Source organism: Pteropus medius, unplaced genomic scaffold (assembly GCF_902729225.1).
Source record: "Pteropus medius unplaced genomic scaffold, Ma_sr-lr_union100, whole genome shotgun sequence".
NCBI lineage: Eukaryota > Metazoa > Chordata > Mammalia > Chiroptera > Pteropodidae > Pteropus > Pteropus medius.
The window spans coordinates 1818342-1957264 of record NW_024344433.1 but is presented as its reverse complement, the minus strand read 5'-3'; the positions used below and the strand labels follow the sequence as shown (position 1 = coordinate 1957264).

The following is a 138923-nucleotide window of genomic DNA, read 5'->3' as shown; positions in this document are numbered from 1 at the left end:
GAAGAGTATTAGACCCATTTGGCAGATGGGGAAAGTGAGAATTTGAGAAGTCACAGGATTTGTTGAGAATCTTGGATTTTTTTCCGCCTGCAAGACCAACCCATCGCTTTCCTGAGGAAGCCAGTATTGTATTTGAAAAGCCAATGTTCAAAAAGAATTTAGTCTCCGTGCATCCAGTGAGCTTGGAATAGAACAGAAACGAGTCATTAAGCGAGTCTCAGGTTGACACAGACACTTTGAGTACTATTTTGACTGTCACTCAGCAGATGGCAGATAGACATGTGTTTAACTTATGTGTCCAGATCCTCATAGCAGAGTTCCGCTGGCATTTAAGGGCGGAGGAGCCCGAGACAGCCTTGGTCACGGTTGTCTGGGACATTATGGGGTTGTCCCATGGTTCCCTGGGTTGGCTCTTAGGTGACAAGTGGCTGCGTATGGCAGTTTCTGCGAGTTTGCTGAGAGGCACGAGAAATCATCATGGCTCCTGTCTCTTGTAGGGTCACTTTCTGAGGATTCTGACCTTCCCCGTGCTGGAAACCCAAAAAATGGTGTGACCACTGTGCTGCTGACCCCTGCATCCCAGGTGGGTCTAGATTACTCCTCTTTTTCTTTTTTTCTTATGTTCTTAGAGCATGGGTATGGTTTCTTCCATTGTTATGGAATTACTCAGCCCTGATTCCTAGCCCACTGGTTGCACTCCAATGAACTGATGTGTGGTGGATCTCACAGTAAATGCTCCTCATCTGTGCAGAACTTTCCCTCCCGGCATTGCTTCACTAGCCACTTAGAGCTTCATGCACACTTAGAGCTCTCTAGCTCTGTGACTGGCCTGGTGGTGGAGGAACAAAGATATAAAAGCCAGTTGCCCCTGTCTATGAAGTTTACTGAGGAAGTCAGATATAGATAAATAAAATAATTCAACAATGAGAAGAAATATATGTTTTTTTAAAATGCAGAAATGACTGGTACAGACAAGGTATAATAGGTCATAGAAGAGGTTTTCATCCTCTAGAGTATCTGGGAAAAAAATACTGGGATAAAAGTTGCACTTTGAAAAACAAGGGACAGTAGGTAGTTGGAAAATAGAATACAGGAGTATTCTGAGAGAGGGAACAGCTTGGCCAAAAAAAGTCTCCCAAGTTATGAGAGAGTTGGAGGTCTTCAAGAGGTGTGTGTGTCACTGTGGAGTGAGCTGGACTGTGGTGAGGGAAGTTGGCATATGTCGTAGGCAGTCCGCAGGTAAATCTCCACTGGGTGTTATTCCAAAGGCAAAGAAGGCCCATGGAAGTCTGGAGAGGCCCCACAAGGTGAACATGCTGCATTTGCTTGTGTTGATCTTCGCTGAGGCATTTGGCCTTCAGGGACCATAAAGAGTAGTGAGTTCATACTTCAAGTATTAGAATAAAGAGTTAAGTTATTTGGAGTAGAGGATTTTCAAAGTAGGTAGTTCTTTTAACTTTATTTCATTAGATGAATTATTTTACCAGTTGTTTTTGAAGGGTTATATCATAAACGTTAGAATGCTGGATATAAACAAAATTAACCATTATGTTCATACATATGTTCAGGGGCTGTCGTGACAGTGATGCTTCCAAGAGGAGTAAGACTGATTCATTTGCTAGTATCTCAGGGACTGGTCTATTTTAATGGGCCTCATTTAAATTGAAGTTGTATAGACATTTGGTAATAGAAAAATTATTAGATATTTGTCTTATCTACAATAAACAAATTCAAAGGAGCATTACCCACCCTGTTCTTTCACCCACATTTGAATAGGCAGTCTAAACCTTGTGCCTGTCATTGGTCAAGGTTAGGCTGGAGTGAATGTTCCTGCAATGTTTTCAGTGTTTGCTACACTTCTGTTCCCCTCCCCATCTCCATTTCCATGCACACTTTATAGAACACCTCATTTAAACTTTTCCTGCTCATTCTTGTTCAAGTGTTCCTTCCTTCCTTCAGCTGTGCTTTTGCTCTGTGCCAGCTGCTCATGCCACTACAGCGAGCAATTACAGGCCTGGTTTCTGCTCTTGGGGAACTTTCCCCGAGTGGGATAGACATGCTGATCAGAGAGTCCCTTCAGAGTGTGTGTGAGCCAAGAGAAAGGAAGGGGCCTGGTGCTACCACCCAGAGGATCAAAGAAGGCTTTCTTGAGGGAGGTGACATCTGAGCTGAGATGTGAAGCATGAGCAGGATTAAAATAGCTTAAAAGACTAGGTATGGAGAGCTTTCAGGAACAGGAAGCAGCACGTGGAAAGGGGCCAAAGGGAGCGTGGCACACACTGCAGACAGCTGAAAGGCAGCCAGCAGCTGGAGCACAGAGAATGCCAGGGCAGTTGTGTATGGTGGGATTGAGGCAGGGCGAGGCTCTACCCATCTGACCACTACGAGAAATGGTAAGAGCGTTTGGGACCTTGCATAATAATTTGGGTTTGAGATACTGTTTTACAAGTAAATCTTTGTGACATGTAGCAAACATCTGAATGTTTAATATATATTGGACTGATTTTATTCTCTAAGGAAAACTAGAGAGAAAAATATTTAATATTTCTTGAACTTCTTTATATTTCAAAAGCATACCATAAGGAAATTATAATTATATTTTCATTAGTAATTATATTTTCTCCACTTTCCCATGTCTAAATAGTAAGGATTTCTATAGTTCTCTAATCTACTTTATTGGTACATAAACTAATAACTTGTTACCTTTAGGTTTTATGTCAAAGGTGCTTTCTTTCCTACTTGCAGGTGACATGCATTCCTGATGCATGGAGGCAAGGAGCAAGTCTGTGGCTGCAAATACAGTCATCCCCCTTTAACCACAGTTTCACATTCTGCAGTTTCAGTTACGTGGGGTCAACCATGGTCCAGAAATATTAAGTGGAAAATTCCAGAAATAAACAATTCATAAATTTTAAATTGTGTGCTCTTCTGAGTAGCATGATGAAATCTCATGCTGTCCATCCCACTCCATCCCACCCAGAATGTGCATCAGCCCTTTGTCAGGCATCTCTACACTATATATGGTCCCCACCTATTAGAGTAGCCATCTTGGTTTTCAGACCAACTGTCACAGTATCGCAGTGCCTATGTTCAAATCACCTATATTTTATTTAATAATGGCCCCAAAGCAAAGGAATAGTGATGCTGGAGATTCAGATATGCCAACGAGAAGCCATAAAGTATTTCTTTTAAGTGAAAGGTATGTATGTATAGGAAAAAAACTATATATACGGTTTGGTACTGTCTGTGGTTTCAGGCATCCACTGGGGGTCTTGGAATGTGTCTCCCCCAGATATGGGGGCATGACTATACACCAGAGAATCTCAGTGTTGGAAGAGACCTTGCTGCCCTGCTTGTCTTCCTTCTATGCTGTTAGTCTGAGTCCTTCTCAGAGGCTTCTGGAAGGAAGTCCCTTGGTGAGCATGAATGTGTTTGTTTTTTCAGAAGTCGGTGCTCATCGGGGATATGGCTGAAGCTCTCACCCAGTGGGGGCAGCGGCACCCTCCTCGGGGACACATGCAGGAAAAGCATAGGAATCTGGTCTTGCTGGGTAAGGACGCCCCAGCTCCGCCCTTGTGAGTTTGCCAGGTGTGGTGCCTCTACCTCCGCAGTTCCTAGAGCACTCAGATTCTCAGATTCTAAGAGTCTTAATCCCTGGAAGGCCCAAGACAGGATCGGCAGTTTCTGCTTTCTGTTTCTGGGTATAGTTTTAACACTCAGAGAGATAGAAACGGACTCCTTTTTATCGCATCCACCAGGAGGTAGCATCTGTCTTTACTCTCTGACCACTGGTGTTGCCACGAAGTTCTGGTGAAAACACCTCTTAAGAAATGGGTGCTTATTCTTTGACCAGGGAGAGGTAAAAACAGGCGACCCAATTCTTCTGAATTCAGATAGACCCTGCCTCAACCTTCCTGCTGCATTCTGCATACTAGCAAGGGAGAACCCAGAACCCATTTCTCTCTCTTTTACTGTCTTTCCTGATGGCCAGGGAGCTAACTCTGAACTTTTTACTGGACCCCTTTTTTTTCCCCATGAACAGGGCTGCCGATTTCCAAGCCTGGTGTAATCTCTCAGGTGGAGCATGGGGAGGAGCTGGAGAGAAAAGTCCCGAAAGCAACTAGTCCAGGTGAGCCAGTGGTGGAAATGGGACATAACCCAGGTGAGCACTGGGAAAAGTGCCTTTGAAATGCTTGGGGAGCCTTTCCAGATTTTGCTAGGCCCAGGGAAAAGTCAAAGTCCCTTCCGTGCCACACTCCCCCTCTGTGGGTAATGATCTGCTATAAATTCATAATTTTATGTCTTAGAAAGTAAACACTTTCCACCCCCAATAATGTGAAATGAAGTCAATATTTTAATGTTTGTTAATTATTTGCTTGGGTGCAAGGCTTGAAACCAGGCCATTTCGTGTATGTTCCTTGATCTGTGCAGAATATGCCTTTCTGTCTCGGAGTGATGACTATAAATGGATATCTGCATTTTCCCGGTTTTCTTCTCTGTCTAAACAGAGGCAGTGTAGCATGTGGTTACGAGCGCAGACTTGGGCTCCAGTCTTCCTGGGTTCAAAGCCAGTCTCAGCCACTCACTAGCTCTTAGCCCCTTTAACAAGTGAATAATCCTCTGTGTGACCCAGATTCCCCAACTGTAAATGGCGATAATGAGAGCACTTAACTCATAGGGTTGTTACAAGGATCAAATGAAAAAAATCTAAGAGAAATGTTGAGAACAGTAGCTGGCTCTGTGCTAACCAGATGGTGTCTGTTGATTATGTCCTGGTCATAACATTTTGAAAGATGTTGTGGATTTGTCATTGTCACTTCTGTCAGACTGAATTACCACAATAGGCTCCCAGATGATTAGATTGTCTTTAGTTTAATCTTGTCCAACTGAGGCAGCTGGATTCCCTACAGCGAGTTGCCTACTCTGCCAGTTGTGTATTTCTCTACCTTCTTCCAAGGCCTTAAATAGTCTACTGCCTAACTGTTAGACCTTCTCTGTTCTCCAGTTTGAACCCTTAACACCAGACAGGCAAGTGTCTTTGAGGCTTTTGTTTCTTCCACTCCCTTTAGCTGAAGGTCCATTTGTCTTTAACCTATTTCTACCTATGTATCCTTTAAAATCTCAGGCACTTTCCTGATTATGATGTGTAGTTGAGAACATTGGATAGTATTCATTTATTTCATGTAGCATCATGCTCGGAATGAATATTAAAGACCATTTAAGTCTGGAAATATTTAAAAATTTTTAGCAGTGAACCTTTTCTCCCCAAAACTGTTACTAGGAAGCTTAGGATTTGGGAGGCAGGTATCCCGGCAGGTTGGGGACCAATCTGAGCACATGGGGATTTGACCTTCCCCTCCCTACACGCTACTCATTTAAAAGAAACAAACTTGGTTCTGTTCTACTCTTTCCAGTTTGTCGGGCGTAGGGCAGTCAGGGATGATCAGCTGCTATGTAATTACTAAGCTTCATGATGATTTGAATGCTAGCTTCTGGAATTGGTGTCTCATCTCAAGGCAGTGGAACCAACAGAGATTTTTGTGTAAGAGGGGTCGTTTTGGAAGGTTAGTCTGTTAGCAGTGATTGGGACATTTCGGAACAGGAAAATATTGTGGGCAGGAATGCGGTAACACTGATCATTGTCAAGGTGTGAAGTGACAAGGCTCTGGTGGGTGGTGGCAGTAGGCGGTCCCTGGAAAACCATCTTTCTCTGATCCCAGCTCTGCCTCCCAAACTCTTTTACCTGCCATTTCCCCACATCTCTTCTGCTTAGTCTTGGTCCGTTATTCTTTCCCATTTCCCACCTGGCTGGACAGAGGAATCGTGAGTGCCTGCTCACCCTCTCCCTGTATCAGCTGTACTTCTTTGCCTAGTCATCTTTCTGTTGTCATGTTCTCTCAAATTCCAAGGCTGTTTTGACAGCTTTCAAGTTAATGTGTTCCCGGTAAGCTTTTTTTGTTTCTTTGTTTCATTATTTTCCTACCACATCAATTACTTTACTCTCAGTGTAGGAAGTAATACATGTGCGTTTTTGTTGTTTCTATCAGACTGGGAGACAAGACCAGAGAGCAAGGAGCTAACCCCAGAGCAGGATGTTTCTGAAGAAGAGTCAACCCCTGGAATGTTAATAGAAAGATTTCCAAAGGAAGGGGCCAGTGGATGTGAGGATTCTTTAGAGAGTCAGCAGGAAAACCATGAGAAACATTTAGTACAAGAAGTTGTCACTCTGAAAAAATCTTCTGGGGAGAGAAGTTACCAGTGTGATGAATTTGGAAAAAATTTTAGACGGAGGTCATTACTTGTTCAACAACAAGGAGAGAGACTCCGTAATTGTGATTCATTTAAAAAGAACCTAAAGCAGAATTCAGATCTAGTGAGGCATGAGCGAATTTGTGCCGGAGAGAAACCTTGGAAGTGTATTGAGTGTGAAAAGGCCTTCAGTTACTACTCAGCTTTTGTCCTGCATCAGAGGATTCATACAGGAGAGAAGCCCTATGAGTGTCACGAGTGTGGCAAAGCCTTCAGCCAGAGCATACACTTGACTCTGCACCAGAGGATTCACACCGGAGAGAAACCCTACAAGTGTCACGAGTGTGAGAGAGCCTTCAGCCACCGCTCGGCCCTTATTCGGCATCACATAATTCACACTGGAGAGAAACCCTATGAATGCAGTGAGTGCGGGAAGGCCTTCAACCAGAGCTCATACCTCACTCAACACCAGCGAATTCATACTGGAGAGAAACCTTACGAGTGTCCCGAATGTGGGAAGGCCTTCAGCCAGAGCACTTTCCTTACCCAGCACCAGGTCATTCATACTGGAGAGAAACCCTACAAGTGTAACGAATGTGGGAAAGCTTTTAGTGATCGATCAGGCCTCATCCAGCACCAGAGAACTCACACTGGGGAGAGGCCCTATGAGTGCACCGAGTGTGGGAAAGCCTTTGGCTACTGCTCGGCCCTGACTCAGCACCAAAGAACTCACACGGGGGAGAAGCCCTATCAATGCAGTGACTGTGCCAAAGCCTTCAGTGACCGTTCAGCCCTTATCCGCCATCAAAGGACACACACTGGAGAGAAGCCTTACAAGTGTGGGGAGTGTGGGAAAGCCTTCAGCCAGAGCTCATCCCTCACAAAGCACCAAAAAACTCACACTGGAGGGAAGCTACATGTGTGAGGAATGTGGGAAAGCCTTCAGCCAGAACTCGTCCCTTTCTCACCACCAGAAAACTCACACTGGAGGGAAGCCTTACATGTGTGAGGAGTGTGGGAAAGCCTTCAGCCAGAGCTCATCCCTCACAAAGCACCAGAAAACTCACGCTAGAGGGAAAGCCAAAGAATATGGAAAAGCTTTTAGTGAGCGTTCAGCCTTTGGCCAGCAAAAGAGAATCCATACTGGATAAAGACTGTAAATATGGTACATTCAGAACATATTTATGGAACATTTACTACTTATGCTGTGAGGGCTACAAAGAAATTTAAGTGTTACAAAAAAGGTGTTCATGAGAAGTCTTTGTTGATATGGGACAGAGCTTACTTAGAATGTGAAAGAAGAGTTTTACATTCTTTGAATTGTCCTGATGGATGGAGGACATTATGAATTTCCCAGGAGATAAAGGAAAATGATTTCCAACACCCTAATGTGTATGTAAGCTACCAAATCCTTGAGAGACAAATACGGTATACCATAGCAGAAAGAGGGCATCTCGATTGGGCTAGGCAGCCTCATCATTCCAAGAGGATGGGATTTAAAAGAGATCAGTGGTTTTTTAGGGGAATTTCAGGGATGCAAATAAGAGATTGAGAATTCATGATGACCTTGCCAGGGTCAGGAGTGGCGGAGAAAGGGAAGTTGCCTTTAGTCTTGAGCACAAGGCCATGAAGGAGGTAGATGGAAAGGATGGAAAGAGAGCTAGGGGAACGAACTCAAGAGATGGCGATTGAGGCAACTGCTCCAAGGAGTCTTCAGACCCAAGAAAAGTAGAGACTTAACGAGTTGGTCAGTTGCAAAGTTTCCACGAGGGCAGATTTCCTCGAAGCCAGGGAATGTTGGCCTGGCAGTTCGCATCTGCACTTCGTGCCTTTGAGACCTTGCTTACTGAGATATCTCCTACTGGGAATCATGTGGCCTCCCAGGGTCAGACTTGCAGCCTGTAAAGGGGGAGTTCAGAGGGACTTTTGACGTTTTTCATCTGTTTTAGTTACCCAACAGTGCACGTATTTATGAAGACTTTCTTCTGTTATATGTAGTTTGTACCTTAGACTTTTTTATACCGTAGTAACATTTAGTGGTAGACCTGAACTGACACTGCATAGTAGGTTGTAGAAAATGAAAAGACCTTAAATACATGCTTTTCACCATTTTACTCTTGGGTAGGACCAGATGACATCTTTGTATATGTATATTCTTTTCAGTGAAACTTTTAAGGTTATTTTGGGAACAGTTTGAGTGCTCTGTGTTGAGAGTCCACGTTTGACTAAGATGTGTCTTTGTGTGGATTTCTTTAAATTTATTCTGTTTGCTTAGCTTTTTGAAACCATCAATTTATGCCTTTTGCCAAATTTGGAGAATTTTCGGCCATCATTTCTTGGAATACATTTCTAGACCCCACTCCCACCTTTCTCTCCTTCCAGGATACCGATGACACAAAAGTTTGGTCTTTGGTTGTGATTCCACAGGTTCCTGGTGCTCTGTTCTCCCAGTATATTTTGTGTAGTCAGCTCAAGCTGCCATATGAAACATCATAGACTGGGTGGTCCAAACAACAAATCCATTTCTCACAGTTCTAGAGGCTGGAAGTCTAAGAGCAAGGTGTCGGCTTTGGTCTCTGCTGAGGCCTCTGTTCCTGGCTTGCAGAGGCTGCCTTCTTGCTGTGTCCTCCATGGCCTTTACCTGGTGCATATGTGGAGAGCGGGTGGAGGGTAGTGAGAGAGAGAGAGGAGAGAAGAGATTTTTTTCCTCTATTCAAAAGTCTTAAAAGATTAGGACCCCATTCTTATGACTTTGTTTAACCTTAATTACATCCAAATGGCCATCTCTCCAAATATAGTCACGTTTGGAGGTAGCACTTCAACATATGAATTTTGGGTACAATTCAGTCCACAGTATTTTGCCCCTGGCTTCCCGAAATTCATGTTCCTCTTACATGCAAAATACATCTGTTCCATCCAACAACCCCCAAAAGTCTTAACTTATTTCAAAGTCAAACCTAAAGCCTAAAGTCTCTTCCAATATCATGTCAATCAGAAATGGGTGAGATTTGAGGTAAAATACCTTCTGAGGCAGATTCCTCTCCAGCTGTGAACTTATGAAACGAGATAAGTTATGTCCTTCCAACACATGATAGCAGAGCGGGCACCAGACAGACATTCCCATTCTGGGGGAGCAGTAGGAAGGAAGGGAGGAAGGGGTGACAGGTCCTAAGCAAGTCCAAAACTCTATGAGGCACATTCCATCAGATCTTATGGCTGGAGAGCAGTCCTCTTCAGCCTGACACCCTACTGTCATGACCCACTGATGCAGCAGCCCTGCCCCACAAAGCTTCATTCTGAGGCCATCTGGTCTGTTGACACTGAGGGGACATTCCCACCCTTTGAAACTGAGGATACAGGCTGCTGAGCTCTGAATGGACTCAGTCACTCTTCCTTTTTCTTGAAGCAGTGTGTATTTGCACCCAAACAGCTCTAATGTCTGGTCCTGTGTGACCAAGTCTGGCAGCCTGCCTTCATTCTGTCCAGTATTTACTATTCCTTTCAGCCCCAGTTTGTGGTGTTTGTATAAGCCCATCTATTCCTGGCTTCTGCTGAGATGGCTGAGTCCCTGAGTCACACCCGTGGTGTCTTCATCACATGCTTATTCAGCCAGGGCCTCAGTGTGCAGAACAAAGCTGTCTTGTTGGCCTGTGTAATATGGATGGATGGGATTTTCCAAGTCTCCAAGTTCTGTTTCCTTTTTGCTTAACAAGTCCTTCTTCGGTTCATCTCTCACACTTTACCCCAAGTGGTGAGGACACAAGCTGCACCATCAAGTACTTTGCCTAGAAGTCTCAGCTGGATGTCTAGTTTCATATCTCACAAATTCTCCCTCCCCAAATATTGGGACACAGTTCAGCCAAATCCACTGCCATTCTACAAGGCTCGCCTTGCTTCCTGTTTCCAGTAGCATGTCCTCATTGCCTCCTGAGACCTCACCAGAATGGTTTTTAATGTGTATGTTTCTAGCACACACCTCACAGCCAGCCAGCCTCTACACTTGGCCCCATTGCAGCGCCTGTCTCACATATTCAGTTGTTTGTTACAGCTGCACCCCACGTCTCAGCATTAAAATTTTTCTCAGTCTACTCGAGACGCCATTGCCAAATACCACAGATGGGGCTCAAACAACGGAAATTTGTTTCTCTCAGTTCTGGAGGCTGGAAGACAGGTTGAGGTACCAGGCAATTTGATTGATTGTAAGGACCCTCTTCCTGTCCACCTTCTTGCTGTGTCCTCTTAGCCTTTCTTCAGTGCATGAGTGCAGACACACACACACACACCCCTCCATCATCTTATGAGGTTCCAACCCTATCTGATTATGACCCTATAGACATGACCTTTTTTAACCTTATTTATCTTCCAAAAGCCCTGTCTCTAAATATAGTCACTGGGAGTTAGGGCTTCAGCATATGAATTGGGGGTGGGGGGCACAATTCAGTCCATAGCAATTTTCTCTCTCATTCTGGTTGGCTATTTTCCATTTTTTGGTCTTCAAGTTCACTGATTCTGTCTTGTATCCCTTCCACTCTGCTGTAGAGCCTGTCATCAGGTTTTATTCCAGTTTTGTGTTTTCAGTTCCATTTGATTCTCTCTGCAGTCTGTTTCTTTGCTGAGACTGTTTTTAAATTTGTGACAAGTGTGTTTATTATTGCTCACAGGCATTTTTATGATGGCTGCTTTACTCTAACAGGTCATTCTGAGTCACCTCAGGGTTGGCATCTATGGATTTTCTTCTCATTCAAGCTGAGATTTTCTTGGTTCTTTGTGTGATGAGTAATTTTCACTTGAAATCTGGGCATTTGAGGTTTTATATTATGAGACTCTATCATGTCTAATCTTCTGTTCAGGCAGGCCTCCTCACCCGACCTTCTCTGAGTCCACAGGGAGTGGGTGTTACAGCGCAGTGAGTGTGGAAGTGTAGGCCACCACTCGGTCTTTGTTGGTGTTAATGCTTTCTCCTGTGGTCTTTGGCTAGAGTAGGGTGGTTACATGTAAAAGTTTTCTGTCTTGCATAGCCGCTCATTTCCTAGTCTGTTGGCTGGAAAGAGCAGGCTTTCCTTGAGCCTTTATTTTCGTCTAGGCTTGTACATTTCTGGGTTACCAGCTTCCTCAGAACCCAGCCTAGGATAGAGGATGTGAAAGGAAAATCCATGGGACTCACAGAGCTGTGTTTTGCTTCTGGTTCCGAGCCCCTCTTTTAGAATCTCCTTATGTTGTTTTATATCTGATGTCCAGGGTTGTCAATGGCCTTGGAGGGATGGAGGACAGTACTCTTCCACCTTTCCCACAACATCCTTCCATTTGGCACTGAAATAGTGCGTCAAGTTATGTCAGAAGTTGTGGCATACCTGGGTTACTTGTAACCAGTCAGGACCAAGTACCAAGAGGAAAGCTCGCTTGTTACTCAGAGATAGGCTGTCAGGTTGGTCGGTAGAAACCACCAGGCTGCAAGCTTCATCTAGCTGTGAAGAAGCGTGGAATACCAAGTGTTTAATTATAGGTTAAAATTTTGAGAAGGAAAGATAAATATGACTAAGAATATAAACTGTAGGGTTGAACATTTTTGTTTCTGTCTTTGTCCCAGGAGCATGTGGAAACCACTGGAGAATTGAGTTTAGAATCTTGATTTCTTTAATTGTGTTATCTATATTTAGATATCTGATATTTTTAGCTTGATATGTAATGGGATATCAGAGAAACAACAAAATAAAGAAAGTAATTGGAATTTGGGAAAAATCAGTTCACCCTTTTAAATCCCTTTCCTGATATATAAATTTTAAAAAGTGCAATACCCACTTGCAGGTGGCAGGATTAGGCAGATGATGGACGAAAGTGATTTGTGAGCTGTCAGGTGCTGTGTAACCAGCAGGACTGTTGATAGAGTCATTTATGTGACCTGTCCCCCATGTATGCTTTCTGATGTTATAGCCCAATAAAAATGACTATGAATATAATAGAATGTGTCTTGTGCTTTTTTAAAATATATTTTCTTGAACAGCAGTTAAATGACATCTTTTGATATGATCATATGGCTTTCTTTAACCTATTAATGTGGTAAATTACATTGATGGATTTTCTAATGTTAAAAAATAGCTGCATCCCTTGAATGTTTAGTTGCATCCACCTGGTAAACTGGGATTATTGTATGTGTGGTGTGAGTTTCAACTGGTTTTAGGGGCCTTTCAGATTTTTTATATCTTCTTGAAATTTTTGAAGTTAGGTTTTTCTAAAAATGTATCTTTTTGCCATTATATTCAAAATATTTTTTATTTTCTTTAAAAGCCTTGTTTTATCTGTAGTTATGTCCTCTTTATTATTCCTGGAATTGCTTATGTGTATTCTTTTTCTCCTCTTGATTGCATTTCCAGAAGTGTACCAATTTTACTAGTCATTTAAAAGAACTGACTTTTAAGTCTTTTATAAAACCAACTTTATTGAAATATGCTTTACATAAATAAAATTCATCCTTTTAAAGTGTCCAAAGAGTTTGACAAATGTAGTACCTGTTTGACCACCACCATCATTGTGTGTGTGTAGTTTCTTCCTTCTCTTTGCCCCCTCAATTTTTATGACTTTTTAAAATACCCAATTCTTAGTTTCATTGTTTTCTTCTATTGTTTATTTTCTATTTCATCTATTTCTGTTCTAACCTTTATTATTTCCTTCCTTCTGCTAACTTTGGATTTAATTCATTCTTTTCTCCTTCCTTGAAGTGTAAAGTTAGGTTATTGCTTTGAGATCTTTCTTCTTTTTTAATGTGGGCATCTACTACCATTGACTTTCTGACACTGCTTTTGTGTTTTATGGTTTTGTTTTCATTTGTCTCAAGATTTTTTTCTACTTTTTCTTGTCATTTGTTCTTTGATATATTGGTTGTTCAAGAGCGTGGTATTTAATTGCCACTTATGTGTGAATTATCCAGTTTTCCTTTTGCTTTTGATTTCTAGTTTCATTTCCTCATAGTTGGGAAAGATACTTAGTGTGATTTCAGACTTCTTAAATGTGTTAAGACTCGTTTTGTGACCTAATGTGTGATCCATCCTGGAGAAATGTTCCATGTGCACTTGGAAAGGGAATTTGAATCTCTGAATTTATCCTTTTCTTTTTTTTCCTTTTACCACTTTGCTCTGCAGCTAGGAACAACAAGCCAACCTTATTATATTCATTGGTGTTTTGAGCTAATCTTGCCCCATCGACCCCGGTGCGTTGGTAGGAATGTCCAAGGCACATACCCAGGCCAGGACTACCTGTGGGTAGTCCTAGGAGCCCCACAGACGTTGCCCAGCAGAGTCAGTGTTGGGACAGAAACGGAAGTGTTGTGTTGTGTTCTTATGACTGCGAGACATGCCTCAGCAACAACCATCAGAGAGCTTTGGAAAAAACTATTTATTACTCATAAATCCTGGAGGGTACACGGCACATGCAAGGGCCACACAGCAAGGTCCTAGGTAGAGAGAGGGAGAGAGTGTGGGCCTGGGGCTCTGCCTTCACTGATGTCCAAGGCAGGGGTGCCCAGGGTTTCACGGATTCACTCTTTGTTGGCAAATTTAAAATGTAAGAGCTGTAATTAGAGAGTGAGAAGGGAGCAGCGGGATTACTAAAACAGTTTTTCAGGTGACCCAGAGTTTTCTAAAAGGGGACTTCATAGCTACCTCAGCCTGGCTCTTTGTCTGTGTAGCTGGCAATGTTTATTGGAGATGGGTGCCCTGGCATTCAAAAGCCTAATGCCAGGCACTTATATTTAATCGTTGGTTTTCCAAAAATGTACCTTTCAGCTCTCTGCTTCTTATAAATAGTTGGCCAGGAGAATTCGATGTAGATATTTTGTGTCTGTCTACTGCCGGACACACATGGACTGTTAGTGCTCTCTCTTTACTGTTGGAGAGAGTCATCATCATCTTCAGATCTAATCAGATCAGACAGCCAATCCCAGAACCCCCAGAACCAATTCAGAAAACCCACCCTTAAAATTCTGTATTTCTAGAACCACCCATACTATCAAACTCTGTATTAGTTAAGGTTCTCCAGAGAAGCAGAACCAACAGGATTTAGGTTTTTGTTGAATGGTGTCATTATTTTCACCTTGGTTCTTGATGTGGGTTTTCCCTGGATCGAAAGTTCTGGGTTGCCCATTATTTTCCCTCAGCACTTTAATCCGGCTGAGTTTCTCATGTTCCACAGTCATGAGTGGTGAGCCCAGACTTTTTTGATCTTTATATGTGGGAATTCTGAAAGACCTGTGCTGTAGGTGATTCCCCAGGAAAGAACTGAATAAATTCAGGTTTTGGACTGAGGTATCCTGGACCACACAGGAAATATTACTTCAGAGCCAAACCCCAGGGGACATGATTTACTGGGGGGGAATCACCCCACCCCGCAACTTCCATCACCAAATGTGGGAGTACCGGACTGTTTAAGTGTCCCTGTGGGCTCCCTTTTTGCTGGTTATATTTCGCCTCCTGTTTCTCTGAGGGTCTCCATCGTGCGTAGTGTCCTAGATTCCCTTTCCCTCTGCTTCAGTCATGTCCTGGCCTCCTGGCCTGCAAGGCCCTTAAATCCCAAAGTCCTATGTCATTGAGGTTGGCAGGAAACTTCTGGTTCCATTTGTCATTAGAGATGCAGCATTTTATTAACCCAGTTGTTTTCACAATGAAACAATTGCTGCCACAATGGTTGCTATGGTTGCCCTCCCTCCCTCTTCCTTCTTTTTCCCCCTTCCACCACATTCGCCTTTATCTTTGCCTATGTATGTTTCTCCTTTGAAACTCAATTGCCAATATCATGACATTTTACCCATAATGTCACAAAGCTTATAAGAATATATGTCAGCATGTATCTTCCATGAGCAAGTACATTCTCCAACTATTCAACTCAAGAAATCTAGCATTTGTACAATAATATTATCTAACATGTGGTCAGTTTTAATTTACCCACCGTGATCCCCAATCGGTGGTATCCGGCGTCCAGTCAGCAGTAACACATGGCAATTATGCATCCTGCCTCCTAAGTCTCCTTCAGCCTGTGATGGTCCTTCCACCTATTTTTGTCTGCATATTAACTTTTGAGGAGTGTAGGCCAGTTTTGTGGACTCTCCCATGATCTGGTATTTTCTGATTATTTTCTCGTGGTTAGATGCAGATTAAGTGTTTTTGGCAGTAAATCTACATAGATGTTGTGTCATTCTCATTAAGTCACATTAAGAGACTCAAGATGCCAATTTGTTCTCTCTTCCTAATGCTGAGTTTGATTATTTTGTTCATATGTGTTCAAATGCCCTCCTTATGGTAAACAGTCTTGCCCTTTGGACATAATAAGTAATCTATGAATATCTTGTTTCACAAAAGCCTTTCATCTAGTGTTTTGGGACTTCACTGATGACACTTTTCTGAATAACTATTAAGTTAGTTCTTACAAAATGGTGTTTTTAAATTCTCTTATTCCTCCTACATTTGGTAGCAGGCATTCTTATCCAAAGATGAGCTTTCCATCTCCACCTCCCACCAGATTTTTTTGGTATCTCTGTGAGTTCATGAATTTCTTTTTAAATTTTATTTTAATTGCGGTCGAACATCCCTGACAAGTATAAATCTTTAGTATACAATGTAGTGCATTTTTCCATGCGCATAAAACCCTGTAACCACTGACCAGCTGGCTGTATCCGGACACAGAACATCAGCACTGTTCCTGAAGTCTCCCCAGGCCCTTCCCAGTCAACGTCCCCACCTCATCTTCCTCGCTTCTACCTCCCTGCCCCGCCAGGAACCACTGCTTTGTCTTCCGTCATCCTCAACTAGTTTTACCTGTCCTTGGTCATCATTTAAATAAAATCATTTGATATGTAGTATTCTTTCCTATCTGGCTTCCTCACTCCACATTTTGTGTGATTGAACCATCTTGCATGTATCAGTAATTTCTTCTTTTTCACAAATGATATAGTATTCTACTGTATGAATATAGTGTAACTTGTTTCTCCATTCTGTCGATGGATATTTGAGTTGTTTCCAATTTGGGGCTATTCTGAATATAACTGTTCTAAACACTTCTGGTAGGCATGTGCTTTTCCCTTGAGGGTATATGACTAGGAGCTGAATCCCTGGGTCACAGAGCAGCCATATGTCCAGCCTTATAAGATAATGTCAGATGGTTTTCAATACCGCCATCAGCAAAGCATCAGAGTTCCAGTTTGTCAACACTTTGTAATTTAAGTCTTTTCAATTTTAACCATCTGGTTCATGTATAGTGGTCTCTCCTGTGGTTTTAATGTTCATTTCCTGATAGCTAACAGTACAGATCACTTTTTCAAGTACTTATTGGACATTTGGAAATCTGCTCTTGAAAAGTGATGTTTCAAGTTTTTTGTCCATTTTTTAAAAATTTGATCTTTTTATATATCCTTGATCCAAGCCTTTTGTTAGATATCTGTGCTGGGAATGTCACCGCCATCATCTTATTGTAATGAAATGTAGAAAGTGAGAACCCAGCAGCTGGCTCCTTCCACCCTCGTTTGCACCTGTCTTTGTTTGCCAACCAGCAGGATGTTCTTTCCTTGCCCCAGATCTGGAGTCGGCTGTTCTCCAGGGATCCTTGGCTCCTTTGGATGAGAAATGAGTCTTTGTTTGCTTGTTCGTTTTGACCTCTAGAGACAGCACTTATATTTTTTTAACTGAAATATAATTGACCTATAACATTGTATTCGTTTTAGTGTGCATGACTTGATAATGTATATATAATGAGATTAGCACCACAATAAGTTTAGTTAACATCTATCTCCATACATAGTGAGAAATTTTTTTCCTGCATTGAGAAATTTTGAGATCTACTTTCTTAGTAACTTTCAGATATACAATATTATTAACTGTAGTCACTGGGCTCTATGTTCCATATCCAGGGCTTATTTATCTAATAACCAGAAGTTTGTTTTTGACCCACCCTCACCTTCTGCCTCTGGCAACCACTAATCTATTCTCTATATCTATGGGTTCAGTTTTTTTGTTTTTAGATTCCACATATAGGCAAGGTCATACTGTATTTGTCCTTCTCTGTCTGACTTACTTCACTTAGCATGGTCAAGGTCCATTTATGCCATCACAAATGTAAGATTTTTCTTCTTTTTCATGGCTGAGTAATGTTCCATTGTACACATACTACAGTTTCTTTATCTGATCGTCTGTTGATAGACAGGTCACTTTCTTATTTGGCTATTGTGAATAGTGCTGCAGTGAACATGTGGCCGCATGTATCTTATTGAGTTAGTGTTTTTGTTTTTTTCAGATAAATACCCAGAAGTGGAACTGCTGGGTCATAAGGCAGTTCTATTTTTAATTTTTCAGGACCCTCCAGACTGTTTTCCATTGTGGCTGCACCATTTTACAGTCCTACCAACTGTGCATGAGGGCTCCCTTTGATGCACATCCTTGCTATAACACACGTTACCTCTTGTCTTTTTTATAACAGCCATTCTAACAGGTATGAGGTGATAGCACTTTGTCTCTATAAGCAGAGATGATGTTTTCATCTAACATTTCCATTTTAAAGTATGCGGCGTTCTGTAGAATCAGCCTCACCAAATGCTGTCATAGTTTATATGAACGCTTTTGCTTATTTTGCTGCTCAAGCGGATTGGACTCCTCCCAGCTTTAGAAATGAAACTCATACTTCGGGTAGGAAGGTAAAAATGCTGCCACCACTTTGGAAAATGATTTAGCAATTTCTTATAAAGGTAAACACGGACCTACCCATTGACCTAGAGATTTGACACCTGAATATTTACACAAGAGAAATGAAAACATGTTCAAAAAATGCTTACACAAAAACATTCCTAACAGTGCAATTCTTAGTGGCCACAACTGGAAACAGCCCAAATGTCTATCACCAGCACTGTAGACAAACAAGTGATGGTGTGTGCACACCCTGGACTGCTTACTACTCAGCACAAAGAAGGGCTATTGGTAGCTGGGGGATTCCAATACCGGCAGCATGGAGGAAGTCAGAACACTGAGGTATATGCTGTATGAGTCCGCCTGTATGAAACCCTAGAAGAGACAAAACTGATCCATAGTGACAGACAACAGAAGCGTGGTGCCTCTTAGTGGAGGACTGACTGCCTAGGGCGATGAAAACGCCCTCACTCTGAATGGGCTGTGGGTTATGCAAGTGCTTATCTGTTTGTCAAACTATACAGTTAAGATTTGCGCCACAATGTACATGAAATGTATATAAAATATATATCAAATGAGACAGTGTGTGCATGATTTATGTCTCCCAGTTTAAAAAGAAATAAAAAGAGAAGGTAGGAAATATCAGCTTCCTGGCAGACTAAGAGTTAGCCGAGTAGATCGTACTGATTTAACTTCCAGGAGCACTTCGACAAAAGCCAGGAGCGAGAGATCTCCGTGCTGGCCCAGGCCCTCCGGTTTTGTGGTTTGTAGGGTTCCCTTAGGCCTCACCAGGTGGCGGTGTTGCACCAGTCACTCTGGGTCTGGGCAGTCAGCTCCCAGGCCACTCCAGGACTGCCCGGCGGCCAACACACCTGGTTTGTTAGTTTTCGCCGTCGCTCATTTTGAGCACACATTACTCATCTCGATTACTTACTTAATTCACCAGGCTTAGCAGAAAATGACTTATCTCTTTCCAAAAATTACATCCGGGGCACAAATGTGCCACCGTGGCAGGTAATCAAGACACTGTGCTCTCAGGCTCCATTTAAAGGAGGGAGTCCCCAAAATAAGTACATGTGAAGTCCCGCCTATGTGGCTGACATGTAGCGTGGCCCCGCAGGAGGAAATGAGAAACATCTAAATGACTCACCTTCAGCGGTTTCCCGCTCACAGAGCAATGCCCCACCCCACCCCCGATTTTCCATTATTACAGAGCAATGCCCCACCCCACTCCCGATTTTCCATTTATTACAGAGCCAGGCCTCCCTGATAATTGCTAACATTTGTTGCGCGTTCTCCATGTGGCAGGAATGGTTTCCTGTGCTGAATACATATTGTGTCATTTCTGCTGCAGCAGGTGGGGGACCACTAACCCAGTTTTCAGGTGAAGGAGCAAATAAAGGGGGCTCTGTGATGTCCCAGTGCCTGAAGCAGGGCATCTGGGCATGGCCCTGGCGGTGAGACCCCAGGGCCACAGTCAGGCCAGGTGGATCTGGCCTCTCCTGGTCTAGCATCCCAGCACAACTAGGGGATGTGGTTGGGCTGACATTTCCCTTACAGAATTTTGCTTTTCATCTGTCAGAAGTCTGAGGTGGCCTCCCAGTCCAATATGTGTCATTCTAGGACATCTCATGGACCCAGCCTATCTCTGTCAGAGAATCAGGTGGTTGGTCGGTGTCTCTTCGTCTATGGAAAAGCAACAAGAAAATGATTTCTATTTTCTTGTCACTACATAGCACACCTTTGCATCCCGATCCCTCCAATGACTCCTAATTTAGGCGGCTGCTTTCTGAATTTTAAGGGGAAAAGAGTTGCAGAAATAGTCTTCCTTTCACTCATGCTCCCAGCATGGTGCTGGGCACATAAGGATGCTCGATGGGCGTTTGTGGGCTGAATAGTCTTTTGAATTCTTGACAAAATGCACCTGAAATTATTTTTAGCTCTTTAATTCTGGTTTGTCTCATTGTGTGGGATGTCCTGTTCTCTGTTAGACTAATTGGTTTTGAAAGATGCACTTTCCCCAGGGACAGGGACCCAGGGACAACTTCAAGTCACATTCCGAACCTATGGTTTTAGTTTTGGGAAGCACACCTTTGTCCAGGGTTTCTTATAAGGACCCTAAATTGCAGTCCTTTGCTTTAGCTTTCAACACACATGTGCATGTACACACATATTTTAAATATTTCTTGTCCTTTTTTCATAGGGCCTTAATTTTTTTTTGCTTCACTTTTTAAAAATTGAGATATAATTGGCATATAATATTATATTACTTTCAAGTATAGGACATAATGATTCCGTGTTTATATATACTGCAAAATGATCACAATAAGACTAGTTAACATCTGTCACCACACATGGTTACTAAATTTCTTTTTCTTCCGATGAGAACTTTTAAGATTTATTCTCTCATCATCATTCAAATATGCAAAAGAGCATCATTAACTACAGTCACCATGCTGTCCCTCACATCCCCAGGACTTACATATTTTATTGCTGGAAGTTTGTACTTTGTAACCCCTTCCAATCATTTCATCTACTGCTCTCCCTGCACCTCCACTTCTGGAAACCACCAATTTGTTCTCTGTAAGCTTGGGTTTTTTATTTTGTTTTGTTTTTGTTTATTTGTTTTTAGATTTTACATGTAAGTGACATAAGATATTTGTCTTTCCCTGTCTGACTTGCTTCACTTAGCATGGTGTTTTCAAGGGCCATCCATATTGTCACAAATGGCAAGATTTTCCTTTTTATGGCTGTATAGTATTCCATTATGTATATTCCATCAACAGACACTTAGGTTGTTTCCATGTCTTGGCTTTGTAAATAATGCTGTTATAAACATGATGGTGCAGATATCTTTTTGCGTTAGTGATTTCATTTCCTTTGGATATATTCCCAGAAGTAGAATTGCTGCATCATATGGCAGCTGTACTTTTAATTTTGGGCGGGCCCTCCATACCGTTTCCCACAGTGGACGCGCCAATCTGCAGTCCCGCCAGCAGTGTGCGAGGGCTCCCTTTTCTGCACATCCCCGCCAACACTGGTTACCTCTTGTCTTTTTGATGGTGACCATATTAACAGGTGTGGGAGTTGATACTTCATTGTGGTTTTAGTTTGCTATTCCCTGATGATGAGTGATGTTGAGCAACTTTTTTCTCTTCTTTTTAATACACACAGCTGCTCAGGTCAGAACAGGCTGCTCCAAGTGACGCCTGCTGCTGCTTTGTGTTCCTGCAGCCCTTAGTCTGAGCCCTGACGGGACCAGTGACCGTCTCCCATTAAGTCACGGCTGTGAGGCTGTTGCCATAGAAATGAGAGACCTCAGGCTGGGGAGGCAGGTCATGACCTGTGGTGGGAAAAGGGCTCCAATTTGGGAAGAAGGAACGCCTGGTAAAAGGTGCCCTGGGGAAGGGGCTGAGGGAGTCTCTTGGGGCCCCCAAAAGGAGATGCCTTTAGCTGAGTCACCCTCTGGCTGTGCATGGAGATGAGACTGAGGCCTCTGCCCATAGTATGCCTTCCAGGTGGTTCTGTCCCAAGTGAGGTCTTCATATGTGAAGAAGGAGTGAAGAAATAAAATAAATAAAATAGATCACTGCTAAATTACTAAAATCCAGTAGGCTGAGGCACAAGGAAAATAATTTACTCTTATTTTAGCGTGAGAACTTGAACTTTTGAACTTTCCAGCTACACCTGGAGATTTACATATATAAATGTATATGTATATACATTTAGGAGATATACATATATACATATGCATATGTAGGAGGTATACATATATAAATCCTACAGATAACCCTCTGATCACCCCTGAAAGGACTTAGGAAAGTCAGACCACCTGGCACCCATCATCCAGTCCATCCGACATTGGGCTAATGACCACACTGGACCAATCTGGGGGCTAAGAGGACAGGACCAATTCTTCTCAACAGCCCAATGCCTCCTGGCTCTTGAGCTCTGTCAACAAACAGAAAATGTGTTCTGAGCCCCATGCTGACGAGCCTACTCCAAGTCTTTCCAGTGATGGAGATGCATTTCTCAAGCTCACAGTCAAGGAGAGGTCTGGCCATGGAGCCCTGGGCCCAGCGTGGAGGCACTGGGGGAAGCTGTACTGGATGGTGCAGTTGGTGGCTTTGCCTGGGCAGCTACACAAGAGTCTTGGGTCAAGACACAGTATGTTCAATGGCAGAGAGATAGAGGAATGCAAGACCAGCACGTGGGAGCAGAGACAACGTCAGTGTCTGTGGCTGGGGACAGAGGACTGTGGCAGATGTTGCTGGAGATAACCATTGACGGTAAGAGGTTTGACTGGCGTGTGAAGGGGCCCGGGGCGCCTGGCCTGCACGTGGCTGTGTTTAGTTAGAATGGTCCAGGTGATGTTTCAGTGACAGGTTGACTCTAGACCTCAGCACCTAGTCCAACAGGGTTGATTCTCACTATGGCTAATGTCTGATGCTGGCCGGGGCTGGTGTGTGTGGCCAGGTGAGCAGTGTTGGGCTTGGCAGCTCTGCCAAGGCTGAAGAAGGGGAGCCAGGCTGTGGAAGGTGATGCCATCCTGTGACATTGTCATCTCAAGGTGTGGCTTCAGGGGCCCCCAGTAGGGGGAAGGGAGGACCTCATGCCTGTTTTGCTGTGCTTTAGCAGACAAGTAACTCAGTTTGCTTCTGCTTGGCGCCTTATCACCAGAATGAGTCACATGGCCCCATACCTCCATGATGGAGAAGGCCTGAGATGGGACTGGGGGAATGCAGTGCGCCACCTTTGCCATAGTGACCGACAGATGTTGGGGACAGGCTTCATCAGGGGCATGAATATCCCAAAGTATTTTAAGCCAAGGAGTGTTATAATCAAACAGGTCTCCTGTGGGCCACCCTTGGTGACACCGTGGCTCTGGGACAGGCAGGCCTGCCTTTGGCCGGCATGGAGATCTGAGGCCTAGGGCTGCCCCAAAGTGTGGCAAGTACAGTCAAATTGCAGGATTTTCTGCCCAAAACATTCCTGCTGTGCCCCCATTGTGACCTGAGCAAAGGCCACTTCTCTCTGAAAGCTTCCGGGTGCCCTGGGTCTCTGACGTCCACCCAAGAGCAGCTGAAGAGTGAGGACTCTGCTCACAGCCCCTTTCTCATGCACACCCCCAGTTCCATATTGATCTGGTCCCCAAAGCCACCTGGCACAGTATGTAGGTGGGGAAGGTGGCGGTGGAGGTGGCTGCAGGCAGGAATGAAATCCTGACACTCCCTTCCCAGGCCCCCAACTGCAGGAGTATGTGAGGTGGGGGCAACTTGTCACCCAAGATAAGAGCTGCCCTCCTATAGGGGTGCCAACCTGTTCATGGTCGTGACTCCCAGTCCACCAGGCCCACTCGAATCCTAGGGAGTGGCATCTGCCTGGACCATACCCAGAGATTTGCATTTAGTGGGATGCAACTGAGCGTCTGTAGGTAATTCTGATGGCAGCCAGTACCCCTCAGCTCTTTGGGGCCTTTGCTTCATGATCTCCCTGTCCCTGTTGGTTGAGCAGCAGACTTCCTGCTCAGGTGATAGCTCCCTATGGCCAGGATACCAGTTCCCCTAACTGACAAGCTGAGGATGTACATCTGGTCAGGAAGAGAAGGTATCCAGGAAACGAACGGCTTTATCATTGTCCCTGTTTATCTCTTTGGCCAAAGTATGGGGTCCGGAAGCCCCTCTCATGGTTTATGCTGCTCCCTTGTTTGGGAGACACAGACTGCTGTGGAATTCACATCCCACATAATCACTCCTCAGGGAGCACATTTTACATTTTGTGACACCTGAGTTTCAACTGGCAGTAAATGTGCACGGGGTACACCTGTCCCCACAGGAGCAGCACTCTGGAGCCAGCCACAATCCAGTTCCTGCCTGCACACAGCATCCTGCCTCCTGGAGGGCGTATTCCTGCAGGGTCTGCTGTGGTGCTATGGCAGTGCCTGTGACCTCTTGGTGTCAGGGTGGTCCCTGTGCCCTCTCCCCAGCCTTGGGGGACCCCACACTTTCAGCCTGCCCTCCACTGGGGAGTGCCCATGAGAACAAAAAATGCAGTGGGGAGTGGGGTGCCCCAAGCTGGTCTGTGCTATCCTCACACCGCAGAGGCTGTGCCTAGGCTTGGGCGGCAGGTACGTACAGGTACAGTGAGTGCAGGTGAGAGCTGGTGGCAGCAGACAAGGCAGGGCAGGCCTCTTGGCTGTTTCCAGCACAAGGAGCAGAAGGGAATGAAGTCTTTCCCTGAGCTTCTTGCCCCTCTGCCTGACCCCTGGGTGGCTCCTGGTCTGGGCACAGGTGCTCTAGCCCTGCCCCAGTGGGTCATGGCTGTCTCTTGAGGGAGTGGAGCTCCAGAGAAGCACCGAGTAGCACAGGTCAACAACCGACCTCTGCAGGGGCACTGTGACCGCTTGGCTGACTGGCTTTCCAAAGCCATCTCAAATATCTGGCCCCATCACTGACTCATGCTAACCTGCACTCAGCTAGCCCTTCACGGTCTTTGTTTCCACAAACAGCCATGCATCTAGGAATTTGTGAGTTGCCCATTGCACCTCTCCCCACGGCCTGCTGTAGGTGCTCCCCCCACGGGCCTTGTTCAGTCCTCAGGACTGTGCCCTGCCCCATCTTGTGCAGAAGGGCTGAGCAGGGACAAGCAGCTGGCCACCTGGAATTCCCCTGAAGACTACAGGTACCATTCCTCCCCCCAGGCATTACCCACCTCGGTCTCCCAGTCAGGCTGCATGGGCTCCTCTGTCCAGCCTATCCCACCCCCAGCCTTCACTGCAAGGGGCTTCCATGCCTGTACCCGGTGTTCTCCCTGCACTGACTCAAGGGGACAAGGGTGGGGGCCACTTTGTCCAGCTGCGATGTAAGACCCAGCTAAGACTCTGGCATGGATGTGCCCAGGAGGGGATTTGGGGTCAGCCCATGTCCTGAGTCTTGTCAGCCATCCTGCCAGGAGCCCTCAGGAGAAAGGAAGGATGCCTGGCACTTCCATGGGGGACCGCCAACACCTCCCCTTGCACCTCCTTTCTGCCTGTCCGGGCCCTGTCTGCCCCACTCTGACCACTTCTGACAAAGGGGCCTGCTGAGGCCCAGCCCGCCCTATGAGAGCCACACCTGCTTGCTGTGGTTGTCACAGGAGCTCTCCAGCACATCCCGTGGCTTGCTTTGGGCTGCACCAGTCCTTATTGCTTGTCAAGGCTCATGAAGCTGGATGCCTCCTCCTGTCCCATCCCACACCTCCCCTGCAGGTTCTGTCACCACTGCCACTCACCACACCCTCAGATTTCAATTTAGAGATGCTCCCATCCATATTTGAGTCACATTCACTTTCAGACTCTCTGGTCCTGCAAAACTGTTTATCTTTCCATGTTTTGAAATCTGATTTCCTCAATTCAGGAAGACATTTATGGAGAATACTCTGTGCCAGAGTCTCTGCTGGGGCTGCGATGCTGGACGGGGCGGATCCCCCTTGTGGCCTACACCAGGGGAGTCCTTGGCTGAGCACAAGAGAAGGTTCAGCGCATGCCAGAGGCAGAGTCAAAAAGAGAGTCTATTAGAGAAGGGGTGACGCTCCACAGACAGAGCGTGGTCTCCTCTCAGAGGCAGAGAGTGAGAGAGCCTGAGAGAGACTCAGGGACAGAGAGACAGAGACAGGGACAGAGAAAAAGACACTGAAAGGGACTGAGAAAGGACTGTGAGAGGGACCCTGAGTGTTCAGTTTATGTATCGATCTTTAGCTCCTGTGAATTACACTTTAAAGACTTTGCTCACTCACTTCCTTGATGGCATGGGCCTACAGTGTGAAAGGTAGACTCTCTGGTGTGGAAGGCCTGCAGGCAGTTCCCAGCCTTTGGTCTATGGGTTCCCCACAGAAGGATTGTGTTTATTTTGTGTAGGGCGACTTAAAGACTCTGTTTTCCTGCTTTTCCTTCAGGGTATGGGAAATGGGTTGTTAGCAATCCCAGCAGGAATCTTCCTTTGTTCCACAGGTGTCCTCAGTGGCCAACTGCAGTGCTGACCAGTACGTTGCAGTCTCTGGGTGTAGCTGATTTGCCTTTTAGTTCTCTTGCCCCTTCCCTACATCAGCTGGAGGGCGAATGTGGTGCAAATCTGTACATGGGGTGCTCAGAGGCGGGCACAGGTAATATGGAGGCAGCCTGAAGAGAACCCTTACTCTGCCAGGGAAACAGGAGCCTCTCAGGAAAAGGAGGCCATGGAGCCAAGTCTTAAAGGATGAGTAGGAATGGGGGATGAGTAGAAATGGGGCGAAAGAGGAGGAGAGGTGGAGAAGGGGGATCGTGTGGGCAGGAAAGGACAAGGGGAGTGTGACAGTGAGCAAGCACTGCAGGACATAGCCAGGGGACTGAAAGGACCCAGTGGCAAAGGCCCTGTTGGGACAGGTGACGGCTTTCACTCTTATCCTGAGGAGAGTATAGGGCTGCTGGAGGCTTTGACACCCGAGAGTCCCACTGTCCACCCTGCACTTTCCATGGTCCATGCTGGTGACATGCTCAAGAGGTGGCACAGAAGGACATAGCAGAGCAGCTGGGTGCGGGAGTGAGCGACAATAAGTCAGGGGTGGTTCTGGGCGCAAAATATCCCACCGAGGTGACCTATAACCCCTTCCTGGACTTCTCACCCAGAGCTTGTCAGTATGACACATGTTGGGCAGCCTGTGCATTTGGTGGCTTTTTGGAACAAGAGTTCTGCTCCCATGACTGTGACCAACCTTTTGGGTGTTACCTCCTGCTCAGACGACTGTCCCTCCATACCCACTTCTCGCCATGGTCCTAGCAGCCGTGACTACACCCTATAAGGCTGTCGCAGAGGGCTGGACTGTGGCGGCCCAAGGGGCACTGCCTCTGATTGTGGCTGTCAGTTTTTCCAGCCAGAATTTAGAACGTGGCGTGCGGTGCTACGAGCTGTGGAGACAGTCGACCCAGGAGAATAGGTCAACTCAGACTGGCAGAATTCCCGCCCTGCCCTGCTGGACAGTGCGTGGTGTGGGGGCGGCGGGGAGCAGGGAGTGTGGCCTACAGAGACAACTGAGACGCAGCAGTGGGCACACGCTCAATCGCTCAGTCGGGCTCTGAGCGCCTGGGGTTCCACCTTCCATGCCTGGATCCTCAAATGCCTCCCAACCCTCCAGTAAATTCTCAATTTTCAGATCCTTCAGTGGCCTCAGTGCTGTTTGCTTCTTGCCACCAAGAGTACTGACTGTAGCAACACCGTGCTGTGGCCTCAGTATTCTGACAAACGGGGCTTGTCCCTTGCGTTAGGTTGCGACCTGTTCCCATGGTGCAGTGTGGACACCTGAGGCCAGCAATAAGGGCCAGCCCCCTAGTCTGCTATTTCTCTGAGAACAGCTGGATATCTTCTCTCTGTTCCCACCTGGTGGCCTCAGCTGGTGCCCTCTGGCCCAACTGCTCTCTGAAGGGCAGAGGCCCTCCCCTTGGCCAGGTCTCTACCTCCACACTCCCCTCCCCCACCTCAGGGCTGTGGGGTTTGGGGACCCTCAAACTTCTGAGAATGAGTGAATCAGGAGTTGGGAAAGTAGGCCTAGGAAGTGTTCCCAAGGTAACAAGGGCTAGCTGAGCCCAGGTCAATCAAAGATTTCCAGGGCAGAGGACCCCAGGGGGTAGCAGGAGGAAGGGACACACAGGTATGCCCAAAAAGGGAATGAATAGAGAAGGAGGCAGGACAGGATCACTCTTGGAGCCCCTCCTCCACTCCTGGAAGCCCTCCATCCTGCTGTGAACCAGCCCAGCCCCCACAGCCCACTTGCTCAGCCCTCTTAGGACTTCAATTATTCTAGAGGTTTCCTCTCTGCCTCTGCCCAGCACCCAAGGCTGTCCTGAGCCTCACCTGCTCTCCGAGGTGAGGGTGGGGGAGGGGAGGAGTCAGCTGACTGGTCACAGTCTTAGATAGATTGTTCCATCAAAATCCTGTCCCCGGAGGAAGGTCTTGGCTTGGCCACTGACTAGTAAAGTCTCTTCCTCCTGCCTCACAGTGCTTACCTGTCAAGTAGGCAGATTCAGTGTCTTCATCAACCCTACTGCCCCTTGGTACATTTGTTTATTTCTTGGGGAAATCCTATCTTCCAAGTACAGTGCTTTTATTATAAATATTTACGAAAACAATAGCAGTGGCCACTGATTGGCTTAATCACTCTAGTTGGAAAGAGAGAGAGGAAGTGGGAGACAGGGCTTGGGGGCCTGGGCTGCTCATGGCGCAAACTCTCAAGGGCTTCTAGTGTTCCTCAGGGAGCTGGGACCTAAACTCCCTACCCACTGTGCACCCAGGTCAGAACGTAGAGAAAGCTGAAGTGGCAGCTACTAATTGCACCACAGGTGGATTCGACCCAGCTGGGAAAGGGCTGTTTCCAGGCTGCTGGTGGCATAGCTTAAGTCAGGAAGAGGGGCAACAAGAAGGCTCTAGGGAGACCAGTCCTTCCTGGGGGCAGCCTCTAGGGGCAGGGGCCCTAGTACAGATGCTGGGCTCAGGAGTCGGCTGGGAAAGGTGAGCATTGGCACAGCCTGCATTTAGCTTTTTGGGACAGTCACAGGGCAGAGTGGTCGGGGCGTCCTGCCACAGACTGGCGTTGGGCTTCCAGGGGCAGCATGGCCCCAGACCCTCCCTGGACTGGAGAAGCCAGGACAGCCCCAGCCCATTCTTCAGAGTGGTCCTGGCCCTAATCTCTGAATCACTCTTTGATGAGGTTGTTTCCTGTCTGAGCCCTGTCTGTGCCTCTGGTTCCCCAGCTCTGAGAAGCGGATGGGGGCAGTGATGGGGAGGACAAGCATTCCACCACAGGCCCTGCCCTGACTCAGACCTGAGTAACCCCCACCCCCATTAGCTGACAAAAATCCCTGTGCAACTCACCCACCCTGCAGACCAGGGCAGTAGACCCAGCCCCTCCTTCCAAGGCTCCCTAGGGGAGGGGATGGCCGCCATGGAAACTCACAAACTCCTATTACTTCTTTGAACAGAAGTAACACCTGTTTACTGCAAAGAAATTAGGTAGTAGAGATAAGCAGAAGAGAATTAAAAACTACCCTCGATTTCACCTGGATTTACCCCAAGGTAAATGCTGTTCTACATCTTCACTCCCTGTGCTGTGTTGCAATCAGGGATCAGGATCAGCCATTTGCACTCATTAATGCACCAAGTATCTTTCAGGTCAAAAGAGCCATTTCCACAGCATTTTCTTTAATGACTGCCCTGCGCCATGTGAGATGCTCCTTTCACCAACACCTTCGTCGGCGAGGCCGTGGGGACTGGTCTTGGTATCATGCATGAAGTCGCCAGGATCACCCCATCACCTGCCATATTTCTCCAGGACCTGCTCAGCCGCAGGCGACCTCTCAGTCTTGGGCTCATAGCCATTTAGAAAACAGACCCGTGTAGACACATGTCCCTGCAGAGCCTCCATCAACCCTTTCAGCTGTGACTGGGTTCACCCTCCTCACGGACTGCTCCTGCCTGAGTGGCCCTGGAGAGCCATTCTGTACAAAGCTGGGTGGTCTCTCTGCCCAGACTGGACTGGCAGAGGGTAAAGGCTTGTTGGAGGGGACACAGCAGGCCCCAGAGAGCTGGGGGAGGGGCCTGGTTCCTGGGCGTGTGAAACTGCTCTAGCCACCTTGGGCCAGTGCATGGGGGTGGGGGTCTGCTTTCCTAGCTGACAAAGTGGGCTGCTGGGGCTGGGCACTGAATACAGCACTTGAAGTTGGGCCACCCTAGGTGATGCAGAGCTACTGAGTGCCTCCCCGACACAATTCACAGTTCAGAGGGAGGCAGCCCTCCCAGGAAGACCTGCGGGGGAGGGGAGAGGGTTCCCAGGCCCCCACCCCTAGCTGATGAGGACCAGTCTGAGCAGGCCCTGCCCTCTACCCCGGGCCTCCGCCCTGCCCTTCCAGCACTCTGGGCTGGCTCCCAGGTAGCTCGGGAGCCCAAACCCGTTGGGCCAGTTTTGAGAGAAGGGAGGAGGCTGGTGAAGGATGCACAGCTGGCTCCACGCTGCCCCCGCACTCTCTGCCGCCTAAGCTCTGCGTTTCCCCTGTCCTGCAGCCACTGGCGACCCCATGGTGCGTGCGCCAGGTCTCCTGGTGCCCCTCCTGGGCCTGGTGCTGGCCCTGGGCCTGCCAAAGGTGCCGGCCACGGACTGTGGGTCCCTCGGCCCGGCCGCACGCCTGACCTTCACGCCGGTGGCCCGAGCTCGGTGGCTGGCCCCTCGGGTGCGCCCGCCGGGGCTCCTGGACCATCTGTATGGCACCGTGCGCCACTTCCTCTCCTCAGTGCAGCTCAACCCCTTCCCTGCCGGTGAGTGCACGCTGCCCCAGGAGGGCCTTGGGAGGGACCGGTCCTGGCCAGCACCCTTGTCTCCCTCCGTCTGGGGCGCTTGGAGGACAGGGTTCTCAGCGTTCCCTACCCCCATCTTCCTGCCCCCTACCCATCTTCCTGCCCGGGAGCATCACCAGGAGGCCCCTTCAAGACCTTCTTGTGCAGTCTTGGCTGGCCCCCTCTCTGAGCCTCAGTTTTTCTGTCCTAAAATGGAAATTACATGAGAAGCTCTGAAAGACCTGGCTGACATTTTCTCTGGGTCTAGTGGTGCTGGGGTTGGAAGGACCAGGAAGGCTGCAGGGCCCCTCAGCCTGTCCCTTACCTGTTGAGGGGAAGGGCTGCTGGGCCAGGCTCTTCTGTGCCTTTAACCAGGCTGGTGGCTTCTGCCGCATGGCCCATCTGTAGGGCTGGGAGGAGGGGGAGGCCCGCCACAACTTCCTGTAGCAGGTCTGAGCATGATGGCATGGGGCTCTGGAGACACTGCCTTCTCTGAGGGGGCTGTGGTGGTGGGAGGAGCCCCTCCAGAGAACCTACCATCACCTGGCCACAGGGAGGACACTACCCCCAGCCCTCAGCCTGACTCTTTTTATAGAGCTGGTGAGGACCCTGCTGAATGAGCCGGCCAAGGTGAAGGTGGACGAGGTAAGGCCAGGCAGGGCGAGGAGGGAGTGCAAGGCTGAGCCTGAGGGGCAGAAGTGGGAAGGCCCCCTCAGCTCAGCTTGCCAGGCTGGCTGTGTGCCAGGCTGGCTGTACCCCAGGGTGGGGTCTTGGGCATCCCTTTCCCTCTTCTCTGAGCACCACAGGTCACGGGTGGGGGGGTGGAGGGGGCGAGTTGCAGTGAGCCGTGACCTCCCTGGAGGGCACTTTCCCCATTTTCAAGGTGGTAAACAACAGTGACACGTACCTCCCATGGGTTCAAGGACATACGTGACAGTGCCCGCCATGTGCATCCCTTGCTTCTGGTTGCGCTCTGGTGCCCAGTCAGCCCGTGGGGTCAGCACCGCCCCCCTGCCTTGCCACCCTGTGCAGGTGGTGAGGTACGAGGCAGGCTACGTGGTGTGTGCTGTCATCGCGGGCCTCTACCTCCTGCTGGTGCCCACTGCCGGACTCTGTTTCTATTGTTGCCGTGGCCACCGGCGCTGTGGGGCCCGAGCGAAGATGGAGCACAAGGAGGTGGCCTGTGAGCGTGGCTTGTTCATGACTTTTCTGCTGCTGACCACCCTCGTGCTGCTGTGAGGGGCGCCCAGGTCAGGAGGGAGTGGGGGTGAGGTCAAGGTGCCCATGGGTATACAATAAGTCCCTTCCTCCGCCCCATCCCGCAGGGTTGGCATTGTCTGTGCCTTTGTCACCAACCAGCACGTGCATGAGCAGACGGGCCCTAGTGTTGAGGCTGTGCCTGAGACACTGCTCAGCCTCCAGGGCCTGGTCTCTGATGTCCCCCAGGTGAGCATGCACCCCTATGAGCACCAGGCCCAGGCAGGACAGAGCACCTGAGGGGCCCGGGAAGGCTGGGGAAGGAGTGGGAGTGGGGCTGTCAGGTGACGGGGAAGAGCGGGCCCTCTCTGTCCATGCCCAGGAGCTGCAGGCGGTGGCACAGCAGTTCTCTGTCCCCCAGAAGCGTGTCCTGGAGGACCTGGATGGTGAGGATGGCAGCTGACTGGCTGGTGGGCCACCCCAGGGGCCTCTGCCGAGGCCTGCCTTGAGGAGTCCACCCATCCCTCATTCTGGACTCCCAGGGGTGGGGATTGGGCCCAGCTGGGCAGCCCAGGGGTGGCTCTGCTGTGGGACCCAGGAGCCAGCGCCTACCCTGCAGAGCCCTGTGCTTGACCTGGGGAGGCAGGCTGGACAGGTGGGGAGAGTTCTTGACTGCAGACTGCCCTGTGCCCTCCAGGTGTTGCCACCAGCATTGCGAGCACGATCCACACCCAGCTCAAGAGCACTGTGTACGAGACATTGGCTTCACTGGGCAGCCTGGGCCAGGGTGAGTGGGACCATCTGGGTGGTATCTCTCGGGGGCAGGTTCCACCCTCACTCAGCCCTGGACCTTTTGTGCTACCTCAGCAAGTCCCAGCCCTACCTTGATTCTAGGGGTGCCCTGGGGCCATTTCCATCATAACTACAGACGTTCATGGGGGCAAGTCCCTGTGGATGCGGGAGGGGAGAGGTTCTGCCTCCCAAAGCCTCTGAGGGTGCCGGAGGCAGTGGAGACTGCTCAGAGGTGGCGGATGTCTCAGCCCTGCAGGCCTCCGTGGACCACCTCCGAGCCCTGAACACCACCCTGGTGGAGCTGCGGGAGGGGCAGCGGGACCTGGAGCAGGCTGTCCAGGTGCACCGCGAGCGACTCCGTGACCTGCTGCAGGAGCCGGGCTGCCAGGGCTGCACAGAGACCCTGAGCCAGGCACATGGCCTGGAGCTGGGAGCTGACTTCAGCCAGGTGCAGGCCGGACCCAGGCCCTTGGAGCGAGGGGGCTGCCCTGCCTGTTGCTTCAGGGGTCCCAGGCAGCTGGTGTTTCCCAGGGCAGACCCCACCCCTCTTCACACACCCAGGGCTAATGAGGGTCTTTCTGACAGAGAGATACCCACTTTCCCAGGGCATGCACTGTGCCATGAGCAATAACCTGCCAGGACGGGAAGGCTGTACTGGTTCCCATTTTGCACACTGAGTGTTCAGCGGTTTCTGACCCCATCTTCCCTCGGGAATCCCTCTCAGGCCTTTGTCATTACCCTGCCCCCAACTTCCAGGTGCCCCATGTGGATGATGTCCTGCACCGGCTGGAGGGTGTCCCGGAGGCCAGCTTCTCCAACATGGTCCAGGAGGTGAGCGCCTGCCTTGGTCCACCTGTCTTCTCTCCCAAGTTAAACCCAATGCGGGTCAAATCAGGGCCTCACCTCTCACACTGCATCTGGGTTGGAATATCAAGGTGCCAGTTCTCAAGTACACACAGTCTGGTGGGGGAGGCAGAAGCAAGAGCTAGGACCCTCATGGGTCGGGGAGCTAGGATGGGGAGGGAGCAGCCTGTGTCCATCAGCACTAGTAACCCAGGGCCTGGAAAATGTCCCAGTTGAGGAAACGGTGAGTCAGCCGTGCTAGGTCGCTGGAGCAGAAGGTTCCAGGAGGAAGGAAGTGAACTGAGGCTGCAAGAGGAGGTTGGAACTGGACTTTAGGGAAACAGACTTGGCAGTCCTTTGCAGGATGACTGGGAGAGGTGGGAGGATAGCTGGGAGTCTACTGCAATGGTCTTGGCCAGGTTTTCGAGGAGTTTCATCAAGCTGGGCCCAGAGAGGGGAAAAGAAGCCGGCAACTAAGAGAACAAAGGGGAGCCGGCTGTTTGCTGACTTCCTGAGCTGGGAGCACTAAGCGGGGTGCCCTCCCTGTCGGCCTGGTGACGTTGGGGTCCCCAAGCTGGGACACCCAGGTGGAGAGCAGGAGGCACAGCTGCCTTTGTTCTGGCAGGAGAACAACACTTTCAATGCTCTCCCGCTCCTGGCTCCCTTGCAGATGGCGGACGTGGTCAAAGGTAAGGGCCCACTCAGCCCAGCACCCCCTCCCCACCCCACCAGGAGGCTTGTTGAGCACAGAGAGGGGCTATGGGGGTGGTGAAGGCTGTCCTCTTGCCTGGGCCTAGATGGAGAGCGGGTGCTCTCTGTGGGTCCTAGCTGGTCCTCCTGTCCATCCTTCTCCCTGGGCCCCTGGGGCCTTCTCCAGCCCATAAACCCCTGCTGCTTTGGGCAGAGCTGAAGAAGGCAGTGGCCCAGCAGCCTAGAGGGCTGAAGACACTGGCCAAAGCGTTCCCAGACTGGGAGGCAGACTCTCGCTGGAGCCAGGCACTGAAAAAAGTGGAAAACAGTAGCCGCCCCTACCTGAAGGCGGTGCAGAGATACGAGAAATACAGGTGCTTGGCCCATGGGGGTGGGGGTCAGGTAGGCAACCCAGGCTTTCAGCCGCCCTGGCCAATTCCAGCCCCCATCAGCCTCTGGTTGTACTAAGCCTCAGCCTCCTTTAAGCCAAGATCCCTTACTTCTTGGGCCCCTGTGTCCCCACCTTGGCTATGCATCCTTGAGATCTGAGCCTGGGGCCCATAGGAGCAGGGGGCGCTCAGGAAGCATCTGTACCTACACTTCTAAAGCCCCATCCAGTCTTGGGGTTAGTGCCCCACCCAGCCACTAGGTCCTATGCCAGCCAACCCCTTCCCGGTGACATCCGCAACTTCTCTGTGGCAGGTGGATTGTGGGCTGCATGCTCTGCTCCGTGGTCCTGCTTGTGGTGGTCTGTAACCTGGTAGGCCTCAGCCTGGGCATCTGGGGGCTGTCTGCCCGGGAGGATCCCAGCCCCTCGGAAGCTAAAGGCAGAGCCGGAGCCCGCATCCTCATGATGTAAGAAGGGCTGCGGAGAAGGGCAGGCTCTTCTACCGGGCTGGCAGGTTCTCTCAGCCCACGGACAGCTCCTTGAGCCGCCACAGGGGCAAGTCCTGGGCATCAAGGGAGATGGAGCTCAACTCCTGGCCCTGGCACTGACCTGGTGGGTGTCCCTGGGCAGATTGCTGAGCCATCTGGGCCTCAGTGTCCTCATCTGTGTAAAAGGGTAGGAACGAGAAGAGAAGCTGGCCGCAGTGATCATCCAGCATGCCCCACTGAGCCCGGATGGAGCCTCAGAACCCTCCCTGACCCAGCGTCCATGCAATACCTCCAATAGGAGGTGGCTCCAGAGGTGGAATCCACTTGCCACCCTGGGACCAGAGGTCTCTGAGGCCGGGGCTGCCACATCCCTGTGCAGGCCAGTTACTGTGTCTGGCCCCTGGCGAAAGGGGCGAGTAGGGACTGAAACCCAGCCCAAGTCTTACTCTCAAGTCTCAACCCTGGCACGGGGCCATGTTGCCTCCCGGAGAAGCCACAGACTAGCCACATGGTCCTACTCAGACCCTCTGAGTTGCCGCTCCTGCTGGCAGGTCATAGCTGGCCATGCCATGTGGCCCTGAGCAAAGCAGCTGCCCACCTTCTTCTCTTAGGCCAGGCTCCAAGTAACAGGGTGGGGGTGGGGGTGGATGAGGTGGGGACAGTTAGCGGTTTTGACTCCTGGCCCAGTGCTGGAGTCCTCCAAGTTTCTCATCCCAAGGGGTTCTGCCCCCTGACCATACTGGCCGGAGTGTGGATGGGGACAGAGGTCTCTCCCACCTCACCCTGCTCCTCTGCCTCCCCAGCGGTGTGTGTCTCAGCTTCCTGGTCGCCGCGCCTCTCATCCTACTGGTCTTCTCCACCTTCGTGGTGGGAGGCAATGTGCAGACACTGCTGTGCCAGAGCTGGGAGAGCGGGGAGCTCTATGAGGTGAGCCTGCCCCGCCGGGACCCCAAGGGCTGGAGGGGTTGTGAGCAGAGCAAGGGACTTAGAAGGAAGTGGGGGCTGGAGGGTCACGAGGGAGAGAGGGGCAGGGGAATGATGGAGGCAGCCCAGGGAAGCCAGAAGACCATCAGTGGGTGAGGTGCAAGAAAGAGAGCCCATGAGCCCCTAGGGCAATGCCCAGTCCCAGGGCAGGGAACCCCAGAGGCTGCACCCAGACCTGAGCCCTTGTTCTCCTAACCCCGAGTCTGAAAACTGGGGATCTTGGTTTCCAAAATGTGAGCCCAGACTCTCTGCTGAGACCAGGCTGCCTCCTCCCCGAGATTCACAGGAATGTCCCTGTAGAGAGTGAAGACCCAGGCAGGTTTGAGCTGGAGTCACAGGGGCATGGTCTCTGCTCAGCTAGGGTGACATGGGGCACAGCCCTGGGGCTGGGATGGCTCCAGCCCTCCCCACTCCAGGCCTGTCTCCCTGACCCTCCCCAGTTTGCTGACACCCCGGGAAACTTGCCGCCATCCATGAACTTGTCCCACCTGCTCGGCCTGAAGAACGCCAGCATCTTCCTGGCTTATCAGTGAGTGGGAAGCCTGGGCTCGGGACGGTGCGAGGAGGAGCTGAGGTGTGTGGCCTGTCAGGGTGATGTCAGCACCCACCAGCTGTTCCTTCTCTGTCTCTATGTCCATGTTCCTTCCCAGGCAGTGCAGGAAAGGGGCTGCGCTTTGGAGGGTCCTGCAGCTCAATAACTCCTACGACCTGGAGGCGTACCTGGATATGAGCCAGGTAAGTGGCCTTCCAGAAGGCCGTGGGGCCCCTACTGCAGAACCCCTCCTCTGGTCTTGGCTCTGTGACAGAACCATTTCCTTGAACCTGAGAAGTCTGCCAGAGCAATTGAGGTATCTCAGGGCCTGGCCCAGGGCCAGGAGGTTTCTGGGATATGCGGGTAGACGGATGCATGCCTGGAAGCTATGACCAGCTCTGAGCACTGTGCCCTGAGAAAACCGAACATAGTTAAGGCTGGAACAGGAAAGGCTGGTGACAGTAAGTGAGAGACCAAGTGTGTGTGTGTGTCCCAGACAGGCATTGGTTGGGATGCCGCAGACAGGATGGGGTGACAGTGAAAACGATGGTGACGAAGTTGGGTGCCACTGGGAGAGGGCTCCCACAGGCTTCTTGCTGAGCTCACACAGCCAGTAGGTGGTGGCAGGATTTTGTCCTTTAGCCGCTGAACTTTGGCAGAATGTGGTATATAGAACTGGAGAAATGAGTCCATGCTGGTGAGACAGTTCCAGGACAGAGCTAGTGCATGAGGGGACACACTTGTCGTGCATTCCCTCCACCCCCCAGGTGTGCATTCCCTCCGCTCCCCTCTCCATGCCTAAGGCAGGTGGGGGATGGGTGCCTTGACTCCCAAGGCCCCAGGGAGCCCTTCCCAAGCATATTCTGGGACAGCCCCCTATACACACGCCCCCAAGCACACTGGCTCCTGATTCCGCATCCTTCCCAGAAGCCCTTCCACTCCTCTCAAACCCACCACCCATTCTCATCCCATGGGGCAGCATGGCCAAGCAGTCTAGATGTCAGCCCCAACTCCATGCCTTAAATTGTATGACTGAGAACAGTTTGCACAATGCCTTAGCTGCCTCCTCTTCCAGCGTCTAGCCATGTGAGAAGGCCCACGGAGCAGGTGACATGCACATGCTAGGCCACAGACCCTGCCGTGGGTGAAGGCTGTCCGGGGAGGGCTGCACCAGGGGCCTGAGAGTCATGGCTCTCATGGAGCGGGGTCCCAGCCCTGGTCCTGGGAGGGAAGAGGTCCAGCTCACAGAAGAGTCTGGATAGATAGGGCTTTGGATTCAGGGAGACTAAGCTGTCCTCTGGAGATGATAAAGAACTGATAAGGCAGAGGTAAGTGTGACAAGTGTGCTTCCCAAGGCACCAGGAGAGCTCTGCCCGCCTTCACACATCTCCGTCCCTGTCCATTACTGATGCCTCTCGGAGAACACAAGGCCCCTGTCCCCCTGGGAAAGGCAAGTGCTGGGTGGGGAGGAGCGGGGCTGTGAAACCTTGGGCAGGCGACTACTCCTCTATGGCTGCTTCTTGTTCGTTAAACTCTGGAGCCAAATGCCACGCCCTTTAAATTTCCTCCAGTGATAGTCGCAAAATGCTGAGCATCACTTTTTAAACTGTGGTCTGTCTTGGAAATGTGATTGTGTCCATTCATGCATTCGTTCATTCATTTTTGCATACAACGCACTTGTCCTGTGCCCACCCTATGTGAGCCTCTGCTCGGGACACCAAGGGTTTGGTTAAGAATGGCAGGCACAGGGCTGCTCTCACGGAGCTAATGACAAAGACAAGCGCACACATAAATTGTGCCACAGTGACAGGCGCTCTGAAGGCCTTGGCACAGGTGATGCGATAAAGATGGGCCAGGGACCTGCTTTATACTGGGTGGACGGGCAAGAGTCTGCGTTGCTCTCTAGTAGCCAGACAGGTGCTGGAGTCTCGGTGGGGTGGGGTGGAGAGGGGGACGAGGGGGAAGCAGAGGCCTGCTGGGGGTCTGTCTGGGGCTGGGAGTGTTCAGTGGTGGCCCTGGATACCCAGAAGGCCTGGTGACCGCTTACCAAGTGCAGCAGCTCCAGAGTCCTGGTTCAGTGGCTGGGCATGCCCCCACCCTGTCCTCTCCCTCCCAGTACACAGCCAAGCTAGAGCGGGAGCTGCAGAAGCTGAGAGTGGGAGTGGAGGATCTGGACCTGCTGAGCCCTGCTGGCCGCCGAGACTTGGAGGCCCTGCAGAGCAGTGGACTCGGGAGCATCCACTACCCTGGCTACCTCGCCCAGGTCAGCGGGGCCCTCAGGCCAGACTATGGTGAACGGAGGGGACCACAGAGGAGCTGGGGCAGCCCCTGGCCTTGTTCTGTCTTCCCTCGACTCCCCCACACATCCCTGTGTGGTGTTCCCCAACCATGTGCCCCAGGCCTTTCCTGGTACGCCCCCCAACATCAAAGGACGGTAGTGAATGAGCCCCCACCCATAGCGTATGTCACTATTCATGGTCCTGAACCATGAATAGTTGTGGCCAAATACTGGCAGGAAGTTACCTCTTCCTTGGGCTTCACCAGAGGATACCCCATTTTTTCCTTCTATCCGAATGCAGTGTCTGATGTATGTCACGCTTCAGGTCAAACCCATTGTGGCCGATATGTCCCAACAGACTTATCTGGTATACGGCATTCTTGAAAGTGCTGGGAGTTTGGGGGAGGGGAGCTGGGGTTCACCCCTCATCTCTCCATCTGCCTCCAGATCCAGGAGCCCGTGGTAAAAGCCAACATGGAGAAGCTGGCCCGTGAACTGGAAGGACTGGCTCAGGCCCAAGTAAGAAGGAAGCAGAGACCCCACTGGGCACACAGAAGTCAGGGAGAGGGCTGGCAGTGGGAGAGGTACACTGGGAGGGGGCGGGGGTAAAGGCAAGGGATTGAGGGCCCCTGCCAGTGAGGGCCGGGACCCCCAGCAGGGCTAACTCGGGCTCAGCCACCGATTGCCTGTGTGGCTTTGGGCAAGTCATCAAGCACCTCTGGGCCTCAGTTTCTTCATCTGTAAGGATGGGACAAAGTGACTGGTCTGACGTCACATAGCAGGACAAGCGTTTCCAAGTGTTGATTGCTCATGGGGCCCGCAGGGACAGGTGCCATGAGGACAGCGTGATGGATCAGGTACCGTGACCACTGAGCTCCAGAACCTTAAACTCCACTGGAAAAAATAGCATTTTGGATTTATGGATATTTAGAGTTTAAAAGTTTTTTTCCAGACGTTTTATGGAGCCCGCCACTTCAGCAGATGCCACTGCTGCTCAGACAGGTTCTGTGGCTGACTTGGGGGTGCCTAGCAAACCAGTGGTGGTCCTAGCACTTGGGCGTGGGCCCCCCCAAACTCAGATCAGCCAGAGCTCTGGGAGGCCTCAGTTTTCTGCCTCTGAGCCGGCACTTGTCCATCCCTCAGCATGTCTGGTTGAACAGTTCGGTAAAGGATATGCCAGCAAAGGCTGTCCTATCCCAGGCACAAGCCATTCCATCTCCATGTCCCCTTAGGCCAGTTCTGTGCTGAAGAAGCAGCTGCAGGAGGAGGCCCACGGGCTCAGACACCTCTACCAGGAGAAGGTCCTCCCCCAGCAGAACCTAGTGGTGAGTCTGGAGGCCAGGGGCCCTGCGGCCTGGGGGTAGGGGAGGCAGGAGTGGGAGATAAGAAGAGGCAGGCCCAGAACACTCCCTTCCACTCACCAACCCCATTTCTCCCCCCAGGCCAAGCTCAACATCAGTGTCAGGGCGCTGGCATCCTCAGCACCAAACCTCCAGGTGGCTCCTGGGGATGGGAGGCTCGGGGGAGCAGGTGGCCAATAGAAGGGGGAAGAAGAGGTCCAGCTGGCTTGGGACCTTGCCTACTCTGCCTAGTCCCACTGCAGGGTGGGGTTGGGTGGGAAGAATTGTCGGGGGACGGTGGACAGCAACTTGAGCACCTCTGTCTTTGGCCTCTGCATCCTTAGGGCCAAGCTGAGTCTGTCCTGTGTTATGGTTAGACTGATGACTGAGTGGCTGCTCCCTGACTGAGCAGAACACTGAGTTGAGCCTCTCCCTTTTCCCCCAGCTGGAGACCTCAGGTGTCCTGGACAGGGTCACCCACCTAAAAGGACAGCTGCCTGCATGGGCCAACCATATCCTAAGGAATGTGAGTGGGAGGTGGGGGGATTACCAAGAGCCGGAGGTGGGTCGTGGGGCTAAGGCACGCAGTGCTGGCACCCCAGGCCTTTCCTCCAGCCCTGTCCCCTCACCGGGGCCCCCAGGAAAGGCAGCTCAGCCTGTCCTGGTGGGGCGGGTTGCTGGTTCCTGGGACTCTCACCAGCCCAGGGCTTCCCTCTTTCCTGCAGGAAAGTGAGTGCTTCCTGACCCGGGAGCTGGGCTACTTCTCCCAGTACGTGGCCTGGGTGAAAGAGGAGGTGAGTGGGCACAGACTCTCCTGGCCTCAGAGCCCCTGGCCATCACCCACCCCAGTGCACTAGCGCTGCTCTGCCTCTTCACCCCAGGCCCCCTCAGGGTGCCCCAGGCCTTCAGAATGAAACGCATACCCGGCATCGATGCCTGCTCGCTGGCTGGGCTCTGCCCACTCACCCTCCAGGCAGCTCTTTCTGAGGCCTGAGTGCATGGGGCTGGCTGTGGCTCCAGATCTTGCTGTCTGCACCCGGCCCCCATGCATTTCCTCGCTCTAGCCCCTTGCCCAGCCTGTTCAAGGCCAACCCAGAGCTTGAGCCTACTGCCTCCTGCAGGCCCCAGCCTCTGCAAGCTGGCCGGACGCCACACTAGGCCAGCTTAACCCTGAGTATGTGTGTGCATGTGTGTGTAAGTATGTACATGCACACACATGTGTGGCTGAAAGCACAGCCAGCACACAGTAGGGGCTTAATACCGCCTGGTGCTTGGAATGGAAAGGGTAGGAGCTGAGCCTGTGTCAGGTGTCCCCATGTCTCTATGTTCCTACATCCATGTGTCTGTGTACAGCTGTGTCCCTGAGCTTGTCTGTGTCCCTGTCAACCTTTGTCTCTGACTATGGGGTATGCCCCTGTGCACCTGGGTGGACCTACCTCATGTTGACGCCACAGGTGACTCAGCGCATCGCCACCTGCCAGCCCCTCTCAGGAGCCCTGGACAATGGCCGTGTGATCCTGTGTGATGTAATGGCTGATCCCTGGGTGAGTGCCCCAGCCCATCCCAGCTCATCAGGGCCCATATGAAAGGGGTGCGTGAGTCGGGCATGGGATGAGGGGTGGTGGGGCAGGGCCCCTGCCCCCAGGCCCACTCCCCAGCCCTTCCTCTAAGCTCTAAGAACACTTGCCCACACCCCTTACTGAGTCAGCGAGGGGATGGGGGTGCAGAACAGGTAGGAAGAAAGTGCTGCTCAGACCCAGCGAGCTAACCCCCCGTCCCCTGCTCCAGAACGCCTTCTGGTTCTGCCTGGCATGGTGTACCTTCTTCCTGCTCCCCAGTGTCATCTTTGCTGTCAAGACCTCCAAATACTTCCACTCCATCTGGAAACGCCTCAGGTGAGGGGAATGCCAGGACCATGAGGCGGCAGGCGTAGGAAGCAGGTCTTCAGGCCCCAGGCTGGCCCTAGGTTCTCCTGAGAGCCTCTGGCCAGGGGTTGTGCCAGTGTGGGGAGGAGCACGCAGGCTGAGGAGCCTCAGGGCATCCTTGCTGCAGTATGTCCACCTCTGGAAAGTTTCTCAGGACCCCACCCCGCAAGCTTCTGAGGTGGGAAAATAGTAGCTCCAGGCCAGGGTCTGTGCCATGGTTGCTCACTCCCCATGACACCACAGCTCCAGCAGCTCTGAAGAGACTCAACTCTTCCACATTCCCCGGGTCACCTCCCTGAAGCTGTAGGACCCTCAAGGGTGAGTTCTCCCCTTTAATTTCTGGGTGTCAGGAGGCGGGAGTCTGGGGGGAGGAGGGAGGGGCTGGGATCTGGAGTTTCTGGGGCCCAGGAGGGCAGAAAGCTTCTGAGACTTATGGGGTCTGGGTGTCAGGTCTGGGCCATCAGCAGCAGACCAACAGCTCTGCTCTGCCTCTCCGCCCTCTCCTGTCTCTTTCTGAATCTGAAACAGGGTTTCTGGCAAGAGGTGCTGCCCGGGCTGGCCGCCTTCCCCTTTGACCTGGCCTGGACCAGAGGACTTCTGTCCCTCCTGCCCCCCAGGCTGCTTTCCAGGCCTTGACTGTCCCCCAGTTTCCACTTCCTGCCCCATCTTGCCTGTTCCCTTCCTACCCTGTCTGCTCACAACTCCTTCATTTATTCTCAAAAACACCCTGCAGTGCCGCTGAGCTGAGCCAGCAGGTGCTTCAGGCGTCCATCCCTTTTCCTCCTCGCTCTAACATGTCAGCACCAGGAAGACCCTGCTCTCCACCTGTTGGAACCCCCCTCAGCCCCTTGGGTGGGACAGAGGCCCTGTCCCCACTCTGTCACCACCTGCCCCTACCCCTGCTGTGCCCCACTCTCCTTGCCCTTATTACTCATGCCCTCCCCGCTTGCCCCAGCTTTCATTGTGTCCTTGCCCCAGGCCTTACATTGTCCCCCCAGGAAATCTCTTTCCTCTTTGTCCTTCTTTTACCTTATCCCACTACCTTGCTGGCCCCTAGGGACCTCTCCTGCCTGACCAAACTAATCAGGTAAAGCCACAAAGCAGTCAAGGGGCCACCAGGGCCGGGGCCTTGGCTGACTGCCTCATGGCCTCTGAGCCTATTACTGCCTGGCCTAGATTTCCCGGCGTCCAAGCCTGTCTGAAGGCTGAGCCCCCTGCCTGCACCCTAGGTTGGAAATAGCGCTGCTGCCCCTCATCCTCTCTGAGTGCTGGCTTTCCGGGAAGGAACCTGGGACTTAGGCCTCCCCTCAATTCCCCAGAACGTAGCCCCACCTAGATTCCCCAGGAGGGACCTGGTGGCTACAACAGGATTTTGCACTGTGGCCCTGACTCTTCTCCTGTGCATGGGGCCTGGGTTGTCCCTGCTCCACCCCTGTGCCCTCTCTGCACGTTGGACCCTGCATTCCAGAAAGGGAAAAGGAGGAGGAGCAAGAAGGGATGGACAGACCCCTCAAGCTATGAAAGCACTCACTTCCTAGGCTTTGTCCCTGGGTCCTGTGTGCAGGTGAGTGACAGGTATTTGTTGTGGGGGAGAGGCTGAGGCCGCCTCTGGCCACAGGCATCAGGGGTTTCCCCAGCAACCAGCAGATAAGAGGGGCCGCTCCTGGAGCAGACAGACCTGGGTCTGTGTGTCCCCTCTACTGCTGGTTAGTGTGGGCACCTGGAACTTGTCATGTGGGGCCCCTAGGCCTCAGTTTCTCCATTTATAAAATGGGGAGAAGAGTCATAGCCTCCTCACAAGACTGTGAAAAATGTAACAATGCGTAGAAAGCTCATGGCAGGGGCCTGGCATAAAACACATGCTCAAATGCTGCTGCTTTTTGCTGTGACTGCATTGGGCCAGAGGCAGAGCTGGATCTGGGCAGAAACAGGGAAAAGGGAGAGGGGCCCCGTGCCAGGGAGCCTTAAGATTGCGGTCTGCTGAGTTCAGGAGTGTCTGTTTAATTACGTCTTACAAACCAGCCACAAATTTGTTACCAGGAATTAGGATGGTACGTACATGATGTAGTGTCCCTGTTGCAAGCACTCTCTCACACAAGCATCCCTGAATGTACTACAATCCCCTCTTTTTGGCTTTTCTCCGAGATTTCTTCTCGTTTCTCATCTGTTTGCCCTGTGCAGATAAGCTATAGTGCCCTGCATTTTAAGAATGAAATTGATGGGATGAAAAAACAAAAAAGAAATGATTAAAAAATCATTTCCAGTTCTCTATCAAAATTGTCTGTCTTTGATACAGCTCAGCACACTCGGCACAGTTATTTTAAAGTTCAGTAACTCCCTGATACAGAGCTCCCAAGAGTTTTTCTGTCTGTTGTTCCTCTTGGTTTTCGTCCATTTCATCCTGTCTCCTCGCATACTTAGTGGTGTTTGATCGAGCACTACACGTTATATCTAACACCTATAGAAATAATTTGAGGTGTAGATTGAAGTTATTTTTCCCGATGAGCATTATGTTTACATCTGGCAGGTGGGGGCTTGGGGTCTAGCTTCTGTCTCCCTTCTGGGCCTGAGATGGTTTGCAGTCCCTTGGAGGGCTGATCTGCTTCCAGTCCTTTCGTGTTCTGGGGGCAAAGCTCTCTGGGATTCCTCCCCCAAACATGAAAATCTTGCCAGCACCCCTCCTCTTCTTGATGGGCCTAGTTTTTACCTCCTTAGTCCCAGAGGCTGGGAACAACTCTGCTCAGCAGCTTGCAGTGTCTTCTGGGACCAGCAGGGACCATGGAGAGAAAGTGGCCCCGGGTGCCAGGCACACATCTCTGGGTTCTTTCCTTTCCCCAGTCTTGGCCCTGCGAGTCCTCACTGCCTTGTTTGCTCCCCAACACCCCCAATCAGACTTTAAACTAAATAAATAAATAATAAATAAATATTTTTTGAGCAGCTTTTAAGTTGCCCTCGGCTGGGAATCGAGTCCAGGTGACCTAGTCCACCATGCTCGGAAGGTGTAGTCCTGAAAATTAACCCGACTTCCCCTGTGAAGTAGGAGAAGGCTGCCTCTCTTTGAGCTCTTTGAAACCCTGGTCCACCCAGTAGGACACTGACTTTTCCAGAGAGCTTAGTTTGGAGAGTGTGGCTGTAAGCTCTGGTTACCTGGCAATGGATGGGGGTAGCACTTGGCAGGTGACAGAGAGATAGAAATAACCACAGAGAAAAATACACTACATATTTCCCTGATTTTAAAATACTGGAATCCTAAAATGCGAATCCTGCTTTAAGTGTGAAACAAAGCCCCTTGGCCACCGTGTCATGTTACCCAAATTCCCTGAAAGGGATGGGGACCATCCTTGTCTCGCATTATAAAAACAAAGCTCTGAGAAGCCACGTGGCTGGTTCAAGGTCAAAGCCCAGCCCAGGTTCGGATTCAGAGCCCCTGGTCCTGGTGGCCCTAGAGGTTCCTTCCTAGGCATGCTGACAGTCCCCCTTCCCTGTGAGTGTGTGGGCGGGAGGCCCTGTCTCCAAGGAGATTTGCTATATGTCCTTGTTGTCCCTGTGGCAGGAGGGATGACAGATTGGAGGCTCTGGGAGTTCTGCCAGATGCTCCAGCCTGGCCACCCCAGATCAAAGTCCCCATGAGCTATGAGTGGCAGACTGCCAAAGAAATGCCATGTGGGCCAGAGGTCTCAGGTGGCTGGCCAGGGTAGTTCTGGCTGGCTCAGGTGTGCAAAGGAAGGGTCACGTGACTAGGGGCCTGCTCAGGCTACCTGGGGACAGACTAACACTCACAGAGCTGTGAGTATAAACCAGAAAGTGTTAAGCATTTCATGTGAATTAACTAAGAGGCTGGCATCATAATTTACCTGTTTATGGTTGAGAAAAATAAGGCATCGAGGCCGATTGTGGGCTGAGTACATGTCCCCATAAGAACTAGCTGATAATAGGGGCATTTCAAGCAATACCTGAATTCCCTGGGATCAGCCTGAGGCTGCCCCAGGTGGTCATGGACAGTGCCCTCCGCCATCCCAGTGTCCTTCCCCACTGTGCTTAGCTCCCAGTGCCCTGTCCCAAGTGCCAGGGGCTGAGCCCCGAGGCCGGTGGCCAGCATGGTCCATGTGCCACATGCTGCTGGGATGAAGCCCTTGCCTGTGGCCCCCAGTCCCTCCTCGCACTGCCTGGGCATGCCCCTGCCGGAGAGGTTAGCATTCACCCATCTTACAGACACAGCCTGAGCACCATAGCACCAGGTGGGAAGAAGGTGGGAGTCGGGGAGGAGGCGACCTCACCTAGCCCTGACCTCTGCCACAAGGAACGCAGAATTTAGACGCCTGAACCTCCACCACACTGAGGGGACCCAGGAGTCAGGTGTGGAGGCTGGAGGAGGAGATTTTCAGGAGGCGAGCTAAGCCCAAGGGGAGGGACGGGTGTCCTCTTTGACTTCAGGCTTCCAGGACAGGCTCCTACAGCAGCCTGAGCTGGCTGGGTACCTGGCTGCACAGCAAGAGGCCTGGACCTGGGCCAAGACTGCCATATGATGTGAGATAATAAAGAACTTTGGGGTCCCCGTCCCAAGCAGAAGGCCCGCTGGGTTTCCGTCCAGCTGTGGGAGGGCAGGCAAGCCGGCAGCAGGAAAGATTTTGAGGGCCAATGGGAGGCACAGATAAGGCTGCATCAGGTGGCTTTCCAGTTCCATAGCTGTCACTGGCTCATGGTGACACCCAAGGGCTGAGGCGTCCAAGAGAGGGCTGATTTGGGGCAACAGGAATTTCTTGAGGTCCATATGCCAGGTGAGACCCACCTCCACCCAGAGGGGCCTTGTTCACGGCTAATGGCCCTTGGTGGGCAAGGGCCAAAACCCCAAAGCTACTGAGCACCTCTCTCCCTCTCTCCCTATCTCTGTCTGTCTCTGTCTTTCTCCCGCCCCCATTACCTTGGCCAGAGACAGGTAGAGCCAGGGCCCAGGAGAAGGATACAGACTTGGGGTTCCATGGATCGGTTTTTGGGGCACCCAAGGAGGAGGGTTTGACCTTGGGCCTGGATTGAGAAGACTGTGAGCAGCAGTGGAGGAAGGCCCAGAGACCTCAAGACCTGCGGGTGGGGTGCTGTGAGCGCTGTCACCAGGATGGAAGGAGAGTAAGGGCCCCAGCCAGCTGAGATGGTTCACTGCTACTTCCTCACGAAGGAAATGAAGCGGAAGGAAACTCAACCTTCTTCCAGGCTTGAACAACCCTTCCTTCCCCCTCTAAACTCCCTCATCGATGTGAGAAAACCACAGCTAAGACCGATAGGCTGAAGTGTTCATGCCGACCAGGCGGGTCATCTGCGGTCTTCCATCCGTAACCGTTTTTGGCTCTGATATTGCCAGATAGTCTGTGGAAACTGCCAATGTGGGGAGAGAGCCCACTGGTTCCACATGCCCACCACCCCACATCCCCGCCTGCCCAGGGCACCCTTTGGTGGCAGCTGCAATGGCAGATTCCAAGGCCAAAGGGATGGGGACCTGGTGGGGTAGGCAGATGTCCTGGGCCTGTCCTGTCATGGCTTGAGGCTCCTTAACTCAAAGAAGAAAGTATTTCTGAGTCTCAGAAGTTCAGTGGATGTGCCAAGTAGCAGGCAGGTGACTGCAAAGGGCAGTGTTGGTCTGAAGGTGAGCTTTTTGGTCCTACCCCGTTGACCCAGGCCAGAGGTGAGACCAGGCCATCCTGGTCCTGGTGGCCTAATAGTAAGTTTCCAAGCTGGCGTGTAGCACCTAGGAGGTGGGGCGAGATTTTGGCCCCTTGCTCACTTTGGAATGAAAGAAACCGGCTTTGTCACTTTCTAGCTTCTGACTCTGGGCAAGTCCTTTAACTTTCTTGGATCTCACTTTCATCATCGTTGGGTGAGATGAGACGTTTTCCTCCCAGGTCCACCATGAGGACTCAGTGGGAGCTTGCTCAGAGCCACATGCCTCTGGGTGGAAGGCCCCTGGGCTTCCCAGACACTCAGCCTCCAATGATAGCTGCAGGAGGGGCTTCCTACACCTCTTCCGAGGGCCCCGCCTGTCCTGGAAGTCTGGCTGGCGGACACCTAGGCCACCTCCTCTCTGGACGCACCCCTCACACCCAAGGGGGCAACAGCTCCAGGCCACTCTCTTCCCTGCCCATCCAAGAGTTGGAGCAAACTGGCTGAAAAAAAAAGGGGCGTGCCAGCGCCTTGTGCCTGCTGTTGGGGAAGGTGTCACAGGGCTCTGTTTCCATGGGGACCACAAGTGCAGGCTGGCACTCGATACAGCAAAAGAGAACTTGGCGGAGGTTTGGGGTATGTGGATCCAGGATAGTTTCTTTGGGGGCTAAGCTAATACCCAGGAGTCTGCCCACCTCCTAAGGATGCCCTGGGGCCCTGACCCCTTTCCTCCAACCTCAGAGTTCTAGGGAGGTCCCTCCGCCCCCCAAATGGGGTCCCAACCTGGTACCCAGGGAGGGACAGCTGACAGGCCCTGGAAAGACAGGCTAGCAGGGAGGACTCCCACACCACAAGGCTCCACACGGGGTAAAAAGGAGGTAGTTAAGGGGGATAGATGAAAGAAGTGGAAGGACCCCTATGTGTGACCCACATGACATGGCCCTGGTGGCTGTCACCATCTCTACATAGTGAGACCTCATCTGTGAGGCCATTGTAAAACAGGCACCACAGAATAATGTTGCCACAGGGAGAATGCTGTGGATGCCAGGGGCCGCTGAGGGGCACTGGGTCTTGACGGGGATGCGTAGCCCTAGGTCTGCAGTATAGTATAGCTCTGCAGGGCTGGAGTGGGGAGCAGGGAGAAGAAGGCTGCCCCCTCCTGCCCTCTTGCCTCCTGGGGCAAGAACTCACAGCAGAGCTCTCCTCAAGCCTGGGCTCTCTGGGCCGCCCCCACCGCACTCTACCCCTCCCCATAAGCAAGGGGGCAGCAGACAGTATATGTATTAGAGAAAGAGATGGAGGGGGGTGGCACAGGGAGACACCCCGTGACAGGGCAGAGGGGAGACCCAGAGAGCCAAATGGGGGCGGGACTTCAACAGGCTGAGAGGGCAGGATTGGGGGTGATTGACACAGAGAGCTAACCGCCTGGGAGGGAAGTGGTGAGAGGGAGGAGGGAGAGGGAGGAGGCAAGCAGAAGGGGTGGAGCGGGTACACAGGCAGGCGGGGAGGGGTGGGCAGGGGGCGGGCGAAGAGCCGCCAGTCCAAGCAAACATGAGGTGGTGGCCAGCCCTGCCTGGCAGTCCGAACCTCCTGGGCTGCAAGGAGGTGAGGCCGGTCACAGTTTCCTTCTGTGCCCAGGATGCAGCGGGCCAAGGTAGGCGCAGGGCTGGGGGCACACGGGGTGGGGGCAGGGGCTTCTGCCGATTGCCCTGGACCAGGGAGCCTCATTATGCCGTTGTCTTTGAGTCTGTCCCTTGCTGCCCCCTGTAGAGTTGCTTTGGGGAAAGTAAGTGTTGGGGTGTCCTGGCTAGACTCCTGGGGCCCCCTTGGGTGAGAGAGGCTTTAGGTGTTTGTGGATCGAAGATGGACAGAGGAGTGTGGGTCAGCCAGCGTCTGGTCCTGCTGGTTGGGTGCCCCTGAGCCTGGGCCCCAGAGCCCTTGCGGGGGAAGCTGATAGCTGAGAGGGAGTCATGCTCGAGGGCCGGTCAACGGATGCACTTTTTAATTCTTCAAGAAACGGATGAATGCCACTTCCTAAAGGGCCCTGAGACCCCTAACAAGGACCAGCGCTAATAGTTCCCAGTCTTGGGAGCTGTTAGGAGGTTGGAGAGAGAGAATCAAAGAAAATGCCTGGGAGAGAGTTCCGGAAATGGTGGGGGGGCGGGGGTTCCAAGAAGGATTAAGAACAATTAAATGAAGGAGGACAAGTGAGAGGAAAATAAGCTGACCCCGGAATCCAGTCGCCACTCAGACTGTGTGTCCTGAGGCTCACTGACCCCTCCCACGTCTGGGATAGTCTCGCTTTGGAAGGAAGAAGCGCGGAGGTTATTCTGGCAGCCAACCGCCCCTGGTAACAGTGATGTGAAGGAGGCTGGTTGCTCTTCTCTCTCAAAAAATCCAGAGGGAGGCAGTGGCGGGCCGGCGCAAAGCGGGGGATGGGAGGAGGCAGTAGGGACTTGCTCCATCTGTCCCCCTGGCTCCCATTCTCGAAGTTACCTTAGGGTCCATCGTGGCTACAGGAGCTCCAGCTAGCACATGTGGGCAGCAGGAAAGAGAAAGAAGGAAGGGCAAAGAGACCCAAATACAATCAGGGCCTTGTGAGTAAGAAAGGATGGAGGCCGGGCTGGCATCTCTCAGTCCTCCCACTCCCCGTCCCTGAGAGATGGAGTCCTGTGTTTCTTTCACCCATGGGGACAGGACACACTGTCCAGAGCCCAGGCACCTCTGCCCTGTCTGGCCCATCTCCCATGGGGGCCCGGAGAAGTAACAATGATGATGTGAAACTCTTCGAGCATAGCAATGAGGCACATTGAAAAAGTGATTTCTCTCCTGTCACTTCAAGTTTTCCCAGCCAGGGGATAGTCCCCCTACTTTTGCCTTTCCTCTGCTGGCCCAAACTGCCTGGAGCTCACGGTGAGCCTGGCAGCTCCACCCAGATCGGGGAGGGGCAGTGAGTGGGTAGAGTCCTCCAGGTACAGCTGCCCGTCCCTTGGCCCATGTGACCCCCTCACTGCCATCCGCCCTCCCCTACAGCCAGCTCCCAGCCCAAGTGGACCTTGCTGGGCCCACCTGCCTGTGGTCTTCCCGTGGCTGGTCCGGCCAGAGACTGAGCAGGCTCCTCACCTTCTGGTGCTGGGCCAGGCAGGGACGGTGGTCCTCGGGAAGGCCGTCACCAGGGGGACTGGTTGTGGAAAACCCACCTTCCTCACTAGTGGCAGCAGGGTCTGCAAGACAGGGCTTAGGCTAGGAGTTGGCCAACTGATCTGCCCTCAGCTGCCCGTCACTGTCACAGTCAGCAGTTGCCTCTAATAATGTACCCTGGGTGTCTAGTTTTCGGCCTCCTGCATGCACCCCCAGTCATTTGTTGGTCCCAACTGCAGCCCAAGAGGGCAGGTATGGCCACCGCCCTCTGCAGACACTGAGGCTCCGAGGAGAGAGCGGCCCGCCCAGCACAGCACCCAGGTAGAACTCCATGAGTGGAGCAAACAGAACCGCAGGATCTGTTGAGAGGGCATCCCTGCCATCCTGGGCTCTAGGAGGTGTCATCTTCATGGTCCAGCACATGTGCCGGGAACCTCTACCTGCCCAGCTGGCTGCCTCCCTGTGGAGAACTTGAAGGAGGTGGGCCCTGTTTGCTCCACCATTTTCAAAGACAGCAATCTGCCCGGCTTGAGACAGGGGTGAAGTAAGACCTAACTTTTCCAGGTGGCATCTGGGAGAAGGTCAGGGCTGGCCCTCTACCTGCATCATCTCCCTGGACCCTCATATGGCCTCATAGCAGCTCTTGGCATTGTAACCAATTCACAGACAAGGAACCCATGGCCTACCCTGGATTGCAAGCTACACAGTGTCGTCTCTGGGGTTTGTACCCTGCTCTGTCTTACAGGGGAGAGGGCAGGCCTGGGACTGGGAGGCCGAGAAGGGACCCCATCCCAGCTGGGGGCTGACTCCATGTGCTTGTGGCCCTCACGCTCTGAACCCTTTAGCAAGTGAACACAGGCAGACCCCACCCCTGCCACGTCTCCTGGACCAGCTGTGCCACCTAGAGCTCCACTGCCCCTTTCTGGGCTGTGGGTCCAGAGCTGCAAAGGAATGGACCTCGGGGTTTTGGATTCAGGATCCTTTCCCTTATGGAGCCCTCTCCAAGAGTAGACTCGGTATGGTATGGCTTGGGGCCACGTACTCTTCCCACCCCACCCCGAGATGTCCCCAGAGGCCCAGACGCAGCTGCAGAGCCCTGGACACGGCCTCTGCGAGGGCAGCCTTGGTTTCCAAGGCAAAGACAGAAGAGGCGTGAGAACTTGGCAGGTCTTCCTTCGCTGGTTCAGACCCAGGGCAGGAAGGAGACTGAGAGCAGGAAGGAGGGGCCTTGAGAAGTAAGTCACTGGCTGGATACCCCCAGTCCTCCCCAGTCCCTCCCCCTGCCAGCTCCCTATCCGCAGCTGGCTGATGTTCCCCTCAACAGGTGCATCTGTCAGCTATTGATCAGCCCATGTCCTAGAACCACAGAGCAGCCATGTGGCAGGGAGAGGACCCAGGGGCCCTGCAGGTGCCAGAGCGGGGGTCGGGCTGAGTGGAACGAAGGTAGGACTGTTGTCAGGGGGCCTGCTCACCTCCCAGCCTCCCTGGATCTGCTGCCTTGGGTCTCTGCCCAGTTCTCCCTCCCACTCCTCATCAGGCTAGAGGTTGGTCCATGACTGTGACAGCAGCTGCTGGTCCTTGCTGGCCTCCTCTCCAGCCCTGCTCACTGCCCCCGCCGCCCCCACCTCCTGCTCATAGGCCCCTCCAGGGCAGGCAAGAGGCAAACCCAAGTCCCCTTACTGCTTCGCATGCCAGGCCCATGCCCAGCCCATCCTGGCCACATTTTAAGATCCTTCTCAGGATGGGCACTCTGGGCAGTGACCCCGCAGAGCCAGTTCTGGCCCTTACTCTGTGCCGTTGACTCTGTGATCTTGGGCAGGGCCCTCCCCTCCCTGGGCCTCAGGTGCACTCATAGCCTCTGCTCAGCCCCACCTGAGGTCGGGGCCTGTGCTGACCAGTGGGGCCACCACCAAGCGCCAGGACTCCGCTGCCCCCCCACACACGATGGGCCTGTCACAGCACCCCGCCCCCACCATTTGGGGCTCTGGCCCAGAAAGGAAGACTGCCTGGGAGGTAATGCAGCTACACGTTGGGGGCTGTTAATCTGACTCTGCACAGGTGACCCAGCATCAGTCCCAGCCCCTTCACGTGCTGGCCATGTGCCTTCGGGCAGGTTTTGCAGCAACTCTGTGCCAGGTCTCCCCATTTTCCCGGGAAAACCATCGACCACTTAGACAAACGTGGCCCTACCTCGCCCACACGGCACGGCCTATACAAGGTGGGAGCTGAGTGATGAGGGAACTGTCAGGGCTGCTGCTCTCTCATGGCTGGGGGGAAGCTGGAGGGGCCACGACATGGGCCCCTGGGTCAGTGAGACGCCCTTGCAACCTGGACAAAAAGGGGTGGTGGCAGGGGGCCTGGCCAAGGTGGCAGCCATCAGAGGCAGGGACAACCTATTTCTCCCTGCGCCTGCTCCAGTGCCCTGAGAGGGGTGGGGCCCAGTGGTGTGTGTGTGTGTGTGTGTGTGTGTGTGCTCACACACATGCACACGTGAGTGTCTACAGGGACTTGTGACAAACCCCGCCCCCTCACTAGGCAAGCTGCCAGGCCCACATCTGTCACAGCCCAGGGGTAGACGGAGAATTAAGAAGCCCAGAAGCTTCCCCATCCCAAATCCTGGGGCCTCACGATACAACGCCCACCGCCGCTTCCTGCCATCTGTCTCAAGTGATGGAAATAGAGTAGGTGACAAGTGGGCGCCTACTGAGCCAGCCTGCAGTACAGCAACTGTGGACAGGGCCAGGCAGCCCCACTCTGAGCCGGCTGTGTGTATCCCCGGCTGGCCCCGGGCCCTGGCCCCCTGGCAACCCTCCTGCGGGGAACGAGAAGGTTGAGCCACGATCTCTAAACCCAAACTGCTCTTTTCAATGGACTGAGAGGCTTTCATACAGGACACCAAGTCACACGATGGCCCTGCCTCTCACACAGCAACTGGGCCCTTACCAGGCAGCAGAAGGCTGAAGGGGTGATCCTTGCTCCACCTGGGGCCTCTGTGTATGTCACCTTGGTTAGCCCTCCCCACAGTGCTATGCAGGCACATCATCATCCCCACTTGACAGATGAGGACACTGAGGCTCAGAGTGGCCGAGTGCTTTGTCCAGGACTGAGGCAAGGGCCTGGAAACAAGTCTCTGTCGGGCTGACTTGAACCTTTCTCCATGGCACTCGACCACCTGAAGTCATGTTAACCTGCCTGAAACCCACCCCTGCCTGGCCAAGTGCATCTTCTGAACCGATGTCTGGTCATGCAGTGGTGGGTCCTGGTGGACGCCATTCATGCTGCTTTGCGTCAACAGTGTCTGTAAACATCTGATAGACGCTAGCATACCTTCTACGTGTGCATTTACTCATGTGACATTATCTCCGGGGAAGGAGCCTGGGCATCGTACTCGGGCGCACTGGGACCCACATGGCGTCCTGTGTGCACTGACCCTGGCAGGCCGCTGTGCTCCCAGGCGGCCTCTGCCAAGCCTGCTCAAGCTACTCGGGGGCACTTGAGAACCACAGAGTGAACTAGCTGCCCAGAGGCCTCACTTCGCATACCCCTAATGGCCTGGCCAGCTGGGCCTCCACTAATCGAAGCTGTGCCTGCCAAGCAGGGACCAATGGGGGACGGGGAGCTGTGCAGTGGCTGTCTGGGTCTGCGCCTTGTCTAAAACCACCTGGCCTCTCTCTGCCATGGGGTAAAGACTCGGACGTGGTACTCTTAGTGGACAGTCTGTGCCACATTCCACGGGACTGGAAGGCATGATGGGTTTTGCTTTCTAACTCTCTGAGGTGACAGGTTTCACAGTCACTGAAGAGTCCTTTGGACCCCTCCATCACCACCCACAGCTACCGCAGATCCAAAATACCTACCTAGCACCCCACTGCCTGGGCCCAGCTCAGCCCCGCTTTCTCTCTGGACTCAGACAGCCTACCAAGTTGGCTTTCTGCCTCACTGCCCCCCAGCCCTCCTTTACTCTCCACCAGGCTCTCTTTCTGAAATTACTCTGCCTGGCTCTGGCTGGGACCTGGTGACAGAGAGGGGCTGGGGGCAGGGTGCGCCCTGACAGAAGGAACCTGCCCCAAACCACCAGCCTGTGGCACTGAGAACCTCCAGCACAACACTGGCCAATAGAAACGTAATGGGAGCCCCAGGTGCATTTTAAAAGTTCAGGTAGGCACATTAAAGAAAGTTGTTTTTCAAAGTGAAATTGTTTTGAATAATATATTTTATTTAACCCAATGTAAATACTATCATTTTAATCCACATAAAAAATATTCATGTACTATTCCGCATTCTAGTAAGTAAGGATTTGAAATCTAGAGTGTGTTCGCATTGGCGGCACATCTCAAAGTAACCATATTTCAAGGGCTCAGTAGCCACGTGGGACGAGTGGACGCTGTATGGGTCAGCTCAGACCCAAGTACTAAGCCGGCTGTGTTGAGTGGGCCCCTCGGCCTCCAAGTTTCCCCGCTGTTTGGACTTCACTTTTACCGATTTTCGCCTCATCTGCCTTATCTGTGCTATTGTTCCTTGTTTTTTATTTAAATTAACTTTAATAGATTTACTTGAAAAGGACTATAAAACATTATCATAAATGGGTAGCTGGTAGCAGTCACTGAAGTGGTGTCACCCGAGCCGATATGAACCAGGAAGCTCCACCTAGAAATAAGTGGTGAAGATTTATTCAAGGGTCTTAGAGTCACAAACCGGAAATGCGACTAGGCAATGCCGAGTATCTCTGAAGGAGAAAGAGAAGCTGGGGGATCTTACAGAAAAAGGTGCCTTCCTGAGAAGAATCAGTGCTGCATTCTCAGCCTCTGGTTGGGTCCAGACAATAATCTCCCAGATGCCTGGTGGTCTGGATGATGGATGCCGGGTGGTCTAGAACATTCTCTCCTAAGTGCTTCGTGGGGTGATGAGAGGGTTGGCTATACGATTTATAGGTATGTCTCCAGGCGAAGCTGGAGAATCAAAAGTTTAAGTTCCCAGGCTACTTAAAGCCAGAGCTGTGCCCTCATCTACTTGGTAATTTAGCAGTTGACTGTTTTATCGGTTCACTCCTTCCTCCAAGGTAACCATAACAATGCCTCAAATACAAAGCGAGGACAGAGTAGTCAGGGGCTAGAGGGGAGCTAGGTCAGCTCCTATACCAGGCAGGGGCAGTTCCCTGGTGCCCAGGGACACGGCCCCACGCACTAAGGCCAGTGATCACCAGTCAAGCCCACCTGAAGTTGAATGAATTAGGCTGACTCCTCCCTGACCTTGAGGGAGTGAGATCACCCAGTGCAATAAGGGGCTTGGTGAGAGGGTATAAGAACTGAGTACGGGATGTCTGCTTCAGTTGGGTGATTTGGAGGGGGAGGTCTATGGGACCCCAAAAGGTTGGCGTGAGCATGAAATGAAGCAGCCGCTCCAAACTTCTAACTTGGTGCCTGACACATAATAGGTCCACCTCCATGTGGCACCCTTTCTGTCCCTTCCCTGATGCCCACAGGAACGGGGGACTTAGAAGGACACTGAGACCTGCCCCTGGCCCACCAGCACCTGGCCAGGCAGGAGCTGCAAGTCTCAGAGCTCTGGGGTAAGAGTCAGGGCATGGCCTTGCCCCCCGGCAGCGTCTGCCCTTGAGGGAAACTTGTGGACTTCAGAGGAAACTGCAGTCCCCGGGGCCAGCCTAGGGCCATGGCTGGGACTTGGCCCAGAATGCCCCCACTGCCAGATGTGCCGCTGGGGACTTGGCGTGACCTCAGGGCCCAGGTCTTCTGGCTCCATTGATCTCTGTCACCCAATCCTGGCTATCCCCTGAGGCCCATGGTGGAAGGACAGCTCTGTCCCCTGTTACAGTGATGCTGGCATCCAGCAGGAGCGGGAGGAGAGAAATTCTCAGGTGAATTATGGGGAGTGTAAGGGGACTTGAACCTGGCCTCTCGTGAATATTTCTGAGGGCTTTGTATGTGTTTGTATTTTTTATACTCTTGTGCTTACGAGAGTGTTTCTTAATTGAAACTCTGCTGAGATAATTGTGGATACACATGCAGTTTTAAAAAGTACACGGAGAGGTTTCGTGTACCCTCCCTGGCCCTGGCACAGGTAGCATCCTACAAAACCGTAGTACAAGATGGCAGTGGGATACTGACAGCGATGCAGTCCACCAATCTCATCCGGACCTCCTTGCTTTTCCATGTGCTCGTGTGTGTGCGTGTGTGTGTTTCATCACACACGTAGCTTTGTGTTCTCATCACCACAGTCCTGGTAAAGCACAGTTCCACCACCGAGGACCTGGATGCTGCCCTTGCATAGCTGCACCTCCTTCCCTCCCACCTACCTCTCCCCTCTGCAAATAACCGCTGGCTCAGTAATCTGTTCCATCTCTAAAAAAATTTTGTCATTTCGAAATGTTGTACAAATAGAATCATATGGCATGTGGCCTTTCAAGATTGGTTTCTTTCATTCAGGATCATTTTCTGGAGGTTCATCCAGTTCGATGTGCATAGCAATGATCTGTTCTTTTTGATGGCTGCATAGTATTCCATGGCGTGGATGGGCCAGCTTGCTTAAGCAGTCATCCAGTGAAGGATGTCAGGGACAGTTCCAGCTTGGGGCATTACCAGTGAAGCTACTGTGGACATCCATCTGTGCACAGGCTTTGTTTGCTGGAATGAATGCTCAAGGGAGCAGTTGCTGAGCTGGATGACAGTTGCATGTTTGTTTTTTTTAAGAAGCTGCCAACTGTTTTCCAGAATGGCTAAAGCATTTTACGTCCCCATCATCAATGTCAGAGTGAGGCAGTCTCTCTGTGTCATCACCAGCATTTGGTACTGTCACTATTCCTCATTTTAGCTGTTCCGACAGGTACAAGCCACCATCTCATGATCATTTTTGTTTGCATTTCCCTGATGGCTCATGATGTTGCATGTCTTTTCATATGCTTTTTGGCCACCTGTGTGTGCATCCTCCTCGGGGAGCTGTCTGTGCACGGCTTTACCATCTCCTAACTCAGTGGTCCCCAACCTTTCTGGCACCAGAGACTGGCGCTCCTATGAGAATCTAATGCCTGATGATCTGAGGTGGAGCTGAGGCGATGATGCTAGTGCTGGGGAGCAGATGCAAATACAGATGAAGCTTTGCTCACTGGCCTGCTGCTCCCCTCCTGCCGTGCGGCCCAGCTCCTAACAGGCCACAGACTGGTACTGGTCCATGGCCCGGGTGTTGAGGACACCTGTCCTAACTGACACTCTGTTCTTTTACTGTCGGACTGTGTAAGAGAGGGCTTGCTGGGTGCTAGGCACTTACTTGATGGGAGGAGCCACTCACAAGTAGGCTGGGCCCAGCTCTCAGAGCTGGCATGGTGGGCACAGACGGAAAGTGCACCAGAAAACAAATGCTTTCTGGGTAGGATAAGTTCAAGCAGGTGCTGAGGTGGAGCATGGGGCAGGAGGATGAGAGGAGGCTGCCCAGATCTGCCTGCAGGGGGTCTTTGCAGGGGACCAGGGCACTGGGGTTTTATTGGAAATGCACAGGGAAACCCCTGGGGTTCTGAGCAGGAGCTGGATGGGATTTAATTTGTTTTGAGGTCTTCTCCCTGACCCAGCCCTCCTCCATACAGAGGTGAGGCCTCATAGGCTGAAGGGTGAAATGTCACCTCTCAGGGCCCCTCCCAATCAGGGGAGGGAGCCAGTGTGGCAACCTACAGTCCCTACAGCCAGTCAGACCCTCTTCCAGACAGGACAACTGTCAAATATTCATGAGGATGATCCAAGGGTCCCTCTTCCTTTCTCCTCCCCGAGGTCTGATGGGCTCAGGCCTCAGGACTCGGCTCCTCCTGGTGGTATGGCCCTGCCAGCTCTGCCACCCTGGGCTCCTTCTCCAGTCACTGTAAGAACCCTGCACCTGCCTCGCAGGTAGATCCTGGCCCTGAGCCCAGTGGGGGACCTGGCCCAGGGCTCCAGCCACTCCCACCCGACCCTCCCCACCAGGAAGGACACACACTGGGCCTCCTTAGCCCAGAAGCACAGCAGGGCCTTCGAAAACAGTGCCTGACGTGGGTGAGGAGCTGGAGAGCCCTCCTCAACGTCCAAGGTGTCTCCAGGAGATGGTGAGCAGTGTGGCCTGTCCTAAAAGCCTTCTCCGGGACCTATTTCCTCATCTTTGAAATGTGGGTGGTGTTGCCACCTCTGGGGTTGTCATGAGATGACCCTGAGACCCAGACTAGAAGGCAGAAAGGATGCTCTCGGTCGTGCCCTGGGGGCCTCCCAGCCTTCCCAGGCGGACTGTACCCAGGGCTACTGGCTAGGTTTCTCACATCTGCTCAGGTCCAGGCTGCAGGAGAAAATCCCCATGACAGGCCATGGGCTCTCCCAGGGCACCCCTGCCAGGTAGCACCAGCACTGTCCTGAGAGGGATGAGTCCTGCCCGAGGCTCTGAGGCCCACCTCAGTTTCTCCTTCTGACATCTTCCACGGACACAGGTGCAGAGCCCATAGCAAAGAATTCATGCAGTAATGAAGCACCAGCTGCCTGTCTCCCCTCTGCCCCTGGCCCCCGGGATGAAATAAAGACTTTATTCGTTGAGGCCATGTCTCTCTTGAATAAGATCGTTAATAATGGAGAAGGTACCTGACAGCCGGACAGGACCTGTGTGTGCAGTGCACATATGTGTGTGCATGTGTGTGTGTAGGGGTCTCCCTCAGCATACCTGGCCCCCAGGACCCTGTCCATCTCTGCTCGCCCCCTCTTTCCACCCAATTGGGGTGATGAGTGCTCAGCTTTGCTGCAGCTCTGGGCACCCCTGACCCCCACCCCCATCTCATTGCTGGAGTAAGCCTTGGAGGAGAGGAGGAATGTGGGGGGTGTTACCGAGGAGGTGTGTGTTAGGAGGTGGCCTGGGGGGAATGACTATGAGGGGGACCTGGAAGGGGGCACCAGGCTGGGGGACTACCCCCAAAAGTCAGGATTAGGGTTTGGCCATCATCCTATCCAGGTGGCCACTTCACCCAAAACGGACCAGGAGGCCGAATACCCTGCCCCGAGTGCATACAGGCCTCCTGGGGGGTCTCCTGCAGGATAATCAGACCAGCTTCCCCTTGGGCATTTGCACAATTTGGGCATTTGCACAATTGGGCATTTGCACAATTTAAGGACTTCTGTAGGGTGTTTCTTACTCCCTGTGTTCGGGAAAGCACCTACTGAGGGCACAATAAGAGAGCCTCGCTGGCCAGACACTGCTTTCCTGTTCCCTGTGCAGCCAGGGACGGGGCATATGGCCTGAGCTGGGACAACAGTCTCCTCCACTCTGAGCTTGAACCTGGAGCTCATGACTGAGACAGCCCCAGCCCCAGACTCTAGGATCAGGGACAGCAGAGCCAGGAGGCCAGTGGAATCCCAGGCCCAGGGCCCCTGGGATGGCAGCTCCAGGAGCAGGGCCAGTGCTCCCCAGCAGCCCAGGTGCCCTCAGCCTCTTCTGCGGGGGGCCGTGGCTGAGGGTCTGGCTGTCCAGCACCTGCTCCTTGCTCTGATCTATCTACTAGCTGTCTGTTCTCCCTGGGCAGGGGATGGGGGGCAGGTGCTGGGACTGGCCCAGGCTGCCCGGTGCTCATTCCTTTCTGGCTAAGATTGGCCTGGATCAGTGTCTGCTCCCTGCTACCTGGGAACCTGACTGAGGTTGGCTCACGTTCGCAGCTCTGCCTCCACAGAAGCCACCCGGTTGTACAGTTGTCTGTTTTTTGCTTTTGACAACCCAACGTTCATCAGGATTGTGCAAATGTAGCAAGCCTAGAAGGATATCACTAGCCCACCACCCCAGTGGCCATCATCCTGGCCCACCAACCCACCTACCTGGGGACTCTGCTGCCTCCCATAACTGGCACTCAGATCATGTCATGGATAGAATGAGCCTGGGGGCTGCCTGTAGCAGTGACCCTGTTGGCCAGGCCACACCTATGGCACGGCTGTCCTCAGAAGGAGAGCAGGGCACAAGGCCAAAAACTAGACTCTACAGATGTCCCAAGGGGCCACTGCGGCCACTGCAGATGGCCACACACAACTGTCCCTGGGCCTCATCCTGGAAGGGCTACCCTGCCACCAGTGTGGGCACTGAGGACAATGGGTACTTTAGAAGACAGGATGGGGAACTCAAAATAGTGTAGAAAAACAAATCTCGCTGCTCGGGGCCTCTGCCATGACTCCAGGCCATCCACATCCAGCATCCCTGAATGCCCTCCACGTTGCCCCTCCGAGGTCCCTCCAGTAAGTATGTGAGCTCTTCATTCGGGTCACTGCACAGCTCGGGACACTGGGCACCCTTGGTGGCCTCTCTGGGGAGGCTGGGGGTCTTCCATGCTGCCCCACCTGGCCTCAGGTGGGAAAAAATGGAGGGCTTGGGAATGACACAAAGAAGCCCAGCTATGCTGCGTGACCCTGTGCAGATCCACTGCCTTCTCTGGGCTTTAGTCAGGACAGGTGATGGCCCTCCCAGAGACCGTCCAACTCTGACAACCAGGCCCATGCCAGGACCTCACTTCCCTCCTTTCAGGGGCCCCACCGTGTGCCAGGCTGGGTGTCAAGTGGGGAACCCATAGGCCTTGCCCCCAACCAGGGGTTCCACTGCACAGTCCAGGCTGTTGTGAGCTGTGGACACCAGCACAGACCCAGGGAGGCTTCATGGGGGAGTGACTTGTAGCTGGGTCGTAAAGCTCACGGCAGGGTATCCGGCCACGCAGGATATGCTTTCTGCAGACACACGAACAAGAGTGCTGTGTTCACAAGGCAAGCGGTGCGGCTGGATGGGAGTTGGGGGAGGGGGCATGGGATGGCCTTGACTGTCATTCTTCACCCTTTTCTCTGTCTTGAGGTAGGGGGCTGTTTTCCTAGTGGCCACTGTCTGTGCCTGCAAGGTGGCCCTTGCCGTGCAGACCAAGGGAAGAGAGAGTTGGGTTGGTGAGACACTGGGCAGGAGATGATCTGGCGGCCTCTGGAATTCTCCAGCCGGGGCTAGGGGCCCTGGAAGGCAAGGACCTGGGCAGCGTTAAGGATGGCCTTACCCAGGAAGTCAGGCTGGTGAGGACGAAGATGATTTAGATGGAGGTCCTCTCTATGAGCAAAGGCTCAGGGCCTCTCTGTCTGTTCCTGCTGCAGGAGGAGATGCAGATGTCAGATGGCAGCCTCCTGGGGGACCCCAGGCTCACACCGCTAAGCAAGAAGCCCGGCGTCAAGTGGCAGAGGCCTCGGCTCACCCGCCAGGCCTTGATGCACTGCTGCCTGGTCAAGTGGATCCTGTCCAGCGCTGCCCCGCAGGGCTCAGGTAGGAGTGGGGGCGGGCGGGCCGGGGTTGGGGAGTCCGTTCTGACCTCTGTCCAAATCCGGGGCTCAGAAAGCACCCTGGGACCATTGCCCAGGCCACACCTCTGTTGGGAGATGTGTTTTCATTCATCCACACAGGGCACTGAGCTCAGAGCAGGGCCCTCAGAGGGTAGGGACAGAGGACTGGGACCTTGCTAGGGGCTCCACCTAGGTCACCGAGAGGATAGAGCCCAGCTTTGGAGGCTGACAGGACGGGCTTACTGCACCCACTTCACTTGCTAGGTAAGCTGAGGTCGGACCTCACCCCGTCTAAGTCCTCTGAGAAAGGGGCTGGTGCCCACCTGCAGGCCACATATAAGAAGGGCGACAAAGTGTACAGGGCTCTGGGGAGGGGAGCCAGTGTACTCAGGGCTGGAGCTGGCTTTTTATTCAGCCCGTGTTCTGGGTATTTGTGAGGCACTGACAGAAGTGGCTGCCTGGCACTGGCTATCAGTAATATTTAATGTTTGCCGTGTGTGACACGGCAGGAGGTGCAGAGGTGACCTCGTTCAGCCCCTGTACTCTCACACATGTGCACACACCATGCACACCTGTGCATCTACCACACGTGTGTGCACACCCACTCATGTGCACATGTGGGCACATACATTCACATACATGTGACTCACAGTTATCCGTGCCACATGCAAGCACACAAACAAGTGTGCATGAGACTTTCTTTCTGACTCTAAGGGACAGATGCAGACCTGGCCCTGACAGCTGTCTTGCCTGTTGTCTCAGACACTCTCTGTGTGATGTCCAGGAGGCCTCAGTGCCCTGGACTAGAGAGTGGGCACAGTTGTGGCCCCAGCCCCCCATGAGTGATGGGGTAGGCAAGCAGGGGATTGGGCACAGAGGCTGGCAGCACCTCCAGTCTATGCATAAGGGGCAGTGGCTGCCAGCCAGGGCGCTCCCAGCACTCCAGTCCCCGCTCTGCTTGCCCAGAGTCTCAGCCTATCTACCATCCCTGCTGCCACTTGTTCTCAGCCTTCCCCACAGAGGCCTCCACGGAAGCGCAGGTGCACAAGAACACATGTGGGGTCTGTGTTTGCCCCCACTTCTCAGGAAGGGGGATAGTCTCGCATGTGGCAGAAACGTAAAGTCAGGGCAAGTTCACACTGACGTTCTGCAGCAGGACAAGTGGGTTCCCAGCAGAGCCCAGCAAGTGCAGGGGGAGAGGGCTGCTCTGGCCACACGGCCGCACACTCTCAAATTCCCCACTGGCCGCCCAGGTGTCCTCCCGAAGACCCTCCAGCCCCTCTGCTTGGCTGGCATCTCTGCTCCGCCCCCACATTCCTGACCCACTCCATTCAGTACCCCAATGCACCCCACCCCAGGCCTCCTGCTGGGCCTGGCTCATTTGGGGTGGGGCTGGGTGCGGTGTGCCACCCCCTTGCTGGGGCTTTTTGCATCCCTGAGTGTGGGTGGACACAGAGAAAGGCCAGCTGTGTTCAAGGTCACAAAGAGAGAGGGCCAAGGGGACCATGCGGCCTGCCTTCAGCTCAGGGCAGACCCCTAGAAAGCAGGGCCCTTCACACTCAGCTCCTACCGAGCTGTCAGCATGTGTCTGCTGAGTGCCCGGTCGCTTGTCACAGCAGCTGTGGGAACAGGAAAAGGAGGGCAGTTCCAGGATGCCATCCATGGCTCCAGCCAGCCCTTGGGTGGGTGTATTTACAGGCAGCACACCAGGCACCCACAGGAAAACTGGGTCCTATTTAGCTGTGTGGGGCAAGCTATGCAGATCACCCTGTTTCACCAGGGGTGGGTGGCAGCCACATGAGTCAGCAGGTCACCCGGCATCAGGGCCTGGGCAGCCCTGACCAAGAGCTTCTGCTCCCTGTGCTCCAGTCCTGACATGTGTCCCCCATTTCCTTTCTCTCGGGGAGCTGAGGGAGGTGGGAGCCTCTGGGTTGGTGCGGGCATTAGCCACCCTGACAGGCTGAGCCCTCCTTGTGTCCTCCATCTAACACATCCTGTGCGCGTCCCTCTGGGATAGCACTGCTGGTCACACGGAGGCAGTGAGGCATCCCTGCTCTACCAGGAGCTTCTGCAGGCTCTGGGTGCAGGGAACAATGGGTGCCATTCAGTGCAATTCTGTCATACCCAGCCGGTGGCCTCAGCAGCTGGCGCCTGCAGAAGGTGGCTGGCGGCCGAGACACTGCACCCTTGTCATCAGGGGATTTTCCATTTGCGAAGTGGGCCAGAGGGACAGATTTCTGGGATGGCCGGAGCCAGAACAAAGGTCCAAGCCCAGGAAACTGCACAGTGTCTAAACTCAGGTCACCTCAACCAAGAGTGGCTGGAACTCAGGGGTCAGAATCCTGAAGGCCAGGGTGGGACCAGCTGCCACTGTGCCCTGGTGTCACTCCCAGGCTGTGAAGGCCTCAAAATGGAGTTGGGAGCTGGTCGGCTGTGGTGGCCACTCGGAGGGTTGTGCCCAGGAAAAGGAGAGTAAAGGCCAGGCGGTGCATCCCCACCCCGCCCAGGAGTACCCATCCTCAGCAGAGAATGGTGCCCTCCCCAATATTTAGGGCCCATCCTCAGTGCCCCAGATGTGCCACCCCTGTGGGAAAGCGTTCTTCTTTGAATCTAAAACCTCTAATCTGGAGGCCACCACCACTTCCCTTGGTTCCTGGACCCGTTATTTGGCAGCATCAGCATCCAATGGGACAGCACCTGAATCTCACAGTTGGGGCTGAAACCAGCAGGCGGGAGGCTCTCCCACCGCTCTGTATGGCAGCGGTTGCTGGCACCGGACAGGATGAGGCCAGGGGGCTTGTAAGCACCGACCTTTGGCCACATGTTTCTGCTGTAAAATGAGCCACTCAGTGAGTGACATCGATGTGTGGACACTGAAGGTTGGTGGCACTGGCAGAAGCAAGGCAGGCAGGAAGGAAGGTCCACATGCAGAGTGAGTGTCAAGTCCAGAGAGGACAAATGGTGGTTCCTGCCAGGAGGGAAGAGATACAGTGTAGCTGACCTGCCACCTGCTGGTCACTGGGCAACAGCTGTGGCCAAGAACCCATAGGAGCCTTCGTCTACTGCGCAGCCAGGGCACAGGCTGACTGATGTGGGCAGACAGGCTGTCCCGTCCACTCGGGCCTTGGTGCCCTTGGGAGCATCACAAAGGGCTCTGACGTCCTCACACATCCTGGTGGCCACGCCGCCAGCCTTGTTTTCTCTGCTGCCCTGAGCCCTGAACGGATGGTTGGCACCTGCCCAGGACAGTGGGAATTTGCTGGCCAGGCTGCCTTTCCTCTCCTGCCAGACTGTGTGGACAGGCAGACTTCCCCAGCGTCCTGCCCGCCAGGAAGGCGTCTCTTCTCTACATCGGTCCCGAGTGGGCCGCCTGTCAGCATGGAGGGGTGCCGATGTTTCCGGTAGCTCTCTGTCTGCAAATTACGTGTGAATGCTTTTCCTCCTCAGAGGTCTTAAGGGCTCCCCGGGGAAAACAGGCTGGGCCCAGAGGAAAGTGGCAATGGGACTGTTCCCATGGGGGCTGAGCCCCACTCTGATATACCTGAGTCCTCCAGGAGCCCCACCCTCAGCCCACACAGACACCTGTGCGAGATGATGGGGCAGCACACACGTGCCTTTAGAGCTGGGAGAGAAGCCGATACCAGTTTCTTGTGGGCACCCCAGGTCTCAGGGCCGCCTGGTGTCCCACAGTCAGGCGTTCCCTCTCCATGAGAGCCCAGTAGGGAGACCTTTGCCAAAGAAAGCCTGGCTTTGCTCGAAACCCGAGGCAACCGTGGGGTGCCGTACCGGGGCCTGTCATAGGCCCTGCGGGCCACCCTAACTCGCCTTAGGCACAGGTTTGCTGCTGAGTGTGCTCAGTGACCAAACCCAAGGGCACAGCCTTTGCCGGCACCCAGGAAACAGCCTGGAGCAGCCTGCTTACCTGGTGTGTAGGTGGATCCATCAGGCCTGTGTCGGCTTGAGTATAAGAGAAGCCCCACATAATGATGGCTTCACGTAGACAAAGGCCTGAATCTCCCAGAAGAGCACTCTGGGCCAGAGTGGCAGATACCAGCTTAGCAGCATGGGGAGGTTGGAGACAAGGTCTTAGTTTTTTGCCCTATCCTCACAATTGCAAGGTGGATGCTTTGTCTCCAGCCATCGTGGTTTTGTTCCAGGCAGGAGAAAGGAGAAACTAGGTGAAAGGAGGAAGTGATGGGGCCTGCATTAGGAAGGCAAGTCTCTCACAGAACTTCCTGGAAGATTTCTGCCTACAGCCCATTGGCCAGGACTGAGCCTGCCACCTTGACTGCAAGGAAGGCCGGGGAATGGCCATTTTATAAGCTGGGCACATTTGCACCTCCAACAAAATCTGAATTCTGTGGACAAAGAAGCAGAGAAAAACAAATACTGGAATGACCTTCTCTGCCACGTGTGCCCCATAGGGTTTTGATAGTGAAATGCAGTGCTGCCCATAGGACCTTAGCAAGCCACTTGCACACACTAGGTGCTCAATCAATGTGGGGGTGCTCAGCTATTCCTGTTCCAGCCACCCACTTGGTTTTCCCTTATCTTCCTCATCAGAGGACCCTCTTGTCTCTTCATTGTCTGCTCTGTAGAGGTACCAGCGGGCTGGGAGATGGGTCAGTGAGCAAAAGCCAGGCCCCATCCGTTCCCCCAGGCCTGCCCGGGGCGTCTGGCCCCTAGGCCCACTTGGTGAGGGCAGAGTTGAGCAGAGCCGCTCCCTTTCTGGCTGCACAGAAGCCCTGGGGCCTGGATGAGGCCCCTTTGCAGTGAGATCACACTCTCTGCTGAAAATCACACCGGTGGCACCTTCTCATTGGTGTTGAGAACTGGGGGCAAGGCTCAACCCTTCCCAGCTCAGGAGGCAGCAGAGGCCCTTCTGCCTCCAGAAGACTGAGCTTTGGGTCCAAGAGGCCAGGCAGCAGGTGAAGGGCCCATCTTGCCCTGCTTCAGGAGGCTGACCCCTGGCAGTAGGGCTGGGAAAGGCCCAGAGAGCAGGAGGTGGGGACAGAGAACAGAGGAGGGGAAGAAGGCCAGAACTGTTGAGACATCGAGGAACAGGCTGAGACCCACAGGAGAGACAGAGGGACTGACCAGAAGAGGCGGGGGAGAGAGAAGTTCTAGAGGAAAGGTTCTGAGTGTCCAGTTGGGGAGAGGCCGGCAGAGGAGGCTCAGAGAAGGTGGAGTGGTATAGCAAGAGCAAAAGCAGGATAGAGGCGCCCCAGGAATTGAGCCAGGCCCAGGGATGGTGGGCCATGGCAAGGCCCCTGGCCTGGCCCAGGGTGCTGCACCGAGGCTGCACGAGTGTCAGCATGGCTGCAAGAAGCTCCTAGGTGACATCATCAGCTTCTTCTTCCGCTTCATCTCCGGGAACCTGGCTCGAGGTGAGGATGCTCCGCGGGGCTGGGGAGGGGGCAGGAAGGGGCAGCTGGGTCAGAGCCACCCCCACCGCCCTGACTGTGGTCTGCAGTCCTGCCCTGTGACCCACCCACGGGCAGTGAGTGCCAAGCCAGGGCTCCCTGACTCATGGGCCCGGGGAAGGAAGGCAGCGGGGAGGGGTTTTCTTCTCCAGGGCCACAGACTCAGCATAGCTGGTGGGGAGGAGGGGGCTCCTTGTGCATGCTGACCCTATTGCCCCGAACCTCTCCCCTTCTCCCTCCCTGGGGACCCCTGTCCCCCTCCATCAAAGACAGGCGTGACATCTGCAGTGAGAATTAAAGAAAATGAGCAAAGGCGTAGAGTGCTCAGTCAGTGAAAGCCATTGTCCAGAATCTATGAAAACCAGCCAACTGGGGGCAGGGCGGGGTGATGTTCTGGCAGGGACATGGGGTGGGACTCTGAAGCCCATGCTCTCGGGATCAGGCCAGAAAGAGCCCGGTGCCCGAGGGACTCCACAGCAGGCCAGGCCCCACTTCATGAGGCCTCCTCTGCCCCTCGCCTGGGCAGGTGCTCAAGGGCCGAGCAGCTCCCGGACCAAGGTGAGGCCACGGAGCCTAGGAGGCAGGCACAGCAAGAGAAGCTCCTGCCCATGGGGACCCCAGTTTCTGTAGCAAGATTCCTAGAAGGATGGTGTCAGGAGCTTCAGACTGAAAGGAGAAATCCCAGCAGCATCCAGGCCCTTCTGTTCTGTTATTGGAGGGACAAGAAGGGAAGATGCTAAGGAAATCTCGTGATTCTCTGGGAGATATCAGAGAAACCCCTACACAAAAAGGTGAGTTGGTGTAGATACGTGACATGTTGGCTTTTTAGCCAAAGCTAAAAGCCTCTTACACTGCCCAAAAATGCTCAAAGATGCAGAGAGACAATCGCCAAGTCCACCAAGCAAGGCTGAGCTGGGAAGCTTGTGTTCCCTCGCCAGTGGTGGGGCCTTGTCCCCATCCTGCTCCCTGCCCTGTCCTGAGGGCCTAGCATAGAGCCTGGTACACTCAATACTTGTCAGACTAATGAATAACATTTTAAGAAGAATAAAAACATAAAATTGAGTATATACAATCGATTGTCTCAAAATCTGAAATACTCAGAAGCAGTAACAAATCTCTAGGAATAAGAAGGCAGTGTTCTGACATAATGAAGCTTGGCCGAGGGAGAGCAGATGGAGGTGTGAGTCTGAAGTAAGGGTGCAATCTCAGGGCCTCAGGTGGGAACTCAGGCTGCAGGGAAAGGGGCCCAGGGTCACCTGGGGGGTCAGTGACAGCGTACTTATTGAAATCTCAGTGATAGGAGCCTTCACTTCCGTTAGCTTCATGCACCTTTCTCAAACATTTCTACCTGCCCAACATGCTTACAGGCTCAGGAGTGCTCTCTTCTGCCTCCTCTATGTGTCTCTCTGTCTCAGTCTGCCTAGAAATGGGGGGAGATGCTGCAGGTCTGTGTCACCTCAGAGTGCAATCCGCCTCCCTGGGCCTCAGGTCCCTTGCCTGACAAAAACACACGCAGGCTTACTGGTCCACTTCTGAGCTCCTTCTAGCTCTGGGGGACACTGGCTCTGGGATCAAGTCATGATGGGTAGGGAGGAGCCACCTGGGAGGAGGGACTCCTCGGTGTGAACTCTGAGATGGGCTGAGAACAGTGTGGGTGTTGAAAATAAATGCTCGTTTGGCATCAAGGCAGGAACACACCGGAGCAAGTGTGACTGTCATGTGTGACCCATCTAGCCCACCATGCAGGATTGCTGCTCCCGCCCTGTGGGTAAGATCTGTGCAGATCCCATGATCATCTTTCAGGTCAGAGAGTGCTCAGAGACTCCATTTCGGCCCAACATCAGCACTCCAGACCCTCGCTTACCAGGGGTCCCTTCCCTCTGACTGTCCCAGGCGTATGGCTAGACAAGTGAGGCAGAGTGTGGGCAGAGTCCTGGGTGTCTCCACTCCCGCTTTGCTCGGCTCCTCACTCGATTTCGAGGCTGAGCCAGTGCTGCCTCCTGTCAGCGCACTCGGTGGCCCTTGGCCTCATCCTTTAACATGGTGACTGCCCCTGGCCAGGCAGGGGGAAGGTGGCACCTCAAAGGAGGACTCCCCGGCTTTCCTCCACAGGGTCTCTGCACAGAGGCACCCTCTGCCTCCATCATTGCCACTGGGAGTGTCCAGGTCCCTCCCTCACCCAACGACTATCACCTGACCTCCTCCAGCTATGGATCAGACCCACCTGGCTCTGCAGCCCCCAACTCTGGGGGCACATGCCCAGATCCCCACAGGCTTCAGAATGAGGTGGCAGAGACCCAAAGTTACAGACAAGTTGGGCACAGCTGGCTTGAGTTGTGAAAGCATCTTTCTTGATGTGTTAAAAATATCATTCTCCCACAAATAGACAGTGAGTTTGTGTCAAGTTCTATTAAAATCCTTAATGAGGGAACCAGCAGAATGACAAAGCCGATTCGAAAGAGAAAGACACACAGGAAGTTTTAGAGAAATAAAAGGAGCACCGAGACCTGGGTGCTCAGTGACATGTGACACTTAGGAAGATCCAGGACAGAGAAACCACTCTCCATGGGGTTATGGTCTCTGCCAGAGAGGAGGTCATTATATCTTATCAGGGTGGCAGGCTTGGCCCTCATCAGTGGCAGAGCTTAGTTCTGCTCCCATGGAGACTCAGATGCCCTGGGCAGGCGTTAGTTACTCAGCGTCCCAGCAGGACCTGAAAATTACACAGTGTTCTTTGGACTTTAGTTCCACAATTTAAAAACAGTTTTAAAGAATCTCATCTCTCCCACTCATAGCTATCAAAAGGTCAACTGAGGTGCATTCAAAATGTCAAGAGTTCATTTGAGCAAATGCAGAAGTGAATGGCGCAGAGTGGAACCGAAGGTGGTCGGGAGGCTGCGGTGACAGGAGCCGGGAAGAAATTTTTATAGACAAGACGCGAAAGCAAAGCTTGGTTGGCTGGAGCTGGAGCGGTTGGGAAAGCCTCGTCGGCCATGTCTGATGGGCTGTGCAGAAGTTTCGTTTTCTCAGATTTGAGTACACCGGCTGGCTTAGGTTTGGTTTGCTCCGTCAGCTACCAAATATTAGAGTCACCCCAGTGCAATGGCCTCCTTGTTCAAACACTTTAATATCCCTGCATGAAACAAATTGTTCCTACCCTCTCCGAGCCTGTTTCCTCATCCATTGAATGGGTATAATGCGGTGGTTTTGAGGAGTCTGCCGGAGTCACCGAAAAGGACTAAGACAGAGCTACTCCTTATGGTTTCAGTGGCAAAGCTAGTGGTAATGGGGACATGTTATGTGACTCTGAGCTGGGGCTTCCTCCTTTCTGGGCTTCAGTTTCCCTATCTGTGAAATTAGGGCTGGAGAAGGCAATTTTCAAGGTCAAGGACCAACTTTGGTCCTGTGGATTTTATCCCCTCCATCCCTTTCACCAGGCAAAGGGGCCTGGGGACTTGGGGTGCATTTGTGGCTCCTGGACTCCAGATAGGGCCTGCCTTTCAAGATGATATCCACTCTTGCCTGTCCCCTGCTTGTCCTCAGACGCTCTTCTTGAGTCCTGGGAGACTTGCCCACCACTACTCAGAATGCTCCCCAGGGCCTCGCTAACGGGATGACAGAGCAATGTTCACCAACAACCAACACCAGCACCTTGATTCCTGCCTGAGCTCTAGTGGGGAGGCTGGGCTTCTCCAGACAGATATAATGAGCTGCTGCAGCCCCGCCCCTCCAGTGGCCTCTGCCCACACAGCCTCCCCACTGCCTGCCACCAAGTGGCCAGCTCAGAATGGGTAGGAGAAGGGTGGAACAGGATGCAAAGAGTGGATCAGTGGGAAGGCTCAGTGGGCAGTGACTGGAAAAGTGGGCAGGTGGAGCTCCCGGAAAGGTGTTTGGCGGCCACCTGCTCAGACAAGGGCCCTACGTGTGTGCACGCCGGTGTGCGTATCCACGTGTGTGTACACGTGTGTGTGTGAGTGTATGTGTTTGTGCACATGTGTGTGTGGTGTTCCTGCTGCTGTGGGGCCCAGGCCCTGCCCTCTAAGGTGGATGGAAATTGGATTATTGGGGCATTGGGGCAGGAAAACAGAAATAGCTTCCGGACGCTCTGGATTGGGGGAAACGTCTTTGGGCCACTCTTGAGGCTGCTCAGGGAAAGGCAGAACCTTGGTGGCTGAGTGACTAGGGCTCCAGGGCAGATGCGCACAGGCTGGTGAGCCTGATGCCACTAGCCTAGCCAGCTCCTCCTGCCACCTCCCTTCACCTGCCGCGGGCATTCCACATCTTCCCACCAGGGGGCAGCAGGGCCATGACGTCTACCTCTGGGGATCATTTTCATCTTCTCACCAGCTCGCATTTTCTGACACCAGCCTTCCCCTTACCGCCCAGTTCCACCCCTTCACCTGTTTAGGGTTTAGAGACACAGGCATCTGGCGTCCCCAGGCTGCCACTTCTCGTCCAGGGCGCGTCCTGGCATCCCAGCTCCTGGCGCCCTGAGCTAAGTCCAGGACGGGCTGGGACCCTCTCCTCAGCAGGCTTCCCTTCCCCTCCACTGCCCAAGAAGTCACCAGCTTAGTGTGCCCTGGGGTGGCAGTGGCTCCAGAGGCCTCAGGAGGGTGGGGTGAATCCTAGTGTGTGACACAGGAAGGCCCCCTTTAGCTGTCCCCCACGGGTGTGGATGAGGGGCCACACCCAGGTTGTGCCTGGCCTGGGGGGAGTGTTTAATGATCTGATAGGGATGTTCCCCATGACAGGCAGACCAGGTTGTGACTGCCAGTTCATAGGCGGGCAGAGTCTCTGAGGTGAAATGGGCAGGACACAGAGGACTGACTCAGTGAAGGAGACATACCCCTTCCCAGTGGTCCAGGTCGCCTCCTCTAGAAATAACGCTGAAGTTGGAATATTGTTAGGTTGACTTGTTTGCTTTTAGTGCCCTTGCATTGCAAGATAAAAGATGACACTTTTATGGCATCTTCCAAATCTGGGGGAAAATAGGAAGGACCTATAAAAGCCTGGGGACCATAGTCACAGACCCCTGCCCAGCTGAGGCTGGGCTGGAAGGCTGAAAGGAGGAAGTGATAGGAGTGAGAGGCAGAGGCCAGGGACAGATGGGAGGGCAGGTGTCCTGGCTGGGCCCCACGGAGGACATTCTCCCCCACCCCCCTTCAGAGCAACTGTGGCCATGGTGGTGCACTTCATGAGCCTGGGCCCCCCATCTGGTGGCTGAGACCTGTCCCTCCCAAAGAAGGGCAAGCTAAGGATTGGGCCTGAGCAGTGACCAGAATCTGAGGACTGGAGTGGGGAGTGGCTGAGGCTGCACTGGCCCCGGGACAGGGAACAACCAAGAGAAGGTGAGTGAGTAAATAAGAGAGGGCGGGTTAGGGGTAGTGAGTGAAAGGCAGAGAAGGGCAACCAAGGAAGCAGTTGTTCGGGAATGATGACCCAGCATAGTCCCACAGCAGAAGCCTTGTTTTTTTCCTCACCTGCGGCTCCTGCCCAGGCCTCTCCCTGGAGGCATCCCTACCCAGCAAGCAGCCAGAGGAGCTTGGCAATCTCTTTCCTGCCCCAAACCCTTGGTGGGATCCCCTGAAGTTCTAATACATCCCCAGCGCCTGCCTGGTCCTCCTCGGCAGGATGGTAGTTCAAAGTCCTCTCTGCCCAGAGCCCCTGTGAGCTAGTCTTTCCCCATCCCCAGGCCACAGTTCACCTCCTCAGAGAATTTCTATCCTATGATCACAAGGCTGGCACATACCAGGGGCATCTGACAAAGGCCACTCTCCCTTCTGGGCGTCCACGCTGCCTGTGCTCACTAGCCCTGGAGATTTCTGCATGGACAACAAGCAGGTTTCAGGGGGCTGCTCAGCTGGTCCAGTTCTAGGGACCCTGAAAGTCTGACCTCTGCTGCCTGTGTATCATGATAATCACGCCCACCTTGGCTTTGGCCATGAAGTGCCAGCATTCAGCCCTGCCACTCAGGGCCATCATCCCTATTGCATGTAGGGATCTCAGTTCAATGGCTCTAAGGTGACATGCAGGACTGCTGCCTGCTCGTCAAGGAGATACTCACGCACACATGCCCATGCATGCACACCCAGGTACACCTACAAGCAGGGTCACTGTTTCACTCAGTTTGTGAGGCTTTTGGCACATACTGGGCCAGAGCCTGGGGCCATCCCAGGGGAGGCCCTAGAGCGGGTGGAGCAGATTTGGGGCAGGGCAGGGCAGGGAGCAGAGGCAACAGTCTGGGTGCAGTCCATCCTCACCCCCATCTTCCTTGGGTCTGGGGAAATGGACCAAATACAATGGCAGACTCATCCCTCCCCCAGCCCTACAGCCTTCCTCTTGGACCTGCTGAGTTCACACGGCACAAATAGGAAAACTGAGGCCTGGAAAGAGAATGGGAGCTGTGCAAGGCGCAGGTCTGTGAACTCCCAGGATAGTGTTCTTTCCTCCACTCCCCAAAGCTGTCTCAGGCTCAGTGTCCCTGACAGAGAGACTGAGGGCTCCAACTAGCACTTGGAGGAGGGCGCTGGGTGCCTGGTGGGCAGCTGAGTTATTTGCAAGCCCGCATCTCACAAGGAGCATCTGTGGGGAAGCTGGAAGCCACCATGTGCTGGCTTAGCTGTCTGTATGTACACATGTGCTTGCATAATGGGTGCATGTATAAGCGTGTGTGTGCGTGTATGTGTGCACACCCTACAGTCTGCACGTCCTCTGGTTGGTGTGGCTTTCGAGACTGCCATACCATGGCAGTGAAGGCGGGTTAAGAGGGAGACCAGGTGCTGTTCTTGAAGCAATATCCTCGTCCACACTAGCCAACTGAACACCGCTCAGCCCCCTCAGAGCCGGGAGCTGGCAAAGGAATAAACAAGCTGGATGCCTTTTCAGCTGTGGCCTCTGCCAACCCTCAGGCATGCCCTCAGGCATGTGGGCTGGTGGCGAGTGCATGGCCCTCTTAGTAGTCTATGGAAGGAAGAGGGGGTGCCACGGAGGACAAGGAGGAGAGGGCAGAGATTGGATGAGCGTCTAAGTGTAACCCAGGGCTTCTGAGCAAAGGTGGGAGGGGCCTGGACTGTAGTCCTAGTTCTCCCACTTACCCGCTGTGTGACCTTGGGCAAGTCGCTCCACCTCTCTGAGCCTCCCTTTCCTCATTTGTGAAACGGGGAGTGGCAGTTGAAGAATGCCCCTCTCTGGGCCACTGCGAGAATTAAATAATTCACAGCCCTTGGCCCGGGCATGTCCAGTAACCAGCAAGTGCTCAGTCAGTGTTCTGGGCCCAAGGCTGGGCCTTGGAGCACCCACGCCAGCCACCTCGAACTGATGGGGCTCCTATTGAGAGCAACCCCATCTGAGGCTCAGGCTAGGTCTGCGTCCTACCTAGCTGATGTCAGGAGTAAGACCAGGTCCCCAGGCATCTGCCCCAGGTGGGCCACTTCCCCAACAGGCCCAGGCTAACATTACCCACATTTGCTGAGTGCAGACCACCTGGGTGCCACGCTGGGTGTGCTCTGTCACCCGCCCACTTTACAGATGAGTCCTGAGGTCCAGGGAGGTTGAGCAGCTGGCCTGGGCGACCAAGCTAGGAGTGCCCCGCGGCGTCTGACTGCAGAGCCATAGGGGCCCTCATACTTAGCGCAGTCCTGGCTGCCGATGGGGTCACAGCAGGGGACTGAGGCTGCACCCCTCTGGGCAGCCTGATAGGATTTGTTGGGCCTCCTTGTTGAGTACTCACTGGTGCATGCATTCACGTAAGCCAGCAGATGTTTGCAGCCATTACGGCGATTGATCGCTTCGATCCCGTGTGCCGTGGCTGGGTGAGCCCTGCTTACTCATGCTTTCTTAAAGCAGCCTCTGCTCTCACGACTTTAATAATTCAGCTCCTAATTGTCTCCAAAAGCAAACCTGAAAGTGCCAGCTCAGGGCCTTCATCCCTCTCTGGTCCTCCGCTGTGTGGCGGGGGTGGGGGGTGGGGGTCTTACCCACTTCTACTGCAGGCCAGGCCTCCCTGCCCACCTGTGACCACTTCCTGGAGGGGCACAGTCTGAGGGCGGGGTGGGGGGGCTCTGGTGTCACCTGCAGCAGCAGGAGGGGGCTGGAGTAACTGAGTTGCAGGGCTGAGGGAGGAGGAGGCAGGCAGGTGGTAAGGCTGCTGCTTCCCAGGGAGCCCTGCAGAGCTGAAGAGTGGGAGGGAGAGGTGAGGACATTGGGTATCTTTAGGTGACAGGGGAGGCCATCCTGATTGAGTCCCCAGACAGGCCTCAGGCCAGAAATTGCTCCTGCCGTGGGCTGCAGGGTGAGTCATAGGTGTTCATCTCCTGGTGCCAGGTGTCCTGGCTGATGGTGCTCCTTTACGCCCTCTGGGGATCATCTTCAAATGAAGTTCTCTGGGGAACTGCCCAGACCAGGGGCCACTAATGGCACCACTCTGAGCCCCACTTCCCTTCTTTCTCAAGGCCAGCCACAGTGACCAGGGGGGTATAGGGAAGAGTCACGTGACCCCTCAAATGGAGCATCTGTCCAGTGACATCCCTGTGGCCACGCAGGCCAGGCCAATGGAGGCAGACACCATGGCAGCCGGGGCAGGGGGGACCAGTGTGTGATGGTCCTTCCTGGGCCAACAGCCACCACTGAGAAGGGTCCAGTGGGCTGGGGCATGGGCTGTGGCTCCTGAGACCTGCGAGGTTGCCAGGCTGGTGCTGGGCCTGTGGAAACTTCTGAGATTCCTCTGCCCTCCAGCCCCAGGCTGGGCTACAGGCCTCCAGTTATAGTGGAGCTTATCTACCAGGCACTGCTCTGGGCCCTGAGAACATTGCAGGGAATTGGATGGATCAAAGCCCTCTGGAGTTTACAGGCTGTAAAATGAGATGGGTAAATAAATTATACATTAGAATGAGGAGGGGGTGGGGGCACTCAAAGAAGGGCTTGGGGGGGGTCGTGACATTTTAGTAAAGACCTGAGTGGGGAGAGAAGAGCCAAAGGCAGAGGGACAGCAAGGGCCAAAGCCCAGAGGTGGGTGTGCTGGGTGTCTTGGGGACAGGGAGGTATGGAGACACTCAGATGGGTCCTGGCAAGGACACAGGTGGAGGAGGGCCTGAGAGCCACTGTGGGCACCTCCGCTGCTCGTGACAGTGAAGCAGAGCACAGGGGTCTGAGTGGAGAGGTGTGTGGAGCTGCCTGCGCTTGAGCTGAACTTTCTGCCACTGCAAGTGGAGACTGAGCCTCAGGGGCCAGCAAGGTGGTGGTGGGCTGTGCAGTCACCTAGGGCTGGGCAGGTAGTAAGAAGCAGGTGGGTTCTGGAGGCGTTTTGAAAGATATGCTGACGAGCAGGACTAGGATGTAAGACACAAGAAGTTGAGGATAGCGATGGGTCAAGGTTTTGTCCTGAGCATCTGGAGTGGTCATTTCCTTTGTTGATCCTGACCAGCCGAGCCAATGAGATTCTTCCCAGACTTGCAGGGAGTGGCCTCATGTCTGCAGCAGAAAGGCTGTGACTCGCAGGCCTGGTGGCTTCTAGTCACCAGGTGTCAAGACACGTGGAGGAAGCCATTTGGGGAGAGTGAGGCTGACATGCAGAGTGGGGACATGAGAGGTAAGGACGCGATTTGATCTCAGGTCTCTAGTCATTCCTGTCCCTTTTCTTCCTGTGGTTTGACTTAAGGCTGATAAATCCCTTTGCCTGAGCAAGTTCAATTGAGGGGCCCAAATACAGCACTTCAGCCGTCTGACAGAGGTGGGGGAGAGACAGGGAACTGGGGAGGCCCAGAGCCCAAAGGATGGCTCATTCTCCTAAGCCTGGATGGACTACCCAGAGCCAGGCCTCCGATGCGCATTGGCATGCCACGGCTGCGGAGGCCAGCAAATGCCATACTGGCTGGGAACACATGTTGGTTTTGGGTTCTCCTCTGAGGCCACTGTTTAAAAGCTGCACAAGGCCCACTTTTGTTCCCTTGGGTTCCAATACAGGTTTGACTGCTCCCTTGATTGTTGATTTCCTCCACAAAGGACCTCAGGTTTGGTCTGATTCAGGGAAATGATGACTACACGGGTCAGGTTCCTGCAGCAGCCAGTGGGTGGTCTGGGGCTTGTGGCTCAGGAGCTGTCCCCTCTCACCATCTTCAGGATCAGTGCTTGGCGCTGAGCAGCATCCCTGACATTGGATAAACCAGACTGTACACTGCTGAGAGACAGGATCCAGCTTCTCTTTGCTTTTTTTTACCTCTTTTTTACTGTTTAGTTATTTCTCACGTCCCCCAGCAGTGCGTGAGACTATCTGTTTTTCACCCCTTCTCTAGACCTGGCTCTTATTGCTATTTTTTGCTTTTGATGATCTGGGTGGAAAATGATATCTCGATATTATTTTTATTTTATATTTCCTGGCTAATTAAGATATTAAAGTATGGATATTTAGATTTTACTTTCTACGAAGTATCCATCATGTTGTCTGTTTGGCTGTGCCATATGTATCAGGAATGTCAAGAGCCTCAAAGACCTCAGATTTACTCCGAGCTAACAGGTAGTCTGTCCCAGCTCTGTGGGTGCCATTCAGGGTCCAGAACACACCCAGCTCAGCAAGTGTCACCTTCAGGAATATTTACTTCACAACTCCTGAGGGAGGAGGGGCTAGCGACATTGAGCTCTGGCTGGTGGGTGACATGTGTTAGGAGAGTGGGCAAGGCAGCGCCATGCACATCTGCTTCCAGCTCTCCTATGGAGGACAGAGAAGATAACCAAAAAAGAATGACATAGGGGTGCCCTCAGCCAGCCAGATGTCATAAAGAAGCCCCCAAAGGCAGAAGGCAAGGAATCTCACCAAAGGAGGAAGCCACAGTGCAGAGTTAGGCTTGTTGGGGGGAGGGCGGTCACAGAGAACAGGAGGGATGCAGCAGTAGTCCCCGGGATGAGATGCTGTCCCACCGCCCATCTGAGCATGAAGGTGCCCACACCAGACCAGAGCTAATATGGGCAGGCATACCTGCAAGGAGCGGTGGTGCCCTGGGTAACGGGCAGTGCCCAAGAAGCGCAGGGTGCCTTGTCCCAGAAGGCGAGTCGTGGGCACAACCCGCACATCACCCATCCCACCTGCCTTGCCCTCCCTTCGAGGTCAGATCCTCCAGGCCTATCACATGCTGAGAGCTACCCAGTATTTCGAGAAACAATACTTCCATGAGACATTAAGCTCAAAGAAATGAAGGTGTCACAACAAATCAACAGAGTTACTAAGACAAACAAAAGAAAAGGTATAGAATAGAAAACATAGTGACTATCCTCAGAGATCTGAGGGGACGTATATACCAACAAAAGAATCAGCAACCTTAGAAGCAAAAGTACAATTGCTGCTAAAATGTAGGCAATTCCACGGGTAGAGGCTGAATCACCAGGCAGAACAGTCACCCGAAAAGGCAAATTAACAAGCTTGACTCTGTAACCTGGAATTTATATCAAGTTACATAAGCGAAAAGGTAAAGGGATGAAAATACGAAAAAGAATTAAGAGACCATGGAGGAGAGTTTCAACTTTCACTTACAAGGAGTTCCAGAAAGCAGGTATTGAGAGAACAGAGTGGAGGAAACAGCCACTAAAATAAACATTGTGACTGTCATTTCATTTAACCATCCCAGTGATGCAGTGAGGAAGCCACATTTGGCCACCAAGAAACCCAGGGAGAAGGGGTCTACGGCCGGGTCTGTCTGGCTCCTTGCTGGCGTCATGCTAAGACAAGCTGCAAATTCCCTAAAAGCTCCCATAGTAGAGCGGTGTTTGGCCAAGTGCGGGCCACAGGGTGTTCCTGCCATGTTCAGAGCTGCATCTGCCAGGCGCAGAGCAGACATCCGTAGAGTGTGTGTCAACAGTAAATGCATGAATGGGCCCAGGCCTCTTCTAAGTCTGAATCTTACATCTCCCCAGATTGAAGGAGTTTCAAACCAATGTTTCTTCCTCTGGGTCTAGCAGACAGACTCCTCTGGGTCTGACACCTCCCTTGTGAGGTCCTCACCTACCTGTCCCGGCCAACGCCAATTTGGCGTTCTGAGAAGGGGGGCTGGGTGTTTCCAAGGAGCTTCTCAGAGCTCGTGCTGGGGCTAGAGTCCCAGCACTTCTGGAGAGAAGTAGGGGGATCAAGTTCTGGTGCCTGCTATTTGCAGTCGTGAGTGGGGATATTATTAGGAGTGTTGTGAGGATAAAATGATATTATGCCCAGGAGAGTGGCTGGCACATAGTAAGCACTCAACAAATGAAGCTGCTGCTACTACTATTAATTATTACTATTATCATTACCCAGTTTCCTCACTTTACCGAGCTCAGGGAGAAGTAAGGACTGGCTGAGGCCCCCAGCCTGTGGGAGGTGAAGATGGGACTCAGACCCAGCTCCCAGGCCAGGACTCTGCTTCCCCACCTGTTTTCCACCTCAGATCTCAAGGTTTTGCTTCCCAAGTCCCTCGCCTGCATCCAGCTGACCCATGGCACCTGTAATAAATGTACCCCCTGCCAAGCTGCCGGGGGCCACTGCAGAGGCACTAAGCATCCCAGATGGAAATCCCTCCAGGGCACCCTGGGGCCCTGGGCTTGAGTTCAAACAAAGAAATGCTTATGTCCAGACAACTTCGCAGACCAGCAGCGAGAATGGCGCTTGAGAGCACTTAGCATTGGTATCACAAAACATGAGGATCGATGACGCCATGTGACCGGGGTGGCTGCCAGGGAAACCAGCAGCCTCTGAGTCACCAGTGGTACTTCCTGTGTATCTTCGTGCACAAGGCACTGGCCTTGATTCAGCAGGTGTTAAAATAACACGGTACCAGTCGACATGTGCTTGGAGTCCCAAGTGTACAGCATACTCCACGTGCACAAGGGGGCAGGCCAGGAGTGAGGGAGTGTTTCCTCAACTTTTGAGATGAGGCAACTGAGGCTGAAGGAGATGAAAAGTTACGTAGCTTAGGTCACACAGCCCTGAGTTACCTAGTCCTCTTGCCAATGCAGAGAGGTAGGAAAGCCACGTTCGGGCAAGAAACATGAATTTACCCCAAAAAACTTACAAACCAACGTAGCAGACACTGTGCAGACTCTAAAGGTCAGAAGTGAAGGTGCCAAGAGCCACAGATGGCCTTATCCAGTCCCGTCACTCTGGGACTGGGTAGTCCCCTGCACTGGATCTGGGTAGGGGAAGAAGAGACCCAAGAGGAGATGAGAAGTCCTCAGTGTGAGAGAGGGATTGGGGACCTGCCATTGCAGGGCACCAGGGAGCAGGACAAGGGTCTCCGAGGACAAGGGCCCTCAAATGTCCCTCCTTGTGTCACCTGTTCACTATTATGAGACTCTTTAAAACCCCAGGACAATAGATGGGAATTTGGGTATGCCTTGTGTGGAGATGGAGGCAGGAAGAGAGATCCTCAACTCCCATCCGTGGGAGATCAAGTAGGTGTCTGGGTTGTCCAAAGAAAAGGTTCTCATAAGTGGGCAGTGAGGGGACCACTACCCCAGTGACACCTGGAGATGTGTCCACATGGCCAAGGAGCTCAGTCCTCTCATGGCTTCCAAGTCTCCAGACCATGAGAACCAGAATCCTTAATTAAAGTGCATGAAGTTGCTTACTTTCCAAAGACTTGGGCCCTACAATTCCTGCAAGGGTCAAAATTCCCAGAAGCTGCCTACAATGTGGAAGATTTCATCCCTTTAGGACTTCTTAAGGAAAGTCTCTACTGATGAGATAGTCCCTTAGTTTTTGTTTAACTCAGGATGTCTTAATTTACTCTTCGTATTTGAAAGACATTTTTGCTGGGTATAGAATTAGAGATTGGCCTGTCATTTTATCTCTGAGAACTTTGAAAAAAGTGTACTCTGCACTCTGGCTTCTGTGGTATTTATCACAAAATCTACCATCATTTGTGTTGTTCCTCCCCTGAATATAATGTGTCTTTTCCCTCTGGTGCTTTTAAGGTTTTCTTCTCACCTCTGGTTTTCAGCAGTTTGATCAAGATGTGCCTTGCTGGGATTTTCTTTGTATTAAGCCTGCCTGCAATTTGTTGAGTTTATCGAATGTGTGGTTTATACCTTTCATCAATTTTGGAAATTTTTCTGCCACTATTTCTTCAAATTCAAATCCCGTCCCTTTCTCACGTCTCTTCTTCTGAAATACTAATCACATTTGTTAAACGTTTTGACTTTGTCTCACATCTTCCCTATATTCTTTCCTGTTATTTTTCTTCCCATTCATTTTTAGTCCATTAAATTTAATGTAATTATTGTTATGGTTGGATTTATCTCTGCCATTTTGTTACTTGTTTTCTATTTATCTTTTTGTTATTTTTTTGTTCTCTGTTCCTCCTTCATTGCCCTCTTTTGTGTTAAATACATTTTTAGTGTATCATTTTAATTCCTCTGTTTATTTAAAAACTGTATTATTTGAGTTACTTGCTTAGTGGATACCTTGGGGATTATAATATGAATTTTAATTTATCACAATTTACTTCAGAATAATATTTAATTCCAATAAAATATAAAAACTCTTTTCCAATATATTTCCTTTTTTCTCTCCCCTCCCATCTGCTATTATTATTACATATATTGCAACGATATATGTTATAAGCCAAAAAACACAGTGTTGTAATTATACTTTTATGCAAATTTATGTCTTTTTAAAAGTTAAGAGTAGAAATTAGAAAAAATACATTTATACAGTCTTTTAAACGTAACTACCTAATTGCAATTTCTGACATTCTTCCTTTTTCCCTATAGATTTGAGTTACTCTCTTTTAGCCTGAAGGAGTTCCTTTAATATTTCTTATAAGGCAGGTCTGCTAGCAATAAATTCTCTCAGCTTTATCTGGCAATGTCTTTATTTTCTCTTAATTTTTGAAGGATAGTTTTTCTGGATAAAGAATTCTCAGTTGATACGTGCTTTTTTTTTTCTTTTTTCTTTTAGCTCTTTGAGTATGTCATCCCACTGTTTTCCTGCCTCCATCATTTCTGACAAGAAGTTAGCCATTAATCATACTGTTCCCTGTATGTGATGTGTCGATGTTCTCTTTCTGCATTTAAGGGGCCAGACCACAAGGGTCTAGAGGAGTGGGATGCTATTGAATTAAAACCATAGGCTCTGGTGCTGGATTTCTTGGATTCAGATCCTGATGCTATGGCCTAACAGCTGTGTGCCCTTAAACAAAGCCTTAACCACTCTAATCAAGTCCTTACTTACCTGCAGCTGTAAGGGATGAGGACGATGAGCCGTGTTTAAGTGTCTAGTACACAGTAAGTGCTCAGTAGATGTCAGCTGCTTGTATGGGCTTTGTTAAGGATTATGGTCTTTGTCCCATGAGTAATGCAGAATGCATTAATTAGGACCTTCTTGATTGTAAGGGACAGCAACCCAACTCACATTGGCTTAAGCCACAATAGGGGATTTATTGGCTCATATAACTGAAAGATATAGATTTATCTTTATCTGAACTGTTTGCAGGAAATGTGTCCCTGGAACAGCATCTGTCAGGCCCAATCCCTCCCTTAAGAGTCAAAGACCCCTTGAAGTCCTTGGGCAGTGAGGTGGTCAGCACCAGTAGGCTGGAGACATGCAATGAACGTTGGTCAAACTGACGAGGTTCCAGCCCCCAGGAGCTGACAGTGCAGCTACAGTGAGACAGGAGTATGAGTGACATGAATGTTGGCTGGGCAGACAGCCAAAACTCAGCACAGAGTGGTGTGGCCAGGCAGCAGAGGCTATAGGGGCTCAGAGAAGGGGTTTCATTCAGGGCTGGCATAATTTGGGTGGCTTCCTGCAAGCGGAACTGAAGTGGCATCAACAGTGTGCCAGACAAAAGGAAGATGATGACCAAGACCAGATGTAGGTGCAAGTCTAGGTGTAGAGTGTCCCAATCAACCCTAAAGCAGATGGGTCTCTAAGAACTTTCTAAATTAGACTAGGGCACCAGGGCCCCCTGGGCCTCCTGGACATCCCAAGGTCTTCAAGTGAGGGCTGGCCCCCAGCCTTCCCCATCATCTGAGGAAGAGCAAGCTGCTCCCTCCAGAGGGCCCCTCAGCGCCCTGCCCTCAGCTGGCCCCCTCACTAAGGCAGGGAGCTGGCAGGAAGCATGGGCAACACACAGAATGCTGCCTGCCACAAGAGGCCCTGGGGGACCCTGGGGGAGGAGTGCATGCATGCCAGGCAAATGGTCCCTGGGAGGAGAACTGGAGGTGGCTAGAGAGGGCCTGGCCAGGCATTTCATGGGCCAGGCAAGTATGGGGTTTGGGGGCTCATCTGCCTGCTTCCCTCTTCGGCTCTGGGGAAGAAATAGGTGTGATGGGGCCCACGGCCCAGCCTCAGTGGACTTGGGCTGGCTCCTGAGCTGGCAGGCCCCAAGCTAGTGAGCCAGCAGGGAGTCAGCATCCCTTCCATTAGGCCCATGGCTGGGCTGCTGCTGATCATACGCTCTGCTCTCAGCCCTTCTATTCACTTAGGCGTCGTTAATATTTTACGCTGCAGAGCTAAGGGATCAATGCCTCATTTATAGCTCAGTATTTATGAGCAGTCCTGGAAGCTCTCACAGGGAAGATATGCAGGAGCACCAGGGGAAACTGAGGCAGGGAGTGGGGGTGGGTAGCCTCAGGGGGACCCCAGGGTGGCTTCCTGTGCCTGCTCCTTCTCTGTCCCCCATCTATCTCACATCTGGCACCATGGACACACCCAGCTCTGAGGACGCATGGTAAAGGGTCGTGAGAGTCCCCACGGGATACGTGGGAGGCTCTTTACCCTTGAGCCTTCCACACACTTCCATAACCCACCTGGTCCAGCAGCGCCGAGATCTCTGCCATCTGAGCATCTCTGCTCAGAACTCTGCCTCTGGTCAGTGCAGACTCCCCACATCCCTCTTAAATGGAATTGAAAGCTATACATTTACAGTTCTTTAAAACTATCTCCAACAACTCAGACTTTTAAATAGTGAGGTTGAACTGCGCAGGCCCGAAAAAAACGCCCAGTGTAGCCTCTTTCCTTTCAGCGTCCACAAAAGCAGTGCGGTGCCCTTGGGCGCATCTGCTCTGGACCCAAGCAAGGCCTGGCTGCACCTGGGCCCCTTCTGTGACCCACTCTCTAGTGCCCTCCTTCCTCACTTATAAAATGGGGGAAGAGAAATGCTCATGCGGGGAGCCCTAAAGGATAACAAGGAACCCTAACGGATTGGCTCCTATCTGTCAGCTCCAGAAGGGCCCTCAGCTCGTAGCTGCGGTTTCCCATCGCACCCAGCACCGAGCTCTGTGCTTGGCGCAGCACCAGCTCAGGATTTGTTGAATGAATGAATGAATGCTATTGTTCAGGGCCCAGGTTCAGGGCTCTGACTCACAGGCATGGAGTGGGGCTGGGATCCCCACCACTAAGGCACCCGGAGGACAGAACTTGGTGTCGCAGGCTAGCGCGCATCCTCTAAGTCCTGGCTGGTGCGCAGCGCCGGCTAAGGGGAGCAGAGTCGCGGTTCACGCCCTCTCGTCCCGGAGTCTACCGGCTCACAGAATCCCGGTCTCCGCCCTGCCGCGCCCTTCCTCTCCCCTTCTTTTCTCCTTCTTTCCGCGGCTTTCCTTCCCTACCCAGTGGCCCCCGGGAAGGAAGGAGGCGATCCTCAAACTAATTAGAACTCTCCGGCTGCCCGCGCAGAGCGCTTGGCATCCGCTTAGCTCTTTCCCACAGCCGGAAAGGCTGGCCTCAGCTCCTCCCTCTGGAGGAGAAGGCTGCACATCAGCGACTCCTCCAAGGTCACGCAGCTAAAGCAGAACTTGAACTGAGCTCCGCGGACTCTAATGCCAAAGCCCACACGCCCTCCTAAAGCCTCGAGCGCACGGGGGTTTCCAAAACTGAAAAACTTTGGAGATCAGGACTAAGTGCAGTCTCCCGCCGAGGGCTGGGTTTCGGGGAAACACTTGGAAGACCATCTCTACGCGGGCGGCGGGGCGGGAGGGGCTGCGGCCAGGCTCTGCACTCTCAGCCAAGAGAGGGGAGCCCCGACTCCGCGGGGAACAATGCCGCGCCTCCTCCTGCCCTGCCCCCACCCCGCACGCGCGGTTCAGTGAAACCGCCGACCACGCGGCCTCCCGGGGCAGGAGAGGTAGCGGTGGCTGTAAGCCAGGCTCAGTCCCGGGCTGGACCGCGCGGGGCGGGGCCGCCTCCCTCCGCCCTTCCCAGGCCCGCGGGGGGGCCGCAGGGGACGTCTCCCGGGTGGTCGCCGCGCCTAGGCCAATGAGCGCGCGGGGAGCCGCGATGGAGGCTGCGCGGCGGGGAGCGCCCGGGACCCCCGCGCCCCTGCGCCCGTGGGGCTGCAGAGGGGGCGAAAGAGGCGCGGCGCCCAGGCCGGGCATGGAGGCACCCCTGGCCCGCGCCGCCGCCGCTCCTCGAAGTTTGCCGGCTGACTCGGAAAGTTGTGCTCGGCCGCCGCGCCACGTCCCACCTCCGGGCCGGGCCCCGCTCACCGCCGCCGCCCTGCACGGGGCTCCGGCCCCGCCGACACCCGCGGCCCCGCCTGCCGGGGGCATGTGAGCCACGGCCTCCCCAGGAGCCGGCGGGCTGCACCCGCCCGGCGCCTCGGAGGCAGCGCGCGGGCCGCCATGGGCATTCAGGGTATGGAGCTGTGCGCCATGGCCGTGGTGGTGCTGCTGTTCATCGCGGTGCTCAAGCAGTTCGGTATCCTGGAGCCCATGTCCATGGAAGGTAACGCGTGGCCCCGCCCCCGCTGCCCTCCGCCCGGGCGGCGCTCTGCGGGGACCCGGCGGGCAAGGAGCCTCCCTCAGCCGGGCACGCCTGGCTCCGCCGCCGGGCCACCTCTGGGTTTCGGAGCTCTGGGACCAAGGGAACAGAGGGGCCTCGGGCTCCTGGAGGGGACAAAACGGCGGCGCTTGGGGTGGGTGTGAGCGAGATGCGGTGAGGCACCTTGAGCTGCATCCTTGGCTGTCCCAGGCCCGCCAGTCCGAGCCGCAACGGACAGCACAGCCGTCTTGGGTCCCCCCCCGGAAGGCTGGAGGTAGCGCAGGGTGAAGTTGAAAGGAAACCCTCCGCCCAGGGCCCTGGATAGCGAGTAAATACAAAGCCTCTGCGGTGTGTCGGGGCGTCCCTTTTGCCCCATCCCATATCCAGTTTTCCCTCCCCAGGCTCAGGGCTGCGGGATCAGTAATCAAATCCTCAGGCGCCGCTTTTCTGTCCCAATAAAACACTGAGGAGACAGACCTACTCTAAATCAGACACTGTGGTCTCCCAGGACCCCTGGCAGGCATCTTTGCACTTGCTTCCCAGCCCCTGGCACCTCCCTAGACTTCTGGGTAGGTTGCAGGGCACATCCATTCTGAAGGGGACCTTGACTCACCAGGGCTATCACCTGTCCTCCCCCAGTTCCAAAGAGGCAGTTGCAGTCTTGAACCCTTGGACTGTGGGGAAGGGGCCAGCCTGCCCTGCTCGGGTCGCCTGTGCTCCCCGGTTGTCCTCTTAGAGGAGGAGGGGTATCTACCTGCCCCAGCACCCTGCTGACCTTGCCACGCTCCAGCTCCTTCCCAGGGACAGCCTGGCCCTACTTCTTGCGGATGGGGATGCACCCCACCCCCTGTGAAGAACTGCTGAGGGCATGAAGGAGCACAGGGCCAGAAAGCCAGGCCCAGCCTCCCTTTTGCCTTTAGAGCCCAGGGCCGGCTCTTTATCTGAAGTTTATGGCCATGTGCTCCTCAGAAACCATGTGGTTCCATCATACCTTTTTTCGGTGTGTTCAGGAGGCCCAGAGAGAAGGGACCTGCTCAAGGTAGTTCTGAGAGGTGACACCTTGAACCTTAGATTTTACTTGGAGAGGAAAGTTCCCCAGCCAGGCCTACACTTGGCGGGATATTGACTCTGGCAGGGGGATCGGTGATGGAGAACTTGGTGGGAAAGGAATGGGTGGTGGGAGACTGAGCCTCCCATCCTTCTGTGCCCCTGAGGGCCCTGCCTCCTGCCGGGCACCATCCTGGACTCTGCATCCCCTCCTGGAGCCCGTGGTAGGCATGGAGGTCTCCCTCCCTCCACAGGACAGTCCAAGTCAGTTGTGCTCACCAGAGGCTGCTTGGCCAGCTGGCCCTAGGACAGCCAGGGATGTGGCTCAAGGTGCCACCCAGCTTTTCTCTCATAGTCTGAGTCAGTCTGAAGTCAGCTTCTGTGCTTCCTAGGAGAGGGTATCTGCAGATGCCCTACTCAACTCGCTGAAATGCTCACTTCAGGCTCTAATTAGTTTGCCTTTTCTGGTATGTTGCCACTTGTGCCCCTGGTGTCCTGGGGTCTGGATGTGCTGGGAGGAGCACAGCGCCCCAGAGTCATCCAGCTCTGAGCTGGAGTCCTGGAACCCTCACGTACTGGCTGTGAAACTCCCTCAAGCTTTCTGAGTGACCCTTTACAAAGTGTGACCCTCTACAAAGTGGGATAACACCTGCCTCATGGGGTGGTCAGTTATCAGCAGGGTTTCCTTGCCCCAGCATTACTCTTCATGTGTAATAAACACATGAGCTTGTCAACCGAATGTCATTAATAATCAGCAATAGAATGATAAGTCGGGCGAACAGAACTGATTCAGGGCTGCACATTCGCTCTCACTGCGTCAGAGGGAGGGAACACAGTTCCGGATGTCCTCTGTTGATGGGGCCTGGTAGTGCCTGGAAGGGCCCGCTGGCCAGGCAATGACTAAGGGACTGTCGGATGGGCCACAAGGAGCCCAGCCCTCCGGCCCAAGCTAGATACGAGCTGGCACCTGGCACCGAGGGAAGGAGCTGGTGCCCAGGTCCCCCCAAGCCTGAGCGCTTGCAGTGGGATGTGCCTCTTGTCCTCTCTGAGCCTCCGTAGTTCTCTTCTGAAAGAGACCAGAGTTATGAGGCCCCGGGGATTGTTAGGGACTAATGGATCCCGGTGGTAGGGATGCAGCCTTCTAGAAATAGATGCAGGAGTGGAAAGGCCCTCATCTCTCTGCCTGGGTCCCCTGTCAGTCTATCTCTGGTTACTTCGTCAGGGGGACTTCCAGCCTGATGTGGCCGCTAGCTTACTGAGTGACTTTGGTGCATCTTAATTTTCTCATCTGTGGAATGAAGATGATAATAGACTATTTTCCACCATGTACTTGACAGGATGGGGGCAGAGGATTGGTAAACTAGGCACTTTGCAAAAGTTAGAAGTGGCACTTAGTTCTAAGAGATTCCCAGGGTGAGGTGGTAGGAAGTGAGCCTGGGCTGGCCAGCCTTGTTCTCGAGGCCGACAAGGCCTAACACCAGACCTCTGTGTCCACATATGTGCCCCAAGGCTTGATTCTGGCTGCTGGTTTTCTGAGTCTGGCTTCCCTAAGTTCTAGAGTAGTAGCTGTCAGCTGAGGGCAGCTTGTTCCTCAGTAGACATTTGGTAATCCCTGAAGACATTTTTGATTGTCATGGTTGAGAGGAAGGTGCTACCGGCAGCCAGAGGGTGGAGGCCGGGGGCACTGCTAAACACCCTGCTGTGTGCAGGAAGTCTGCCCCCCCCCCAAAGAATTATCAGGCCCAGATGTTGGTAGTGACCTTAGAAGCCTCATTCCAGAAGGAGCCCTGGCTAGGGACTGGACAGCTGCCTTTCAGCCCCAACTTGGCCCCTGACACGTTGTCATTCACTTGGCGAGTCACTTTTCCCATCTGAGCTCTGCCCCTTGTCTGTAAGTGAGGGGGCTGGATCAGAGGCACCATCTCCCCATGAGCTTTCCCTGGCCTCTGGCTCCCTGCATCTCAGGTTGTGTTTGGTGATGCTGTACTGAAATTTTCTGTGTCCCCAGGTCCACCCGAAGATAGCAGCCCCAGAATGTGCCCAGTACTGCCTAGCAAACAGCAGGTGTTGAGTAAGCATAAGTTGCATGCCACTGTCAGCACCCACTTATTATACACCCATTGTATGCCAGGCGTGTGATGCTGCAGGAACACAAGTAACATGGGATCTTGGCCCTCCTTTTAGGGCAGTCCTGGGCAGGTGCCCTCTGAGGGGAGGGTCCCTGTGGCTGGGGTGGGGGAAGGAGGCTGGATTGTGAGGCCGGGGTACAGGCAGCTGAGGAGGGGCAGATATGAAGGAGAGAATAGGGGTGCCTAGAACAGGGATGTGCTCAGCCTGGCCCAGCACTTCCTCCCTCTGGGACACGGCCCCAACCCTCTAGAGCTGCCCTATACGTAAGATGCCCATAGGGCCTGGCCTTGCAAAGGTAACCTGGGTGCCGGGAGGGTCACCTTTATCCTCCTGCTCCCTGTCTTGCTCTCCTCTCCCAGCACCCTCTCCTACCTTTGCCGGGGCCGGCAAAGCCGTGAGTATCCCGGGTGCTCTTTTCCTAGCAGGGGCCACTGCTTGTCATGCACTGCAAGCCTGGCAGGACTCCTGTGGCCCCTGGGCAGGTTTCCAGATCTGGAGTGCTGATGACAATGACAGTAGCCAGCATCTAGTGAGCGCTCTGTGTGCACCAGGCACTTTGTACATATCCTAACTTTGTCCTCAACAGTGTGCCCATTTTATAGATGAGGAATCCGAGGCTCAGGGAGAAAAAGTGACTTGGCCAAGGTCACCCAGCTGGAAAGTGGAAAGCCAGGACCTTTCTGAGCTCGGGTGCACCATCCTGGATGTGTCTCTAACTTCACAGGGCTACAGGCACAGCCATGCGCATCCCAGTCTCTTAGGCGCAGGTATCAGGAGCCCAAAGTGGAGGCAGCTGCCTAGGTCCAAATCTCAGGTAGGGAGAATCCTCCTCACAGAGCGTCAAAAGGACTAAATGTGTGAATATGTGCAAAGCTGAGGAAGCAGTGCCCGGCACAGAGGGGCACTTTGTATGTGTTAGCTCTCACCATTTCTGCCAGAAATGGCCTAGCCCAAAGGACTCCTGGGGTCACACACCACTGACTGCACTACTGGGCAAAGAGGATGCAGTGACAGGCCCTTTATCACGGCGGCTGTCCTTCATTCTGTCCTCTGTAAGTCCCAGGCACCTGAGTTTTGACTGGCCGAGGCTGATGCCTGCCAGTCCAGCTCCCGGAAAGGGAGTGTCCCGACAGTGGCTTCTGCAGGACAGGGAAGTGGGCCGGAGCCCCAGGCCTGGCGTTGCTGGCCAGGTCCCCCACCCCAAGTTCGTGCCTCTACTGTTGCACGTCTGGACATGGTCACTGGTTGCCAAGGGGCTTAGTCAGGAATCTCACAGGAAGTCTTACTTGGCAGCCCAGGACCCCTACAGATAGAAGGCCCTGCTGGGTCATAAGGGAGTCTAACCCCAGAGGCCTCCCCTGACCCTCCCAAGGTCTAAGAGTTGCCTGACCAGCAGAGACTAGGTTAGGGCTGAACCCGCCAGCTGGGTTCAAGAAGAATTGGAGCCAACGAGTGTAGACAGCAATTTGGAGTCTTCCCACAGACAGAGCAAAGGCGGGTGTGGGTGGTAGTGGAGCAGCCTGCAGGGGAGCCTCGCAGAGGCATTGGGGGCAGCCCAGGGGCTTCACGGGCTCCTGCAAAGACATCAGCCAAAAGTGCCCATCACCCCAGACTGGAACACCTTAACTCAGCGAAGTAAAGGTTTGGAGCCACCTCTCTGCAGGTGGGTCTTGCACAGAGGGGCCCGTGGAGTGGGTGGCAGGAACCTAGGCCTGGCTCTTACTCCTGGGAGGAAGGCCCCATTGTATCTGTCAGGCTGCTGCTCTACTTTGGGACACTCAACTTTAAAACAACATTGAAAATGCTTGTTTGATAGAGAGGTGAAACCTTTGTTGCAGACCACTGGTTATCAATGGATACCTGATGGGGGCTTGGTCCAGGACTAGCCCCCAGAGAGGCGAGGAGGGCTGGGCCTAGGGAGTGATGGGGGTGATGGCAGGTGCAGCTGACTGCACGGTTGGGCCAAGCAAGGCCCCAGTGTGGGGACGAACGCTGTGCAAATGCTACTTCCGCCCACTGATTGCCAGGGCACCCTGCCATTGCCAAAGGCAGGAGTGACACCTCAGGCAGCTCTAGATAGAGCTGGCCACGTCTCCACTGACATAAACCTAGGAGAGGAGAGCCAGGAGGGGCCTCAGATAGTTCCTGACAGTTCAGAGAACTGTGCCAGATTCGTGGAATGAGGCTCCCAGAGGAAAGGACAGCCAGGCCTCAGGACAGAGGGTGGAGAAGGCCCAGGAACCAGGTGACCTAGACAACTGGTATGCATTTGCCAAGAAACGGGAGAGATCCCCTCTGCCTGACCAAGCCTAAAGGTCAAAATCAAGGTCGATTTTAATTTGTCGAGCGCAGTGAGGGGACAAGTGGATAGCAACGCTGTTCACAGCCCAAAGCTGAGATCAGATCATGGCGTTAAGTGTCCCAAGGGCAATAACAGCCAGTAGCTTTAAGGCTGTATCTTCTGCAGACAGAAATCATTTGTGTCCCTGACGGACACGAGTTGTACGCAGCTCGGGCTTCTCCATCTGAATGTGCGGCACTTGGGCCCTGATGGGTAATGAATGGAGTCAGGCACAGTTTCCTGTAGATGATGCTCCTGCGTCACATTGAAAAGTCACACAACAACCATCCTACAGCATCTTCCAGCTCTGAGTGATTTAACCCCATGTCTTGGTGGATGGTTCACTCGGTGGCTAGTGACAGTGGCTCCTTCCTTCCTGACATCTCCTGCCAGTTCCTCTCTCTGTTCTCTTCATGGCTTCCTTTGATGCCTGCAGCCAGAGTAGCCCTTCTAGGATGGAGATCAGACAAGCTTTTCCCCTGCTTTGGGCCCTCCCATGGCTCCTGTGCCCACCTGGCTCTTGACTCACCTGGGACCCTCTGCCCAAGGTGAACTTTGACCCCTATCTGCTGTCGTTGGTCTGAAGTCTTGGAATATCATTCCTCTTTCTGATTCCCCATCCCTGCTGTGCCCAGTAGATATAAGTGACAGTGAGTGTTGAGGCCTGGGACAACCGGCAGTGGGTAGGCCCTGCCTGGAGACATTCAAATCGACACTGAAGGCATTCATCCACGTACCCACCTAGGGAAACAGCTGTGGGGGCCCATCCTACCCAGTGTGTGTTCTAGAACACCCCCACATGCAGGCAGTATTCCAGGCGGGGTATGGCAAGGAGCAGACAGGAGTCCCTGCTGAGCTCTCCAGAGTAGAGGAGCGACTGACGGTAGACCAGTTGTATCCGTTGTTCTGCTCAGGCTACTATAACAAAATACTGTGGACAGGGAGGCTTAAACAACAGATATTTATTTTGCACGGTCTGGAGGCTGGAAGTCCCAGATCGGGGTGCCAGCAGGGCTGGTTTCTGGTGAGGCCCCTTGTCCTGGCTGGCAGATGGCTGCCTTCTTGCTGTGGCCTTTCTTCTGTGCGTGCATACACATGTCTGCTTTCTCCAGTTCTGTCAATTTTGACAAATGCAGTCATGTGACATCTACCACAATCAAGATATTAAACAGCTCCGTCACCACAAAAAAATTCCCACATTTTTTGCCCCTAGCTCCTAACACATTCTCCTTCCCTATGATTTCTATAATTTTCTATTTTCTAGAATGGCGTATACCCAGCATCCTACATTACATAGCCCCTGGAGTCTGATTCTCTCATTCACCAGTGCATTCGAGATTCATCCCTCTCACTGAGTAGTTTGTTCACATACGTTGACGGGTAGTAAGTACTCCATTATGTGCGTGGACCACGGTTCAGTTATCTATTCACCGGTCGAGGGACATTTGGGTCACCTCCGCCTTTTGACGACTGTGAATTAAGGTTGCTCTAAACATTTGCATAAGTTAGTGTGTGAAGACAATAGTTACCATTTCATTTGGGTAAATAACAGGAGTGGGATTTCTGGGTCATATAGAATATAGATGTTTATCAGAAACTGCTACTGATTCCTCGAGTGACAGTACCATTTTCACTCCTGCCAGCAAAGTATAACAGTTTCGGTTCGTCTGCATTCTTAACAGTGCTTGATTTTACTATGTGGGTAATTGTATTTCATCATGGTTTTAATTCGGATTTTCCTCATTGCAAATGGTGTTAAACAACTTTTTATATGCTTATTTGCCATCTATGTGTCCTCTTGGGTGAAGTATTTTGATCAAGTCCTTGGCCCATTCATAAATTTGAATTGTTTATTTTCTTACGGCTGAGTTTTAAGAGTTGCTCGTGTATGCTGGATATCCTTTGTCAGACATATAATTTGCAAATATTTTCTCCTAGACTGTAGCTTATCTTTTTATTTAACAGTATCTCTTACAGAGCAAAAGTTTTAATTTTTCATTAAAAAGTACAATATATCAATTTTTTTTTTTATGGATCGTGCTGTTGGTATCATGTCTAAGAACTCTTTGCCTAAAACCAGGCCATGAAGATTTTCTTCTTTGTATTTTTTCTAGAAGTTTTATATAGAAGTTTTATGTCTTACTTTTAAATCTATGCTCCATTTTGAGTTCATTTTTGAATAAGATATAAGATTTAGTCAAAGTTCACTTTTTAATTTCATTTCACTTATTTTTCAATTGCAGTTGACATTTAATATTATATTAGTTTCAGGTGTACAACATAGTGATTAGACATTTACATAACTTGTGAGGTGATCCCTCCAATAAGTCCAGTACCCACCTGGCACTATATGTAGTTATTACAGTATTATTGACTGCATTCCCAATGCTGTATCAAAGTCCATCTTTTTGTAGATGGAAGTCAAATTTTCCAGCACTATCTGTTGGAAAAAAATCCATGCTTTACTCATTGAATCGCTTTTGCGCATCTGCCAAAAATCAGCTGGTCACTGTGTGGATCTGTTTCTGGGTTACCTGCTTCATTTCACAAATCTGTGTGTCTCTCTCTCCTCCAACGCCAAATGGTCTTGATTACTGTAGCTGTATTGTAAGTCTTAAAATCATAGACAGATTTCTCCCATTTTATTCTTCTTCAAAACTGTTTTAGCTATTCTGTTTCCTTTGCCTTTCCATATAAATTTCAGAATCAGTGTGTCTATATCTACTAAAAAATCTTTCTGTATTTTTATTGGAATTATGTTAAATCTGTAGATTGTTGTAGAGATAACCGACATCTTTATGATGTTGAATCTTTCAATCCATGAACATGGTATGTCTCTTCACATTTCAATCTTCTGTGATTTCTTTCATCAGCATTTTGTAGTTTTCAGCATATAGATTATGTGCGTGTTTTGTTATATTTATTTATGCCCGAGTATTTCATTTGTGGAGAGAGTGATTGTAAATAGCATTGTTTTTTAAATTTTCCAAGTATACATTGCTGGTCTGTAGAAATGTAACTGATTTTGTGTGTTGACTTTGTATCCTGTGACCTTGCTAAACTCACTTATTAGAGGATTTTTTGTATATTCTTTGGGATTATCTGCATAGATAACCATACCATCTGTGAATAGGGCTAGTTTGGTGTTTTGTTTTGTTTTTTCCAGTCTAATCTTAACACTTTTCCTTTCTCTTGTCCTTTTTTTACACAAACTTTTTATTTAAAAATAATTTTGAAAAGTTGCATAGTACCAAGACTCCATTCAGATTTATTATTATTGTCATAATAAATTATTATTGTATGATAATAAACTTTATAAGAAAAGGATCTAATCCAGGATCACACATGATACCTGCTTGTTGTATCTCTTTAGCCTTCTTTGATCAGGAATAGTTTCTCTGTGTTCCCTTGACTTCTGTGACCTTCATGTTTAAAAATGTTATTGGCTAACAGTTTTGTAGAATATCCTTCCATTGGTGTCTTCCTTCCTTTTTTTTTTCTCTCCCCCTTTTTGCACCAGCTAGGACTTTCAGCATGATGTTTAATAGGAGAGGAGAGAGCAGATATTCTTGCACATTCTCAGTCTTAGGGGAAGGACCTTCAGTCTGTTACCAGTAGGTATGACATTAACTGTAGATTTTTTGTAGATGTCTTTTATCAGGGTGAGGAAGCTCCCTTGCATTCCTCATTTACTGAGCTTTTTTTAAAATCATGAATGAACATGGAGTCTTGTTAAATACTTTTTCTACATCATTGATGTGACCACGTTTTTCTTTTTTAGATTGTTGATATGGTGGATTATGTTGGTTTATTCTCAAATGCTGGATTAGCCTTGCATTCCTGGAAAAAAAAAAAAACATTTTGTGTGGTGTAGTCTTCTTTTTGTACATCAGTGGACTCAATCTGCGAATGTTTTGTTGAGAATTTTTGCATTTATGTTCATGCGGAATATTGGTTAGGCATATTTGGGTTATCTCTTTCATCTTGGGTGAATTTAGGTAGTTTATGAGTTTTAAGGAATTGGGCTGTTTTATCAAAGTTCTTGAATTTGTATACAGATACTTGTTCATATATTCCTTTTATCCTTTTAATATCTGGAGAGTCTACACTTATTTCCCCCATTTATTCCTGATATTGCCAGTTTTTGTCCTTATCATTCTTGTTAGAGTTTTATCAATTTTATTGATGTTTTCAGAGTACCGTCTTTTGATTTCATTGATGGTCTCTAAATTGTTTTGTTTTGTTTCTGATTTCATTGATTTCTGTTCTTATCTCTTCCTGTTTCCTTCCTTCTGCTTACATTGGATTTATTTTACTCTTCTATTTCTCTCTAGGTGGAAGCTTATATTATTTATTTAAAACCTTTTCTCTTTTCAAAAATAGGCATTTAATGCATTAAATGTTTCTCTAAGTACTAATCTAGCTGAATCTCAAAAATTTTGATGTTATCTTTTCAAATGCATTCAGCTCAAAGATTTCTGTTAGCTTTCTCTTCTTTTCCTGCCAATCTTGAGTTTTATATGATATCATTTCCCTTCATCCTAAAGTACTTCCTTTCACATTTCTTGTAGTACATTTCTGCTGGCAACAAGTTCGCTAGCATTCATTTATCTGAAAATGCCTTTATTTCGCCCTCCTTTTTAAAAGGATATTATTGCTGGCTATAGAATTCTAGGTTAACGGATTTTTTTTTTCTTTCTCAAACTCAAAGTGTTGTTCCACTGTCTCTTGATCTACATAATTTCTTGTGAGAAGTCAAGTGCCCTTCTTATGTTGGATCCCCCTCTCACTGGCTGCTTTTAAGACTGACTCTTCATCTTTGGTTTTCATAAGTCTGACCGTGCTGTTCCTGTGTGTGGTTTTCATTTTATTTTTTTCTCCATGAGGTTCACTGAGTTCCTTGGAATTGTGTGCTGATGTGTACCTCTAATCCACTGCATGGTTCTCCCTGGTGTGCATCCCCTATATCCTCCCCCATCCCGCTTTTGACAGATCCCCGGGCTGCCCCCCAGCTCCCCCATCAAAAATACTGTTGCCATGAGTATCCTTATGCAGTTCCCCTTAGCTAGGTGAGATTCTATTTAGGATGTTAGAATCCAGGGTGGAATTGCCGGCTTGCAAAGTTTGCCTATGTTAAACTTGACAGAGGATTGCCAGGTGTCCGTACAGTGATGGGAATGATCTAGAAAGGAGGGAAGAAAGGTGGTGAGGAGAGAGGGAAGGGTGGAGAGAATTGCCAGAGCCTCATGCTTGAGTAGGTGAGAGGGGCCGGGCGGGGACCCACTGCATAAGTGGAGGACTTAGCCAGGAACAGGGACAGTTCATCACCAGATTGGGAGAAAAAGTAGAGGTCTGGGCCAGACACAGGTGGACATGGTGGCAGGAAGTTGGGTAAATTTTCTTCTGTGGCTTCTACTTTCTCAGTGATATAGGAAGTACCCGGAGGGTCAGGATGGCAATTTAAAGAGAGGATGGTGTGAAATTGCTGTCTTGAAGACTGGGGGGTATGTGACCAAGGCAGCAGAGCTTGGCAGCTGGGCAGTTTGCAGGCCGCTCTTGGCTAGTGAGAGTGGGCAGTGCTCACGGGAGAGGCCGTGCCCAGCTCTGTGCTGGGCTCCTCGGGCATGGGGTGGGCAGGGCAGGGTTTCTGCAGATCATCTCCATCCTCAGGGTGCCAGAGGAGGCTGGGGTGGTGACAGTGCAGTGGGAACCATGCTTCCCTTCTTGGTGGAAAGGTCTGTGATTATGTGACCAGCTGCTCAGCAGGTGTAAGCACTGAGTGCTGCCATCTGTAGCTCTAGTTTGTATTATAAAAGTGATGGATGCCCTACCAAAAGAAATTAGGAAAAGGTAAAAAAAAAAAAAAAAAACAAAAGGTAAAGATCACCTGGACCCCACACTATCCTAGCCACCCCCATCCCCGCCAAGGCTAACATTTGAATGCGCTGTTATCAAAAGAAGGGCCAGTCTCTGCCTGATGGGCACTTGAGGGCTGACCTCTTTTCTGTATGAGTAATCCCCCAAATGCAGCCAAGCAGCAACACATTGGGCTGGTTGGGCCAAGAGGGGAGCCCTCTCATTCCTGGCAGAAGACAGGGAGGGATGCATGAAGGAGGCGGCCAGGAATTGGGTCTCGAAGGTTGAGGGTCTGTTGAGCCATCTCACTGTCTTTTACCACCACCCCCTACCCCCGGCAACCCCTTGTTTAGTGTCTCTCCAGGACAAGGCCGGCTCCTAGTCCCTGTCCCCCCACATGTGGCTGACACCGTGGGCACACTCCAGGCAATGAGTGGGGGCCCGTACTGTGCAAGGAGCGAGAGGCAGGGCGGCCTGGGCATGCAGCTCCACTGTAGCCCCCATCTGTTCAGCCCACAGCCTGTGTGACCGCACGTGCAGTCATACAGAGAGAGCCCTCTACCCCCGACGCCAGCCCATGGCCTGGCGCCCACCCTTCAGCAAGCTGGAGGAGCGGGTACATGTCCTCCTGGTCTGTGTTCTCTCCAGACAGCAGCGACAGTGAGCTGGAGCTGTCCACAGTGCGTCACCAGCCAGAGGGGCTGGAGCAGCTGCAGGCACAGACTAAGTTCACCAAGAAGGAGCTGCAGTCCCTCTACAGGGGTTTCAAGAACGTGAGTGACCCCACTCCTGGGAGGGGTACCGACCCCCAGACTGCTGTCCCTGGCTCTGGAAAGGGGGACTGCGGCCCACCCAGACCCCTGTCCCTAGCTCTGGGAAGGGGGACCCTAGTCCCCAGACCCCTGTCCCTGGGTCCAGGAAGGGGAACCGTGGCCCAGGCAGACCTTCTTAGAGACTTTTCCATGCACAGCGAATACCACAGGGGCCTCGGTGGGGCTCACGATTTGTGGGAGAGCTGTTTTGGGGTGACCGAGCCCCAGCATCAGTGTTCTGACTGCCCATGCTTCTTTGTGTGTCTCTGCTGACACAGACTAGGGGTGTATGGAGGGACCCTACTGGCCTGAAGGGATCTGCCTCCCCTGCTCCACCACCAGGCTCTCCTGGGGGTTTGGAGTAGGCAATACCCGGGGCAGCAGGCATCCCCCAGAAGGAGAATCAGGGTGCAGGGCGGAGGTGGCCGAGGTGGCTTTAAGGGGTAGCTTTCTGTTGCAGGAGTGTCCCTCGGGCCTGGTGGATGAAGACACCTTCAAACTCATTTACGCACAGTTCTTCCCTCAGGGAGGTGAGTCCGAGGCCAACACCCCACCCCCTCAAAGCCCCACTGCGTCTCTGTGGCTGTTTTGTAGAAGATGGGCATCCTTTTTACAAGGAGGGGACCCTTACCTCCACCACTAGCTTTTTGGAAGCCTAGTGTTACCTCTGTCCTATTGGAAGTGGGGACCCAGCTAAACCTGCCCCCCAGGCAGGGCTGCCTGGGGTGGGGGCTTGGCTTCCAAGCAGCCCCAAAACACCCGCTCTTCATTTCCCCCAGATGCCACCACCTACGCGCACTTCCTCTTCAACGCCTTCGATGCTGATGGGAATGGGGCCATCCACTTTGAGGTAGGTCCCTGCCGTCCCTGCAGCCTGCCCTGGTGCCACGTCTTCCGGCTATCCAGAGGGGCAGACGTGATCCTGGAGGACATGGCCCAGCGTATTCCCCGGGGAATGAGTGGACTGTGCTTGGCTGGCCCAGGCCTAACCAATGTCACTGGAATTTGGTTTTGTTCATCAGTTACCCTATTCCCAGCCTTGTCTTCCATTCCAGCCCCGCTGAGCCCAGGGAGCCACCGAGGCACCCTAAGGTGGTTGCCACCCAGCGTGAATATGCATTTAGAAAGGGGGCAAGGCCTCACTCCGGGGGCTGTGCTGACGGTGGGTTTTGGGCACCCAGCAACCAAATTCACCCCCTTGCCAGAAAACAGAGCACCCAGCTCAAGCAGGCTCCCGCCGTCCCAGCCAGACACTGAGTGAGCCTCCCACGAAGGCCCCCCAGCTCTATGTGGGTGGCTGTAGGTCCCACCCAGGCCCAGCCACCGGATCATTTGAAGGAGGCCCCTCTGTGGAGCCCCTAAAAATAGCAGCAGGTGAAAAGCTGAAACCTCTTTTAGGAAGAAAGCTCTGCTGAGAGCCAGGCATGATCAATAACCACTTGGTGCAAGGGCCAAGGGCGGTGACAGGAAAGCCACAGGGCCAGCAGGCTGTTCAGAAAGCCCCTGGACCAGCCTGGGGGATAATAATATCTCAATCATTCGGCCTAACACTGCTCTATTCCTTTTACGGCTGCCAGCCCAGCCGGCAGCACACTGACACTCACTGAGGCCGCCACCCTGCTCTCTGGCTCACTGACCACAGGGCCCCAACCCTGTCCGGCCATGCTCTTAGGGCTTGTGCATATGTGAATATGCAGTGTTTTCATCTTTATTCTCAGTGACACCTGCATGTCGTAAAAATCCAATTAGTACACAGGAGTAAACAGGGAAAATGCATTGTCCCCCGGCCCCTCCCCTGTGACCAGTTCCTGCAGATCCTTCAGGAGGCACCTGAGGCGTCCAGGAGTGAAGTGCGGGGAGGACCTGAGTGTGACGGACCCACCAGGGCATTGTAGGTGGTCTCTCTTGTTCTGAAATTGGAGGATCAGAGGGTTCAGCAGGGACCTGGCGTGCGACAGGTGGCTGGAAGGTCTAGGTCACCTCCTGTGGGCATCTCTTTCGCTCTCCCAGGAGGGGTCTTAGATGGTCCCTATAACTGCCCCTTTAAGGTGGTTGGTGATGGGTCTTTGGGGGTGCTATCAGTGGCTGAGTTGGGGGCGCTGGTGCTGCAACCCCTCCGTTTGGTGCATCCTGGGCCACCCGCGCTTCTCTGCAGGTGCAGTTATAGGGACCATCCAAGCAGCAGCCCCCTTCCCGTTGCTTATGGCTGGGAAGGACCCCGACAGGATGGGGGCAACACTCGGCCCCTGGGCCTCAGGCTCAGCGAGCTCTGAAGACAGAAGCTCAGGTGGCTGATGGGTATTTACAGTGACTCCAGTCCTGCATCTCCTTGAGAGACAAGACACGTGTTAATGGAAGTTTATTGTGTTGGTAAAATGTGGTCACTTCCCTGCCTTCATCCAAAGGCTTCCAGGAAGTAAACTGGCAAACCCAGCAAAGCTCAGCACAGCCGCGCTGCTCTGCAGCTCCCCCTGAGTGCTCTGGGACATGCCCACCAGAGGGAGCCTGTGCAGGCCTCTGACTGGGACACAGACCACCTGAGTGTGACTTCAACAAGCAGAGAGAAGGCCTGCAACTGTGTCACAGCTTCTGCTCCCACCCTCTGCTGAGTCCTGCTCTGAGCTCCACCTGTGCCCCTCGTGAGCACCCTGCGGTGTTTTAGCCTGGAAACCAAGACCTCTCCATGTCACAGCATAACTGCAGGAGCCCCTCACCTTTGCTGGACTCTCCCCAGGGTCAGCCACAAAGCAGAGCTGTGGATGTGATGGGCTCTGTACACTTCGGAGCTAAGAGCAGAGTCAAATACAACCAGCAATAGTCGCACATGCCATTGTGCTCCCTGGGGCTGAAAACTAGCGAGCTGGCTGGACTTGGGGTCCTCTGTGTTTCTTTGAGGATAGGCCAATGGCCTTGCAGGGCACATTCCCACCCACCTCTCCCTAGGCGCCGTCACTGCTATACCACACACATGCTCAGAGACACTGGAAGGGGACATTCCTCAGTCGTGGCTGAGCATGAGGGCTTCCACTCAGCAGCCCCTCCCCTAGCCTACACGGAAGGGGGTCCTTGCGGGACTCCATGGCTCTACCTCCCACGGGGAAAGCGTGCCAGTCCCCAGGGAACAGGGAGTGATGTGACCTGAGATGCTCTGACGTCCACTGCTGAGTAAATCGTGCGGGGGTGATCTCTGCCTCGACTTGGGCATGCAGGAAGTATCACATGGTTTCTCCTTGAAGTCACGCTTGCATTCGCTTCACTTGTTACACCCATGCCTTTGAGAGACCCATAGATTCCAGGGTGTGCCTTGGAAAACAGCGCTTAACCACCCACACACACCCGAGGAGGCAACCGCCGTCCCGTTTTAGCCAGTTGTCACTCTTTGTCTCCCCATCTCCCAGCAGCGAGCCTCTACTTCTCCTCCTGGCTGTCCAGTCTCGGATGCAATGGTGAGGACTGGGGCCTCTCATACATAAGTTTTTCCCATCCTCTGGCTTCCAACAGAGCTACAGGATGCAGAGTGGACAAGGACTCTCGATCACCCCAAGCATGTGAATCTGAGCCCCGCTGAGCTTTGATGACACTCCCCTCCCTGCACACATTTTGATTCTGCCTGCCGTTGACAGTTGCCTTGAGTTTTCATTTTCCTCGGGCGGGTCTGTGACCTCATCATTCACTCACCCTTCCCCAGTTGTCTGGACCGGCACCCCCCTGATGATGCTTCCCCAGCTTCATCCTCCATTGGGACTGAGCACCACCTGTGGAACTCTTCGTCTCTCTCCTGTGTTGCATCTCCTGGTTCAGGACTCCTGTCACCTCCCTCTTTCTTGCTTTACTCTCTGTTTTCAGGGGCACAGCTGCCAGCAGCTTCCTGGGAAACAGAGAGTATGTGGGAGGTGACTTTCAAGGCTTTGGACATCTGGGAATGTCTTCACTCTGTTCTCTCTCTTGCTTGACGTGTTGGTGGGAGGCGGTGCTCCTTCAGGATGGTGGCCATCATGCCACTGGCTTCCTGCCCCTCGTGTTGCTATCAAAGGCAAAGCCTGCTGATCCCTGGCACTGTGTGCGGGACTTGATTCTGTGTTTCTCTTTGCTTTTGCTTTTTCTCTCTGGAAGCTTGTATGATCCTCTCTTTGCACCCAGGTTTTGGAAATGTCATTATGATACGTGCCTGCAGGTGACACAGTGGGCTGTTTGCAGGCGTTGTGGCTGACACTGATGACTCAGCAGACCCTGGACACACACACGCAGCCTTCCATTCTAGGAAGGCTTCTCTTCTCGACTCGCTTCCCTCCATGTCCTCCATTCTTCTTGGCACTCCTGCTGTCAAGTGGGGGGTCCCTCCAGAGCGGGCCTCTTCACCCCCCTTTCTTGTTCTTGATTATTCCCATTTTATAGCTTCCTATTCTTATTTTAGAGATGTCAGATTTCCAATCTCTGAATCTAACCATTTGTGTTGCTTCAATTTTCCCCCTGGAATAATTTTGTTGCTTCCAGATTGTTTTCCTCTGTTGCCCTTAGTCTTTCTCTTGCATGGCACAAGCTTCCTCAGACTCAGAAAGTGTAACGTTTGAGCTAGGACTAAGCCTTGTGGTGTGTGGCCCCATCCCTCTGCGGTCTGCCACCCTCCACCCGGTTCTGAGACAGGCCTTCTCTGTTCCCCTTCTTTCTGAATAGCCTGGAGGATCCTGCAGGGCAGGGGGCTCAGCCCACCAGCCTTCGGGAAGTGGAGGGAAAGACTTGCATCACACCAGCTGTTGTAACACAACAGCTGACATTTCCATATGGAAGCCACTGGAACATCTCTGTCTTGTCACATTAGTATCAGCTACCATCAGAGGTTTGTCCTGACCCCAGAACTGAGCTCTGTTAGCTTAGCTTCTGAAGCTGGATGTTTTGAAGCACCCTAACATCAGTATCAGCCAACCATGCCATCTCTGCCACACGTGCACATGCACACATGCTCACACTCACACACACATGCACACTCACATATGCATGCACACTTACACATGAACTCATGCACACACATGAACATGCACACCCACACATACATACACATTTACACATACAACACTCGTGCGCACATGTGCAATCATGTACATGTGTGCATGAATGCATGCTCACACACGCACGTGCTCACACGGACATTCATCACATGTGTGAACGTGCACACATGCATAGTTACATGTGTGCACTCATGTGCACACATGATCACACATGCACACTCACACGTGAATGCATGCTCGCACATGCATACCCTCACAATGCACTTATGCGCTCATATGTACATGTGCACACACATGCATTCATCACACGTGTGCACACACACACTAACATGCACTCATGCACATGCACACACAATGCACTAATCATACGTGCGGAAATGCACACTCACACATGCATACCGTCACATGTGTATTCTCTTGTGCACACACGATCACATGCACACACTCGCATGCGCACACACGCTCACACATGCATGCCCTCATACATGCACATGCGTGCACAACACACATGCACCTATCACGTGTGCTCGTCACACATGTGCACATGTACCCACTCGTGTGCATGCATGTTCACATGTGTGCGCTCGTATGTGCACGCATGCTCACACATGCATCCCCTCACACATGCACAGACACATGCATGTGCACACACATGCACATGTGCACGCTCTCACACATATACACACACATGCACACTGCCGACCTGATGGACACTCTCTCCCCACTCTGTATTGGAAACTCTAGAGCTATGAATTCAGTGGAAGCATCACAGGGGACTGAAAATAAAACCTGGATGTCAAATTGTCACCCCGCACCCTCTCTCCCTCCCTCTCAGGACTTCGTGGTTGGCCTCTCCATCCTCCTGCGAGGAACGGTCCAGGAGAAGCTCAAATGGGCTTTTAACCTCTATGACATTAACAAGGACGGCTATATCACCAGAGAGGTACGGGTGGCTGGATGTGGCCGGTCTGCTGCTGCCTGGGCTGTCCTGCACTCCTTTTCTTCCCAGAGACAAGGCAGGGGACAGCCATCAAGGGGTTCTCTCTGTCCTGGTCTCCTAGGTGTGGGGATTAGGGTCTATGTGTCCCGCACACATTTTAATCCAGTTCAACAAGTGTCTTCGTGTCATCCCTGCCTATGGGAGGGCCTGGGGGACACACAGGTGGAGAAGCTGAGGGGGGGGCTAGCCTTGGCTCCCACCAATCGAGGGGCAGTATGGTCTCTTAAGGCATGTGGGGACCCCCACCCCAAGGGGCCACAGTTGAGATTTTTGGCCCAAACATATTTTGTATATGAAAGAGTGGCCACAGTTTCACATTTGGGAGACTGAACTTAAAAATCTATCTCCAGCTTTTCTTGGACATCCAGAAGCTGGCACTGGGCAGAGCGGATGGGGGCCCCTCGCACTCACTCAGAGCTGTTCTGGAGGGGTCCTCTGCCCTTTGATGCAGCCCCCTTCCCTTGGGCCCTCGCACTCCCTGCTCCTTGCAGCCAGACCCATGCCTGCCCATCCGCCCCCTCCAGGAGATGCTGGCCATCATGAAGTCCATTTATGACATGATGGGCCGGCACACCTACCCCCTCTTGAGGGAGGATGCGCCGCTGGAGCACGTGGAGAGGTTCTTCCAGGTGAGCGCCCCACCTGGGTATGCAGGACGGGCAGCAGAGGAGGAAGGGGCTCCTGCTTCCAGCATCCCTAGACAAGCCCCTCCCCTCTCTGGGCCCCACTCCCGAAGGCTCCCAGAAGCGGTTAAACTGGCATCTCCCCCCTGGCTGGTTGTCAGGACCCCGAGGAACGAATTAAAACACCATCCCACTTCCCAATCCGCTGTATCTGTCTCTGGGAGGGCTGACACCCAGGCCACTGTTCTGGTACCTTCAGAAGCTCCCCCAGCCCCTCCCCCAGAAACTGTCTGTGAGAAGGGTGGGTTGGGGTGACCCCACTGTGTCTATGGGACATGTGGCCCTCTTATGCCTCAGTTGCTCCATCTGCCCTGGCTGCCTGTCAGGATGCATTCTAGGAAGTACCCCAAGAGGCATGGGAAGCAGCTAGGGATGGGAAGCAGCTAGGGTGGGGAGAGGTCATCTGTGGGGTAGGAGGTGGCTGAGGAAGGCACTTTATGTGGCCGGGATACAGGGTAGGGGACAGAGGGAACAGGTTGACCTGAGGGAGCCCGCCCACTGCTATGTGCACAGGCTTGGGGCAGGGGCTGTTTCTGGTGAGACACAGACACACTGAGGGCATGGCTTGGGTTACAGAAAATGGACCGGAATCAGGACGGAGTGGTGACTATTGATGAGTTCCTGGAGACCTGCCAGAAGGTAGGTGGCATCAAAGGTTGAGAACACCCAGTGTCCTGCCCCTGCCAGTCCCAGGCCTTTCCCACCCACTCCTGCCAGCCACAGCCCACTTGAGTGCACTGTCCCTCAGCCCTGCCCTTGCATGCCTGGAGTTGGAGGGGCAGACATGGGGCCAACGGAAGGGCAATGAGGTCCTATGGCCCTCAGGTAGGGTCACACGGTGGGGACAAGCACCTGGAGCCTCCCAGCTCTGCTGATTCTCCTCTGCAAAGCACCCTTCGGGGTGGGGGGACACCGGGCCTTGGCCACCTGCCTCACTCCCAGAGCAGCCTTTCAGTTGGTGCTGGCCTCGATCTGGGTGTCCAGCCTGGAGGCCTGTTTGGCAGTGAGCCAGCTACTCCCAGATGAGCTGTGGTTGAGCACGGGGCAAAGACGGACTGTGCCTGGCTGGCTTCCCCAACCAGGGACACAGACAGAGGGGTCCCTGGCAATAATCTGCTTGAGGTGGCCAATGGTAGGCCTACTGCACCCTGGCCATTCAGGGTCTGACCAGACCGTTCATCCACTCCCCATGCAGGACGAGAATATCATGAGCTCCATGCAGCTGTTCGAGAACGTCATCTAGGACCCATGAGGGGTCCCGCGTGGGCCTTGCCACCACAGCCCCCAAAAGAACCTCAGTCCTGGGAGGAGCAGCCTCTACGAGAAACTTTTTTCTAATACATTTGCAAAAAGTGAACAATTTGCTCCAGATACACATGCACACGCATGCACATGCGCACACACGCACATACACACATGCCGTTCCTATGGGCTAGCAGAGGGGGCAGAGGTCAGGGAGAGGCTGCAGCTGGCTGGGATCTGGGTCCAGGTGACATGAGCCACACACCCCCAGCCAGCCCTGTCCCAGGCTGGTGGGGGAGGCTGCCTCTGGGGTGGGCAGCTGGAGGAGCCGTGACTACAGCCGCTGGGTGTGAGCAGAAAGCGCTTAGCTCCCCTGCAGAGAGTGGGGTCCAGTCTCCAGAGCTAAAGCCCCTCCTGTGTGAGCCTACACGCCCTGCCCTCCTACCACCCTCAGTTCCCAGCACCATGGGCCAGGCTGGGGTTGCTCTGGCCTCCTTGGCCCCCTGGCCACAACCTGCCCACTAACCACATTGCCACTGGGCCCCCTTCTCCCTCCACCCCAGGAAGGGGGCCCTTCAGGCCCAGGGCCAGGTTTCCTGGTGGTGAATGTGAGGGGGACTGTCTGCCCAGGTGTGGCTCAGTGGGGATACAGTAGCAGGGCTGCCCCCACCCCTCAGTCTCCAGACTGTTTGCCCTAAGGTCATTGTATGTCATTATAGGTCATCGTAGGTCATCATAAGTCCCAAGAAGAGGAAACGTGGCTCAGGGATTGGCAGCCAGGGAGCCCAGGTGGCCAGCAGGCTTGGGAAGGGCTTCTCCTCCCTCTGTGCCCTCGGCCTCTGTCTCCCTTGGCCGAGCAGTTTGGCTGAGCCTCCTTCCTGGTCAGGGTCCTGCAGCAGTGTGGCTACTCCTCCACATGGGCTCACCCCAACCCCATACAAAAAGCACAAGCACCCCAGCAGCTCCGGTGGAGCCCACACAGGGAGCTGAGGACACTGCTTCTCCGAGACAAGGCCCTCCTGGTGGCCGAGGCCTGGATGCCAACAGCCCTGATACAGGTGACCCAGGGAAGGAACCTGGGGGTCCATTCTGTGCTTTAGAGCAGTGGGGGCTCAAAGCCTATCCCCAGCCCAGGTCACCAACACTCAAAAGCACAAACTCTGGGATGCTGCTTGGCTGGGTTCTGCCCTAGGGATGGGGCAATTTCCACCTGAGGCCAGTGGCAGGTTCACAGGGACCTCCAGAAGACAGAATGGCAGCACGGGCCCTTCTGAGGGACACTTCCATCCATACATTCCATTGGCTGCCACCCTGTCTCTGCTCAGGCCTGGCCCCAGGGTGGGCAGGGCTCTGTGAGGGAGGACAAAATGGCAGAGGCTGTGGAGACTGGCCTGGTTCGGCCACGAGGTCCCTTTGGCACCCACACACAGGTGATCCTCCCCTTGGAGTTGCACTGACACCCCATCTCTAGTCTGATGGGGGGTCCCTCTCCTCTCCTTCAGGAGAGCATCAGCTTCCCCTGGCTCAGGGATCTTGTCCCCCCACCCAGCCTGGCCCTCTCAGCTGGTGTAGCTCTGCTTCTCAGGGGCCAAAACCACAGGAGGGTATCACCACCATGCCCCTGCCCCCTTGGTCTCAGCCAGCCTGGCTGCATGTCCAGCCAGGAGGGGCCTGTCCCCTACGCTGGGATGTGGACTGGCCGCATGTCTGCATGGCAGAAGTGTCTCCCTTGGGCATGGCCTGGAAGGGAGGTTCCTGTTCTCAGAGCCCACCAATATTCAGTCCTGTATATTTTAATAAAATGAACTTGACAAAGGAGAGGGACTCTCATTGGCTCTGTCCTGACTCTGGACTTCGGCCCTGCCCCTCCCTCCCTGCTGTTTACCACAACTCCTGCCCAATGCTGTGCTGGTAAATGTTCCACTATCCCCATATTGTAGCATTTGCCAGATTCCACACTCGATTTCCAGCTCTTGGCATGATGTCACCGAAAGCAGAGTTGTATACAGTTGGGAGCCCTTACCGGAAACGCCAGCCCTGTAGCCTCCACACAGAGCCTGCTGGGTGGAGTGCCTTCTGGAAGTGCCATTTGTATTTTGTCCTCAGATCATTTTTCTTTACCAGCTCCAGAAAGTGATTTCTGCATGTCCCCCTTGGCTGGAGTGTCAGGTCACAGGGCAGAAGCAGAATTTGCCTAAAGACATCTTCTTTCCCTGCTTTTATTTTCAAAAGTGTAAACTCAGTGAGGGTTATGCCAGGGGAGGAGAAAGAACTGAGAGCCTGGGGAGAGGCATGGAGGGGGATCCCCAACTCGGGCACAGCGAGTAGGGAGGTTCTGGGGGGGTCTGGCAGTGGTTCAAGGGCCAGACCCCATGCCATGTGACAGCATCTTCACAATGATGCAGACCCAAGCCTCCATGGGTCACTAGCTTTGGCTGATGGGCATCTCAGCAGTAGCCGGGAGGGTAGAGGACAGGACCTTCCATCACCACACACACACATTAAAGGCTCCACCCGACCTGAGCTCCAGGGCCTCGGCACAATTAGAGCAAGGGAGCTTGACTTTGCTGTCTGGGATGGGATGGTCTGCATTTGCCACGGGCCGGCCACTATGCTGAGCCTGTGCACCCTGGTCACAGCCTGATGGGCATGATGAGGAAGCTGGGCTGAAAGGTGTTAGGACCTCTCAGCCATTAAAGAATGGACCCAGGATGGTGGCTCCAGGGTGGTGTAAGTACTGAGTCACCCACTTCATGATGGCCATAGAGCTCAGAGTAGAGAGAAAGCCATCTATCCACCCAGGGATCCATCCATTCATCCAACTATTTGTACATCTGTTTCCCACTCATCTACCCAGCACCTTCCTGACCCAGACACTCAGTGTAGAGGGGCAGCTGGGCTGTGCACACCTCCATGTGGCTGAGTGGCAATGAGGAGTCTAAAAGGAGCCCTGGGCTCAGGGTCCAGACCTTAGTCCTGACCTGGGCCACAAGACTCATGTGGTCTAAGCCAAGTCCCATTCATTCTCTCTCTCTCTCGGTTTTATAGAAGGCTTTTATTACCAGGATTTTTAAAAAAATCAGTCATAGATAGGGTAAGAAAAATTACAGGACATTCTCAACTATACACGAAGATGTAAAAATCAGAATGTTACTATTCTCATTTCAACAGTGTAACATATACATGATATATGTAACCTCATGACAGACTTGGGTTTATCCCAGAAATGCAAGGTTTAACATTTTAAAATATAGGTACTTTAGTTTCCAATAATATGAAGTATCTAGGAATCTGGATTACTCCCTCCACTGGAAGCAAGTTCGAATCTAGTTTTGCCCGGGGCGGCAACAATGGCATGGATTTTGTCTGAACCAGCTGGTCATAAAGGGAATGCAGTGCGAGCTGAGCAGGGTTCCGGGAATGGAGAGGAAAGTGGGATACAGGTGGAGACCCACCTGCTCAGGAAAGGGTGCCCGTGGCCGCTAGCAGAGCCAGCAGGGCCAAAGTGAATGTGGGCGTAAAAGGCTGGACCTGGGGTCAAGAATGCTGGTTCCCCTCGCTGCGTCATCTTGAGCAAAGCTTACAGACTCAGGTGCCCCCTAGTAAAATGGGTGCCCTCATCACCTCTCTCAATGATAAACCAGCATCAGAAGACAGATCTGTCTTTGTCAACCAGCACCCTATAATTAGTTTCTTCCACAGCATTTGCCCAACGATCGGAACGGTGCCCAGCCCAGGGACGGGATCCGACGCGGGGAAGGCCAGCGCGACGCCTTAGGAAGCGCTTGCACCCGGGTCTGCGCGAGACAAGGGAATAAGCAGACTCGCAGGCGCCGGGCCTACCCACAGTTCTGATGGTCCACAAGAGGCCATCTGCCCCATACGTCACTTCCGGGACCGGAAGACGCCCTACTATTGGTCGTCGTCCTGTGACGTCACCAGGGAGCGCCGCCTCTTCAGACGTCTTATTAGAGGAGCCGCGGGACGGGCTGCGTCCGAGGTTCCCTGAGCGGCTCGCGGCCTTGGTATCTGACACCAGTGTTTCGGTGCCTGCCGACCTCAGTTCCCCCGCCCCGCGAGCCTGGCCCGACAGCACGGGACGCCCGTGCGACCGGCCGCCGCAGCCAGGTAGGTCAGGTTCGGGCCGGCCCGGCAGCGTTTTCCGCGTGAGGCTCCCGCCAAGGGCAGGGCTGGACCCTGGGCCCCCTCGGCTCTGACCACACAGACGGGCCCTCGTCAGCGCCCACTGAGTGCAGGGGACCAAGCTGGGCATGTAGGGAAACTGAGGGACTAGCTCAGGGTCCCGTGCGAGTGGACGGTGGGATGCCGTCCAGGTACACACACGTCTGTCGAGCTGCGATGCTAGTGCCGTTTCCACCTCACGTTTTTCAGGTCAGACTCATCAGCCAGCACGGTGGCCAGGTCGGTTACTTGGGTCTCATGCATCTCTAACTGAACAAGGCAGATCGAATCATTGGGTGAGGACCAGGAGTCTGGGGCGACCTCCACGTGCCTGAACTTAAAGGGCAATTTTTAAAAGCAAGGAACCATGCAGGGAAAGAACTGTTTGAAGGCCAGACTTAGATTAGAAACAAAACAAGAGAAAGATATTTGTCTTTGACTGGAGCCTGGAACTTGAAACAGGACCTGAGCCCTGTTGATACCTTCCAGGTAATTTGAGGAGGGAGAGCATAGCTGCACTTCCTGAGGTTGACAGTCACCAAGGTTTCCCAAGTGGGGAAAAGTCAAGCCCCTGTGCAGGCATTTGTTCATTCAGCAGAGAGTAGCTAAGAGCTGTCCGTGTGCCAGGCATAGTGCTGGCCACTGTGGGCTCCACAGTGAAAGAGACCCATGCGACCCTTGGACTTGGAGAGGCCGACAGCCCAATGATGCCTGTCAGGTCAAGCGCTGCCCTCTGTCTGCAGCCTCTTCCCTCAGGCAGCTATGCTCCAGCAGGAGAAACTAAGTACTGTCTGGAGAGACAGGTGGGGACTGCTCCTAGAAGGCTGGGGCTGAGGGGTTCGGGCTTGGCGATGTGAGCAGTGGAAAGCATTTTAAGTCAGAGGGTAATAGGGTCCAGTTGCCATTTAAAGAATTGTTCATGATCCCATCTGATCTCAGAAGCTAAGGGAGACCACCTAGGAAGACCAGGTGCTGTAGGCATAAAAAATAAAAAATAAGGGATTGTCAGCCGACAAGGTCCTTGCAATCTATGAGGTCAACCAAGGGTTGCCTCGCCTAAAAAAAAAAAAAAAATTGTTCATGGCAGCTGTGATGCCATTTTCCCCAGTGATCACTTGCCTGATTCCTAGTCCTACTCATCTTAGCCCTGCCCAGCTCAGCATCATTTCCTCAAGGAACTAGGCAGGGCCCTTTGTCATCACAGCAGGAGTCCCAGTTGCTGAATCTTACGCCATCATTGTTAACATCAGTGTCCCCTGAAAGAATGGTAGGGCTGAGTGTGTCTGATCTGCGCTGTTTGCCCAGTGCAGCACTGGTGCCAGGTACAGTGTACACTTTTAGGAAGCACCAGATGAAGGAATGCTGGACACCCTGGCACCTAGCCTAGGGCCTGGCATGAAGTAGTCGCTCCTCTAGAGAGATTTCATTATGCACATTGAGCAAAAAGTCACCCTGTAAAGTGTGACAGAGTAAATAACTTACAAATCTAGACCACTTCCACATGGTGTGCCAGGATGGCCAATGGGCGCAGGGACTTGGGCTGCAGCTCCAAGAACCTCAGGGATCCTGATGGTGGTGCCCAGCTCCACTTGTCCCCTGAACATACTTTTTCCTCCATAGACTCTGATGCTGTCCTCTAGTAAGAGAAGGTTGCTCACGGCTCTGCTGCAGGCTCGGAGATGGCCCTTTCAACCCTCCAGAGACATGAGATTAGTGCAGTTCCAGGCACCCCACCTGGTAGGACCTCACCTGGGCCTGGAGTCAGAGAATGGCGGGGGGCTTATCAACCTCAACACCTTTGACCCCACACTGCCCAAGACAATGACGGAGTTCCTGGAGCAGGGAGAGACCACTCTCTCAGTGGCGAGAAGGTAAATCAGCCAGCAGCGCACTATGTAGTCATGACCTTGTTCCCTTTTCCCCACTCCGACCTCCATCCCTGCCTAGCAACAGAACCAGCAGGTAGCTCTTTCACCTGTTCTCTTAGTGAAGAGCCTTAGAAATCTTATGTGACAGCAGCCTCAGTTTATAGAGGGGGAAACCAAGGCACAGGGAGCCTGGTTAGCCCAAGGCCACAGATTTGGTGATGGATCCAGAACTCTTGTTTCATGACACTGCTGGGGATGATGCCCACCTGAGGAGTCTTGGACCTTGGGTCCTAGCAGCATCTTGGGAAGCCGGGGCAGGGGTGAGTAGGCTCTTGGCTCCTTGGGGCAGAGAGGGCTACAAAGAGGTTTTCTTAAAGATGGTACCTGGGTTTGGGCTGGATCTGATGGCGACTTCCCTGCGGCATCTGGTTTGAAGGTGCCAATGAACAGCAAAGCAGACCACCTCGAGACAGCCTCTGCACTGCAGACTGGGAGGGATGCAGATGGGTGCCAGCATGCAGTCTTGGTGAGGATGTTTCCCACATTTTGTATGCTCTCAAGATTGGGACCTGCTTCGTGTCCCTCGGCAGGGAGTTGGGTGTGTCGCTGCAGTGCAGCAATGTGCAACCACATGCAAAAAGACCGTTATGGCAAGGTCTTTAAAATGTGTATATTTTTAATAAGGTGTATATAGTGTGATGTCATTCACACAAAATGATGGGCAAAGAAGAATATATGTAGTTGCTGTGAAGAGCTACACAGGACAGTGTGTCCCTAAGGCTGGAGTAGGGCAACAAGAAGGGGTGAGGGAAAGACCCTTCCAGACACTTCATATGCACCTCTGAATCCCCTCACATGGACAAGTGTCACCCACTCTGGGTGGGCAACAGACAATACTTCATGTCAGAGGGTGACAGCGGGCCTCGACTTCTACCCTGACGGTTGAGAGATCTAGAAGCTTTTAAAGCAGCCAAACTCGTAGGTGCTACAGTACCTCCCCAGCACCGCAAGACTGCAGCCCACTCCCAGCAGCCCCTCTCTCCTGCCCTGGTCTCTGCAGAGCCCTGGCTGCTCAGTTGCCAGTCCTGCCACGGGCAGAAGTGACCTTCCTGGCTCCAGTCACGCGGCCAGACAAGGTGGTGTGTGTGGGCATGAACTACGTGGACCACTGCAAGGAACAGAACGTTCCTGTGCCTAAGGAGCCCATCATCTTCAGCAAGTTTGGCAGCTCCATCGTGGGGCCCTACGATGAGATCGTCCTCCCTCCCGAGAGCCAGGTCAGTGCCTCCCCACTGCCCTCTCAAGCCACTGCAGCCCATCACAAGGTGTGCAGCAGCCAGCCCTGAGGGCTGGCTGTCACTTAGTATGCATTAAACAGAAACTCCAGGGCTTGTAAAGGAGTGAGACTGGCCTCAGGGAAGAAATTGAGAGAAGAAAGACCTTCCGTTATTCCCATTTGGATTACAAAAGTGATGCACCTTCACTGTAGAAAATTATAAAGTTCTGCATGCATCCCCTGAGAATAAGGACAGGGTCCCCTGTGACCAGGATATCATTATCCCAACCAGGAAAATTAACATGAATGAGCTCTGACAGTAGTACAATCAGGGATTCCCATCACTCCCAAAGAGGACTTTAGTGTGGGTATTGGTTCTTCTTCATGTGTTCGTTGACTGGGATCGGTCAGACCACATGTGTTTGGTTTGTCTCCTTAGTGCCTGTGACCTGCAGGCTCACAGGGACCCACAGACTTTTCTCAAGGGGCCAGATAGTCAGTATTGGACTTTGGAGGCCAGTATCTGTCACAGTGATTCAGCTTTGCCACCATGGTGTGAAGACAGCCGTGGCTGCCATGTAATGAGCAGACAGGGCAGGGTTCCACAGAGACAGGCCATGCTTTGCAGACCTTTGCCCTCTGAATCCTGCTCTCTGCTGTCCTTTGGGAAACTGACTAAAGAGTCCGGGCAAGTATCGTAGCCTGCCCCACAATCTGGATTTGTCTGGTTGTCCTCAGGGTTAGATTCAGGTGGAACATTCCCATCAGAGCTCATGGTGTCGCGGTTCTTTCGAGCAGCCATCACGAGGTAGATGGGGGCTCAGCAGCAGACACCTGTTGCTCACAGTCTGGAGGCCAGAGGGCCACGGTCATGGCACCGACAAGTTTGGTGCAGGGTGAGGCTGCTTCCTGCTTCAGAGAGCTGTCGTCTCACTGCGTCCTCACATGGCAGAAGGCCAGGGCTCTCAGGTCTCTATGATAAGGACACTGTTCCCATTCATGGAGGCTCTCCCTGTGACGTGATCACCCCTAATGCTATCACATTGGGGGTTATGTTTTAACATGGAAGTCTGGGGGATGCCAATGTCATCTGTAGCAGAGGCTGATCCTCACCCTGCACCCCACTGGGAGGCTTCTGTCAGGTAGGCCGTGAGTTTGCCCACCAGAGTACTGGCAGTTCAGCAGGTCCCCAGGTGGCGTTTGAGCCTTGTGACTATCTTGCTGCCCTGGTTTTCACCAGGGCCCCCAGGTACCCTCACCTGGCTCCATCATCGCCCTGGGGGTAGGGAGAGGGGACTTTTTTGGTCATGCCTTCTACTCTTGATTAGCTGTCCTTCTGTGAAGAAAAGCCGCCTCCCTCTTTTTTTTACCCCTTTCTTTTTGGTATCACTGTGTATTCCTGATTTTTATTTTTATCCAAAAAGCTGTAATCCATCATTTACATTCTTTTTGATATCCAAAAAATGGTGTCAATTTGGCCAGTGGGGATGGCACTAGAGACCAGGAGACCAGGGCGGCTCCACTTGCGACCACGGGAAGGAGCAGCTGGTCTGAAGGGTGGGTTGTGTGTCCTACAGCACTTTGCCAGCTGTGGGAAGGCCAAGCTTGTTTGCATTTTCTGTGGCCCCGTGTATTTTCTGTGAATTGCTTATTCAAGCCTTTTGCCCACATTTTCTTTTGGCATGTTGGTTTTTTTAATCCTATGAGTTAATTCGTTGAAGCACTAGAATGGTGCCTGGTGCATGGTAGAATTAGCTATTATTACTTGGTCTCCATCTTTTTTTGGAAGTATCTAGAGTGACTTTTAAACTCAATCGCCAGACAAATGTTGCTCCTCTAGTCATATGGGAGCTGTGCGTGCATCCATTGGTGCTGCCTGCTACTCGCTGAGTTTACAGGGCTGTGAGTCATGCCCCCTCCACTCTGGTTCATAGTAATTGGGACCTGTGGGCCAGTGGCCATCCCCGCTGGTAGAGGGACAGGACCAGAGCCAGACAGTTCACTGCCCCTCTCCCACCCTACAGGAGGTGGACTGGGAGGTGGAGCTGGCCGTGGTCATTGGAAAGACAGGCAAGCACATCAAGGTGAGGTGGAAGGGGCGGTGCCCACTGTCCCTGGCCTGGAAGGTGGTTGGCCCCTAGCTGCTGGGGCACCTGCCTTGTCCCTCACCCACCACTTTTGGTGAGCTCTGGCTCCTAGTATGGGATAAAGCTTTGTTATAGGGCTTGGTGTCACCATGATCTAACCTCCAGTCTGGCCAAATCCCATCCCCTATAGGCCACAGATGCCATGGCTCATGTGGCCGGCTTCACTGTGGCACATGACGTGAGTGCTCGTGACTGGCAAATGGGACGTAATGGAAAGCAGTGGCTGCTGGGAAAAACCTTTGACACCTTCTGCCCCCTGGGCCCTGCCTTGGTGACCAAGGACAGTGTAGCAGGTAGGTCTCTGACAGCCCACATGATGACTCTTCTTGGTCTGCACAGATATAGCAGAGCAAAGAAAAAGCAGCCAGAAAGTGGGAGTGTGGGGTGGCTCCATAGAGAACCCCCTCCCCAGCTGCCTTTCACTGATTCCTGAGGGAACAAGTCTCAACCTGGGCCATGAGTTCTCAGCGGGCCTCCTTCCATGTCCCCCTCACCCCCTAGAGGACCCCAGCGCAGAGGTGGTGAATCCACATTCATAAAGCAAGTGACAGTGACACGTCAGGCTTCCTCTAGCCACCACCATCTGGGAGAGTCTGTAGGTTGGAAGCAAAGCTGGCCCTTGAGCCTCACAGAATGGCTATCACAAAGCCCAAGGCATTCACCACTCAGGGAGATGGAGAGGACCAACAGGACTTTGCCAGCTAGTGTGACCAGGAGGAGACAGTGGTGCAGAGGGCAGAGCACTGCCATTCGGGTGGGGGCATGTCTGGGTGACCAACCCTCACACCACCCTGTGCAGTGACAGCGAAGTTAGATTGTGTTCCAGCTACTCTATGGGTGTGCTTGTGAGGGTGTAAAACAAGAAATGTAATTAGCCAGGACACTGATAGGTGAGCCGCCCCTGCCAGCATCAGGCTTTTTTAAGACAACTCTGTCTCCCCTGAGAGGTCTGGGATACATCCCCTCCTGAACTCACCCAAGTGACAACTTGCAGGCGGAGTTGAGGAAAAGCAGGAAGGACCCCAGGGAGGTGTTTCTGCATTTCAGACCCACACAACTTAAAAATCTGCTGCCGCGTGAATGGAGAGGTGGTCCAGAGCAGCAGCACCAAGCAGATGGTGTTCGGGATAGAGGCGCTGATCGCCTGGGTCTCCCGGTAAGCAAGCAGAGCCCGTGGCTGAGCTGAGCCCTCCTTCCTGGCTGTGGCATCTTGCCCCTGGTCTCACTTGGCCCTTTTGCCCCAGGTTTGTCACTCTTTATCCTGGGGACATCATCCTCACGGGGACTCCCCCAGGTGTTGGTGTATTCAGGAAACCTCCTGTCTTTCTCAAGGTAGGTTGGCTATAAGGAGGAAAGGGAGAAGGACCAGACTTGAGCAATCCAGGCATAAGTGCATGCATATGCATGTGTGAGACACAGGACTGACACGCTGGCGGCCACTCTGTTGCAGAAGGGTGATGAAGTCCAGTGTGAGATTGAAGAACTGGGCGTCATCATCAACAAGGTGGTGTGATGCCTCTGGCTGTAGGCCCCAGACTTAAGACAGGAGGTGGGCACCAGCTCCCACTCACCAGCCCAGCACTAGTCCCTCCAGGCTCCTCATCTGGGAGGTGACATGGAGTTCTCTTCAATAAAATTCTCAGGCCAGAGCAGCCGCTCTGCTTCTACTACTGTGTCAGTTTGTTTCAGGGAGCAGGAGAGTGTTGTCACAGGGTGGGGAAGGAGAGCAGGTGCTACATGCACACACGAAAAAGACACCACTGGGCCTGGGAAGTGGACACATCCGGTCCTGTTTATCACACCAAAGGATGAAGAAAGCAAGATACGACAAGGGACAGTCAAACTCAACAATTTAATAGTCCAGCCAAGGGTGTGCAGCCACATCTGCCTCTGGCTTCAGGACATGGCCATGTTCTGGGGCAAGAAGTCTCAGCATGGGCTTCACCCCACAGTTCTAGCCGCAAACGAACTGTCGGATGAATTGTTCCAGCTTTTCCTGATTGTCCCGGCTGGCAAACGTCGGAGACAGATGTAGCATGGGGCCTGCAGGGCTGGGCTTCTGCTGTAGCACCTGGGCCACAAAGAAGGATTCTGAGTGCTCACCATGGGGGCCTGCAGTGAGACCTCTGGCCCCTCCAGCCTCAGGGTCTGAACACAAATGCTGTTTCAAGCCACCCCCAGTACCCAGATGGGAGGGGAGCAAGGCGGTGCCCTGGGGGACCACAAGGGGCAGGAAAACTGTCAAGCTGCCTCCAGCTCCTGTCACCACACTTATTCTTGGGAGACACTGAGGACATCCTAGGTGAGCACAGGTGGGCTTCCCTGAGCAGCTCTACCAGGGTGCAGGCTGGGGAAGAGGCAGGGGGACAGCCAGCGGCTGAGACTGGCCCTCTCACCCCCAAGTCTCTGAAGGTCCAGACAGCCCTGATGGCAAGACCTGAGTCGGCACACTCTAGAAGGAAGGAGGAGGTGAGCTCTAGGGAGGGCCAAGAGCAATGTACACAGGCTTCTCTTCCTCTTGTAGAGAAGAGCCACCCAAGGTAGGGCTCAGACCGCACCCAAGGGTCCTCAATGCCACAGCTCTCCTTCCTGGATTGGGGCTGTCACTGCTCAGCAGGGGGCAGCAGCCACCAGCAACCCGCTGCCTCCTGGGCTGGCTGCTTGGGCAGGACTCACCGAAGAACCCGTCCTCCTGGGCAGTGGCCCGCAGGAACTGCAGCAGCTGGTCTGTGTAGCCTGACTCTGCAGGGAGAGGGGTGTAGGTTGGGCACAGGCAGAGAGCCCTGCCCCATGTTCTCAGCCCCTCCGTGAGGACAGCCAGGGGGGTGTGGACCTCACCCGTGTCAGGCAGCTGGCCCATGGGGAGGAAGGCGGCAGCCTGTGCAAAGGCCTTCAGCAGCGGGCTGAGCAAGCGGCAGAGGAAGAGGAAGAAGTCGGGGCAGCGCGACTGCTGACTGAGCTGGAGGGGTACAGGCCAGGTCAGGGCAGCTCCCACAGCGTCCCCACTGCCACCTCCCCAGGTGGCTTCTCCCAACACACCCTAAAGTACCGGCCCTCAGCCTCCTCGAAGTCATCACTGTCACTATCGGTGAAGTCCCCACTCGGTTTCCACAGCAGCCTGGCACTCAAACGTTGTCGCCCTGTGTCGCATGCCAGCCGGGATCCTGGGGTCTGGGGGCCAGGGTTGCCATTGTACCCTGTCAGCCTGGCTAAGGTTTAGCCCTGAGCCCCCCAGACCAGATACATCGTGGACCAGGCACATGGAGGTGGAAGCAATAAAAACAGACCTAGGGAGCCTGAGTCTCCTGGAGCATGCCAGACTGGCTGAGCCAACCTACAGGGTGGGAAGAAGTAGGCACCCACACTCAAGGGCCATAGCCCTGTGGACAAGAAATGTGGGGCAAGAGGTATACAGAGAACCTCAGAAGTACATTTGTGCAGTCCTGTCATGATACACACATGGGCCCAGGGCCAGTCGTTCACCAAGTCACAAGGCCTTAGTGGCAGAGGCGGGGGCCAAGATACTGGCAGCCCACCCCCACAGCACTCATGGGGCAGCTGTCCTTCAGGATGTGAGGCTGAGGGAGGCCAGCCCAGGCAGGAGCTTTGTCCCCAGCAGCCCTGCCTACCTCCTCAGCAACCAGGAGCCCACACTGGATGAGACGGTCCAGCACCTCCTGACAGTAGCAGTAGGAAGACTGGCAAGGCTGGGGATGAAGAAGAAGTCCATGGGGCCTCAAGATAGCCAAGCGACAGGGCATCAGAGGAGCAGGGCTCAGGGCACCGAGGGGGCACCTAGGCCAAGCTGGCGGGTGGGAGGCCTGACCTGCAGTAGCAGCAGGTCCTGTGGCAGCAAGTGCAGTAGCAGCAGGACCTGGCGATACAACTCATTCTGGCTCAGCAACTCGATACCCTGCAGCTCCCAGGGGCCCTCTGGTGGCACTCTGCCTGCCAGCAGCGCTCGCACTGCACAGGCTGGGAAGGGGACGGGGCATGAGGAAGGAAGTCATCCCCTCGCCTGACCCCCGACTCCCCACCCCAATCCCTCAGGACTCACCACCCACGGCCTCGCTCAGGAAGGCGGGCAGCAGCTCAGCGCTCAGGCGAGCCAGGTGCGTAAGGCCTGGGCCGGGCCGCACCACCACCAGCAAGTCCCCTTGGTGGACACGCAGCAGAGCCACATGTGCCTGCAGCAGGCTCAGCGTGTGCCACACCAGGCCCCTCAGCTGCCCTGAGAAGCCCACGTCAAAGCCCCGCAGCAGCGTCTCCTCTGTCAGCCAAGAGAACTCCCCCAGGAGCTGCGAAAGGAACACGCCCTGGGCAGGCAGAACCAGGGCTCAGTAGCAGGGCCACGCCCTTCCCCAGCCCAGCCACACTGTGCCTACCTTCTGGTGCTTGAACAGCAGCAGCGTTGCTGTAATGGCCGTGCTCATCACCGCAGAGCTCGCCACACTGGCTGCGGGCGAGGTTAGGGGTGCTGGTCAGGGGCCTAGGCCCAGCAGCCAGTTCTCTATCACCCAGTAAGTGTGCAGGCCAAAACAGTCATCCCCTGCCTCCTTGGCAGCAGACACTGCCCCCACACAACTCCAGGGAAGAGGGGAGCAGGCATGACTGGTCCTGGGGGGTGGGTGGGGGCACCCTGCCAGTGGAGAACTGGCATTCATCAAATATACACCGAGACAGGCCAGGTGCTCGGAGACCTTCCCTGCTTCCCCTAGGCCTACCCACTAACCCAGCTTGTGCCACAGAGGGACATCTGAGAATACAGCAGTAACCATCATGCTGTGCCAAGTACTGTGTGAAGTCCCTCATGTGCATCATTCCATTAGTCATCATTTACAGCTCAGGAACCCAGGCTCAGAGAGGTGAAGGGCTGAGCCCAGGGCAGGGCCATGATGGGTGGCCTCCAGGCATCTGCCCTCTGCAGCTCAGGTGGCTGGCTATGCACGTTCACTAGTGGCTCCCTTGTGTCCTCCCTGGCGGCCCCACTTCCTCACGTATCCCAAGCGAGCCTCATAGGAGGGAGACTCAGGTACAGAAAGCCACTTGGAATGGAGAGCCCTGATACCCCGCTGACCCAGAGAGAAGGGATGGCTTAGGAAGCCCCCCAGAGGCCCAGACCTTATTCCTCACCATTCAGGATGTGACGGCTCAGCCTCCTGACCAGGAGCTGGTCCTCTGCCTTGAAGGCCAGAAGGGGCCCAGTCACTGGGGTCCATTCCTGCTCCTTCTCGGTATCTGGAACAACAGTGCTGGGACAGAGACAGGCGCAGGATGAGGGAAGCCAACCCAAAACAATCATGGGGCAGCCGAGAGCTTTCTCAAAAGTGAGGGTGTTGTCCCAGCACAGCCCCAGGGCCATGATGGCTCCTATAACCCCAGCCACTTCCAGGTCTCTGCCATTTCCCACACTCAAACTAGAGGTGAGAAGGGGTGCCAGGCACTGTTCTAGGTGGCCCAGAGTATCTAATGACAGGAGGCTGGAACTGAAGATGTCTGTGGGTCTGAGCCAAAGGACCACCTGCCATGCCCAAGCCCCACACCCTCCCCTACCCCTACCTCTGGCCCAGCACGATGGGCTGCAGCAGCTGCTCCAGGGTCTGTCTGCTGCCCCAACAGCTTCGGGCATTGACAGCATATTCCTGCCCAAGAGAAGGCTCTCAGGTGGCCGGCCCGGAAGCCTGCACACAGCCCATGGAGATAGGCAAGGCTCTCCCTGCAGCGGCTCTGACGGCCAGGCTGCCATAAGCTCCAGGACAGACCCCAGGTCCTCCCAACAGACTCCATACCCGCAGGGAGAAGGGCTGGGCCAGGTGCACACGAACGCAGACCCGGCGGCCACGGCAGCAGCCTCGCAGGCTCCTCAGAACAGCCAGCATTCCTGTCCACAGCCCCAGTGGGGCTGTGGCCTGCAGGGAAGGAGAGGCTGAGGGAGCTGCCTACCTGGGGCTCCATTCTCTGCTCAGCTTCATCTTGACCCCAAACTGGCACATGACCAGGACCTCTCCAAGCTCATTTTCTCATCCATGAAACAGGAGAAATCTCTCCCTAGCAGAGTCTTTTGAGGATGAAACAAGTGACTATAGCAGCCTGGGCAGCACCACGGGAAGATGACAGTAGAGGCAGAATTCCTTTGTACCCCCTGACCCTAGTTCTGAGGGTCACTTGGCCACAGGACACAATATTGTGCCCCCTTTCTGGAGACAGTGTCTACATGGGATCCCAAGGGGCAGGAGGGTCTCACATGGTATGTGTCACATGGTGCATCTGGAACCAGGTCATAGGTGATGGCCACTGGCACCAGCATAGCATCTGGGACAACGCCCACTTGGACGGCCTGCACCACCAGTCCCAGCCAGGCCTGGCCCAGGGCTGACAGCCGAGGCCCCTGGGTCCCGGGGGGCTCCTCCAAGAAGATGAGCAGGGGCTGCCCGCTGACCAGCAGCTGCTCCACAGCCTGGAATAAGGTGGGGAGATAGTGGCAGAGGCAAGCATCAAGGCCAGAGCAGCAACAGGCCCCTATGCCCTGGCCTGGCCAAACACACAATCACTGGGGGCACTCACCGCATGGACCACGGCCCTTGCAAGGACTCCATCAGAGCTATCCAGGGACAGGGTGGCCTCTGGGGGCAGGAAAAGCCCCCCAAGTTTCCTCAGCAGAGCTCTGTGGGGCACAGGGCAAAGAGAACCTAATGAGAGAAGGGACTCAGGAGATGGGACCAAGAAGGAGGCCAATGAGCGCCTCAGCTCACCCAGGGCTGGCCTAGGTCCTGCCTGAACATTCTGAAGCCATGCTGGGCCTAGAAACCAGAGCTGACCATCTGAGCCCATGGGCTGGACTGGCTGGCTGGACTGGTTGAGAGCAAAGAAGCCAGGAAGAGGGCCCATAAGGGCTGCTGCTGGCACCTCCCAGCTGCATCCCTACATGCAGTGCCCCAGCTGGGGACTTCACCCATGTGTGTCTAGAGGCACAAAGCTTTTTACCTGAGGACAGGGGAGCAGGTGCGGGGGTCCCAAGCCACGCGGAGCACACCCAGGCCCTGGGAGAGCAGCACGAAGGGCAGCAGGACCCCATCCAGGAGCGACTTATGGGTGGAAAGGAGCACGAGTGGTGAGCCCTGCTGGGGGACAGCCAGAGGGACATGCCAGCCTGCCCCACCCTGAGGGCGTAGGGGGCCACAGAGGGACACAGGGCCCACCTGGGCAGTTCCTCCTCTAAGGACATTTCCCAAAAGGAGAGGAGCTGTCGACAACTTTTAAGGCAGTGCGCTGACGTAATGGTTATTAAGACCATGAAAGACGTTAGGGGAAGCCCCATGGGAGGAGGGCCATGAGACACGAAGAGGTCGCAAGGCCTGAGGGTGTTTTCCCACCAGCAGATGGGGCTGGTCTCACCAAGGGCCTGACTGAGCTTTGCCCTGCCAACCGCCCCCCACACACCCGCACTGTAGGGTGGCTTACCGCCTGGGCTGCCTTACGGACCATCTTCATGTGGCCCTTGTGCAGCTGCACGTTCAGGAAGAGACAGTTCAGGACCCTCAGCACCACCCAGCTGAACAGCCTGGAGAGCGGCGGGGCCCAGTCTGAGGTGTGGTGGCACCACCCGCGAGGCAGGGCCCCCAGCATCTCAGAGAGCCACTGTTACTGTCCCTACTTTACAGAAGAGGAAAGCGAGGCTCAGAAGCTGCTGATGGTAGAGAAAGCTAAGAAATGATGCCGGGACTGGCAGGCAAGCCTGACACCAGAGCCCACGCCTGCAAGTGCTAACATGCCCCCAGGAAGAGCTTGTGGTGCAGCTGCCTCACATCAACTTCAGACAAGCTCCCTGCCTCAGTTTACCCCAAAGGAGATTAGAGGAGCAAGACTGTCTCCAGGCCTAACCTGGCTTGTTCTTTGCAAACTGCTGAGAAAGGTGAAAGAAAAGGGAGGAGTTAGTGATACAAGAAGGAAAGGGTAACTGAAGGGGGTGGGCTTTAAATGAGGCCGGAAGCACAGATGCGGGCAGCATGGAGATGTGGTGAAGCAGCATGTCCTCATCTGAGGGCCTGAGATGGGGCATCCGCTGGCAGTGGGTAAGGCTGAGGAGCCAGTGCCCCTGGGAGGACTTCCATGTGCTGTGTTCTCCTCTAGAAACATCTGGCTGCTCAGTACAGAGAAAGCAGGCAGCTGGGGTGCGCCCACTGGCCCCTTTGCAGGGGCGTTATAATCATGATGAACCCTGGAATCAAAGCTACACCAGGAAGGGCTGATGGCCGCTGTAAGGAGGTCAGGTCATGGGACTGGAAGTCTCAATGAAGTCAAACATTTTTCACATGGAGTGCTTGTCGAGGTCACAAACCCCCCCGCTACTTCCTATCCTTGCTCAGTTGACTTAGCACTGCCAGGACAGCTGAGTCTGACACGCACAGCCCTGTGCCCTTTCCCTCTGTGAATTGCTCATCTCCTGGCTTTAACCATCGTCCATGTGCTAAAGCTTCACGAATAGACATCCTTGTCCCCAGCCTCTCTGCTTAGCTCATATAAGACTCACATAAGCAACTGCCTCCTGGGTGTCTCTACCAGCACTAAAACACTATATCCAAAACATTCTTTGTGGGCCAGACTCACTCCTCCCAAACCTGCCCCCTCCATCCACACCACCAGGTTCTTAGCCAGAAACTGGCTCTCCTTTTCCCTCACTGCCCCACCCTCACCTCCAATCCATCAGTGAGTCCTGTTAGTTTCACACTGGTCTCTCAATCCATTTTTTCCGACCTCTATTGTCACCTCACCTGGACCAACTTGTCCAAGCTGTCACCATGTCTCACGTGGACTAACAAAACAGCCTCCCATACCATCTTCTGTTCTCTACTCTTGATCCCAATTAATCGTGTTATCATTCTCTGCTTAAAACCTTTTCACTAGTTGTCACTGCACTCAGAAATCAAATCCAAGCTTCCTGTGTGTCCCTGTGTATCCGGTCCCTTCTACTTCTCATTTCATCTCCAACAGCTCTCTCCCTGACTGGCCAGCTTCCAGGCACATCAGCTTCATGAGCACACCTGGCCCTCTCCGGTGGCCATTACTCAGGCTATTCCTGCTAGTAGGACTGTTCCCTCTCTCCAACCCCTGACCCCACCCCAAGGCTGGTTCCTTAACCCCTTTCATTCCTCGCTTACAAGTCACCTCCTCTCCTTCAGGTACCCTCAACCCCAGCCTTCACTGTCCTACAGCCATGTGCATCTCTGTCCACTCTGACCTGTGCACCCTCATTCCCACTGGAACAGCACCTGCATCTAAGAGGGGCTCAGACTGTGCAGATGAATATGGGAGGGGCAGGTGGGGACAGCAGGATAAATGCAAGAGGAGGTATGGGGGCCCTTAAGATCAGGGAACCAGCCACCTCTGCCTCTCTCCATAGGAACCTGATCCAGGGAAAGGTAGAAGGTTGGAGGTGGTACTAGAGTCTGGACCACAACCAGGTGTTTTAGGAGTAAGCCCCAAATTCCCAGCCCCAAGACACAAGGACAACACTTAGGCCAGCGGTAGTGAGAAACTGAGTGGAAGCTGGGGGCTACCTCAGATCAAAGCCCCATCCCATACCCAACTGGTCCCACCTGGGAGCCAGCTGTCCTCAAAAGGTCGGTCCCTCTGGTAAACACACTATCTGGCTCCCTGTGGGAAGAATCTAGTCTTTCCCCAAGCCCAATCAACACTCACTCTCCAGAAGGGCAGAGGCCCCAGCCTAAGGATGAGTGTCCCTCAGCACAGAGTTACCTGAGCAGGAAGGGGCGGGGTGGGGTCTGGAAGTGGCCCAGGATGCGCTGTACCTCTTTCTTCACAAGATCGGGTACCTGGCCTTCCCCAGCCCCTGCTGGAGCCCTCCCTGAGATGACGTTCTGTACCCTACGATGTGGGAGAAGTGCTGTCAGGCTGTGACATGCCTAAGGTCCCCCAAGCCACTTCCCTCAGCCCCATACAGCCTCCCCAGGGCATACCTTCCAGTCTTCATTCTCAATCTTTAAAGTAGGGCCCCAGACAAAGCTAACACTCTAGAAGACAGCCTTGTCAACCCCCCTGCCTAGAGCCTCTGTCATCCTTTCAAGGGTCCCAGAGTGCCAGCCCAACCCCATTCCCTGCATCCTTACCCAGTGCTTTCCATGACCTTCTGTGGGGCATCCCAGCAGGGGGGTATGTGCTGCTCCAGGGACCACAAGAAATAGCAGAGCCTCCGAACCAGCCAACCCCGAAACCTGAGCACAGCCCCCAGAGCAGGGGGAAGATCTTTCAGATGGCCCACCCCCACTAGGGCCCACTGAGGGTATGCCATGAAGGGCTGACACCCCAGTACCATGACCCAGAAATGCCTGGGTTTGGTTTATCACAGTGCAGGATGAGGAAGCACCTGCCCATCTGAGCCCCATGCCGGACCCTCCCCGCCCAGTGGGGTATAGGCTCAGGGACTGACACACTGTGGACAGCCCATAAACCCTCACAGGAGGCGCTGCAGGAGCTCCAAGCCTGCCTCTCCACGCCTATGTGTACGGAGCAGAGGGCAGGAGGAGTCCTTCTTTCCCTTGAGAGGAAGAAAGTGACACCACAAAGCAGGGCCCACCCACTCGCCTTTGGCTCTGACTACCTGGTGTTCTCCTCCTTCACTAGGATCACATCGCAGAAGCCCAGATCCATTATGCTTCTGTGGAAGAGGGACTCCTGCCCAAGAGGGGACAGAGACAGCATGTCTTTGGGTAGCCTTCGCACACCAGCAAAAGAAAGCCCCTGCTCTGTCTTCTGAGGGCTCTGACTGATGGCTTATTGTGTCCACCAGGAGACAGGACTGTAGCACAGTATTTCCCAAAAGACTCTGATGCCCACTCAGGAAAAAGGGCTCTGTGGTTAAAAGAGAAGGGCTGCACTCTCTGCAGCACCACCCTCTCCGAGAGCAGCGTGTTAAAGCCTCAAGTAGGTCTCTCATCCACAGCAGAGGACATGTAGCGGGTCTCCACAAGAACCCGGGTCCCATCAGCACCAGCACACGGCGTGGCCACACAGGAGGTCTTTGAGCCTGTGCTGAGTGACTGAGTGAATGCGTCCCCCAAACTGAACAGGACTGTGCAGGCCTGGTCAGACCCCAGCCCTCTGGCCATGCCCCACCTCCTTGCAGGCCCCTTTGCAATTCCCCACCCAGCTCCCCCAGGGCTGTGACCCAGCCCCAGGCCAACAGCACAACGGGGACCAGTGCCTCCATTCTCAAGAGGTAAAAGCAGAAGCATGGGAAGGGAAGGCTGATCATAGGACATAAGGGAAGCTGCTTCCCGGAGCCATAGCTCCCACAACCAAGCTACTCCCAAGCTCCCCAGGGTGGGGCCCAGCCTGTATCACTAACCCAGCTCTTGGGGGTACAGGTCTGGCAGCAGCGACCCACAAAGGGGCGATATTTCCCCAGGAAAGGGGTGACAGCCTCCAGCTTCATCCCCAAGCCTGAGGACCACAGACTGGTCTGTAAAAGGCCACATGGAGAAATGAGAAGATTCAAAGTCTTTGGCAGGGGAAGGGAGGTTCCAGGAGTTAGGGGCACAGGATGGAAGGTGGGAGGGCAGAGGGTGTTTTGGGAATGGGAGGGGCCGCACTACCTCCCGGCCACTCTGGCGGCTCCTCTGCTGAGTCCGGAGTCTGGCTCCAGACATGTTGTCCATGGGGGCCTATAAGGTCTGAGAACCGGCCACTTCTACCTCTCTCTCTCTCTCACCACAGGAACCTGACCTGGGGAAAGATGGAAGGATGGAGCGGGTACTGGAGTCTGGGCCACAAGCAGGGGTTCCTGAGGTGACCCCCAAATTCACATCCCAAGGATAGACAGCCAACACCCAGGCCAGCAGTGATGAGAAACTGAGCTGGAACGTGGCTCGGACTAAAGCCATGCCCCATACCTAATGAGTCCCTCCAAGGAGCAGCTGTCCTCAAAAGATCACAGTGTCCAAATCAGGGGCAAGCAGAAGCTAACATGGAGGAGATGGGTTGTCTTACCAACACACACCCTGCCATCTCCCAGCACACATGGGGGCTATACTAGAGGCTGAGAGCCTTCTGTGCAGAGGGAAAGAACAAGGCTGGGTAGCAGGACGGAGTCATGAAACTATCAAAGAGGACCAGGGCCATCGCCACAGGGCCAGCAGGTACTGCTCAGCCGCTCTTCCCCTCCATACCAGAAGATGGCACTTTACCTACCCGACTATGACAGGCATGTGGGCCAGGTACTGGGGAGTCAGACACAGACATGCCACACAGACCTGTTCCCAAAAGATATTCATCTGGCTGGGGACAAGACAGACTTCCACCATCGATCCCCTATCCCACAGCACTGTCCACAGAAGACCCCACTGGGTATGTCCTCAGCACCTCCTTCCCACAACAGTCCCCTTGACTAACAAACATCTATTCCATGAAGCACACTGACCCCTCCTGGCCCAGAAACTAGGCCCTGAAAACCCCTTTCCAAACTCTCAGGACACCAGATGGGCAGGCCGGTCCGCTTGCTTAGGTTACCCTGCGTCCACCAAACAGCACATGCCCACCTGGAAGTGCCTTCTCCCAGCCGCCCACCTCCCGGTATTCTGCCAGTGGCTCTCAATCCACATGCCTCAGGATTGCCCTCCAGAGCCTTCCTCTCCTCCTTGGTTTCCCTAGCCCAATCTTGATGCGCTGTTCATCTTGGCCTGTCCTGAGGGCATGGGCTGCAACTGACTCACCTGTCTGCCCAGCAGAGAAGACCCAGGAAGTGCCTGGTGACTGGCTGCAACTTCCTCTCCCACAATTCCTGTGGGTCTCCTAAGCAATATTCTGAAACTTGAATTAACATCAACATTTAAAACTAGACAGCTTGTTACGTTAAAAAAAAAAAAAAAAATTTTGAGGTTTCCAGCTGTTGCTGTTTGAAACTCCATGGGACCTGGCACATGTGGCACGCAGCCCAGGGCTTCCGCTGGCTGGAGCCTGGCCCAACTGTCCCTTTAGGCGGCAGCAGGCGCCTCCCACATCAATCCCACCTGATGCCTAGCCCAGCTCACACCTGAACTGCAGTCCTCAAAGGGTGGCATCCCCTTCCGTCCTCCGCCCTTCCCTCCTGGAATATCTGTTCCCCACAAAGAACCATGGTTTGAACACGACCCCTTCACCCCCAGGCCCGGGAACGGGAGGGAGCGCGGGGGTGGCTCCGAACCTGGCCCCTCACCAGGCCCAAGGCGCGTGGTCGTGGAGCGGCCTGAGGCTGACGAGAGGGCGCCTGCCCCAGTGCCAGGGCCAGGGCCAGGCTTCCATCCCACACACTCCTGGGTCTAGGGTGACTGCAGGTCGGGACTGGGGAAAAGTGGCGTCGCAAACGTGGCCCTTACGCCGTGGCCGGAAGGGACTCACTGCTCGGCAGGCTCTCGGGGCCGCCAGTCCTCCAGCCGCGCCCACCATCAGGAAGGCCGTCCAGGCGGCGCCCGAAGCGGGAAGACCCCCGGAAGACCCTGAGCCCGGTCCAACCCGGCATGGCCCAGCAGCGACTCAGCGGGTCTCACCTCACGCCCACAGATAACTCCCGCCAAAGCCTCGGCCTTGCTGGAGGTGAGGGCGCGCACCGACTGGTGGCTCTGTGCGCCCGCCCTGAGAACCAATGGGTATGTGCGCTGGGACTTAAGCCCCGCCCCATCCTACGCACGCCGCGTGCTGCGTGGCCACGTGACCCAGCCCAGAGCGGGCTGGGCGGGGTTGACTGTGCTGCTTCCTGGTGTGGACTCCGCATGGCTTGTACCTGAGCTCTGGGCTGTGCGTTGGGCCCTGCTGGCTTTTCCCGACAAGTGCCCCAGGTGCCTAGGGACTCCTGGAAATGTCCACGAGACCCTGGGTATCTGAAGGTTGGACAAGGACTTGAGGGCAGCCAGGTTCTAATGAAAGAAGGTCCCAGGTTACACAGGCTGCCAAACTGGAGTTTAGGCTCTAGCAAAATTACAAGTTGGGGACACTCAAAAAAGGCAGAGGATCACTAGACGTCAATTTGGGGTCATAAAAAACAGGTCAAGCCTCCCCGGTGTCTTTTACATTGTTGATTAGAACTCTAGGCCAATAGTAGGCAAGCCATGTAGACTACATTGGTCCTGCACAGCTCCCCATATAATGAGCCCACTTGAAATCCCAGAGAATTCCAAAGTTTCAGAACACTGTGACACTGCATAAGCAAAGCCACACCAGAGCCTGGCTAGGCCTGAGAGCAGGTAGCTAGTTCCTGCCCCTCCCTCCTCTCTGGCTCTACCCTGATGTGACTGCCTCACCCTTCCTCTCCAGGGTGTAGCCATCTCTCCCTTTTTTGTGCCACTTTGTGTCTAGGTACCCAGGCGGAATGTCTGTGTCCACCTACTTTAATCCAGGTTTGCAATGTCTTTTCAGCTTTTGCAGTATCCATTTTGTACCCCATCTTACCTTTCTTTTGTATCAGGTTGCACTGGCCACAACTAGACCCTGAGATTTTGAAGCTGAAAAAAAATAAAGAAAAAAGAAAAACACCTTTATTTTGAAGTTGTAAGTTGCCTCCTAAGAGTACAGACTTGAGTTTATCTGACACCTTTGTTCTGGGAACATTATCTGCAGAGGCAGTTGAATTTTACAGTTGTCAGTAGGTCCCCACCTCTCTTTTTTAGGGAGATTTAATGCTGGGAAGTAGTCACAAGACAGATGCTTCAGACTCGAAAGTTGGATGGATTGTGGTGGCAGAGATCAGGTCTGGCATCCAGCAGAGTTCTGTCCTCAATCATGTTGCTTCTTTGGAGGAGATGTGTTTTGTTTTGGTGGTTTGCTGCAATTTAGTAGTCTGCCGTGATGAAGTAACAGTGGGAATGTAAAATAGTGTAGCCACCATAGTAATCAGTATGGAGGTTCTTCAAAAAATTCGAAATACAATTACCATATAACCTAGCAATCCCACTTCTAGGTATGTGCACCAAAGAATTGAAAGCAGGATCTCAGGGATATTCGTACTCCCATATCCATTGCAACATCATTCACAATAACAAACATGAAAGCATCCCAAGTGTCCATCCACAGATGACTATATAAATAAAATGAAGTTCATCCATACAGTGGAATATTATTCAACCTTAAAAGAAAGGAAATTCTGACACGTTATGACATAATGAACCTTGAGGACATTATACTAAGTGAAATAAACCAAGCACAGAAACAAAAATATGGTATGATTCCACTTATATAAAGTACCTAGTGTAATCAAATGCATACAAAAAGAAAGTAGAATAGTGGTTCCCAGGGACCTGAGCAGGGGCAAATGGTAAGTTAGTGTTTAATGGGTACAGAGTGTCAGTTTAGGAAGATGAAATGGAGATGGATGGTTGCACAACAATGTAATTGTATTTAATACTACTGAACTGTGCACTTAAAATGGTCAAGATGGTAAGTTTCATGGTATGTGTAATTTTACCACAATTTAAAACAACAACAATAAAATACCACCCATGCGGTAGACCGAAATCTAAGATGAATACCAGTGCCCAAGCCCTTATATAATTCTCTCTTGAGTGCGGGCAGGGCCTGTAACTTGCTTCTAAACAATAGAATATAACAAAGATGATGAGTGTCACCCTGATTGCATTATGCTATACAGATGGGAATTTGCTGAAGTAATTAAAGCCCCTAATCAGTTGACTTAAAGCTAGTAAAAAAGGATATTATCCTAGGTGGGTCACACCTAATCAGGTAAGCCCTTTTAAAAAGATGTAGGAGGTCAGAGATTCTCTCTCTTGCTGACCTTGAAAAAGTAAGTCACCTTGAGTTGTATAACCACAAGGAGACGGATTCTGCCAACGACCCGAGGCAGCCTGGAAGCGGGTCTTTCTCCAGGTGAGACTCTAACCAGGATGCAGCCTGGCCAATACCTTGACTGCAATCTGAGTAGAGGGCCCAGCTGAGCTGTGCCCATAACCCTGAACTGCAGAAAACATGAAGTAAAAAAATGGGTGCTATTTTAAACCACTGAGTCTATGGTAACTTGTCACCCAGCAGTAGAAAACTAATGCGATATATTAGACAGGCCAAACTTAGGGATAAAGGCAAGAGTTGGTGCTGGTTGGCAATATGGAACATTCGTTGGTGAGGGCGCACTTGAGGGAGGGTGGAGCAGAGAGGTCACCGTGGAGGTCTTTGGTCAACAGTGCCTATCCCCCACACCCCTGCAACTGCATGTCCAGATAGAGATGCAAACGAAAATGACACCAGTCCCTGTGACATGCACATCACTTTGGTCACTGCAGAGTTTTTCGTGGTGATATGGCGGAAAGGGTGGATGGAGGCAACCTAGAGGTCCCTCTCAGGGAGAATGGGAAGAATGGGAATGGTTCACGGCATGGAGAGCGATGAAATGAGAATGATGCTAGAAGAGAGACAATGGTCACATGCAGCAGGGATGGACTTTCAAATGAAGCTGAGCTTAAAAGTGAGAAACACAAGAACCACAACACCACCATTTGCAGGAACAAAAAGCATATACAGACAACATCCATTTTACAAGCATGCAAAGAACAGGGAAAAAAGACCCATTAGCATGTTGCCTGTACGGAAGAAGGAATGAGAGTGGGGTCCAAAGGTAAAAGAGGGTGAATAAAACAAGAGAGAACTCTGATGTGGAGTTTAGCTCAACTCGAGGGGGTGATGAATGTGCCATGGTCCAGAGGAAACTGAGGCACAGCACTGTTCCCTCCCCCAGAAGGAGGCTCAGCTGGGCTGGTAGAGAAAGAAGCACGCATGCTATTGAGGTGGGGTCAGTGCAGTCGAAGCCATACATGGGGAACAGCAAAGGCTATGCTGGGTCAGCCTGACAAGAGCCATGCCTTTTTATTAGCAATAGCTTTCAATATGAGTGACGGCCCAACTCAAAAAGTGTATGAAGTGTGTGTGTGTGTGTGTGTATGTGTAATAAAAGGAACTTATTTATTCATACGATCGAAAAGTCTAGATGTAGGTTTCAGGTATAGGTGGATTCAAGTGCTCAAATGTCATCAGAATGTCATCCCCTGATGCCTTTCCTATCTGCTTTCCTCTGGGTTGGTTTTATTCTTAGGCTGACCCCACTGGGGGACAGAGATGGTCCCAGCAACACTAGCTGTATGCTCTCTAGCTAACAATCCCAGAGTGTGGTGTCCCTTCCCAGAGGTTCCCGCAAAGGCCCCAGCGCTGACCCTCTGTGGTCCAGAAAGAGTCACAGGCCTAATGCCTGATGCAATCTCTATGGCCACACCAGGGTCGCATACCTGCATGGGACAGTAAGGAAATGCCATGAGCAAATGCTCAGCACCGTGAGGCTGGGACAGCAGACCAACTGGCTGCCTGGCTCAGATATGGCATTCCAGGGGCAGCAGGCACCAACCACCCACATCCTTCTACAGGGGATGGCACAATTGGGCCTGTAAAGTGCAGGCTTCACTTGGTAGCTAGTGGTGGGTGGCCTGGCAGGAGCAGCAACATTCAGGCCCTATAGCATTTCCTCTAAGAAAGAAATGCCTCATGAAGTGCTTCTCTCTAGGTCCTTCTACCTGCAAAAGAGCCCCCTTTTCCAGAGAGCAAAGAGGTTAGCACGTTCAGAATGTTTTCAACACAAAGGTCTGGGGGAGGGCCCTCCAGGGGTCCTGGGTCACTGCAAGAGAGAGCTCAGTGGAAGCAAATCTATATAATAAGTTGCCAGAAACATACTTAACTGGCCCGTATTCATCCTGCACCACTCAAGCTGCAGAGAAAAATGGTCACACGCTCTTGACAGCTGCCCACTGGGCCAGCCCCAGGGCCTGGGGCTTCTCCAGCACTTAACTACCAGTCTTTCTGCCCCACCCACCCACAGCCACTGGTGGGCAGCTGCTGGCATTGTCTCTGGGGCACTGGGGACGATGCTGGGCTGGGCTGGGCTGGGCCATGGTGGGGCCGGGAGCATGGAATTCTGAGGATCAGGAATGGCCTTTCTTTATGGGGTCCCCACAACACCTCCCCCCAAGCCACTCCTCCTCACTGCCTGGGGTTTTGAACACAGTTCTCATCCTCTTCCTGGCTGTCTGTGGTGGGCAGCATGGTTATGAAGCTGAGCTCCAAGGGTGTGGGCAAAGAACAGGTAGCATTGCTTTTCCCAAACTGGGCTGCTTAGTTCTGGTCTGCACCTGCCTCTGGAGCAGGAAACGGAGTAGAGGGAAATGCATAGATCTGAGCACTTTCAGCTGCAAGGAACAGAAGGCCCAGCTCAAGCGGCAATGTGTCTCCTGCACAGAGGTCCGAGGTGCGACAGCCCAGGGCTGGTGAGTTCAGTGCTGCAGCAACATCAACAGAGACCTAGGATTCTTCTGCCTTCCCATGCTGCCCTCCTCAATGGGCCAGCTCTGTTCTCAGGCCAGCTTCCCTCAAGATCGCAAGATAGCTGCTACAATTTCAAGCATCACATCCAGACATGATGACACCCAGCAGAGTCCACTTCTTCCTGAATGTGTCTTTTTAAGAGTGAGGGAGCTTTTCTTGGAATCCCCCCAGCAGCTTCTGTCATATTTCATTGGCTAGAATTGCATCTCACACCCATTCTTGGTCAGTCTCCTGCAGAAGGCACAGGAAAACCATGACCAGATTAAAGGGTGTGGAAGACTCTTAACGGCACAGGATTCTGAGGCTCCAGCATATGCTCTGGCAGCATCTGCAGCACCTGGACACAGAGGTTCTTCCCACTCAGCGATGGGTGGAAAGGGAGCTGGAGTTCTAGTCCTGCCTTCTCCACCAGTCCCTGTCTGACCTTGGGCCGGTCTGGTCCTCCTGTCACTCACCCACCTAGCAGGCATTCTCTCTTCACACCCTGATTTGATTTGGTGGGAATGCATCCAGCCAAGGGATGGATCATCACTGTGTAAACAGTTGTGACAGCACCTCTGCCCTTTGTTAAATACTTGCCTGGGCTGCCTCCACTACGACTAGGGGTAACCACGTGACCTATTTCTGGACAATGAGAAAGAAGGATGACCCTGCTGGAGACTGTCTAAGAAAGATTTTCTTCTATAAGGAAAACCCCCTCCCCTTTACTCTCATTTGTCCTTCTCCCTTCTTTCCAGTTTGGTCACCATTAAGTGAGGATGTGATGTTTGGAGCAATGGCACCCATATTGCAACAATGAGGGAAAGACCAAGAAAATCTCAGACTTGCCAACTTCACACTTTGCCTTTATTGGGCTGTGAAACAGTCCTGGGACCACATAGATTTATTATGTGAGTCCCATAAACTCCTGTTCAATTAAGTTCCCATTCGTCGCATTTTCTCTACTTGTAGCTAAATGTACTCTAAATGATATAGGGCTCTGTTTCTTCATCAGTGAAGTGAAAAGAAAGTCTCCGAGGGTGGCCATCCTCCCCAGGCTCCATCCTCGGTGATGCAGGAATGCTCCTAGAATTTTAGCGCAGTGCTATGCAATAGAAATATAACTCATGTTGCGTATGTAATTTCAGATTTTCTAGTAGCCACGTTAAAAATGTAGAAAGAACAGGTAAAATTAGTTTCAATAATATGTCTTAACCTAATATATTCGAAATATTATCATTTCAACATAATCAATGTAAATTAATGTGATTTTATGATATTAATTAATGGGATAATTTATGGTAATAATTAGATGCTGGTGAGTTATTTTACATCCTTTTTTCATCCTGACTCTTCAGGATCCAGTGTGTGTTTTACACTCTCTGCACTTCTCGACTTTTCTGACCATACTTCAAGGGCTGAACAGCTATATGTGGCCAGTGGCTACTGTGTTGGACAGCACAGGCCTAGTGGCTGTACCACTGGTTGTTGGGGTGGCAGCAGCTGGTAGCCAGAGCGGGGATTCATTTGTGACAGAGACGAGGGAACTGCCAGCCCCTTACAGTCTGTGGCTGTGTGTAGGACATCTGAGAGTCCAGTCCTTTCCCAGTCAGGGTTCCTCAGTGGACATGAGGAGACCTGATTGTGTTCGCATCTCGGAGTCCGGAGCTGTGGGCTCAGTTGTAGTGGGCAGGAAGACCCGAGAGAAGAGGGCTTGTGGCTTCTGGCTCCAGAGGGGAGATGGCAGCTTCTTGGGTTGAGCAGGGAAGAGCCCCAATGGGATATGCACAGGCTAAGAAGGAAGTGTTAAATCCTGTGTCTCTAAAGAATTGGGTGAGCTCAGAATAGGAGCCAGCTACAGAGAGAGGCCTTTGCATTTGGAGAGTGGACAGAAATCGTTGTTCAGACTTTGGATGCAGAGCAGCAGAAACTCCTGGAGAAATGAGATCAGCTGGGAGAAAAAAAAAAAATGGGTTTGATCTTGTAGACCAAATGGAAACCATGGGGAACAGGCCAAAAGCGGAGTAGAGGACAACGAGCTTCCACGGCTGTGACCTGCTGGCTTCTGTGGGGGAAGCGGAACCAGCTCAGAAACATGCCGAAGGTTATGATACAGAGGGAGTAGGGTAAGGAGGTGGTCAGGAGAGGAAGTGAAGTGGGGGACTGCTGCAGGAGATGGGCAGAGGGAAAGCCTGTGCTGCTTGTAGGTCAGAAGACTCACTAATGGGCTGGGGCCTTCGAGAACCAAGGTCCACCAGCCTGGGGCCTGCAGCTCTGAGAGAATCACTCTCCGAAGCACCCAGTCTGACCTCTCCCACACACCCCTACTTCCTGCAGACAGAAGAGAGCTGAGGGAGCCGGAGAGGGAGGGAGCTGGCCTGGCCGCCCTGGGAGGGCACAGCCCAGGCCTCCAGCGTCCAGTGAACCTTGCCCGCCCCCACGTGGGCTTCACCTTTCAACCCTTGGCTCGGTACTGTAAAGGTTCCAACCTCTAGCCAGCTAGCCACAGCTTAGCAAATGTCCCTGGTCTTTGACCTTGGCTCATGGCAATATTCCTTCTTAGAGTATGGGATCCGAGTGCTGAGAGTACCCTTCAGCTAGCATCGATATCATCTCACTTAACCTCTCAATAATCATTCAAGGTGAGGATCATTCTCACCTGCGTGATGCATGGGGAAACAGGCTCAGGGAGGTGAGGGTCACCCAGTGTAACAGCCAGATTGGCTCAGTTATACTGCCGTAACAAACAGCTCCAAAATCTCATAACTTAACACCATAGTCCCTAGGGGTTAGAAGGGGGTTGCTCCACTCAGGTCACTTGGGGATCTCAGCGGGTCGAGGCTCCACTCTCTGGAACCATGGCCACTCAAACTCGAGCCTCCAGGGAAGACACAGCTGGAGAGTGATACCCCGGCTCTTTTCTGCCTGGCTAGAAAGGAGAAGAGAAATCTGGGAGAGCAGCTGGGGTGTCTGACGAGCCCCATCCAGGCAGGAAGTGGGAGCGGGACTTTACCTCAGGAGCGTCCAGTGTCAAAGTCCTCACTCTCCCCCTTCACTAGGCATCATTATGTAGCCCCAAAGGATGTGACCACTTGTTGTGAGCTGTAGGCTGATATCACAATTCAAGGGTGTCAACCCCACCACCCCTAGCTGCTCTCACAGTCTGCATCCTTAGCCCACCCATCCCCTCTGCAATCCAAGGGCCCCTTCAGGCCAGAGTACAGTCCCACATCCCTTCCCCCCACCTTCTGGGCCTGCCCTCCAGCCCTCCAGCTGGCAGGCTGTCCCTGCTCAGTCCCACGGCCCTCAGCTGCCCTCAGGCTCCCAAGCTTCATTCCTGTGGAATCTGGAGCCCAGGCCTCTCCCACTCAGGGCCTACCCCAGTCCTAGCTGGCAGCAGCCTTGCTAACAGCCTTGCTAATCAATTAATTATCCACTGCTAGCAGAGGAGCCCGTTAATTGAAAACTCAGCCGCCTCCTTTAATTGCCTGCCTGCCTTCTGGCTGTCTCGGTTTCAGCCCTCCTGTTCTCTCTGTGTGCCTGGAACCTTGGTTCTTCACCTTTGGGCTCCTTATTTCTTCCTGATCAACAATGGCATTTGTTCCCACCTTCTGCAGAGCTGGTCTTTGGGTAAGAGTCAGGGAGTGGCACCAGCAGCCTGCAGGAGACCTCACTTCTGCCTGATCTACTATAGGAGGCAGGAGGGCTGTTAGAACAATTTTTCCAGGAATGAATGGAGAGGTCCTAGGCCAGTGGGAGGATGACAAAGGGGGCAGATTTCAACTTCAACAAAAGGCCTGATTCATTTTGGCCAGAGGAACTGCTGCCTGGAAGGGCTGTTGGAAGAGTCAAGAGGGGCCACACCAGGTGCCAGAAAGGTTTCCGCCCTGCCTGAGCCTCACCCCGCTTCTGGAGGGCTTTCCGACCTCAGCCCTCTGGGTCTGGCTCTTGACTTCATTCATCACTTCTGTCCCTGCTATGTCATCAGACTGGCCAGGTATGATAGAATTTGGAAGTGGCAACAGTCTGAGTGAAAAAAAGCAAATGTCAGAAAGGTGAGTATGATATGAACCCATTGTTATACTAAAACTCTTTTAGTCTGGTGTACATGTATATTTGTAAATATATTTTAAAAGGTCTGGTAAAATGCCCATTAAACTGATAAGAGTAGTTATTTCGGGAGAGTGGGATTGGGGGGCGGAGAAGGGAAGACTCACATTTTACCTTTTCTGTTTGAATTATTTTATCAAGAAATGGAGCAAGTGAACATTTGTCCTCCATGGCTCTGTGACATCAGACAAGTGGCTTGACCACTCTGAGCCTCAGCAGCCTCATCTGTAAGATGGGGGCTTGTCGGGGATCTTTCACATGCATTAAGATTCTTGGTTGAAAGCAACCTAAACCAACCCAGGCCTGTGTCATAATAAGGACATGGGATTTTTTATGCATCCAGATCCCAGGCAGGAAAGAGAGAACTGGGGGCCTCTCTCCATTTCTCCTAACTGTAGGCCTGCTTTCTTCCCTCTCTTTAAAAATTTAATTCTCTGCTCCGACATTCCCCATGGCAGCCAGGTTTATGTATTAGGGGTCTAGCCCACTGGAAAGGTCTAGGCCATTGTTCCAAAGTCCTGGACAAGGTTCTTATTGGCCAACGTGGTGTCTGTGTCAGTTGGGACAGGCTGGGTTATGCAGTAATAACAAACAGCCCCAAATTTCAATGGCTTAAATCGATATCATTTATTTCTTGCACATGCAACATGTCCACTGCAGGCATAGTTGCTCGGTGGCCTAATTTGATGGGGGCTTCATCCTGCCAGGTATGTCCCAGACCTCAGAGTCCAGGAAAGAGAACATAGGAACAGCACGTGAGTTCTTAAATCCTCTGTCTGGAAATCACAGGCTCATTACTCTCACATTTTATTGCTCAAAACAAGTCAGATAGCCAGGCCTGAAGTGGGTGGATGGAGAGAGGTCAGCCCCTCTGATGAGTCTGTGATAAAAGCGACTGACACAAACCTTTATGAACAGCCCCAGTGGCTTCCTCATAATGACCTGT

General features: G+C 53.0%; 5 protein-coding genes across 9 annotated transcripts in view; 4 read left to right on the top strand and 1 right to left on the bottom strand.

Moving 5' to 3' along the window:
- Positions 1 to 8559, top strand: part of ZNF892 (zinc finger protein 892) — a 9119-nt gene extending 560 nt beyond the window's left edge. Inside the window, 5 exon segments of the mRNA XM_039872576.1 lie at positions 498 to 583; positions 3445 to 3550; positions 4043 to 4129; positions 6048 to 7161; positions 7163 to 8559. Of these exon segments, the coding sequence (XP_039728510.1) occupies positions 498 to 583; positions 3445 to 3550; positions 4043 to 4129; positions 6048 to 7161; positions 7163 to 7400 (1631 nt within the window). The 3' untranslated portion in view covers positions 7401 to 8559.
- Positions 8560 to 29797: 21238 nt separating this feature from the next.
- Positions 29798 to 44594, top strand: PROM2 (prominin 2). Its single transcript, XM_039872575.1, has 24 exons — positions 29798 to 30226; positions 30840 to 30889; positions 31277 to 31479; positions 31570 to 31690; positions 31824 to 31887; positions 32139 to 32228; positions 32482 to 32681; positions 32990 to 33064; positions 33702 to 33765; positions 33981 to 34140; positions 34469 to 34621; positions 35446 to 35569; positions 36067 to 36155; positions 36277 to 36361; positions 38275 to 38421; positions 38884 to 38955; positions 39669 to 39761; positions 39879 to 39932; positions 40222 to 40302; positions 40502 to 40570; positions 41231 to 41320; positions 41565 to 41671; positions 41945 to 42019; positions 42230 to 44594. The coding sequence occupies exons 1-23, from the start codon at positions 29989 to 29991 to the stop codon at positions 42006 to 42008; spliced, it is 2493 nt and encodes an 830-aa protein (XP_039728509.1). The 5' UTR covers positions 29798 to 29988; the 3' UTR covers positions 42009 to 42019; positions 42230 to 44594.
- A 4280-nt stretch (positions 44595 to 48874) lies between these two features.
- Positions 48875 to 107868, top strand: KCNIP3 (potassium voltage-gated channel interacting protein 3). 3 transcript variants are annotated; one of them, XM_039872571.1, is made up of 9 exons: positions 48875 to 49007; positions 61615 to 61780; positions 97962 to 98082; positions 98582 to 98651; positions 98901 to 98971; positions 103963 to 104070; positions 104652 to 104756; positions 105387 to 105449; positions 106006 to 107868. In XM_039872571.1, the coding sequence occupies exons 1-9, from the start codon at positions 48905 to 48907 to the stop codon at positions 106051 to 106053; spliced, it is 855 nt and encodes a 284-aa protein (XP_039728505.1). In that variant the 5' UTR covers positions 48875 to 48904; the 3' UTR covers positions 106054 to 107868. The 3 variants fall into 3 exon arrangements, with proteins under 3 accessions (XP_039728505.1, XP_039728506.1, XP_039728507.1); XM_039872572.1 differs by having other exon boundaries at positions 48884 to 49007; positions 97958 to 98082; XM_039872573.1 differs by lacking the exons at positions 48875 to 49007; positions 61615 to 61780 and adding an exon at positions 85666 to 85899 and having other exon boundaries at positions 97958 to 98082.
- Positions 107869 to 109998: 2130 nt separating this feature from the next.
- Positions 109999 to 117192, top strand: LOC120610266 (fumarylacetoacetate hydrolase domain-containing protein 2). Of its 3 annotated transcripts, XM_039872568.1 has the most exons (8): positions 110000 to 110180; positions 111855 to 112105; positions 113163 to 113379; positions 115403 to 115462; positions 115656 to 115818; positions 116573 to 116681; positions 116770 to 116857; positions 116976 to 117192. In XM_039872568.1, exons 2-8 carry the CDS (start codon positions 111861 to 111863, stop codon positions 117036 to 117038), a joined length of 945 nt encoding a protein of 314 aa, XP_039728502.1. In that variant the 5' UTR covers positions 110000 to 110180; positions 111855 to 111860; the 3' UTR covers positions 117039 to 117192. The 3 variants fall into 3 exon arrangements, with proteins under 3 accessions (XP_039728503.1, XP_039728502.1, XP_039728504.1); XM_039872569.1 differs by lacking the exon at positions 116770 to 116857 and having other exon boundaries at positions 109999 to 110180; positions 116862 to 117052; XM_039872570.1 differs by lacking the exons at positions 116770 to 116857; positions 116976 to 117192 and adding an exon at positions 116858 to 116967.
- A 128-nt stretch (positions 117193 to 117320) lies between these two features.
- On the bottom strand, positions 117321 to 127261 carry GPAT2 (glycerol-3-phosphate acyltransferase 2, mitochondrial). Its single transcript, XM_039872574.1, is given in 21 exon segments — positions 117321 to 117596; positions 117922 to 117977; positions 118202 to 118267; positions 118364 to 118484; positions 118575 to 118696; positions 119155 to 119232; positions 119352 to 119500; positions 119583 to 119841; positions 119911 to 119981; positions 120659 to 120777; positions 121085 to 121167; positions 121315 to 121434; positions 121770 to 121982; positions 122090 to 122189; positions 122510 to 122643; positions 122987 to 123086; positions 125282 to 125410; positions 125653 to 125757; positions 126144 to 126217; positions 126891 to 127004; positions 127138 to 127261. Coding segments are annotated over 21 exon segments (2406 nt in total). The 5' UTR covers positions 127201 to 127261; the 3' UTR covers positions 117321 to 117466.
- Positions 127262 to 138923: the final 11662 nt, after the last annotated feature.

Excerpts from the sequence above, each read along its gene's own strand:
- KCNIP3 (XM_039872571.1), top strand. The coding sequence starts at position 48,905 with ATGAGGTGGTGGCCAGCCCTGCCTGGCAGTCCGAACCTCCTGGGCTGC. Across the intron at positions 98,083-98,581 it reads TCTACAGGGGTTTCAAGAAC|GAGTGTCCCTCGGGCCTGGT; the intron begins GTGAGTGACCCC and ends TTTCTGTTGCAG. Across the intron at positions 98,972-103,962 it reads ATGGGGCCATCCACTTTGAG|GACTTCGTGGTTGGCCTCTC; the intron begins GTAGGTCCCTGC and ends CCTCCCTCTCAG.
- PROM2 (XM_039872575.1), top strand. The coding sequence starts at position 29,989 with ATGGTGCGTGCGCCAGGTCTCCTGGTGCCCCTCCTGGGCCTGGTGCTG. Across the intron at positions 32,682-32,989 it reads TGGGAGCTGACTTCAGCCAG|GTGCCCCATGTGGATGATGT; the intron begins GTGCAGGCCGGA and ends CCCAACTTCCAG. Across the intron at positions 40,303-40,501 it reads CCAACCATATCCTAAGGAAT|GAAAGTGAGTGCTTCCTGAC; the intron begins GTGAGTGGGAGG and ends TCTTTCCTGCAG.
- LOC120610266 (XM_039872568.1), top strand. The coding sequence starts at position 111,861 with ATGCTGTCCTCTAGTAAGAGAAGGTTGCTCACGGCTCTGCTGCAGGCT. Across the intron at positions 115,463-115,655 it reads AGACAGGCAAGCACATCAAG|GCCACAGATGCCATGGCTCA; the intron begins GTGAGGTGGAAG and ends CATCCCCTATAG. Across the intron at positions 116,858-116,975 it reads AACCTCCTGTCTTTCTCAAG|AAGGGTGATGAAGTCCAGTG; the intron begins GTAGGTTGGCTA and ends ACTCTGTTGCAG.